General features: G+C 39.2%; 2 protein-coding genes across 7 annotated transcripts; one reads left to right on the forward strand and one right to left on the reverse strand.

Annotated features, from left to right (window-relative positions):
* Window positions 1–26,483: 26,483 nt before the first annotated feature.
* On the reverse strand, window positions 26,484–80,776 carry LOC117080982 (oocyte-secreted protein 4A). 5 transcript variants are annotated; one of them, XM_033206498.1, is made up of 8 exons: window positions 80,682–80,758; window positions 54,816–54,997; window positions 52,924–53,021; window positions 50,732–50,860; window positions 30,600–30,778; window positions 29,476–29,573; window positions 27,402–27,545; window positions 26,484–26,657 (listed from the first exon to the last, which is right to left on the reverse strand). In XM_033206498.1, exons 5-8 carry the CDS (start codon window positions 30,729–30,731, stop codon window positions 26,582–26,584), a joined length of 450 nt encoding a protein of 149 aa, XP_033062389.1. In that variant the 5' UTR covers window positions 30,732–30,778; window positions 50,732–50,860; window positions 52,924–53,021; window positions 54,816–54,997; window positions 80,682–80,758; the 3' UTR covers window positions 26,484–26,581. The 5 variants fall into 5 exon arrangements, 3 of the variants coding, with proteins under 3 accessions (XP_033062389.1, XP_033062390.1, XP_033062391.1); XM_033206499.1 differs by lacking the exon at window positions 52,924–53,021; XM_033206500.1 differs by lacking the exons at window positions 52,924–53,021; window positions 54,816–54,997 and having other exon boundaries at window positions 80,682–80,776.
* A 25,748-nt stretch (window positions 80,777–106,524) lies between these two features.
* Window positions 106,525–120,470, forward strand: TCN1 (transcobalamin 1). 2 transcript variants are annotated; one of them, XM_033205819.1, is made up of 9 exons: window positions 106,529–106,707; window positions 109,017–109,199; window positions 110,400–110,540; window positions 111,436–111,591; window positions 113,842–114,032; window positions 117,258–117,447; window positions 118,475–118,658; window positions 119,957–120,075; window positions 120,242–120,470. In XM_033205819.1, exons 1-9 carry the CDS (start codon window positions 106,629–106,631, stop codon window positions 120,301–120,303), a joined length of 1,305 nt encoding a protein of 434 aa, XP_033061710.1. In that variant the 5' UTR covers window positions 106,529–106,628; the 3' UTR covers window positions 120,304–120,470. The 2 variants fall into 2 exon arrangements, with proteins under 2 accessions (XP_033061711.1, XP_033061710.1); XM_033205820.1 differs by lacking the exon at window positions 110,400–110,540 and having other exon boundaries at window positions 106,525–106,707.
* Window positions 120,471–125,759: the final 5,289 nt, after the last annotated feature.

The raw sequence follows: 125,759 nt of genomic DNA on the forward strand, positions 1-125,759 counted from the left end.
AGTAAGAGTGTTTTAAATGAAGACTTAGACACCGAGGATACCTCCACTGGAGACTGGCATCTCAATTCCAAGTAGCATCTGCTCATGTAGTAGGCTGGTGTGTCTTCCACATATACCTCTTTAGTATGCGGGGAACAAGATTGAGAAGTCCAAGAAGCAAAAAGAGTAGAGTGGAAGAGCCGTACAACCCCAACATTTGGCAGGTGCTTTCCTAACAATACCTGGGATTGAGTTATTTCTGAAGTATAACAACTAGCAATGCTTTATGCATGCAGATTACTAATTATCTGTGTAGGGCTCCCCAAGAAATAAGAGGCTCAATGATCAACAACCAAGTTAAGAGACTGAGGAGAGGTATCAAAAGTAACATCTGGGTGGAGCCGGTAAAGCATTATATAGATTGCCCCATCAAAATGTACACATTGGCATCTCTATGCCTTTAGTGAGCCCTAAAGACCCAAGCAAATTTGAGCAACATTTAGAGTGTATAGTAAAAACTTACTTGATCAAAGCTACTAGAAATGGATGACAACTGTGCCAGGTTGACACTCATCCTTCCTTTCTTTTTATCCTTTTTCTCTACCTTAACATGCCAAGGCAGTGAAGAAAGCAGAAGATAAAGTATTTATAGAGTAGGTTGAGCCCTCTTTTTCTCCAATCGTTTGTATCCAGGGGTGGCAGTAGTAAAGGAGGGGAACATTAAATTTGATATGAAATTGAGGTTTTCATTAAGCTTAATTTATCATAGGAGAAAAAGGCAAAAGATATAATGGTATGGGAAGAGAAGACTTTATAGAACAGAACTGAGCTGAGTTACTGAAAAAGAAATACAATCATTTACTTATTATGCTTTTATGTAGTTCAGATTATTCAAAAAGTAGATGATATTTAAAATTCCAAAGATACGTAATTGGGCCACGTAAATAACTGAGCCAAGAATGAGCCAAGGTACCTCACCTCTGCATCTTCTACATTATTCTCCCATTGCAGAAGTGTTCTTAAAAACAAGGAGAAAATGGTGGTCATTAGCAAGTCTTCATTGTTATAACTCTGGGTAAATCAGAAACTGACTCTGTTTTAGTTTGAAAATTTTGGAAGAAAAAAATCATTTTGAATCTCTTGGGCCATTCTCTTCCCTGGGACAATCAGCTGCAGAGTAGTGGTATGTTAATAGAAGAAATCAATAGTGCCTATGATAGCCTTGGGACTGGGCAGGTTGGAAGTGGTGGGTACAAAGAATGCCCAGAAAAAGGAAAGTTCACTAACAAAATCCTGTTAGAGAAGAAAGAAAAACCAGGCCAAATTCAGCTGATGCCCATCCACAGAGAGATCGTTTAAACTATCCCTAGCCAGAGGGGAATCACCAATCCCAGTAGTCAGAACTTGAGTTCCTGCGAACCTCACCACAGAGGGCTAAAGTGCTCTGAGTCTCTAAACTTGAAAGGCAGTCTCGGCCATAAGGACTGCAGCTCTTAGGTGAGTCCTAGTGCTGAACTGGGCCCAGAGACAGTGAACTGGGAGAACACATGACCTGCTAAGACACAAGCCACGCAGCGAAGGAGGTGCTGGTATTACCCCCACCTCTAAACCCAGGTTGCACAGCTTGTGGCTCCAAAAGAGAGTTCTTTCTTCCACTTGAGGAGATGAGAAAGAAGAGTGGGGAGGACTTTGTCTTGCATCTTGAATACCAGTTCAACCACAGCAGGAGAGGGCATTGGTCAGAGTTGTTAGTCCCCTCATTCCAGGTCCTAGCTTCCAGACATTTCCAGACCCACCCTTGGCCAGAAGGGAACCTACTGCTTTGACAATGGGTTCCTTCTTTGAAGGATGCAGTCCTGGCAATATTTATCACCCGCTAACTGAGAAGACCCTGGGCCCTGAATTAGCAGCAGTGATAAGCAGGTACTACATTGAAGGCCTGGGGGGAGCCTATGAGACTTGCTGACTTCAGGTAGGACTTACCACATTACCAGCTGTGGTGGCTATGGGGCAAAACTCCTGCTTGAGAAAAAGTCCAGGACCAGACAGATTCACAGCTGAATTCTATCAGGCATTCAAAGAAAAATTGGTGCCAACCCTATTGGCAATATTCCACAAGATAGAGAAAGAGAGAATCCTCCTTAAATCATTCTATGAAGTCAGTATCACCTTAATATCAAAACCAGGAAAGGATATAACAAAAGAAGAAAACTACAGGCCAATATCCCTGATGAACATAGATTCAAAAATCCTCAACAAAATACTAGCAAACTGAATCCAAAAGGATATCAAAAAGGTTATTCACCATGATCAAGTGGGTTTTACACCAGGGATTCAGAGATGGCTTAACACATGCAAGTCAATAAATGTAATACACCACATAAACAGAATTAGAAACAAAAGTCACATGATCATCTCAATTGATGCAGAAGGATTTGACAAAATCTAGCATCCTTTTATAATTAAATCCCTCAGCAAAATCGGCATAGAAGGAACATAGCTTAAGGTAATAAAAGCCATCTATGACAAACTCACAGCCCACATTATGCTGAACAGGGAAAAGTTGGAAAGCATTCCCCCTGAGAACTAGAACACTACAAGGATGCCCACTTCCACTACTTCTATTCAACATAGTACAGGAAGTCCTAGCCACAGCAATCAGACAAGAGAAAGAAATAAATGGCATCCAGATCAGTAAAGAGGAAGTCAAACTGTCACTGTTTGCTGATGATATATAATCGTATAGCTAGAAAACCCTAAACACCCATCCAAAAACCTCCTAGAACTGGTAACTGAGTTTAGCAAAATTTCAGGATACAAAATTAATGTACACAAATCAATAACTCTGCTATACACTAACAGCAACCAATCCGAGAATCAAATCAAAACTCAACCCCTTTCACAATAGATTCAAAAAAATAAAATAAAATACTTGGGAACATACCTAGCCAAGGTCATGAAAGACCTCTACAAGGAAAACTACAAAACACTGCTGAAATAAATCAAACAACACAAATAAGTGTTTCCATGAGATGGAAAACACATCCCATCCTTACGGATGGGTAGAATCAATATTGTGAAAATGACCATGCTGCCAAAAACAATCTTCAAATTCAATGCAATTCCCATCAAAACACCAGCATCCTTCTTCACAGAACTAGAGAAAACAACCCTAAAATTCAATGGAACCAAAAAAGGCCTGCATAGCCAAAGCAAGACTAAACAGAAAGAACAGATCTAGAAGCATCACATTATCCAACTTCACACTATACTATAAGGCCATAGTCACCAAAACAATATGGTACTGGTATAAAAATAGGCAGATAAGCCAATGGAACAGAATAAAGAACCCAGAAATAAAGCCAAAAACTTACCACCAACTGATCTTCAACAAAGCAAACCAAAATATAAAGTGGGGAAAGGACACCCTATTCAACAAATGGTGCTGGGATAATTAGCAAGCTATATGCAGAAGAAATGAAACTGGATCCTCTTCTCTCACCTTATACAAAAATCAACTCATGATGGATCAAAGACTTAAATTTAAGACCTAAAAACCATAAAGATTCTAGAAGATAACATCAGAAAAACCCTTCTAGACATTGGCTTAGGCAAAGACTTCATGACCAAGAACCCAAAAGCAAAAACAACAAAAACAAAGGTAAATAGATAGGACTTAATTAAACTAAAAAGCTTCTGCACAGCAAAAGAAATAATCAGCAGAGTAAACAGACAACCCGGAGTGGGAAAAAATCTTCACAAACTATACATCTGACAAAGGATCAATACCCAGAATCTATAAGGAATTCAAATCAGCAAGAAAAAAAAAATCCCATCAAAAAGTGGGCTAAGGACATGAATAGACAATTCTCAGAAGAAGATATACAAATGACTGACAAGCATATGAAAAAGTGCTCAACATCACAATCATCACCACAATGATGAGAGAAATGCAGATCAAAACCACAATGCGATACCACCTCACTTCTGCAAGAATGGCCACAATCAAAAAATCAAAACATAATAGATGTTGGAATGGATGGTGTAAAAAGGGAACATTTTTACACTGTTGGTGGGAATGTAAACTAGTACAACCACTGTGGAAAATAGTGTGAAGATTCCTTTACAAAGTAAAAGTAGATCTACCGCTCGATTCAGTAATCCCACTACTAGGTATCTACCCAGAGAAGAAGTCATAATACAAAGAAGATACTCGCACATTCATGCTTGTAGCAGCACAATTTGCAATTGCAAAAATATGGAACCAGCCCAACATGCCCATCAATCAACAAGCAGATAAAGAAAATGTGGTATACACATACCATGGAATACTACTCAGCCTTAAAAAGGAATGAAATAACGGCATTCACAGCAACCTGAATGGAATCAAAGACTATTATTCTAAGCAAAGTAACTTAGGAATGAAAAACCAGACATCATATGTTCTCATTCATATGTGGGAGCTAAGCTATCAGGATGCAAAGGCATAAGAATGATACATTGGACTTTGGGGACTCAGGGGAAAGGGTTGGGGGTGGCGAGGGATAAAATACTACACATTGGGTACAGTGTACACTGTTCAGGTGATGGGTGCACCAAAATCTCAGAAATCATCATTAAAGAATTTATTTATGTAACCAAACACCACCTGTTCTCCCAAAACCTATTGAAATTAAAAGTTTTAAAAATTTTAAATCAGTAGCATTTCTATATGTCAACAATAAACAGTGTGAAAAATAAATTAAAAAGTAATCCCATTTACAATAGCCACACACAAAATTAAATATGTACGAATTAACCAAAGAAGTGAAAGATCTCTATAATGAAAATTATAAACCACTAGAGAAAGAAATTAAAGAGGATACTCCTAAAAAAATGGAAAAATATTCCATGTTCACAGATTGGAAGAATCAATATTGTTAACATATCAATAGTACCCAAAGCAATCTACAGATTCATTGCAATCCCTACCAAATTCCAAGACATTCTTCACAGAAATAGGAAAAACAATCCTAACATTTATATAGAATCACAAAAGACCCAGAATAGTCAAAGCTATCCTAAGCAAAAAAGAACAAAAGTGAAGGAATCACATTACCTAACTTCAAATTATACTACAGAGCTATAGTAACCAAAACAGCATGGTAGTGACATAAAAACAGACACATAGATCAATGGAACAGAATAAAGTACCCAGAAACAACAAATCCACACACCTATAGTGAACTCATTTTTATCCACACACCTATAGTGAACTCATTTTTGACAATGGAACCAAGAACATACACTGGGGAAAAGACAGTCTCTTTCATAAATAGTGCTGGGAAACTGGATATCCATATGCAGAAGAATGAAACTAGTTCCCTATCTCTCACCATATACAAAAAGTCAAATTGAAATGGATTAAAAATTTAAATCTAAAACCTCAAACTACGAAACTAAAAGAAAACATTGGGGAAAATCTTCAGGACATTGGTCTGGGCAGAAATTTCTTGAGGAATACCCTACAAGCACAGGCAACCAAAGCAAAAATGGACAAATGTGATCACATCAAGTTACAAAGCTTCTGCACAGCAAAGGATACAATCAACAAAGTAAAGAGACAACTCAAAGACTGAGATAAAGTATTTACAAACTATCCATCTCACAGGGGATTCATCACCAGAATATATAAAGAGCTCAAACAACTTTTAGGTGAAAAAAAAATTTAATAATCTGATAAAAGAAAAATTGGGCAAAAGGTTTGAATAAACATTTCTCAAAAGATGACATACAAATGGCAGACAGGCATATGGAAATGTGTTCAACATCATTGATCAGAGAAATGTAAATCAAAAGTACAATGAGATATCATCTCACCCCAGTTAAAATAGCTTGTATTCCGAAGACAAGTAATAACAAATGCTGGTGAGAATGTGGAAAAAAGGGAACCCTCATAGCCTGTTGGTGAGAATATAAGTTAGTACAACCACTATGGGGGACAGCTTGGAAGTTCCCTAAAGAACTAAAAATAGAGCTACCATGTGATCCAGCAATCCCACTGCTGAGTGTATACTCAAAAGAAATCAGTATGTTGAAGAGCTATCTACACTCCCATGTTTGTTGCAGCACTGTTCACAATAGCTAAGATTTGGAAGCAACTTAAGTGTCCACTTTATCCAGGTGGATGGATAAAGGCAATGTGGTACATATACACAATGGAGTACTATTCAGCCACAAAAAAAAGAATAAGATCTCATCATGTGTAATAACATGGATGGAACTGGAAGTCATTAAGTGAAATGAGCCAGGCAGAGAAAGACAAACATCACATGTTCTCACTTATTTGTGGGATCTAAAAATCAAAACAATTGAACTCATGGACATAGAGAGTAGAAGAATGGCCATCAAAGACCAGGAAAGGTAGTGGTAGGTTGGGGGTGCGGGAGGTGTGGTTGGTTAATGCATACCAAAAAAAGAGAAAAAAATAAAGAAGACCTACTATTTGATAGCACAACAGGGTGACTGTAGTCAATAATAACTTAATTGTGCCTTTTAAAATAAGCAAAAGAGACCAATTAGATTGTGACACAAAGGATAAATGCTTGAGGGGATGGATACCCCATTCTCCATGTGATTATTATGCAATGCATTCCTGTATCAAAACATCTCGGCCGGGCGTGGTGGCTCAAGCCTGTAATCCCAGCACTTTGGGAGGCCGAGGCGGGCGGATCACGAGGTCAGGAGATCGAGACCCTCCTGGCTAACACGGTGAAACCCCGTCTCTATTAAAAATACAAAAAACTAGCCGGGCGCGGTGGCGGGCGCCTGTAGTCCCAGCTACTCGGAGGCTGAGGCGGGAGAATGGCTGGAACCCAGGAGGCGGAGCTTGCAGTGAGCCGAGATCGCGCCACTGCACTCCAGCCTGGGCGACACAATGAGACTCCGTCTCAAAAAAAAAAAAAAAATCTCATGTACCCCATAAATATATATACCTACTATGTACCCACAAGAATTAAAAATTAAAAAAAATTTTTTAAACCACAATTTCTCTGTCAGCTACCAGAGAAACAAATAGGTTCATTTTATTAATAAAATACATTGAGACAGTCAGCTTTATATATAAACATATATATATTATATGACATATCTACACATATAAAAGAACAGAACACTATCCATCAGTCAGACAGGTCTAAGGGCTGGACCTCAGCATATTTTCTAACATCTTAACTCTCATCGGAAACACCTTCCAGCCAAGCAAATGTCAGAGAACCTTAATCTCTGTAGCCAGCTAGACTTACCTTTCAAGGGAGCATCTTACTGGGATGTAAGTTCTGATATTCAAAAACATTGGTTGATATTTGACGAAACTCTCAATAAGAATGCCCCATGGGTGTTCCTGAAGAGAATAAAAAAGGTATGAACTTGTTTTACTTAAATCTAACAGTTCAAAAATAAGAGTTAAAGTTTTTCAAATACAGAAATTTTTATTTTCTATTAAGTCACAGGACCACAGAGCTAAGCAATAAAATGTTTCTGTTTAGAAAACACCCAAATAATAGCTCCTAACATTATGTCACAGACATTTTGTCGTCTGTCAATGTGTAGACGACTCCTGATCACATTTGTTTAAGTGTAAGGCCCTGATTTTGGCAGACCTGTATTATAGGACAGGCTCTGCAACTTACTGTGAGTATGAATTTTGACTAAATGTTTCATCATTTCAGAGCAGGTTCTACCTTTCCTACTCATAAAATGGAGATAATATAGCTCAGGGGCTGTCAAACTGGCCAGAGAATATTTCAGTCTTCGCAGACTGTACTAGCTCTCTTGAAAATACAGACCTACCTCATTTTATTGCATTTCACTCTATCACGCTTCACAGATAATGCATGTTCTACAAACTAAAGACACATAGCAGTCCTGCACTGAGAAAGTTGAGCACCATTTTTCCAACAGCACGTGCTCACTTCACGTCTCCGTGTCATATTTTGATCATTTCACAGTATTTCTAGTTTTTCATTACGGTATCTATTGTGATTTGTGATCAGTGATCTTTATTGTTACTATTGTAATTGTTTTGGAGCACCAGGAACCATGTTCCTAAAGACAGCAAACTTAATAAATGTTGTATATATTCCTACTGCTCCACTGACCAGCCGTTCTTGCCTCTCTTGCTCTTCTCAGGCCTCTCTATTCTCTGAGACAACAATGTCAGATATGAATAATCCTACAATGGCCTCTAAGTGTTCACATAAAAGGAAGAGTTGCATATCTCTTACTTTGAATCAAAAGCTAGAAATGGTTAAGCTTAGTGAGGAAGGCATGTCAAAAGCCAAGATAAAACAAAAGCTAGGCCTCTTGTGCCCCACAGTCGACTTCTGGATGAAAGGAAAAGTTATTGAAGGAAATTAAAAGTGCTACTCCAGTGAACACCCCAATGATAAGAAAGCAAAACAGTCTTATTTCTGATATAGAGAAAGTTTTAGTGGTCTAGATCAAACCAGCCACATCGCTCATGCCAGAGCCTAATTTAGAGCAAGGCTCTAATTCTTTTCAACTTTATAAAGACAGACAGGTGAGAAAGCTGCAGAAGCGAAGCTTGAAGCTAGCAGAGGTTGGTTCATGAGCTTTAAGGAAGAAGTCATCCCCATAAAAGTGAAAGGTGAAGTTGCAAGTGCTAATTGAAAAGCTGCAGCAAGTTATCCAGAAAATGTAGCTAAGATTACTGATGAAGGTGGCTACAATAAACAGATTTTCAACACAGATGAAAAACCCTTACATTGGAAGAAGATGTCGTTTGGACTTTCACAGCTATTGAGAAGTCAATGCATGGCTTCAAAGCTGCAAAGGACAGGCTGTTAGGAGCCAATGCAGCTGGTAATTTTAAGTTGAAGCCAAAGTGCATTTACCCTTCCAAAACTCCTACGGCCCTTAAGAATTATGCCAAATCTACTTGGCTTATTCCCTGTAAATAAAATCACAAACCCTAGATAACAGCACATCTGTTTATAGCATGGTTTACAGAACATTTTAAGCCTACTGTTGAAAGCCGTTATTCAGAAAACAAGATTCTTTCAAAATGTTACTATTCCTTGACAACACATCTAGTCAATCAAGAGCTCTGATAACGATGTATCAGGAGATCAATATTGTTTTCATGCCTACTAACACCACATCCATCCTGCAGCCCATGGATCAAGGAGTAATTTTGGCTTTCAAGTCTTTTTTCAGAAATACATTTCGTAAGGCTGTAGCTGCCATAGATAGTGTTTCCTCTGATGGACCTGGGCAAAGTAAACTTAAAAATTTCTGTAAATGATTCACCATTCTAGATGCCATTAAGAACATTTGTAATTTATCAGAGAAGGTCAAAATATCAACATCAGCAGAAGTTTGGGAGAAGTTAATTCCAACCCTTGTGGATGACTTTAAGGGCTTCAAGACTTCTACTACTTTCTTCAGTGGAGAAAATAACTGCAGGGATGATAGAAATACCAAGAGAACTCAAATTAAAAATAAAGCCTGAAGATGTGACTGAATTGCTACAACCTCATGATAAAAATGTAATAGATGAGAAGTTGCTTCTTATGGATGACCAAAAAAAGTGGTCTCTTCAGAGGAAATCTATTCCTAGTGAAGATGTCATAAACACTATTGAAATGACAAAGGATTTAGAATATTCCATAAACTTAGTTGATTAAGTAGTAGCAGGATGTGAAAGGATTGACTCCAATTTTGAAAGCTCTATTGCGAGTAAAATACTGTCAAACCTCATCACATGGTACAGAGAAATCTTTCATGAAAGGAAGAGTCAATCAATACGGTAAATTTCATTATTTTCTAATTCAAGAAATTTCCACAGCCACCCCAACCTTCAGCAACCACCACTCTGATCAGTCAGCAGCCATCATCACTGAGACAAGACCTTCCCCCTGCAAACATTATGACTGCTGAAGCTTCAGGTGATCTTTAGTATTTTTAGCAACAAAATACAGCATTTAAAATTAAAATGAGTATCCTTTGAGACATAATGCTATTGCACACTTAATAATCTGAGTGTAGTGGAAACATATGTGCACCGTAAAACCAAGAAATTTGTGTAACTCACTTTAATTTTGTGGTCTGGAACCAAACTCAGAATACATCTGAGGTATGCCTGTACTCAATTCTGCCAACGTAGCATATGAACTGTCAATATCTAAATGAATGTACCCATGCGCCAATAAAACTTATAAACGTAGATGGCTAGCTGAATTTAATCCACTGGCCATAATTGCCAGTCCCAGATATGAGCTATTATTTGTGAATGAGAAATTACAGTACCTACAACATAAATAACAAATAGAAGTATTTCTAAAGAAAAACAATAGAAGTATATATAAGCATACCTCCATAGTGGTAGATAACATGGAAAGCACAAGTAAATATAAGTGCATCTCAAGTACTATAATTTAAATATTCATGTTACAGTATTGGAAAATGCCAGTGTCAAACGGAGATAATTCAATTCTTTCATGCGGTCATAGTCAATATTTGGATATATTTCAACTTTAAATACACATCGTACATGTTTAAAACATGGTATTCAAGGATGTTTGCTAGTACTTCAGATTGCTAAAGTTCAAATATCCCTTTTGGCATTTTCTGTTTATGTAACAATAAGGAATAACTAGGCCCAAGATTTTCAGTCTATAAAATGGCTGTAGTGAGCATGTGTAGGGTTGAGCATTATCCAGGACAGTATTTATCACACATAAGAGACATTCAAAGTAATCTAAATTTAGCACAAATTGATCAATGTTCCTGAGGAGTCCCGAGGTAATCTTGCTTTAGGAATAGCTGGCAATAGAATTCCAACAACACTGTCAAATACCTGTCTCTCTGCCCTACCTCCACTGCCCTCCACAAACTCCTATCTTTTTCATACCAAGTTAGCCTCTTTTTCAGGCAAGGTCTCTCCTCAGGGGTGACAAATAGAAATCTCAGTACTTACTTCCTTCAAGATTATCTGTTTATAATCCCAGTGAAAAAGAGTAAACTATGTCCCTAGAAATCTCTGAAAAGTTCCTAGTGTAGTTCTACTTGACCTGCCACAATTATCTAACCTGACAATTGGCATGACCTTTTCATTTATTTCACAAATATTAACTGAGCACCTATATTTTATTTAAATAGCAGTTGTATAGTGCTTGCATGCTGGGCATTGTTCTAAGTATTGGGGAGGTATCAGTAAGAAAGGGTGTGGTCATGTACCTGGAGACAGAGGCAGAATTGGTACAGATAAATCAGATATATTAAAAGTGGGGCAGATGTGAGTCCAAAAAGGAAAACCAAGCTGCCATTCCAAATACAGCAGGAAGATAAGGCAAAATCAACAGATGTGAGGCATCAGACTTGAATGGGGTAAGGGCATGAATGTCCAGTTCAAGTTCCTGCTACTCTGCTTTCTGTGTGACACTTGGCAAATTACTTGCTCACTCTATTCCTAATGTCTGCTTTAAAAATGGAGATAATACTATTTAACCAAGGGTGTTACTGTGAGAGTTAGGTAAGTAAATGACCTGGTACGTAACACATACTATTTGTTTGTTAAATAAGTAAAATATGCACTGACTGCAATGATGATCAAAGAACTGAAGCTTCTAACATGCTCTTTAGCACTAATTGACACATGATTACTTAAGTGTTACTTCTCTCATTTTCTATTGGCTGTCTGTCTAATGATCCATTTTATTCAGGATAGTTAATAGAATTTCAAGTATGTTGGTTTCAGAAAAGAGAATTGGGTTGTCTTAGTTACACAGCAGTTACATAACCAGGTAGCCACTATTTTACTCAGATATTTTGATCAACACCCACAACTGGGTGAAGGATTGTAGAGTTATTTTAGAATAAGATGTTTCCTTTAAGTTTGATTTTACCCCAGTTGATATAAAATCTCTCCATCAAAGGCAAGGGAGATGTGTAGCAAAAAGCTGGTAAAAGAAATATGTTTTCTTTAAATATCACAATTTTGTCTTGCATTTCTTTTACTATAAAATTGTCTGAAAAGTTAGAGAGTAGTCAATATTACATAATATAAAATCAACTATCAATTAAAAAACACAGTGTTAATAAGTGAATGTGAATCCTACAGAAGACTGTCATTTGTAAAAATATCAGCCATTCTTACGTATTTCATGATGCCACAAAAATCAAGAGCGTAACTGAACTCAAAGATATCATTCGTCACTCTGGTTACAGGACAGTCATTTCCTAGAGACAGCTCGTAATGCTGAGGTTGCAGGTTTTCCACAAGAGGTGCTCGTCTAATTTCAACCAGAAGCCAAGATTCAGTACACTCTACAAACACTGATGGAAGAAAGAGAAGAGAAAATGTCAGATAGTATGTCTATCTCTAACCAATAGTTCAGAAAACATTAAACCTCTTAGTCAACCTGAATGCCCAGCTCCAGAGTAGATATGCCTTGGATCTATTTTTCTGTTTTCTACTGTGAGATCTTGGATTATTTACTTAATCTTTCCATGGCTTAATTTCCTCATTTGAATGTGAGGAAGTCATAGGAGCTCCTTCCTGGGACTCACTGAGTGTTAAATTACAAAATCACCAATATAGGACCTAGGGTATATTGAATTATTGCTTGATATTACTAATGAGAAAGACTGCTCCTTACCTGATAATAAAAAGGCTTTTTACATGCTAAACTTATTATCCAACATGTACACATTGTCCAAAGTAAAGCTAATGAATACCTACCTTTGTTGTCAGAAATGATGTGTTAGAACATTTATAACATGAAATAGGACATTTATGTTGCCCACTTCAAAACAAGTATATAGTCTCTTTACATTTTCAAACAGTATTTCATTGTTTAATATGATCTTATTTATGCATATTCTGCAATTTGCCAAAGTTATATTGATTTGATGATTAGTGTGACTTATGATACCTTCTAGTAAAGAAAGTTTTATCCTCACTCACATTTTACATCAGGTTAATTCTGTTTCCTAATCTGCAAGATGATGTAGCATTAAGGCTACATGACAGTTTGAAAAGAAACTAGACATTAGACTTAGCTAACATTTCTTATCATATCATATCATAATGGATTGCTTCTGTTATGAACAGGCATATTACTACAACCACATGAGAATATCCCTTTTTATGGCTATAGAACCATTATAAAGATTAGACACAGGCATGTTCACAAAAAAATGCCTTAATCAACTATTACTAAGTTTTATAGGCCAATTTGGCCGTTGTCTAATGTTAGAAATAAAGTAACATAATACTTTTGATCAAAAAACATTTACTAAAAATATTTTAAATCCTATGGAACTTGCTAATCAGAGGAATATACCTGTGATTATTTCCTTTATCAACCCAGAGGGAATCAAGGAAACTTTTCTCACTGCTTCCGTCCCCATGCTATAACACTTGTAGAATTCCTTTACATTTTACTTCTTTCTCTTCCCACTCAACGAGAGCTTTGAAATGTACTTGCTTACCTGTATCTCCTACCACCTGCGTTTCACTAAGATAACTTTGTACTAATTTGAATTTCTTGAAACAAAGAGGCCGCATTCTGAATCAGTGGTTCTCAAAGTTTAATCCTTGTACCAACAGAGTTGACATCCTAAGGAACTTCTTAGAAATACAAATTCCTAAGCTCTATTCAGACCTGTGTCTGACGGGGTTGGGTCCTGGCAATCTGGCCTACCAAGCGTTCCAGGTGAGACATGTAAAAGTTTGACAACCACCATTTTAAACCATTTTTTAAATCTCATATTTTGTCCTAAGCATTGTATTTGAATATATGCTGAGTGATATATTTTGAATATGTTTTTGAATATATGCTATCACTGTATCATATATTCACATACAACTATATTTAGCCTGAAATAGTCTAGTTATCTAGACATTGTTCTCTCTTCTTTCCCTTTATGTTTTTTGTTTTTTTTTTTTGTTTTTTTTTTTTTTGAGACGGAGTCTCGCTCTGTCACCCAGGCTGGAGTACAGTGGCCGGATCTCAGCTCACTGCAAGCTCCGCCCCCCGGTTTACGCCATTCTCCTGCCTCAGCCTCCCGAGTAGCTGGGACTACAGGCGCCCGCCACCTCGCCCGGCTAGTTTTTTGTATTTTTTTTAGTAGAGACGGGGTTTCACCGTGTTAGCCAGGATGGTCTCGATCTCCTGACCTCGTGATCCGCCCGTCTCGGCCTCCCAAAGTGCTGGGATTACAGGCTTGAGCCACCGCGCCCGGCCCTTTCCTCTTTATTACCTCTTTATTTACCCCTATCTTGCGTCTCTGCTGACTCATGCTGTCAAGTATTTTTCTGTTTCTTCCACTACAGATAGAAGAGGCAACAGGTTTAGTTAATAGGGATGAAGGAGCATTCAAATGACTGCATTCAAATGAAAGACAGAGTACTGACACCACAAAAGATATTATTATTGCTCCTTCTTCTCGGTTATCCCAAGCTTGTCCCAACTTCTCCAAGTGCTTGATTTTCCATCCCAACCCCCATTCCATTATGTGAACTGATCATGGAAAAATTAGAGGACATTAAAATAGGGAGATATCAAACAAGCCCCATTGCCCATTGAGCTTCTATTCTAATGGTTGGGTAAGAGAAACTAAAGAACTGTTTTAGATAGTAACCATTTTGAGGAAAAATAAGACATGAAAGGGACACAAAATAAGGAGAGAGTTGAAATTTTAAATACGATGATCTGAGATGGACACATTTGAACAAAGCCCTCCAGAAGATGAGTAGAAGAACTATGCAAATAACTAAGGGAAGAACATCCCAGACAATGGGAAGAGAAAATACAAATGACAGGTACGAGAGTTTGCTTGGAGAACCTGGGCAGTGAAGAGTCCAATATCGCAGAAAAAAAGATAGCAAGTGGGGCAGAAATAGGGCATGAGATCAGACAACTATCAAGGAACAAATTACGTGTAGTCCTGGAGGCCATTCAATAGGCACTTGACTCTCGGGGGATAAGTCATTGGAAGATTTTGACCAAAGGAATGACGCATTCTTTCTTACATTTTGATGAGAGCTCTCTGGTTGCTATGTGGAAAACATAATTTAAGGGGATGGGGTGACACATAAAACATAAAATAACATAAAACATAAAACAACATAAAACAAGTTACAAGGACAGTGCAATAATTCAAGCCAAAGATACTAATGGTTTGGACCAGCATAGTAATATTAGAGTTGATCAAAAATGGTCCAGTTCTTCAAATATTTTGAAGACAGAATCAACAGTTTGCTGATGTATAGAGTAAGAGAAAAAGGCAGCCAGGATAGTATCACAGTTTTCAGCTTTAGCAACTTGTAAGGTGCAGTTGTAAATACAAATTGAAGACAAGAGACTTAATTCTTCCCATTAAAAATAAGGAAAGATTTCCCTCCTCTCCTTTTGCTTAGAGCATTTACCTTAGAAAACTTGTACTTTCTCCTCTTTTTAAAAAAATGTAATTTTTAAAAAAATATATAGAGCCATTTGAAGAATTAATAGACCTTTTGTCAGCTTTAAGACCTAAGAATGTCTTTCTCAATGACCTGAGGCCATCTCTTTGGAATGTAAACATCAAGGAAGAGGGTGTTCCTATCTCAGTTTCTAGGAGAGGAAGACAGCCTAACTCCAGTAGATGCCTCGTTCTAATTTGCAGAACTATGTCCTATCATAAAGAGATGAAAAGTTCTTTTTCTAGATAAAGCCAATTACCTAAAAGAAGTTACCTCTATTACCAGGTAAAAGCTAGGATAAGTTACATGTGACAAATGGTACTGTCAAGTCCTCTTTCCTAAGGACTAATTCTTTTTACCTTGAGAACACACATAGGGAATTGTATCTGCATAGCTACACGGAAGAATGAGATTTTCTTTCTTTGCAATCTCTTAGCAGATTGACTGTGATGTCTATTACATTCTTATTCAGTAATAGAACTGTTTTACTTCTCTTCTACCATGTGGAGTGTTTTCCTTGGCTGGGAGAAGATTTTGTTTTAGTTATATTTTCCCAACATAGTCACCATTGGCTAATATGAGGGGATAATGTGGGAGAAACAAATGTGGCAGTTAATAGCAGAAGTTCAGTTTGGAAAGGTTAAGTCTGAAAAGGCATTAGATATTCAAACAGATGTCAAACAGATAGTGGGAAATACGCATCTGAAGTTAAAAAAAGAATACTCAGACTGGGGATTAAAAGTGAGATAATTATGAACATAAAAAGGATATGTGCTATCATGGCTCTGGATAGGATAACCAAAAAAAAAAAAAAAATTAGAATAAGAAAGAGGTTCTGAGATTGATTCGTGTGTGACCAAGATCAGGCAATGAAGGAGACACTAGAAAAGGAAAGAAAAGGAATGTCAGCGAGGCAGGACAAAAGAGAAGAGAACAGTATGACCTACAAGCCAAGTAAACCAAGTTTTTAGGAGACGAATAATCCATCCCATGGGCTATGACAAAAATCAAGTAAGTAAGGGCTGACAACAGAGCAACTGTCAAATGTTTTAATGTAGAAATCACCAATGTTTCAGGCTAATTTTTGATGGAGTGTTTTTGGTGAACCACTCATTAAAGTGAAATTAAAAAAAAAGAGAGAGAGAGAGAAATAGGAGAGAGTGAATACGGTAACTTTACAGAGAAGAAAACTGAGGCAGTCACTGGAAGAGGAAGTTGGATCAATAAGGCCGGAGATGTATAGATGATGACACAGAGCTCCAGGATGATACAATTTCTTAGGAAGAGGAAATGTGAAGTTTGCATTAGGACACAAGATGACTGAAAGTCTGGGAGATTCAAATCATGTGCGTTGGTTACAATGAAGCTATAGGCCAAATTCCCCACTCATTTAGAGTTTATTCAATTTTTTCATAGGAAAGGGCCCCAGGAATACATCTTTGAAATTTTTCCAAACCTGAAAATGGAAGTTTCAATATCTAGTTATACTCACTTGGAACAATGTATCAGCTGCTTTGATATTAAAAAAAAAAAAATTGACGTAGGTCATTTGACCCAGTTAATATGAGTTTGATATGCTATTAGAAAGTGTGCTCTGAAAAGAATCATTTACAAATGAAAGCAGCTGACCACTTTGTCCAAACTTTAAGCCACATGGCCAAAGGCATGAACACCTAAACAATCTCCACTGTAGACACTGAGCAGAATCTCCTAATTATCAATTCATTGTAAATATTTCAGACACTACAAAGTGACAAGCATGACTAAGACAGAAGCAAATAAGAACCTCGGAAAGTATTAAGAAAAAATATAATCCATGTAATTATGGATTTAAGGGGAAATTACAGTAGTACAGATGCATGAATAAACTATCTAAGTGAAAACAGCCAGTAGATATTAGCAGATGATCATCAGATTATGAAACCCCAAAGTCAAAAGTATGTAACAAAGCACCCCATTGTTAATAGGCCACCCTCCAGAATCCTCTCTTTTTTCTTACTATTTTCAAGAGCATGAGTCGACGCAAAAAGTATGAGGAGCCCTCCTAAAACTCCAGAGATCTTCATTGCTGCAGATCGTAAACCAAGGAATCACAGGAAGTAGGTGTCCGCAGGTGTTTATAAACCTCTTACCTCTTCAGCTGTGGGTGATGTTTATCCTTCTGGAGCGCACCAAGAAACACTCAGCACCTCATTGGCTTTTCCTCCTTACAGGTGAAGTCTTTATAATCATAATTCAGAAAACACGTGGGAAAATGTGAAAAAGGGGGTTCTAGAATGTACTCTCTCCCCCAAGCACATGGTAAGGCTGAAATGGTGACTTATATAATATTTGATATGTGTCTGTTGGAATGTTAAGAGCAGGGCTTTGCAGGATGATTTGAGGAGCTTCAAGGGGATAATACAGAAGACTCATTTATGATTTGATTGATAATATTGTTTACCAATCAAATTAACCACTCTAGGATCTTGTGATTCCCTGGCCTCACAGCCAATGGTTCTGACCCAGTGAGCCCGTTAATGTGTCCTTCCAGCAAGCGCCAGGAGACTCTGATTTAGGAAAACAAATTCACACAGCTGCGGTTTCAGCTTTGAAAAGCCCCAGTCTGCTTTCATTTTGCTTTCCCAAAGTGTTTTGTTGTGAATGTGTATGTCTCCAGATTGCTGAAGAAAAGTTCATGAGATAGTTTGTGTCCAATAAAACCTAGGAAGGCAAAATCCTGGCAGAGTGAGGGATTGTGGATAAGGATAATAATTTGACCTGGCTTAATATTTTGGCAGAAACTATTCATTATAAAAGCTCCGCCTCAGAAGCAAGAGTTTAATGAATTAGCTGTAGAAATTACATAATATGTTACATAGATTGTCTCATTTTCTAAGTGCGGGATACTTGCTGGTGAATATTATCAAAATTAACTATAGGAATCTTGGGCTGGGCATGGTGGCTTATACCTGTAATCCCAACACTTTGGGAGGCAGAAGCGGGTGGATCATCTGAGGTCAGGAGTTCGAGACCAGACTGGCCAACATGGTGAAACCCTGTCTCTACTGAAACTACAAACATTAGCCGGGTGTGGTGGCACATGCCTGTGATCCCAGCTACTCGGAGGCTGAGGCAGGAAAATCACTTGAACACAGGAGACAGAGGTTGCAGTGAGCCAAGATTGCGCCACTGCACGCCAGCCTGGGCAAAGAGTGAGACTTCGTCTCAAAAATTAAAATACAATAAAATAAGAATCTCCAAGACTATGTGTTGACATAGCAAAGAACAAGTAAAAAGAGATATTTACGATTGTCAGAAACCTCAAATGACAGTTCTTTCCACTAAATATTTGTATTATCACTCAAGTGCTACTTCCATGGTACAGAATGGAACGATATCAAGAATGAATCTCTACCTGCATTAAGTACCTAGAGCACAGTTTCTTAACCTCATCACTATTGACATTTTAGGCTAATGCATATTTTATTTTTCTTTATGGTTAGTGCTTTTTGTGTCTTCTTTAATAAGTCCTTCTTACACCAAAATCATGAAGAAATTTTCCTCTATTCTCTTCTGAAAGTTTTTTACAATTAAGCTCTTTATATTTACATTCTTTTTTTTTTTTTTTTTTTTTGAGACGGAGTCTCGCTCTGTCGCCCAAGCTGGAGTGCAGTGGCCGGATCTCAGCTCACTGCAAGCTCCGCCTCCCGGGTTCACGCCATTCTCCTGCCTCAGCCTCCCGAGTAGCTGGGACTACAGGCGCCCGCCACCTCGCCCGGCTAGTTTTTTGTACTTTTTTTTTTTAGTAGAGACGGTGTTTCACCGTGTTAGCCAGGATGGTCTCGATCTCCTGACCTTGTGATCCGCCCGTCTCGGCCTCCCAAAGTGCTGGGATTACATATATTTACATTCTTAATCCACTTGGTATTAATTTTTCTGAATAGGGCAAGGTAAATGACCATATGTATATTCAAATGAGTATCCAGATATTTCAGTCCCATTTTTAAAAAGTCTTCCGTTATCTACCTCTCTGCAGTCTGTTCATCATAAATCAAGAGTCTATATATTTGTATATCTATTTCTAGACTTTATATTTTACTCATGGTTTTTTTTGTATATTCTTATGCCAATAACACACTATCTTGATTTTCAATTTGTACTTCATCACTATATATGATACATGAAGTCCTCCTTCATTTTCTGTTTGACAGTATTTGACTGTATTTGACCAATTGCTGTCCCATGTAAATTTTAAAACCAGCTTACCAAATTTCAATTTTTAAAAATTTGTGATTTTTAGGACATTAGAATCAATCTAAAATCCACGAGTCTAACAATCAATGAACATACCGTCTATTTATTTAGATCTTTGTTAATGTCTCAGGGTAAATTTTTATAATTTCCTATAGTTTTTAATATTTTTATATTTTCTTAGATTTACTCCTAAGTATCAGATATTCTCATCCTATTATCATTTTCTCTATTCACTTACTGTTGCTGGTTCAGCAAATTCCAGTTGCTTTTTGTAAATCGATTGTTAACTCTAATAACTTATCTGTAAATTCGTCTGTATTTTCTATATACATAATTATTCACCTGTGAATGAGTTTCTTAGTTGATCATTAACTAATAACTTATCTGTAAACTCTTTTGTATTTTCTATATACTTAATGATTCACCTGTGAATGCGTTTCTTTCTATATTTTTTATTCCTTAATGTTGCTATATATACTCTATCTAGAACCACCAACAAAGACTTTAATAAAAATAGTAATCATGGGTACCTTTATCTTATTTCTTATCAGAGAGAAAGGTATCAGCATTTTACCCTGTAAAAACATGATGTTTGATATAGGGTATTTTAAACTTTCCCAAATTAAAGATGTTTCTTTGTATTGTTTGCTCATTTTTTATCATCATCAGCTGATGTATTTTACCAAATATGTTTACTGCATCTACTGAGATGACTATATTATCCATTAATCTGGTATTGTGGTAAAATACTGTGATAGGGCCAAGCGCAGTGGCTCACCCCGGTCATCCCAGCAGTTTGGCACACCAAGGCAGGAGAATCACTGGAACTCAGGAGTTCGAGACCAACCTGGGCAACATAGTGAAACCTTATCTCTATTAAAATTCAAAAACATAAGCCAGGTGTGGTGGTATATGCCTGTAGTCCCAGTGAAAGAGACAAACACCATATATCTCTCAACTTCCTGAGCCCAGTACAAACACATCCCACCATGTATCTCTCAACTTCCTGAGCCCAGTACAAACACATCCCACCATATATCTCTCAACTTCCTGAGCCCAGTACAAACACATCCCACCATATATCTCTCAACTTCCTGAGCCCAGTACAAACACATTTTTCGACTCAGAGACAACCATATATCTCAGCTTTAGAAAAACACCACCTGGAGAGCCCCCGATAAGGTCACAGCCGTGTGGTTTTACTAAAAGCGCGGGAACCAATAAAAAAACTGCTAAATATATAACTTAAAATGTTAACCAATTGTAATGCTGTAACCAAAAGAGTGCCCTTGTTCTTCTGTAACTTTACATATCTTATTTACATCGGGCTATAAAAAGCGAGCGCACGCATCGTTCGGGGCCCTCTTGAGAGCTGTGAAGCGGAGGGACCAAGTTCGAACTTGCAGTAAAGATCCTTGCCGCTTGGCTTTGACTCTGGACTCTGGTGGACTTCTTTGGGGAATAAACGGTCTGGGCATAACACCAGCTACTTGGGGGGCTGAAGCGGGAGGATTGCCTGAGCCTGGGAAGTCAAGGCTACAGTGAGCCTGACTGTCTCACTGCACTCCAGCCTAGGTGACAGAGTGAGACTCTGTCTCAAAGAAAAAAAGGATACTGTAATAGCTTTTTCTAATATTTAGCCCAAATTTCATTATTGATGCAAAACAAATTATAATGTATTATTATTTATATATTTCAGTATTTTTTTTTTTTTGCTTAAAACTTTCACATCTATATTCATTGGTGAAAATGGCCTGTCATTTCCTTCTCTTATGAGGTTATCAAGATTAGCCTAGCTTCATAAAGTAAGTTGGTAATTATTTCTTTTTCAATTTTCTTGAAGAGTTTTAGATTGAAATTATTTTCCTCTTAAATGTCTTGTAGAAATATTACATGAAGCAAACTGGGCCTTGAATTTGATTTATAGCAGGTTTTTGATCATTTATTTTATTGTTATAAAACTATAGTTTTAAAATAATGATTCCATAATTACTTTTGTTGAGTAACGTACTTCTAAGCATTTGTCAATATCTTGTAATATTTCAGATAAATTGGCATGTAATTGTTCTTTATGTCCTTAACTATTAAATAAATAAATAAATCTATTTATTAAAGTTATTTATTATCTGCCTAACCTGATGCCTCTTTTTCATTTCTGATATTCAGAGAATCACAGTTGGCTTTGTTGAGCTTTGTGATTTTTTTTCAGAAATTTTAAAATCTATACTGTTTTTATTTTTTATTTTTTGCTTCTTTTTTCTTTGAATCTATTTTGCTCTACAAATTTCTTGAAACGGTTTGTTAGCGTATTCTTTTCAAGCTTTCCTCTCTTCTAATACATTTCATCCTATAAATCCCTGTCTATACACTGTTTTAATTACATCTTACAGGTTTGGAACTGTGGCCTTTTTGTAATCATTTTTATTTGAAATATTTTCTAATTATTGTTATGACTTTTTGACCTTTGATTATTAAGACATTTATTCCTCAATTTATGCACATGATGATATTTAAATATCTTTTTTGTTGTTTGGTAGAGACAGGTTCTGACTTTGTTGCCTAGGCTGGTCTCGAGCTTCTGACTTCAAATGATCCTTCTTACCTCAGCCTCCCAAAGTGGTGGGATTACTGGTGTGAGCCACTGTGCCAGCCTAAAATATCTTTTTTTAATTTTTGAATTATAGAGACATTCTTTGTGTCAGAAAATACACAACATTCTATATGATTTTAATCCTTTGAAATGTATTAAAACTTCTTATAATGTTGAATATTATCTTTTTTGTGCTGACCTTTACCCTGCACCTTGCTGAATTCATTTATTGGTTCTAGTAGTTTCCTTGTGGATTCTTTCGATTTTCGATATATAAGATCACATCATCTGCAAACACAGATAATTTTACTTCTACCATTTCAATTTTGATGACTTTTATTTCTTTTCTTGCCTAGTTTGCCTGGCTAGAACTTCTAGTCCTATTGCAATCCTTATTTTGTTTTGCTGTTGGATATCTTCGCATCTTCAGAAATCATCTAAGGTTAATAATATTCTAAGTTTATATGTTTCCAAAAATATCCATTTTCTCACAAATTCTTTCTGAATGTTAATGCTGTTTATCCATAGTCTTCTAGCATTCAAGCTTATAATTCTGTAACAATTTAACTTTTATAACCTGTTTCATCTGTATTATTTGAGAGTATGGAATTGTGCTATCAAGGCAAGAAAAGAAAATACTTAAAATCAATAAGGAGTAATAACCTTAGATGTAAATAACATAGGCAAATTTATAGGATATCTTAAGTACAGAAGTATTAGAAGAAGGCTGTGGAACACCACAGAATTAATAAAATCTGTTAAATATCGATGAGTCAGTGTGATGGTTGATTTTACGTGTCAGTCTGCCTGGGCCACGGGGTGCCCAGCTATTTGGTGAAACATTATTTCTGGGTGTGTTTGTAAGGGTGTTTCCAGAGGAGACAAGCATTTGAATAGGTAAGCTAAGTAAAGCAAAGCGTCCTTCCCAACGTGGCTGGGCATCATCCAATCTGTTGATGGTCTGAATAGAAAAAAAAGACAGAGGAACGGAGAATTCACTCTTTTTCACTTGACTACTTGAACTCAGATATTATTGGTCTTCTTCTGCCCTCAGGCTGGGACTCGCACACTTAATGTTCCTGATTGTCATGCTTTTAGACTCAGACTGGAACTATACCATGAGCTTTCCTGGGTCTCTAGCTTGTGGATCTTGGGAATTAGCCTCCATGATGATCTGAGCCAACACACACGTGTGCACACACACACATATATGTGTGTGTATATATATATTGACCTAACATCTGTATAACATTGCCCACCTATTGGTGATACCTAATGTAGTCACATTACAGCCCTCGTATGTTTTTTACTCCTCTGCATGAATTCCATGGCAGTACACCGCATGAACTGGTGAGCTACAGATCTGACCAGGGAACTTGCCTCTGTGACACTCTAATATAGCAAATGCATGTCCCTGACCTTGAGTACCTTCTGCCTGGAGCCCACTTTTCCAACCCTCAATTCAGGTTCTTATAATCTCATAATCACAGTCAGTGCAGAAAGATGATGCAGCAGAGATAAGGACAGTGCATGAACAGTACATATTTGAGGATTACAGTAACATGGTCCTTCAATTCTGCCTCTACCCTATCCTAAATGCATCGTCTCTCTTCAAAACCCTTCCCCACTTATTTTCTCTTGCTTTCTTGCTGTATATAGACTTAAATGTGTGTGGTTGGATCATCTTTCATCTATGACACCTCTGGGAGGGATGGACCAATATTAATAGGTCCTGCACTGATGACTTCTACAAAGGACACTTGTGTGTAGAAAACCTTTTTGCTTTGCTTTTAGGCTTGGTGCGGTGGCTCATACCTGTAATCCCAGCACTTTGAGGGGCCAAGTTGGGCGGATCACCTAAGGTCAGGAGTTCAAGACCAGCCTGAGCAACATGGTGAAACCCCATCTCTACTAAAAATAAAAAATTGGCTGGGCATGGTGGTGCATGCCTGTAATCCCAGCACTTTGGGAGGACAAGGTGGGTGAATCACTTGAGGTCAGTGAGACCAACCTGGCCAACATGGTGAAACCCCATCTCTACTAAAAATATTTTTTAAAATTAGCTGGGCATGGTGGTGTGCACCTATAATCCCAGCTACTAGGGAGGCTGAGGCAGGAGTTTCACTTGGAGGTTGCAGTGAGCCAAGATCATGCCATTGCACTCCAGCCTAAGCAACAAGAGTGAAATGCAAACAAACAAAAAAAAAGCTTTTGCTTTGTTTGACGTTTTTAAACTGCTCTGTAGGATTTCTCAACTCTTGGTTTTCTAAAATTGCAACATAAATCTAACAAAAAGACACTTAAGTTGAAAGAATTGAGGAACAGAGAGCATATGCATGTATGAATCATTCATTAAAACAAGGAATTGCAGCAACTCAGTTAAATTGTCAAATTTACTTAAAATAGGTAACACATTTCTCTCTAGAGAAAAATGAAAAATGTCTCATGAATTAAAATGAAAATCATGTTCTTACATTCAAGCATTGAAATAGTTCATATTGTGTTAGTAAATTCCCTTAGGGGCTTAAGAGGGGAAAATGCACTGGGAAATAAACAAACAAAGGACAGAACAGGATAGCATGGGACCATGTCTATTTACTACATTACCCAAGAAAGAACAACATTTGAGACACATTTATGGACTTCAACTTGCAATTTTTCTCATAAGAAAATTCAATCTTTAATCCACTGGTGAGGAAATGGAGTCACTCGACAGCCTTACCTGGATTTTTGCTGGTCTGGAAATCTTCCTGGCCCCAGGCCCTTTACATCTTGTCAACTCTGAGGCAAAGGTTCCTCCCTCTGACTGGTTAAGAAAGGGCAGAGATTTGCAGAACACCTTATTTGTCCAGGGCTCTAAACTGTTTGACAGCCTTATCAGGACTAGAGTATGCTGCGATTATGTCCCCTGGTTACTTTTGTCAACTGATCCATAATCCAGAGATTAGGAGTGAAGAGTTTCAAGAGAATCCCTAAAAGCAGAAGATTTTTACCTTCTTTTCAAATCCTGCCATTTGCCTTTACAGATATTTGGACAAGGAAAATTCACTTTTGGTTTGAAGCAATCATAAATAACGCAGAAACCAACTGGAATTTTATTTCCTCTCAATTCTAGCCTCTTTATATGACCAGATGGATGAACCTAAATCCCCGAACTAATTTGAAATTGCTAACACACAGAAAAGGAAAGTGATACAGAGGGTAAAAAATACAGAAAAGTAGAGATTAAAATAGGCTATTTTCTGAACCATTTATAAAGAAAATTCTAGGCCGGGCATGGTGGCTTACACCTATAATCCCAGCACTTTGGGAGGCCAAGGTAGGCGGATCACGAGGTCAGGAGATGGAGAATATCCTGGCTAACGTGGTGAAACCCTGTCTCTACTAAAAATACAAAAAATTAGCCTGGCGTGGTGGGCGCCTATAGTCCCAGCTACTAGGGAAGCTGAGGCAGGAGAATGGTGTGAACCAAGATCGTACCACTGCACTCCAGCCTGGGTGACAGAGCAAGACTGTCAAAAAAAAAGAAAGAAAGAAAGAAAACTCTGATTTCATGTTATTTTACACATATCATGAGAAGCCAGTGAAATGGGGAACAACTAGAGAATTAGATTATGATGCAGTAGTTCCCTTTATCCATGGGGGATGCATTCCAAGACCCCCAGGGGATTACTGAAATTGTGGTTAGTACCAAACCCTGTATAAACACTGTACTTTTTCTTCTACATATCCATGGTAAAGTTTAATTAGCCACAGTAAAAGAATAACAAACATATAATATGCTACAACAAGAGTTATGTGAATGTGTCTCTCTTTGGAGTATGTAACAAGTATGAAATGGAATTATGAATTTCCATGAAGATATTAAGAATATGTTAGTATTTTGAGACCACAGTTGACAGCGAGTAACTGAAACCATGGGAAGCAAAACTGAATAAGGAAAGACTACTGTGTATTAGATACTCTATTGCTACCCAAAACAGATGATGGGTAAACCTATTCACAATATGCAATTGCCTCACGCTTTATAATGCTCTGTGAATCAGGACTTAAGCTTTAAAAAATACAAATAACTATTAAGAATTATAAAACTTTATTTAAGAATACCTTTATTACAAGTTTAAAATCTGGGAAAGGAAGGCTTTTCTCCCTACCCCAACAATTCATAAATATGGATAACAGAGCAAGTTTTTCGTTTAAAAATATCACATTTGAAATGATAAAAGACAATATCCAGTGACTAGTTCAACTTCTAAAAGGCAATGAAATCCTCAAGTGGCCAGAGTACCACGTGAAATAGGGTGGCCTCATCATCCAGAATGTATAGCTTTGTTCTTACACTTAGGAAGGGATACAATTAGGTAGCTCAACAAGGGAACACTGTTCCTGTAAGGAAGGAAAAGAAACAGTTACATTGTTGTACTGATGGGAAACTACTATCTAACTAAAGAATCACTGAGACTCAACCAAATGGGAACCTGGGAAAAAGGCATCAATTTTAAACCCCAGGAACCATTGTAATATTCTAATGATTCAAGTATCACAAATACGATATATACACATGTATACACACATACATATTATGTGTATATATAGCTATTAGTTAACAAATGCTTAGTAAATGATTATAAATTTTACATGAGGACACCATATCAAGTTTAGAATTATGAGGGTCGGCTGATATGTGGAATAAGGGCCTGTCCCTCTAGCATAATAAAGTCTAAAGATTATAGCCTATTTGAATATTCTTATGGCTCATTTGAGTTTTCTCTTGCTGACATTTAGTTCTTTTAGAACAAAAAGCTGGAATTAGAGTTAACATAGATATCAATTACTATCTTTATGGGAATCCATGATCCCATTGCACACTTATATTACATGCACCAAAGATGGTTTATCTCTAGCTCAAGAAAGTTAATATAAAAGAACTATTGAGGTTACAGTTGCAAAACTGTTTTACATAAGGAAATAATGAGAACTGCCAAGATAAAATATATCCCTAATAGACATAAAAAATGCAGTATTCCAATGATCCTGAACTAAAATCATAGGGGCAATAGTGTACTAAACTCTGGCCTTTTTTATATAAACATACTGTAAGCATTTATGGTACTAATTCAAAATACTTACACATAGGACACTCTTGGCACTCTTGGACGGATTCCCAAGTCTTCAAGTTTGCGTGATAGTGAGCAGTGCTGTCCCACTGACCTTCTGCATTCACGACGGTTGTCATTCTGTCCCCTTCTCATCACTAAGATTATTGGAAACCTTCTGAAAAAGAGAAAAAAGTAGATTTAAGCTTTGTATATATTATGCTTTTGGAGGTGGAGAAAAAGTTGAAATGTGGAGAAAACTAAATTAAACAGATCTCTTCCAGCTGTGAGAGAATGCTAAATCAGCTAGCTTAGACAAATATGAAAATTTATTGTTTCATAGAATATGAGAAAAAATTCACAGATGGTTGAATACAACTTTTCATTATTCCAGAATGTACCATTGGGACCTGAAGCTAATTTCATAGGATGTCAAATACCAAGAACTCTTAATAAGTGGCTGAAGCAGTTCTTATCTCTAATCATCTCAACGGACATCTACAGAGAGTGATTAGAGGCATGCAGTTCTGAGTTCTTGGCCTATGACAGAGGGATAAGTGGAGTCACTAAAATTCTCCCTCCCTTAATGAAGCCAAATAAAGGTGTTTCTATCAGCTTCTCCAACACTGAGTTTCCTACAGCAAGAGGCTGACATTTTACTCCCAAGTATCTGCCTATGCAGTAGAATGACATATGAGAGACATGGAGGTGTAGAAAAGGGGACAGAAAGGGCATATTCTCCCACCATGAATTATAGTACGACTAAGTAATTTTCCCCACAGGTACCAACGTTTTAGCTGTATTTCCAGGATTTCTCTCAAGAATACCTGTGAACTGGGGAGGGGACCTCAAGAAGTCAAGATACTGGAATAAAAACCAAACAACACAGAAAATGAGCAGGTTGTGTGGAGGCCTACGGTGGCAGTTGTATGGACTAAGAAGGAAGCCTTGTTTAGATTAGTCTATCAGGAAATATGCAGTTGTGATGGCCACCCCCTTTCTAAGGACTCCAAAAAACTCACATATCCGTAATTTGAGACACACTTCTGGGTGAAGGTATGATTATCTAGCCAGCATTGCTGGAAATGGACCACAATTGCATCATATAACCATGAGATAATTGTGACTCAACCTCTTTCATCCTGTCATACCCAGCAAAACATGAAGAGAAAAGCAGCAGAGGGAAATGTACTACTCAGATTATACTAAACCCTCATCTCCAAATCCTTTGTATGCTCTGTAAAACTCTAGGAGTCTTAAAGGAAACCTAAATTTGATATAACATTGGAGATAGGGACATGACTTGATTTACACTTATGAGAAGGACCAAAGATGCTGTTAATGAAGAAAAGCAGATATTTCATAGTACAGTTGAAGTCAGTGGTTGTAAGATACATATAGCCATTAAATTCTGTGTCTCCAGAGGCCAGACTGTTCAAAATAGGTTGGAATGAACACTCTAGGGGCAGAGAGAACACACGTGCAATTGGGCCTTGTGAACAGCTCACCCAGGGAACTGACCACAAGCAGAATTGCCTCAACCTTCATCAACAGGCTCTCCTGCTTTATTCTCTCATTGAAGAAAAGTTTCTCCAATAAGGAGAGAATTGTGGTCATTAGCAAGTCTTGCTTTTTATTTATATTGCAGAAACTGACAAATCAGAGACTAACTCAATTCTAGTTTTAAAACTGAGAAAATACTGATTTTGAATCTCTTGGTTCCTCCCCATATCTGCAGAAAGGTGGTATGGTTGGTACAAAAACTTAAAAGCTCCTGTAATAGCCATGAATGAGGCAGTATGGGTAGGTGCAGACAAGGAACACCGCAAAAAAGGAAAGATTACTAACAAAAATGTTCTGATATAATCTCTTTAGTGACTGTAGAATTTAATTCTCATATAGCAACTGAGCCCCATCTACTCGTTCAGAAACTACATTGAGAGAATCCATTTTTTTAGACCTACTCACATGACCGAACAGAACACCACAGATCAAATTTGATCCAATGTCCAACGTTAGCATAATGTTCAGCAGTTTAACTGATCAAAACACCTAGAAGCCAAAGATAATGTTAGATAGGCTTGATCTCAGTAGTGCGCTGCACTTACCTTTGCACATAGCATGATACTGGGATGTGTAAATTGAAGTCAAAATTCGGTGGCTCATATACAATTAAACTTTCAATGAGCATACCTACTCCGTGTTCCTAAAGGTGTAAAGGATATAAGTTATCTTAATTATATTTCTTTCAAATGCTTTCAAATTCCATTTTAAAAATATAGATTAAAAACAAAATAATAATGTTTACTTTTATTTTTACTTTATGACATAAAATAGGTGTGAGTGCAAGGTTTACGATAGAAAAGCAGAGCTAAGTGATAAAAATCCCTGGTTTTAGCAGACATTAGTAGCTCCTGCCATAGTAGCAGGGACATTGTATTCGGCAGTTGAGTCTGCACAGACAACTTTTGATCACCACATTTGTTTAAGAGTCAGGGTCTGGGTCACGCATATTAGCTCGCGCCTGTAATCCCAACGCTCTAGGAGGCGGAGGTGGGCAGATCACTCAGTCAAGAGATCAAGACCATCCTGGCCAGCAAGGTGAAACCCCCATCTCTACTAAAAATACAAAAATTAGCTGGGCATGGTGGTACACGCCTGTAGTCCTAGCTACTCGGGAGGCTGAGGCAGGAGAATCGCTTGAATACGGGAGGTGGGGGTTGCAGTGAGCCGAGATTGTGCCACTGCACTCCAGCCTGGCGACAGAGCAAGACTCCATCTCAAAAAAAAAAAAAGAGTCAGGGTCTGATTTAGGCAGAACTAAATTATTCAGTGTGAATTTTGGCTAGATATTTGACAACTTTAGAAAATTTTAAGTCAACAACAAGAGTTGGGTATTTGTGGCACTGTTTCAAAACAAAATGTTTCTCTCAAACTAGATTTAACACAGAATATTTTAAAAAACAAAAAACCACTATCACAGGCAAAAGAGATATGTTGCCAAAAAAAAAAAAGGGTTTTTAAAGTAGGAATGCATAGTTTTTGGGATCCCAAATCCTATTTGTCTTTCCGACAGATAGAAGCAATATCCAAAAATGTTGAAGAGAATAGTCAATATTACATGAACTATTAACTGACAATTAAAATTTGAATACTGCAGTTTTAGTCATTGGTTTGTGGACCCAAAACAGTCAAAAGATATATTATTGGTTGAAATAATAACTGCTCTTACGCTCACTCTGATGCCACAAAAAGTTAGAAGATACAGGAACCCAAAGAAATCCACCTCGACCATGTTTACAGGACAGCCAATTCCTAGAGAGAGTTCGTTTTGCAAAGGTTGCAGGTCATTTAACAGTGGCATTCGTCTAAGTTTGACCTGGAGCCAGGTTTCAGAACAGGTTATAGACACTGTTGAAAGAAAATTTGAAAAGGGAAAACATCAGATAGTATGTCTGCCCCCACACAAAGCACTCAGGAAATGTTCAACCTTTTGAGCTGAATTCCCAACTGTAGAGTGAAAATGTTTTGTTTCTAGTTGTATATTTTTCCATTGGGAGTTCTTGGGTCGATTAATCTCTATGTGTCTCAGTTTTTTTTTTTATCAGAATGGGGAAAAATCGTAGAAGCACTTCTTGAGAATTTCTAAGCTAAATAAGTCAAATATCCCAACATGCTCACTTTGCTTTTAGGGATTGTTCAAATTTGACTAACAGGTCTCATGAATACATTTTTGAAATATATCTAGGTGTAAGTGATATCTATCTGAAATGGAGAAACAAGAAAAAGTTTTGATATTTGGTTGCACACAATGGAAAAATAGATCATGTGCTTCCACTTAAAATTTTATTTTGATCAAAATATCTGAGCCAATAAATATTAATTGGTATGTGAAACTCAGGATTCAGAAACAAAATAATATTGCAGTTACTCTGATAATTTTTTTATGATTGCCAACTACATTAAATTTTGGTTTGGGGTCTTACTTCATTTTCAGTACATTTCTATGGAGTCAATTTTATCATTATCACATATTTACACATGGATAAATTTAAGGTCACATAGCTGTTAAATGGCAGATCAGGATTAAAACCTATGCAAAATCTATTCAGAGCCTCAACTCTGAAACGGAATCATAAACAATTGAATACAGCTGACTGCTCTCTGTATGTAGATATGAAGTTTTTGAATACAGCTGACTACTCTCTGTATGTGGATATGAAGTTTTTGAATACAGCTGACTGCTCTCTGTATGTGGATGTGAAGTTTTTGAATACAGCTGACTGCTCTCTGTATGTGGATGTGAAGTTTTTGAATACAGCTGACTGCTCTCTGTATGTAGATGTGAAGTTTTTGAATACAGCTGACTACTCTCTGTATGTAGATATGAAGTTTTTGAATACAGCTGACTACTCTCTGTATGTAGATATGAAGTTTTTGAATACAGCTGACTACTCTATGTAGATATGAAGTTTTTGAATACAGCTGACTACTCTCTGTATGTAGATATGAAGTTTTTGAATACAGCTGACTACTCTCTGGATGTAGATGTGAAGTTTTTGAATACAGCTGACTACTCTCAAGCATGTAGATATGAGGTTTGCTTTATACCCCATGCCAGAAATGTAGACCTAGTAACCTCCTCTCCTAGGCACTGGGCAGTCTCTCCTGATTTTGCCAGTCACTATAAGTATTTCACATTCAGCAAAGTAACAAGCTCGTCTCCAGCAGAGAAAGAACCTGGAAATATTTGGCATGTAAGAAAAATAAAAATATCACCTTGAGATCGACTTAGAGGAAAAATTCAAGAGGAAGTACAGGGGTAAAGATAAAACTATGTCTGGCCGTAACTTTGCAATCGTTAGTTATTAGCAATTGATCACCAGGTTATAAAAAACAAACTCCCAAAGTCAACAATCTGTTTTAAAAAAAAAAAAAGAAAAAAAGGCCCTGCTGTTAGAAATTGCCACCTCCAAAAATTCCCGCTTTTTCTTACAATCTTGGTGACCATGAATCAACTCGAAAAGCATGAGGAGCTCTCCCAACACACAAGAGATCTTCATTGCTTCAGATTCCAGCCCAGGGTATCACAGGAAACAGAAAACCTAGGGACGTGGGCCGCCACAGGTGTTTATAAACCTCTTGCCTCCTCAGCTGTGGGTGATGGTTTATCATTCTGGAAAGCACTGAGAACCCCTTAGCATACTTTTGGCTTTTCGTCCTCACAGCTGAAGTTAGGTTGGTGCAAAAGTAATTGAGGCTTTTGCCATTGAAAGATAAATCAGAAACTCAGGAAAGAACATGTGGAAAGTGGTTCCAGGCTGCATCCCCTACCACCAGGTCTTTTTTCTCAAGCATGTAGATGTGTTGGAAATTGTGTCTGACATAATATTTGATATGTGTCTATTGAATTGTTAAAGTAGGGCTTTGCAAGATGATTTGAGAAATTCAGGTGGTGATACAGAAGAATTACTTATGAATTGATGAACAATATTGCAATATTGCATATTATATTCACTCTGGATTCTTGTGAAAAAAGAAAAAAAAAAAGCTATTGCTCTACCTCCCAACTAATGATTCAGATCCAGTAAACCTGGGCCAAGCTGCACTCACTAATCGGTGCTTGTAATCAGCTTCGGGAGGTTTTGATTCAGGTAAACAAACCCACACACCTGTGGTCTAAGCTTTGGCAAAACAATGCTTTCTGGTTTAATTTTGCTTTCCCTACAAGCATTTTATTATGAATGTGCACATATCTAGAAATATTCTCTAAGGGCATTTTTGGACAATTAAATCTAGTAATGAAAAATTGTAAGATATGGGATAATAGATAATAACAGCATCACTTGGTTCTACATTTTGGCAGAAATCAACCTCCAAAAAACTTCCTCTCGAAAAGTAAAAGTAAAAGCCTAATAAATTATTTTTAGAAATTGTGTAGCGTATCACATAGATTGCCTCAGCTTCTAAGTACAAAGTAATTGTTTCTAGCTATACGAATCTCCAGGATTATGAACTGATGTAACAAAGAGCAAGCAAAAAGTAACATCTGTGAACATCAGAAACCTCAAAATCCTTTCTACTAAACGTTTTTATTATATTGCATGTTCTTTAAAATTAGTAGGATTTTATGTTAAGGTATCTATCACTATCAAATCATATTTGGGAAGGAGAGCCTTACAGTAGATTGAATTTATGAAGAATTTTCAGTGGTTTTTATTTGAAAATACTTATCTGTTTTCTTATTTAAGATGTGAATAAATATATTGTTATTTTAAATAGCTAGCTACATAGAAGTACATAAAATAATACTGGAATTTCTAATTCCAATAGCTTACATGATTTCCTCCTCTGTTAAAATAACCACTAATTTTTATAAGTGTTAGATTCACATAAAATTAACAATTTTGAAGTATATAATTCAGTGGACTTGGTACATACACATGTGTGAAACCATCACTCCTATAGTTCCTAAATATCTTCATCATCCCCCCAAAAGAAAACTTATACTTCTTAAGCAACTCCACATTCCTCCTTTCTCCCAGCCCCTGGCAAGCCCTAAGCTACTTTCTATCTCTTTGGATTTACCTATTCTGGACACTTTGTGAAAATTGAATTACACTCTTAACTTTAAAAATCATGCTATTTATTTGTTTACAAATAAAAGAAGCTTTATTTCTTATAAAGGGTTACAGACTGCAAGATGGCCATCCTAATAGGCTGGGATGCACAGCCTCCAACAGAGTCTGAAAGGCAGGCACATTGCAGGGAGGGAGGAGTGAGATGGGAATTTATGCTGAATGGGTTGGCCAAGCATACGTATTCAATAGGTTATAGGAGGAGCTATGAATATTCTCTAGGGTGGTTCTAACACATAAGTGCTGAATAAGCATGCATGTTATATATGACCCATGTTAACTTTGGGGTGGAGACTTAACATTTAAATGTATCACAATTAGGCCTTATACATCTAAAGGTCTTTCCAAGACACAAAGTTATACAAGTGTGCAACCTCTGTAAACTGGCCAGAACCAGTTCTGGCTCAGTCGTCTCTTAACAGGAGAGAGTTGCTGAAATGAGTCCCTTGTCCAATCAAAGCTGTAGTTACGGCTTGTAGCACAGGAAGGTCAGCCTCTGGCAGTGAACGAGCTGTCATTGTTAACATTGCTTATCTCAAGGCCAGTGCTGTTTAGCTGCTGAAAAAGAAAAAGAAAAACCTTGTGGCAGTTAGAACAAAGTTTATTCTTTGAGTGTAGGGGTGCATGACTAACCATTACTTGGCATGGCCTTGGGTTTATAATTTTGTATGCTATTGCCACAAAGAGTTCGTTGTGTCAGCCTTATGATCTTTCTTTGAGACAGAGTCTCACTCTGTTGTTGCCCAGGCTGGGGTGCAGTGGCACAATCTCGGCTCACTGCAACCTCCACCTCCCTGATTCAAGTAATTCCCCTGCTTCAGCCTCCTGAGTAGCTGGGATTATAGATGCATGCCACCACGCCCGGCTAATTTTTTTTTGTATTTTTAGTAGAGATGGGGTTTTACCATGTTGGCCAGACTGGTCTCGAACTCCTGACCTCAGGCAATCTGCCTGCCTCAGCCTCCCCAGATGCTGAGATTGAAGACATGAGCCACCACGCCCAGCCTGATCTCTTGTTTTAATATTAATGCTAGTCAGGTGTTGTGTCTAAACCACAGAAGGGAAGTGGTGTAACAAGGCATGTCCAACACCCCACCCCATGATGGCTGGAAACACAGTTCTTAAGGTTTCTCTGGGGTCCTCTTGGCCAAGATGGGGGTTCATTACATCAGTTGAAGGCCTAGAACTTTATTTTTAGTTCACGTGGTACCATGAATCCATACTTCATTTCTTTTTATGGCTATATAGTATTCCATTTTATGGGTATAGCACATTGTCTTTTCTTTTTTTTTTTTTTTGAGACGAAGTCTCGCTCTGTCACCCAGGCTGGAGGGCAGTGGTATGATCTCGGCTCACTGCAAGCTCCAAGCTCCACCTCCTGGGTTCACACCATTCTCCTGCCTCAGCCTCCCAAGTAGCTGGGACTACAGGCACCTGCCACCATACCCGGCTAATTTTTTGTATTTTTTTAGTAGAGATGGGGTTTCACCATGTTAGCCAGGATGGTCTCGATCTCCTGACCTCATGATCCACCTGCCTCGGCCTCCCAAAGTGCTGGGATTACAGGTGTGAGCCACCACGCCCGGCTCTAGCACATTTTCTTGAGTCATTCAACCACTGATGAATTTCAGGGTTGTTTCCGTCTTTGCAAATAGTGCTACTCTGAAAGCTGTTGTTCAACATTTGTTTGAATTCCTATTTTCAATTATTTGGGGTATTTGACTCAGCTTTAATTGCCTCCTATTCACCCCCTTGCTGAGGGAGAGATTCCTATCCTAGGGCTATGGTGATAGCCAAACACACACCTGACACTGAGCAGATGCGCTCGAAAGCAATTCACTGGTGTGTACATTCACAGCCTTGCAAAGGAGAACACCACATAGCACATAGGTCCACATGAGGACTGCACTTAGGAGCAGAGGGAACAACCACGGGCTCTGGAACATAAGCTTTGTAATCTCAAGAGGGTGAGGTGACCCCTAGATCCCACAGAAGCATATGATTAGTTTGTTTGAATAATTCTGCAGACTGCCAGGGAACTGAAACCCACTGTTCAGAGATAAGCAGGAACTGTATCTGGTCTCCTTGATAAGCAGAACTGTGTAGCAGGGACCTTATCTGCAGGAGCAGAGGAGAGAGAGAAATGTGCAGTTAGGCCATTATAGCCCTTCCAGTTTCACCAGATGCGGAGACAGCATGTGATACCAGGCCTTACTATTTATTAGTCCTTACATGACAACCTAGGAGTGAAACTGCCAAACTCCCCACAGCGGCTGTATTATTTTACATTTCTTCTTTGTTTTATTTTGTGTATTTTTTTTTTATTTTTTTGAGACGGAGTCTCATGCTATCGTCCAGGCTGGAGTGCAGTGTCGTGATCTCGACTCACTGCAACCTCCGCCTCCTGAGTTCAAGTGATTCTCCTGCCTCAGCCTCCCAAATAGCTGGGACTACAGGCAAGGGGCACCATGCCTGGCTAATTTTTGTATTTTTTGTAGAGATGGGGTTTCACCATGTTGGCCAGGCTGGTCTCGAACTTCTGATCTCAGGTGATCCGCCCACCTCAACCTCCCAAAGTGCTGGGATTACAGGTGTGAGCCACTGCACCCGGCCTTTTGTGTATTTTTAAGTTCAGGGCTACAAGTGCAGATTTGTTACATAGGTAAACTTGTGTCATAGAGGTTTGTTGTTCTGATTATTTCATCACCCAAGCATTGAGCCTAGTACCCATTGGTTATTTTTCCTGACCCTCTTCCTCTTCCCACCCTCCACCCTCCAAAAGGCCCCAGTGTGTGTTGTTTCCCTGTACATGTTCAGGTGTTTTCATCATTTAGCTCCCACTTATAAGTGAGAACAGGTGGTATTTGGTTTTTGTTTCTGCATTAGTTTGCTGAGGATAATGGCCTCCAGCTCCGTCCACGTCCATGCAAAGGACATGATGTTGTTCTTTTTTATGACTGCATGGTATTTCATGGTGTATGTGTACCACATTTTCTTTTTTTTTCTTTTTTTTTAATTATACTTTAAGTTCTAGGGTACATGTGCATAATGTGCAGGTTTGTTACATATGTATACTTGTGCCATGTTGGTGTGCTGCACCCATCAACTCGTCAGCACCCATCAATTCGTCATTTATATCAGGTATAACTCCCAATGCAATCCCTCCCCCCTCCCCCCTCCCCATAATAGGCCCCGATGTGTGATGTTCCCCTTCCGAGTCCAAGTGATGTCATTGTTCAGTTCCCACCTATGAGTGAGAACATGCGGTGTTTGGTTTTCTGTTCTTGTGATAGTTTGCTAAGAATGATGGTTTCCAGCTGCATCCATGTCCCTACAAAGGACGCAAACTCATCCTTTTTTATGGCTGCATAATATTCCATGGTGTATATGTGCCACATTTTCTAGGTAGTACCATTCAGGACATAGGCATGGGCAAGGACTTCATGTCTAAAACACCAAAAGCAATGGCAGCAAAAGCCAAAATTGACAAATGGGATCTAATTAAACTAAAGAGCTTCTGCACAGCAAAAGAAATTACCATCAGAGTGAACAGGCAACCTACAGAATGGGAGAAAATTTTTGCAGTCTACTCATCTGACAAAGGGCTAATATCCAGAATCTACAAAGAACTCAAACAAATTTACAAGAAAAAAACAAACAACCCCATCAAAAAGTGGGAAAGGATATGAACAGACATTTCTCAAAAGAAGACATTCATACAGCCAACAGACACATGAAAAAATGCTCATCATCACTCGCCATCAGAGAAATGCAAATCAAAACCACAATGAGATACCATCTCACACCAGTTAGAATGGCAATCATTAAGAAGTCAGGAAACAACAGGTGTTGGAGAGGATGTGGAGAAATAGGAACACTTTTACACTGTTGGTGGGATTGTAAACTAGTTCAACCATTATAGAAAACAGTATGGCGATTCCTCAAGGATCTAGAACTAGATGTACCATATGACCCAGCCATCCCACTACTGGGTATATACCCAAAGGATTATAAATCATGCTGCTATAAAGACACATGCACACGCATGTTTATTGCGGCACTATTCACAATAGCAAAGACTTGGAATCAACCCAAATGTCCATCTGTACCACATTTTCTTTATCCAGTCTATCAGTGATGGACATTTAGGTTGAATCCATGTCTTTGCTATTGTGAATAGTGCTGCAACGAACGTATACATGCATGTCTTTATAATAGATTCATTTATATTCCTTTGGGTATATACCTAGTAATGGGATTGCTGGATCAAATGGTATCACTGTCTTTAGGTCTTTGAGGAATCTCCACACCGTCTTCCACAATGGCTGAACTAATTTACACTCCCACAGTGTTCAAGCATTTCTTTCTCTCTCTCACCAGTATTTGTTATTTTTTGACTCTTTAATAGTAGCCATTCTGACTAGTGTTAGATGGTAGCTCATTGTGGTTTTATTTTGCATTTCTCTAATGATCAGTGATGCTGAACTTTTTTTCATATGATTGTTGGCCGCATGTATGTCTTATTTGTTTGTTTTTGTTTTTGAGATGAAGTCTCACTCTGTCACCCAGGCTGGAGTGAAATGGCACAATCTCAGCTCACTGCAACTTCAGCCTCCCAGGTTCAAGCGATTCTCCTGCCTCAGCCTCCTGAGTAGCTGAGACTACAGGGACGTGCCACCACGCCTGGCTAATTTTTGTATTTTCAGTAGAGATGGGGTTTTGTCATGTTGGCCAGGCTGGTCTCGAACTCCTGACCTCAGGTGATTCACCTGCTTTGGCCTCCCAGAGTGCTGGGCGCATGCCCTTTCCCCACTTTTTATGGGTTTTTTTTTTCTTGTAAATTTGTTTAAGTTTCTTACAGATCTAGATATTAGACCTTTGTCAGATGCAGTTTGCAAAAATTTTCTCCCGTTCTGTCGGCCGTTTACTCTGTTGATAGTTTCTTTTGCTCTGCAGAAGCGCGTTAGTTTAATTAGATTCTGTTTGTAAATTTTTGCTTTTGCTGCAATTGCTTTTGGCATCTTTGTCATGAAATCTTCGCCTGTGCCTATGTCCTGAATGGTATTGCCTAGGTTGTCTTTCAAAGTTTTTATAGTTTTGGGTTTGATGTTTCAGTTGAAGGTGCTAATATTTACTCACACCTTTCGTTCCTCTCCGTGAGAGTCATGCACCGTAGCTGCTCCTAATCAGCCATCTTGGCTATGGGTGAAGTAAAACAATCACCATTTTACATTTCTACCAGTAATGTATAAGAGTTCCAATTTCTTTACATGCTGCACCAACATTATTTCTTGTCATTCTTATCATTATTGCATTTGAGTGGTTGTGAAGTGATCTCTCATTGTGGGTTTTTATTTGCGTTACCCTAATGACTAATGATGTTGAGCACCTTTTCATGCACTTGTTGGTCATTTTAAAATCTTCTTTGAAGATATACTCATTATTTCCCATTTTTTAAAACTGAGTTGTTTGTCTTTTTGTTATTGAGTTGTAAAATTTATTTATATATTATGGATCCTAGACCCTTTACAGATATATGATTTCCAAGTATTTTCTCCCATTCTGTAGGCTGTCATCACTTTTTTTTTTTTTTTTTTTTTGAGATGGAGTCTCGCTGTGTCGCCCAGGCTGGAGTGCAGTGGCCGGACCTCAGCTCACTGCAAGCTCCGCCTCCCGGGTTCACGCCATTCTCCTGCCTCAGCCTCCCGAATAGCTGGGACTACAGGTGCCCACCACCTCACCCAGCTAGTTTTTTGTATTTTTTAGTAGAGACAGGGTTTCACCGTGTTAGCCAGGATGGTCTTGATCTCCTGACCTCGTGATCCACCCGTCTCGGCCTCCCAAAGTGCTGGGATTACAGGTGTGAGCCACCGCACCTGGCCTGTCTTCATTTATTTTTAAAATTGTTCTTTGGTATGCAAAAACTTTAATTTTGATTAAGTCAAATTTACAAGGGATAAAATATATATTGAAATATCTATTTAGGCCCCAGTGTTATCATATTGGTGGCTAAGTTATTGCTATTCTTTAACACAAGGCTACTTTCCACTTTTAAGTGAGAAGGTTGCTAAGCCCTATTACCATTCAGGCACCACAATAAGATTATAGATTCTCAGTACAGGATTTAAATCTGAAAACCTCTACATATAAGTTGCTGCAAAAACACCTTCCCAGTTACATGAGAAATGTTATTACTTGATCAAAACAGAAATTGGTATTCAAGAGCTTGATATAATCAGGCCTATTGAACAACTTAATGAAAGTACCAAATAACTCTTAAGTTTCATCTTGTGGTCCTGAAAGCATATAAAATGACTATCCTCAGAACTAGTAAAATTCATTCTTTACCTTTTTCATTCTTCTTGCCGATCTAGTTGTAAACTCTAATGTGCCCATCTAGTCTTTGTCATAAAAAATAAGATGGAGAAAATATGAAATATACAAATTAACAGAACTCCAAGTTGATCCCGATAACAACAGTATATTAGAAGAATTATTAATACATGAATAATGATTTATTTGTCTAAGGATAGTAGGCATCTCCTAATATTTGCAGAGATAAATATTGCTCTACTAAACAATACAGAATGTGGAATGAAAAGCATCCAGCTCTAGTCAGAGCTTAGTGCTTAAGAAAGTGCCCCTTCAGCTCGTTTTCAGAATTTTATTTGGAAAATAAGTGGTTGAAGATCCAATGAACATGTATGACGACACATTTTAAAACAGAAACCAGTATCATCATTAAACAGACATTCCAGGATGACATTTAATATACTCTCCGAACACAAGTACCCTGGATGGATAAATGAAATTGCAGGGTGTGATGAAGATCCATCTCACTCAACAGCACATGAAATATGCATGAGTCCTCCCCTTGGTAATGTTCTTGAGATAAATATTAGCAGAGATCTAAAAATAACCTTCCCTTTTAAAACCTGAGGGTACAAAATAAATTTTAAGTAGATTTATCAATTACATTACACTTAAACTTTTACAGAAATCAAAGAAGCATTCAAAGTTTTTAAAAGGAACAAATTTAGGTAAAAGTGAACAGAAAGGCATATTTGTTTTTAAAATTAGATGATGTTATATGAAAAAGATACTTGCACATGCGTGTTATAGCTGCACAATTCGCAATTACAAAATCATGGAACAAACCCAAATGCCCATCAATCAATGAGTGGATAAAGAAACTGTAGTGTGTGTATGTGTGTGTGTGTGTGTGTGTGTGTGTATGATGGAATATATATATGATGGAATATATATATGATGGAATATATGTATAGATGGAATATATATTATATATGATGGAATAAATATATTATGGAATATATATTTTTTATATAGAGAGAGATGGAATACTACTCAGCCATAAGAAGGAATTAATTAATACTATTCACAGTGACCTGGATGAGATTGGAAACTATTAGTCTAAGTGAACTAACTTAGGAATGGCAAATCAAACATTGTATGTTCTCACTTATATGTGGGAGCTGAGCTATGAGGATGCAAAGGCATAAGAAAGATACAATGGACTTTGGGGACTCAAGGGGAAGAGTGGGAAAGGGCAAGGGATAAAAGACTACAAATATAGTGCAGTGTATACTGCTCAGGTGATGGGTGTACCAAAATCTCACAAATCACCACTGAGGAACTTACTCATGTAACCAAGCACTTCCTGTACCCCAATAACCAATGGAAAAAAAAAAGAGTCAGAGAAAGAGAAATGGGGTTATAGAACAAGAGGAATGTAAACAAATGAAACTACTTACAGAAAAACAAAAGGCCTAAAGCCCACAGTAAGAATCATCTTTTCTTCAAATCAGGGCAGAGGATATACAACAAAATAGGGCTCCTGAGATCTCGAGACTATCTTAAGGCTCTGATGAAAGAAGATGGGAGGGAAACAAAGGGAGACTGGCAGCCCTGCCAGTCACGTGATTGATTTAGCCATGACTCCCTGAGGCAAATGTCCTGAGCCAAGGAAACTGCTATTGCTATCATGATTTTGGTCCACAACCCACCTTGAACTAATACATTTGACGATGAAAATGAATTACTTAAAAAAAAAAAGAAGAAGAAGAAAGAAGGAAGGGAGAGAGGAGAGGAAGGGAGGGAGAAAAGAAAACTGCAAGCCTAATGATGGTATTCTTGGATATCCAATTGCTACAAAAGTAGTTTACTCTCCATTTCTGTATCTACTGGTCACAGATCAGTGTACTACTAGTCCATTAATCACATGTCATTCTTTGAGTGGCACTGTCTCAGAGCACCTAGCACAGCTCCACGTACTTTGTTCTCTTCAATAAACGGAATAAATGAAAATAAATAAATAAAAATAGATGATCTGGTCAGGTACGGTGGCCCATGCCTGTAATCCCAGCACTTTTGGAGGCCAAAACAGGAGAATCAGTTGAACCCAGAAGTCAAGAACAACCTGGGCAACGTGGCATAAATCTACCTCTACAAAAAATACAAAGATGAGTTAGTTGTGGTAGTATGAGCATGTAATCCCAGCTACTCAGAGACTGAGAGGTGGGAGGATTGCTTGAGCCCACCAAGCAATGTTGAGATGTTGAGGCTGCAGTGAGCCATGAGCATGCCTCTGCACTCCAGCCTGGGCAACAGAGCAAGACCTGTCTCAAAGAAAAAAAAAAAAATAGATGATCTATTAAACTTGGCACACTGTGTAGGAAAGTAGGAACCCCTAGTAAGTTTTAATTTAATCTAAATCTATTGCTTCTATGATACAACATAATATACAACATAATTATTCAAATACCATTATTTAAAAAGCAATTAAATCATTTATTGTATAATTGGGCTTATTCTTTGTTTAAATTTTGTATTTTGCTTGACTATCTTACTATTTCTATCTTCCTAAAAGTCATGGTTTCCTGTGAAATGAAACAATGCCAGATTCATAGCATTGTAGTATTAGACAAAAAAAGATCATAAAGATACGAAAAATTCACAAAGATATTGGCCCTTAAGAATTCAATATAAATAATATCCACAATTAGACTGAAAGGATTTAAAAAGATAGTAAACGGTTGATGAAATGCTTTGATAAGCACATTCACTGAAATATTTTATTTTCTATATAATATTGGGTCCTAGATTTCCTTTGGCCAGTTGATGAATTTTATCTCATTCTAATGTAAACCATAATGTGTATTTTTTGTGCTTTCTTCCCAGAAGGTATGCAATTCTAAAGTGTTAGAAAAAAATAGGTAAATAATAATAAAAAGTTCTCATGATACCACTACTAGATATAGGCTTAGTTTCATGTTTGTATAGTACCTCTAAATGTTCTCTTTTTCTAACAAAATGATTCTTGATTTCTGAGATAAATTCTCACAATTGTTTTACATGTCAAAAAAAAAGAAGAAGAAAACCAGAGGAGGGCCTGATTAAAGAAAAAAAAGGCCTACACCTAAACTGGGCTTCAAAATTTGATAAGTATAGATGTATATTCAGATAATTCTATATGAGGGTCATACATGAATCCTCAAAACTACAGCTTTCTCCCTCCAACCCTCGAGAAGCCTAGCATAAACTCAGGGAAAGAGTAAACTCAACGAAAGATGCTAGTTTTTTTGGTAGAAGAATATATAGATAGATGATCAGATAGATAGATGATTGATTGATAGATAGATAGATAGATAGATAGATAGATAGATGACAGTCCCTTCACTTTTCTCTGGTGGAAAATGGACTGAACTTCTACAATTTCAATAACTACATTGAATTTAAAACTACTAGATGAATGGTTTTGCTGTAAATAGAGAAATAAAAATGATATTCTCTATAGAACTGTCAACATATTCAGAGCAAGTTCTGTGTTCAATTTAACTTAACATCTCATGGAGCAGGGTTCAGCCAACTACAACCCAAAAGCCAAATCTACCAAATTTTTTATTCTGGTAAGAAAAAAAAAAGCTTATTAGAAAACATGTGGCCATGCTTATTGGTTTCTATGCTGCACATGTCTGCTTTCATGGAACAAGGGCAGAACTGAGTAGTTGCAACAGAAACTATATGATCTGCAAAGCCTAAAATGTACATAGTCCCATTGTACGATGATATTTTGGTCAACAAGAGATCACATATATGACTGTGTTCCCATGAGATTATAATGGAGCTTCCCTATACAAGTGTACCATTTTTATCTTTTCTATGTTTACGTATGTGTTGATATACAGATACCAATGTGATACAGTTGCCTGCAATATCTAGCACAGTAACATGCTGTTCAGGTTTGTAGCCTAGAAGCAACAGGCTATACCATATAGCCTAGGTGTGAAGTGGGCTATGCCATCTAGGTTTGTGTAAGCACACTCTATGAAGTTGTACAATGATGAAATTGCCTAGCAATGCATTTCTCAGAACATATTCCCATTAGTAAGCAACTCATGACTGTACTATGGAGACCTTTACAGAACAAGTTTGCCAATCCCTGTCCTAGAGCTCAGTATGCTTACGAGGTTTAATTCATTGACTGACAGGCGAGGAACTATTATCTATATGACATGTTGATTTCCTATGTTCTGAAAAAATATATTTATAAAAATCAGATTAGCCTTGCTTTACAAGGACCATCTCTGAGGCGGCTGGTTCCTGGGCTGCCCAAACAAGCCAACCAAGAAAAATAGCAATTGTTCTTCTCTGAGATTTGATGCCACCTTCAGTTGTACGGTACAGAAACATGTAAAAAATCTTGCCATACGTTGGTTATAGAACACCCACTTTCCAGAAACACCTCATTAGAAAGCACATACCAATCGCCAGCTGTCAGTGCTTTAATTTTGACATGAAGTGAATCAGGGGGACAGTATATGTCAAAGTCTGAAAGATCCAACAACACATCAGTACATTTCTGTCTTAGGAAACAGTTCAGAATCATCTTCCTAGAGAGAAAACATAAATATATCTGAGATCAAAGAGAAATCTTAGAAACAGAAGCAAGGCAGCAAAGTCAGAGGACCAGGGTCTGAGTAGCAGGAAACTGAGCAACAAGGGAACCAACAAGGGAAAAGTTGCTCTGGGCCCAATTCCTCTAGCAAAAGTCCTTTGTAAATACTAAAATTCACAACAGCAGGTAGGGAAGCTCAATCTGGAACTCCTGCTCTAAGCCAGAACAATCAAGAGGCCAAAGTAGTTCCTAAGAAGAAGGACATTTTCTAGTCACAGGCAGAAGGAAAATCAAACTCGCTGGAGGAAATGGTCATGCTTAAAGCATGAAGACAGAAAAATGTAAAAGTAAACCAATAGAAAAAGACAGCATACATACTAACCAGAGGAAAATGTGTATGAATATAGCTACATCAGACATAACGGAAAATAGGAAGGCGCAAGTTCTAACTTACCTAAGAATGCCAACTAATAGAAGGAATGATTGAATGGGGGTGGAGGTGGGGCAGAAATCAATATTTGCAGCCACCACAATAATAATTACTTGGGACAAAAATCAGTGGATGCTAACACTAGTAAAAATTTGACACGAAACAGTATTTTTTTGGTTTCAATAGCTTTGGGGGTACAAGTGATTTTTTGTTAGATAGATGAATTATACAGTGGTGAATTCTGAGATTTTAGTGGACCCATGACCAAGTAGTGTACATTGTACTTAACGTGTCATTTTTTATCCCTAGCACCCCTCCCAACTTCCCCCCCGCCACACCCCCCGCTTCTGCATCTCTGAAGTCCGTTATGTCACTCTGCATGTCTTTGTGTACTGATAGCTTGGCTCCCACTTATAAGTGAGAATATACGATTTTTAGTTTGCCACCCATGTGTTACTTCACTTAGAATAATTGCCTCCAGCTCCATCCAAGTTGCTGCAAAAGACATTATGTCATTCCTTTTAATGGCCAAGTTGTATTCCACCGTATATATACGCACCACATTTTTTTTTACCACTCATTTGTCAGTGGGCACTTAGGTTGATTCCTCATCTTTGCAATTGTGCATTGTGTGGCTATAAGCATGCATGTCTTCTTCACATAATCACTTATTTTCCTTTGGGTAGATACCAAGTAGTGAGATTGGTGGATCAAATAGATTTACTTTTAGCTCTTTAAGGAATCTCCGTATTGAAGAAATAGTGTATTTAAGCATCCTCCCAACAAAATACTATTTTTTGCCTCTGATAAATAACTTTATAATAAATAACAAATAACTTTACAACATGACAGGCACCACCTTAACCAAATGCTTTTATAATAGGTCTTGATATCTAGTGCTCCATTTTAAATACTGATTCATGTTATACCATTGATTCCATTCCATTGATTCATGTTATACCAAATATAACATGAATATAACATGTTATATCAAATATAACATGAATCAATGGAATGTTAAAAATATTTTTTCTCCTAGATACTGATTCAAATTAAAGTAAGAAATTACTTGGCTGACCAATCAACCCTCTGGAACTAGTCAGGCTGATTAATTTTTGCATTCCGACCAGTTAGGAAGTTTGACTTTTTTTTTTTAATTATAAAGATGGAAGCATGATTTTGGAAACTTGTCCAAATAGTGGTTGTGAGCTAAAAAACATAATTGTGCCACTGCACTCCAGCCTGGTGACAGAGTGAGACTCTGTCTTAAAAAAAAAAAAATGCAGTTCATTCAACATGCACATTGGGTATGTCAACAAAAGCCATCTCTTTGAACAAATTTCTGAAATGTATGATTTATACCACTTGGTTCTCCACACCCAAAATAAGTCACAGCAACAAGGAGATGAACTAAAGCTAACTTCCAAGGGAGCCTTCATGATACCAGATCTAAAGCAACGACCTCTCAGGATGCAGACTGCAAAATGAAGCTTGCCCGTTGCCTCGTGTGACTTTATAGCTCACAATGAACTCAGGCGCTGCATACACACACCTTCTAACGCTTTACCGTGTACTCAGCCCAATTTTCTAAAAATCCTAGCCTTTCCTGATTACCTGGGCTCTAAAGTTCAAGAGAATAGGTGAAGCATGAAAATTGTTGTGCCCAGCGATCTGTCTCTTTTTTAGGTCCATGGGAATGACAGAAAAGTAAATGTGTATAATTTCATGTCATGTGTTTTTTTTTTTTTAATTTTAGGATCTGTTATTGTGGAGGTAATTTGAGCAATACGAGGAGACCCCACCTGACTTACTGATGTGCCTGAACCTTCTACCCACCTTTTTTTATATTCAGCATTTCAGCAATCCATCTTATCCCTCCACCTGTACACTAGTTTGGATTTTTTTGCAATTTGATAATTTATCATAAATAGCTGTAGTGATTATTATAAATGTTCGGGACTTTTTACTATCATGTGATAGTAATGCAAGCAGTTTTTATGTAAGGATACAACTCTGAAGTCAACATTTCTTAATCATTTTTTAAACATCTAGATCTCTTTAAAAAGTATTCAGAAATTCACGGTAATCTATTTAAAAAAAAAACTATTACCATGTGCAGGTACTTATCTTGTACACTAGTTTCTGTCTCCACTTTCCCCTTAAATGACCCTATTTCTATTTTTCTCTTTACAGCCATACTCCTAGAAAAAGCCACTTATACTCATTCTTTTGGGTTTCTTTCTTCTCATACTTCCTTAAAGCTGATCCAACCAACTTTCACCAATACCTCTCTCCACCAAAACTGTCTTTTATCAAAGTCATCAATGCCCCTCACATTGCTAGATCTAATGGACAACACTTAATTCTCATCCCACTTAACTTTTCAGCAACAGATAATACAGTTGACAGCTCCACCTGCATGGCTCCCTGGACCGCACTCTGCCCTGGTTTTACTTCCAATTGACCTTCTCATTGGCTCATTCAGAGGTTCTGCCTTCTCTCAGCAACCTCTTAACATTGGATATCCCAAGACCTAAACCTTGGACTGATTATCTTCATTTTCCTCACTTCTTTGCTCTGAACTCATGCAATTTTACTAGCTTTATGTATTAGTATGTGCTGATGAATCCTAATGTTCTACATTCAGTCTGGACCTTCTCCCTTTGAACTCCAGACCTGTATATTCAAACACTCACTTGCTCTCTCCTCTTGGAGATCTAAGCAGTATCTTAAACATGACATTTTCAAAATAAGGTTTCCAAACCAACATCTTCCACATTTTTATCCAAGATAGTAGCATCTCCTACTTTATAGTAGCTCATAAATCCTAAACTCTCCAGATTCCTTTAACATACTTCATATTTAGCTGTCTGCAAATCCTTAGATCAATTTACCTGACCTCTTCCTATGAAATCCATGCTACATCTAAACCAGGGTTCTCATCCTCAGTACTATTGACTCTGGGCCCAGATAACTCTTTGTCATCAGTGGCTGTCTTAGACACTGTGGATGTTCAGCAGCATCCCTGGGTCTATACAGATGCCAGTAACACACTAACACCATCACTATAACGAACAAAGTTGCTTCCAGATACATCCCCCAGAGGGTAAAATTGCCCCTGGCTGAAGACCACTGGCCTTATAGTCATCACTACCTAATCCCTCTCCCTACTTCAGTCCCTGCTTCCTCTTGGTGTCTGTTTTCCATCCAGCAGCCAGGGTGATCCTGATAATAAAAATCCAAGTCAGATCACATCATGCCTCCATTCGGAGCTTTCCAGGGGGTTCCCATTTTATTTCAAACAAAAGCCAAGTGTGTCAATCAACTTGGAGAAATTAGATGAGGTACTCCACTCATCGTTTTAGGCATTTCGGTTGTTGTTTTAAGACCTCATCTGTATGGCTTCACCTCTCCAATCATGCTGGCCTTGTTCTGCAAACACTCAGTGACTTTACATCAACTGTTTCCATAGTCTTGAACAGCCTTCCCTCCAGGATCTGCCAGGCTCATTCCCTCACTTCCTCCAGTTCTTTCCTTAATTATCACCTTCGAGGGATGCCTTCCCTGATGCCATATTAAGGACCACAACCCTCACCCAAGAATTCCCTATCTTCTTTCTCTGCCTCTGTCCCCTAAGGTGCATTTACTCTTTCTTAAAATACTATAGAGTATGTTTTTTTGTATACTCTGCCTCCTCCTACTAAAGTGTGAACTCCATGAGGGATTCTTTGAGGAATAAATGAATGATTAGGCCCTGTTACCAGGACCAACCACAACTAAGCCTTAGCTAGGGGCATGAATCGGCAACTGAGAAGAGTTAGTAACTGTACCCTTATAAACCTATTTCTAATGAGCATTGAAGCTTGAAATTACATAAAAGTCAGTCTTGCAATAACTAGAAACAGATATATAATAGTACAAACTTTATTCATAAATAAAACTTCATAAAGTTAAAAGCAGTGGCAGCTCCTATTTTAAAAAGGGAATAGTGGAAGGCAGCCTGCATTTTATTTAAAATCACAAGTTAGGTTTTTCAAATGGATAACAGTTGAGATCATTAAATCCCCTTCCTGCTTCTCAGATTTTCACAAAATAGCACATTAAATCCTCAGTCCTAAGCAATCAGGGCAGAGATTCCAAATTGCCTTTCAGTACCAAAGTGGACAGTGCAGTTTCTTCTCTTGCAAAAAAGGTATTCATTTGATGAACAAGGGAGTGTAGCAGTCAGATTCTTACTGAAATGGAAGAAAATAAAATATACGTCCCAATGTAAACATTACTTTGCTACTTCTAAGAGCCTGTTATTCATAAGTAAAGCAATGTATATGTATGGGAGTGCAGGAGAAGGTGTAAGTGGAAGGTAAGGAAGGAGAAGAAAGAAAGTTTATGTTCTATCCTTGAGACTGTAATCCTTAAGTGTTTAATGATTCAAGTGCAATGTATGTATAAGTGAATAACGAGGGCCAGGCGCGGTGGCTCACGCCTGTAATCCCAGCACTTTGGGAGGCCGAGGCGAGTGGATCACAAGGTCAGGAGATTGAGACCATCCTGGCTAACACGGTGAAACCCCATCTCTACTAAAAAAAATACAAAAAAATTAGCCGGGCATGGTGGCAGGCGCCTGTAGTCCCAGCTACTCGGGAGGCTGAGGCAGGAGAATGGAGTGAACCCAGGAGGTGAAGCTTGCAGTGAGCCGAGATAGCGCCACTGCACTCCAGCCTGGGCGACACAGTGAGATTCCACCAAAAAAAAAATAATAAGTGAATAAGGATACTTTTGCCCTCTAAGCTATGAAGTACATCCCAAATGTTCTAGGTATCCTATTTACTCTCTGTTAAACACAACTCCATCCTTTTATTAATAGCCATATATTAATATGTGTGGATTTTTCACAATACGCCTTCATATGGGGCTCAAGAATGAAAAGCTGTACTACCTTACAGTCATTTGGTACTTTCTGGAAAAAGTTGCAACACAGACTTATGACACTTCTGAGTTCACTTTCCCAGAGATCGTCAACATATCTAAGCCACTTTGTAGGCTCAGTGTTAATACTCATTTATTACGGTTCAGAACTTTATTGATATTGAAATTGAGAGCTATTTTCTTTTTAGTTAATTATAGTATTTCACCTACTACCCAAAATGGATAGCTCTTAGTTATATGGGTTTCCCAGTTAGTAACAGGTTATCAAGACCACCATGATCAATAAAATCTTCAACAGACATAGGAAAGCATGAACTTGCATTCTTAAACTAGAAACATTTTAGGCAAAATGCACCTTAAGACAAATGTGTGCCATTTTCTTGACAATTGTATTGACTGGTATCTACGACATACCTGGACAAAATTCATAAGATGCCGGTTTTGAGAGTTCTTACCAAGATTGTGTTGTAGAAGTTACTGCCGTGTCTTCATTCGCAATGTGTATCCTCACCTCTATCTCCCATTCATTAACATTGTCAGTTTCCCCATCTCTCGTTTCAACTGCATTTAAAAGAGGATGCTGACTAAAATAAGAGAAGATAGAAAAATATCATAGTGGTTAAGATCTACTCAGATCCTAGCATTTACAAGGCTGAACTTGGGGCCAAATTACTATTATTGGTAGACATATTGATTTCTGCTTCCCCCCACCACCCACCAACACACCCCACCCCAGAACATCACAGGCAGTATTTGTGATGCTAAGAAGCAAAGACTTAAAAAATGGACTTCCGGGTTCACTTCTTGATTCCACCATCTACCAGCAAATGACGTCAACCAAGTAACCTAACTTTTCTGTGTTTCAATATTTTCACCCTGAATTTGGCATAATAGTATCTACCACCACAGCTGGGTACCTATAGTCCCAGCTACATGGGAGGCTGAGGAGGGAGATTTCCTTGGACCCAGAAGCTCAAGATCAGCCTGAGCAAAATAAGGAGCCTCAACCACTCAAAAATAAAATAAAAGAATAGTATCTACCTCATTGAGTTAGCAGGAAGAACAAATACATTCCTACAAGCACAGTGCAGGCATAAGGTAAGTGATTAATAAATGTTAACTGCTACTATAATTATCTGTGGGAAGAGTTCTGTGTAATGTGGCTCTTCTGTAATTACTCAGGGAAAAAAAAAAATTCAGTTCAGGATTTTAACCAGAAAAACCTAATTGAAAAATTGCCCAAAGTCCTGCCAAATATATCACACTTGTGCTAAGACCTAATCAAAGTGGTTGTTAATGTTCTGAATTTTTTTTATTCTCAGTTTTTGTGGGTACATAGTAGATATGTATATATATGGTACACGAGATATGTTGATACAGGCATAAAATATGAAATAAGCACTTAGACTTTCTCAAGATGTCAATAAAAAAAAGACCCAATCTTAACCCACAAATCCTGTTTTAAGATGTCTCTCTCCCAACACTGTCAGCCCTGCATAGTACATGCTGATCTTGATACCCTGATGAGTTCAGTATCTTTTAGACTTTATTATACTTTCTCTTATTGCCTTCAGGAAACTTGCAGATGGGCTTAAGTTTAAATAACTTCAATAACTTGATTTGATTGACGAAAACCTATCAGGTTTTCAGTGACTCTGATGCTTATATCAAAAAATAAGTCATCATTTCATTTTTCAATAATATTCCCAGTATTCCTATGTTCTAGGGGACAACTTTTGAAGAATACAGGGCCAAGTGATATGGTTTGGAATCTGTGTCCCCACTCAAATCTCATGTTCATTGTAATCCCCAATATTGGAGGTGGAACCTGGTGGAAGGTGATGGGGTCATGGGGGTGGACCCTTCATGAACGGTTTAGCACAGCAGTCCCCAAACGTTTTGGCAACCGGGCCAATTTTGCGGAAGACAATTTTTCCACGGATAGGGGATAATGGTTTGGGGATGCAACTGTTCCACCTTAGATCACCAGGCATTAGATTCTCATAAGGAGTGCACAACCTAGATCCCTCGCGTGCGCAGTTCACAATAGGGTTCGTGCTCCTATGAGAATCCAATGCCACCGCTAATCTGACAGGAGGTACAGCTCAGGTGGTAATGCTGGCTTGCCGCTCACCTCCTTCTGTGCAGCCAGGTTCCTAACAGGCCAGGGACCACTACATCTCCATGGCTCAGGGGTTAGGGACCCCTAGTTTAGCACCATCCCTTTGGTGCTGGTCTCATGATAGAGTTCTCGGGATTTGTGGTTTTTTAAAAGTGGGTAACACCTCCCCCCGACCACTTCCGCCTGCTCCAGCCCTGTGAGTATGCCCGCTCCAGCTTTGCTTTCTATTGCCTTATGCCATGAGTAAAGCTGAGGCCTCCCCAGTCATGCTTCCTGTACAGCCTGCAGAACAATGAGCCAATTAAACTTCTTTTCTTATAAATTACCCAGTCTCTGGCATTTCTTTATAGCAAAGCAACAGAGGACTAAGACACCAAAGATCAAGAGATTTGTGTTCCCATTAGATTTTGGTGTCTCCTCCATTCCCCTCGCTGGTTGTACCATTTAATCTTTCAGGTTTGGAATTTTTATCTGGATAGCAAATGACGCCGGGGCTTGGACAGGGGTCTAGTACTTCTTACTCACTTGCGGACAACACACGACAGAGGCATTTCAGATCGGACAGTAGAGTCTCTTGAGATATACTTAATTTTTGTTTTAAGCAGAAGAACTTCCCTGAGTGGCTACAAGACAAAGAGAGGTTTTAAACCCATATTTGTCTCAAGTATCTCAGGAAACTTACAGGCATTTAAATAGGAATTTATAGATACATCAAGTTTTCTAAAAATGGTCACACTCTCACTAAACTATAAACAGCATCTGTTCACAGGAAACAGGACCATTTTCCAAACTGACAGATGGGTTAAAATCTGGCACAGTGCTTGTACATAAAAGGCAAGCAATACTTGTTATTTAAAAGAGAAAGGTGCTTTGTGATTCACATTCAAGAAAGCAATTGACACCTCTTTTTGAGACACACAATTGTAGTGATGCATTGCTTATTCAAAGAGAGCATGGGTTTTGAGATCATATGAATCACATTTGGAATTTGGAGCTGCCTCTATTCATCATGAATCCTTGGAAATCGTGTTTAAACAAGTAAGTCTGTTTTCTTATTTCTATAAAAAAGCAGTAATTATGGTGGTAAAGAATAATAGTGATTAAATTATCAGCATATAATAAATACCTAACAGGAAGAATAGCTGTTTTCAGGGGGGTGGGGTGGAATGGAGTTAAGACAATAGTAAAATATTTTTCTAAGTACATTTAGCATATGGTTCTCAATATAAGGCCCAGTCTTTGACAGCATAGGAAGATACGATGATTCAGAGATACCCTATTCATTACATAATTTTAAATGTTCCTATCTCAGATATATCCTGCTCTCTTTGGATAATTTGAAAATATAAGCATAGATAAAATGAAATGAACATACTACCACCACCCAGATTATTAACATTTGAATATTCCCCACTCCCCCCAGTTTATATCAAGGTTGATAGTGCCCCCTAATACATGCCGTGGTATATTAGACCTGTAATGTGCTTCCCAGATCCCCTAAGGGCTTGTTGACCCAGCTGTTGGGAATGCTGTTGCCAGATAGCCTTCAGCCATCAGCTCTCACCCTCTCCAGGAATTGTGTAGCTGCTGAGAGCTGTCTTACCCCCAGCCACACCCCTCTCCCAGGGTGGCCCACTTCTGATCACCTACCCAGCAGGAATGTGAAGCCCTGTGTAGGGTCAGCCAAAGCTGTCTTTGAGCCTGCATCACAGCTCAGCTTTGCCCTTTGCCCAATCTTCTTTCTCCCAAAAGCACTTCTTAATAAATATTCCGCACTCTCAACTCTACCTCAAATTTTGCTTTTGCTTTCTGTGTTACCCAATCTGTGGCATTTATCTAAACCTGATCAAGTTCTATTACTTCTCTTAGCATTTTATTTGGGATAATGAAAAAAATAAGGAATATCATAGCAAGATTTTACTAACTTTAAAAGCTTTTTAAATCAAGTCAAAATTCCAGTTATACTTTTATCAGTGATATGCACAGTGACTTAGTATACCCAAAATATCTGGTGAGTAGGGGCTAGGGCTGGGAGATTACTGAATATTTACTTTGAAAAGGCTTCTGATGCTTGATTAGTGTTACTCCCACCTTCTGTTTGCAATTGACCAAACTTCATGAATTATAACAAATAATTAGTTAGACAAACTGTTGAAAAACCTTGTGATGCATGGAAAATACTTTCCTCCTTCAAAACATTCAACTCTCCAGCCTGCTCCATCACTAAATGAATAATTAGTGTTTGCAATTACCACCCAACAAGAAAAAAGCATTTAGCATCTCCTTTCTTAACTGCTTCTGTCCTAAATGTGATCATTAAAGAGTCTAGCCATACTACAAATAGACACTTAATGACTTCTGGTTTGTATGTTGAAGGAATCATAAGACACTTGGGTTTTGACAGCCATTTCTCTTACTTGAGTTACAATACCACAGTCATGAGGATGGTAGAAAAACTCATAGTAGACATTTGGCAAAACACGGGTTACAGGGCAGCCATCTCCTAGAAACAGTTCATCGGGGTTAGTATACAAATTGTAAAATATCGTGGGTTTAATCCTGGCAAAGAACCAAAACTGGGTGCAGTGTACTTGAATAGCTGAAAAGCAGAAAAGAGAAACTTTCTGTTAGCATGCAATTAGATAGATCAGCTCAAAAAAATTTAGCACACCCTGTTAATACAAACGAAGAGATCATCCCTTACTAAAACAAAATGTCTTAAGGGTGAACAAATTTGCAAAACATGGTCTTTGTATTATTACTTCATCCCCTAAAAATATCCACACATATAATCATCCTTCAAATACATTTTTAGTGAATCTATATATAGGGGAAAAAATCAATACAAAATAAGATTTCATCTAACCCTCCAAAGTCACTTATTGTAGAAATAGAATCACAAGACTATATCCATATTATAATGTTTACACTAAGTGTAGAGCATTTTCTGTCTCCCTTGTTCAACTGAAGCTGTTTGAAGCAAGCCCTTTCGTTTCTACAGAAGCAAGCAAGTTTCCATGTTTGTACCTACAGTTCCATGATATATAAAGACTTGTCCGGAAAACTCAAGTTAGCAACCAGGCTTTTATAGAAATTGAGTGAAAACAGTGCTATCCTTTCCCTTCTATCTTGAAATATCTGGACATTAAGTTTTTTTTAATCTGGAAATGGAAATAATTTTCTGATATAAGCTGCTACTTGAATTAGGTCCCAGGGGAAGAGAATTAGAACAAACTAGAAATTATGAGACTGGGTAGGCATGAGTTTTTGTTTTTGTTTTTTTAAGAGTAAGTTTGGCTATTCTTCTAGACTTCACTAAAGGAAAATTTTTTCAGTTGCTCTTAAGATACTAGAAGGAGCCTGAGTTCTCAGGAGATACTGAAAACTCAGCAGAGAAACCGAAGCTATATAAATCTGCAATCCTTTCGCAGAAGGGGCTATACACATTGCAAATAACTGTATGAAAAGATGTTTAATATCATCAGCCATTATGGAAATCCAAATTCAAATCACAATATCACTACACACCTATCACAATGGCTAAAATGAATAATAGTGAAGACACCAAATGCTAGTGAGGACACCGAGAAACTGGGTCACTCATACATTGCTGGGACAATGTGAAATGCATCAACCACACTGGAAAACAGTTTGTCAATTTCTTTAAAAACTAAACATACAACAACCATATGACTCAACGATTAAACTCTTGGGCATTTATCCCAGGGAAATACAAATGCATGTTCACATAAAATATACATAAATGGGCCGGGCAAGGTGGCTCACTCCTGTAATCCCAGCACTTTGGGAGAGCGAGGCAGGTGGATCACGAGGTCAGGAGTTCAAGACCAGCCTGACCAACATGATGAAACCCTGTCTCTACTAAAAATACAAAATTCAGCCAGGCATGGTGGCATGCACCTGTAATCCCAGCTACTCAGGAGGCTGAGGCAGGAGAATCACGTGAACCTGGGAGGTGGAGGTTGCAGTGAGCCAAGATTGCCCCATTGCACTCCAGCCTGGGTGACAAAGCTAGACTCTGTCTCCAAAAAAAAAAAAAAAAGTACATAAATGTTAACAATAGCTTTATTTGTGATAATCAAAAACTGAAGGCAGCCCACATGTCTTTTGGTGGGTGAATGATTAAACAAACCATGGTATAATCATGCCATAGAATTCCACTCAGAAATTAAAAAAATCAAGCGTTGATACATACAACATCTTCGACGAATCTCCAAGGAATTATGCTGAGTGAAAAAAAAAGTCAATTCCAAAAGGTTGCAAACTGTGAGCCCATTTATATAACACCCTTGAAATGACAAAATTGTAGAAATGGAGAACAGATCTGTGCTTGACAAAAATTAAGGAATGGGGAGACAGAAGGTTTGGCATGAGTGGTTCAGGAGGAAAGTAGAAGTGGCTCTAAAAGTAGCATCCTGATTACAATAGAGATGTTCTGTCCTTTGGCTGCATCAATATTAATATCCCAATGTAACACTGTATTGTATTTCTGCAAGATGTTACCATTGGGTGAAGCTGAATAAATGGTATACTTAATCTCTGTATTACTTCTTACACTGTATGTGAATCTACAATTACCTAAAAATAAGACTTTCCTTAAATGTAAAAGCCCCAGTTATTCATATCCAGATTGGCAAAAATAAGATATCTGTGGGCACCAATTCGAATTAGAGAACGATTGAGCAAGAGAGTTACTTTTCAGATCTGCACCTGTGGCCCCACAGTTCCATTCCTAGATATGTACACACGCACACATAAAGCACTCAAATACAAACAATACTTGTAACAGCCCAAAGCTGGAAAAATTCTATTAACATGAGAACAGAAACAATTTACAATGCATTTATTCAATGCAGTGCATTCAATGGAATGCTAAATAGTAATTAATAAACCAGAGCTACAAATGTAAATCTCCAAGTGATGGATAACAAAGAAGCTGTAGAATTAAATAGAAATAGAAGATAAATGCCTGAAAAACATATTTATGGATCCACAAATTTGATGTAAAATTGTAAAACACACAGGAAAATGAATAATTACCGAACTCACATATGGGCAAAGAGGGAAGAGAATAGAATCAGGAATGACCACAGGGACTTCAACTCTACCTGAACTTTTACTTCTATTAGAAAATAAAATTTAAGCAAATGTAGCAAATTATGGATTTAATAAAGCTGAAGACCGGGTCAGTGGATATTGATATGATTCCTTACAGTTACTTGCTTTTTTAAACTTAGTTATCCATTTTAAATAGTTCCTAATTAAAGAAAGCATAATGAATACACTAAGATTCCAACATGTACCCATGTCAGGTCTAGGTTGTCTTGTTGAACAGGTAACTTGACAAATATACACAAGCTTTCATTGCAATTCTGAAATCTTAACCTTAGAAATTGACAGCCCAGGCAGGAAGCAGTGGCTCACGCCTGTAATGCTAAAGCTTTGGGAAGCCAAGGTGGGAGGATTCCTTGAAGCCAAGAGTTGGAGACTAGCCTGTGCAACATAGCAAGTCTCTACAGAAAATTTTTTTTAAATTAGCAGTTCACAGCTACAGTGAGCTATGATGGCACCACTGCACTCCAGCCTGGGTGACAAAGAAATAAATAAAACAAAAGAAAGAGAAAGAAAGAAGAGAAAGGAGAAAAGAAAAGAAGGAGAAAGATGAGAAAGAGAAGGGGAAAGAAGAGAAAAAGAGAAAGACAAGAGAAAGAAGAGAAAGAGGAAGGGAAGAGGAAGAAGGGAACAGGAAGAGGAAGAGAGAGAGAGAGAAAGAGAGAGAAGGAAGGAAGGAAGGAAGGAAGGAAGGAAGGAAGGAAAGAAAGAAAGAGAGAAAAGGAAAAGAGAAGAAAAGAAAGAAAGGGAGAGAGAGAGAGAAAAGAAAAAGCATTCAGCACGGTGACTCATGCCTGTTATACCAGCACTTTGGGAGGCCGAGGTGGGCAGATCACTTGAGGCCAGGAGTTTGAGACCAGCCTGGCCAATATGGTGAAACCCCATCTCCACTAAAAATACAAAAATTAGCCGGATGTGATGGTGCGCCTCTGTAATCCCAGCTACTCGGGAAGCTGAGGCACAAGAATTGCATGAACCCGGGAGGTGGAGGCTATAGTGAGCCCAGATTGTACCACTGCAATCCAGCCTGGGTGACAGCGAGACTCTTGTCTCAAAAAGAAAGAAAAAAATGATGAAAGGAAGGGAGTGAGGAAGGGAAGGAGGGGAAAGAGGGAGGGAAAAGGAAAGAGAGAGGGAGGGAGGGAAAAGAAAGGGAGGGAGGAGGGAACAAGAGAGAAGAAAAAGAAGAGAGAAAAAGGGAGGAGAGAAAGAAAGGAAAAGAGAGAGGCAGAAAAAGAGAAAGAGAAAGAGAGAAACTGACAGCCCGAGTTTATACTCAGGGCTACCAATCATTCTGGTTTGCTCCGGACAGGAGGTTTTTAGGGCTAATGCAGGAAAAGTACTGGAAAAACCTGGACCACTGCTCACCTCACTTAGGAGGCACTGACTGCTCCCTCTGAAATGAAAAGGATCTATGAAGGATAAGGTAAAGAAAGGCTAAGACTTTATAAGGCTTTCTTCGTGTATGTGACACACCACAGAGTCCTGAGTTCCTACCACCACCCACTCCTCTGCTTTCCAGGCCACTTGACACTCTTCATATTAAACCCACTTTAAGTATTTGAGCCCCAAGAACTGATATGGTGAGAATAAGATCAAAAGGAATGGGGAGTTGGAGAAAGACGGTCTCAGGTTAGGGCGCATTCCCTAGTCTCAGTGCTGGTATGCAAGAGAGAAACATGAGATCTCAAGATTGCACCCCTAAAAGAGGCACCACCCCTCCGTGTGTCCTTGGCTATTATTAAGATTCAACCAGACCAAAACTGTAAAGAATCCAAAGCCACGTCTTTCAGCCCTCTTTAAGAAACTTCTACTCCCCAAGTCCTAAGTTGTACCTGACCAGTCTCCAGCACAGGTCCATATCAAGGAATGGAGAAAAAAGAGCCCTTTTAACCCCAGAATGGTCTTCATTTGCCCAGATTGAAAACCAGATCTCACTCAGGAAACAGAAGTTGGGGAGAATAGATAGCTTTATATGCCAAAATACCCGAAGCCACACACAGGTGTGGGTAATTAACTACAACTTCGGCTAGCACACATGTGCCATAAATATAATTTTGTTTCATTTTTCTAAGAGGTCACACTTTTTACTCAGATGTCAAAAAACAAGAGCAAAAATGAAGCAAAATGTGCCGAGTATACTAGAAGGCTTCACTTGCTTTAGAGTCCAAAGCATCAGATATAGTTATTTTTATGCACTAAGGTTTACTTTATTAAAACTTCCTATCATCCTATAACGTCTGTCTCCACATCTGAACACTAAAGATATAACTGTGTAATTTAATTGTTCTGTGCATCTCAGAAGGCAAAGCCCTGAGAACATGGGAATTGAAAGATTTCATCTACTTTCACGTGTTTTCACCAACCAATCTCTAAACAGTGGCACTCAAACTTAATAGAGATCAGAATCACCGGGAGAGCTTATTGAAGCACAGCTGAGTCTCACTTAGTTTTCTGATTCACTGAGACTGGGCTAGGACCTGAGAATTGATGTTTCTCACAAGTTCCCAGGCCATGCTCATACTGACCACCCAGGGACCACACTTTGAGAATCCCTGGTCTACAGGGTTTTGCCTTCAGAGTACATGCTGTGTTCATGCCCATTAGCAGCAATGCTTGCTTCTCAAATGTTAAGGAGCACACACATCACCTGAGGCTCCCTTTACAATGCAGATTCTAATTCGGAATGTCTGGGGTGAAGGCTAAGATTCTGCATTTTAAGATTGCAGGGATGTTGCTCTGGAGACTACGTTGTGAGTAGCAATGCCTGTAAATAGTTACTCACACTTAGATTCCTTTCTTCAAAACAGAATATGCCAACTTAAAAATGACAAATTCAAAATCTCATTACCAAAACAAGCGTAAGTGAATGTTTGGTTCAAATATATTCTGATTTTTTTCACTAATAACCAGTTATTAGAGTTTAGCAACTGTGTCCTACGTTAATAGAACATGGAAAGTAGAAGGTTACCAAAAACAAATAGAAAAGACTATATAAAGGCATTTAACTATCCTTGATATTATGTGAATTTTATCATTAAATTTAGTCTGTTCTAAAAGTTCTAAAATGCCATTAAATGATGGGCTCTTCACAGGTTGGGACCATTCCGCTATATTTTTATGTGTCCTAAGTTTCACAAAATGGGTGCCCAATAAAAGATGGCAGGAGAAAGAAGAAAAAAATAGAATTAATTAGTTAGCATTTGTTCTTTTTAAAAGTTGGTTGTTTTTATTTTGTTTTTGTCTTTGTTTTTTTTGAAACGGAGTTTAGTTCTCCAGGCTGGAATGCAATGGCACGATCTCAGCTCTCCGCACTCTCTGCCTCCTGGGTTCAAGCGATTCTCCTGCTTAGACTCCCAAGTAGCTAGGATTACAGGCGCCTGCCACTATGCCCAGCTAATTTTTGTATTTTTAGTAGAGATGCAGTTTCGCCAAGCTGGCCAGGCTGGTCTTGAACTCCTGACATCAAGTGATCCGCCCACCTCGGCCTCCCAAAGTGCTGGGATTACTGGTGTGAACCACTGCACCTGGCCTCTTTTTAAAAGTTTTTGAAATGTTTACATTTCACTTGTGTTAAAGATACAAATATATTTTAATTTTAATAATTATGCTTTTTAAATTTGATGTGTATTGAGATAAAAAGTACATTAAAACATCATTTCAGATATATTGCTATCTAGGTGGACAGTGCTAAGGTTCAGTCCAAATGAATGTCAAAACGTTGTCCACAGGTACCTAAGGATGCACAAGGCAATGTCTCCGACTTTCAGCCACCCAGTCTTAGCCTCCTACATCTGACAATCTGCAAAACTACTATTCTTATCAAATTGTCAATAAACTAGTAAAGAATAGGCGGTTTAAATCTTAAAATTACCTGGTTAAATCACTGGAAGAGCAATACTTTCAAGGTGAGGATGGAAGCATTGAAGAGGGTTGCTTACAGTTCTATTATCCTTTTTATTTCTACCCATGAGCCTTGTAAGGAACATGACTGTGCTTTGGTCAAGGATAGGCCAAGGTAGGATAGTAACATCCTTTGTGATTCAGCGAGTTTAGGGCACAGGCGTATAACTCCACTTGTTATCACAGACATGTAGCCATAACATGGGAAGACCACCACTTGACTCTAAGCCGCTATTGTCTGTAAAAGGTAAATTGCCCTGCTAACACTGTACATTTGTTTGCACTGGCACCCAGAGAAAGAGAGAACCAAAGCTGTCCATCTGGACAGAGGGAAGCCAGGACATAGCTCAGCTTGCTCGTGCCCAGAGAGAGAGAGAGAAAGCTGCTGACCCTGAAGGCAAGGGAAAGCCAGTCGCTCACCTTTGTGTGGAAGGCTCTGGACTAAGCAGCCGAGACAGGGCAGACAGTGTGAGAAAGTTCTTGATGAGAGCTGCTGTTAAATAAAATCATCTTTCACCTGCCTACGGCCCCTTAAATGTTCTGCTCATTCACCCAATCCCTTCAGACCTCAACATGACATTTGGCATAGTTGTGAACCTGACAAGCCTCTATCTTCAGGCTTTCATCTTTTTTTATTTGTTTTATAATAAATCTATGATTGCTTTCATGTCCTAAAAAAAAAAAGTCTTCTTTTTAAAATAAACTTTTTTTTAATGTTTTAAACTACATTTTAAATACTTACAAACACTAAATACATTAATGATATATATGTTAGTGAAAAAATATTTCAATTTTTGGAGCAAAATGGTTAAACAAGAGGTAGCACAGGAAATAGCCGACAGTCATTATAGGACCTACCCCTCTTTTCCAACGATGAAATGCTAGAAATCTCCAGATTTATTGGGGGGTGGTGATTATCTGATATAAAAACCAAATTGAAGGTTTCCATTGTTCTCAATATGTCTTCTTTTTGTTGTCTCTATTTAAGATATATAACCTGATGTTTTGATATAAATATACGTAGCAAAATGATTACTACAAGCAAATTGACATAACCATCACCTTCCATAGTTACCTCGTCTGTCAGGAGGGTACCTAAAATCTTACCTCTTAGAAAATTGTTAGTACATATACAATATTATTAATTATACTCCTCACTCTATACGTTGGATCTCTAGACTTACTCATCTTACGTAATGGCAAGTTTGTAGCCTTTGACCTACTTCTCCCCATTTCCTCTCCCACCAGCCTTTTTATAGCTATTTACTGCTATTTGTTTTATTCTGACTACAATAAATATTCATGCATTGTTTTCAGTTATTGTATCACTTCAATTTTCAACAACATACTAAAGTCTAACCCTCAACTTCTTTTTCCAGTGTACATTTTTTTCTTTTTACTTTTTTTTAAAGTGAGGCATCATTTACAAAGAATAAAATTCACTCTTTTTAAGTACACAGTTCCATGAATCCTGAAAAATGTATACAGTCATGTAACCACTGCAATAATCAAGATATAGAACATTTCCTTCACCCCAAAATGTACCCACCTGCCTCTTTGTAGTCATCTGTTCTCTAATCCCCAGCCCCAAGCAAGTGCATGTTTTTCTGTGTCTATAATTTTATCTTTTCCAAAATGTCATTGAAGTTAGATCATATAATGTGTAGACTTCGTATCTGACTTCCTTAGGTTTCATAATGCTTTTGAGATTCATTCAAGTTGTTGGGGTAACTATAGGTTGTTCTTCATTATCATAGAGTATTTCATTGTGTGGCTATACCACAAGTTGTTTAATCTCTTATAAGTTTATAGTCATTTAGACTGTTTCCATTTTTTGGCTCTTATGAATAAGGCTGCCATAAACATTTGTGTATATGTAGATCCTTATATAGACATATGTTTTTATTTCTCTTAGGTAAATATTCAGGAGTGGAATTGCTGGGTTGTATATACTTAATTTTAGTAGTTACTAATCTGTTTTCTAAAGTGACTGCGTCATTTTGGAATCTTACCAGAAACATGGCAATTTCCAGTTGCTTTTTATCATTACCAGCACTTGGTGTTGTGGGCCATTTTAAGTTTTGCCATTCTAGGAGGTGTGTAGTGTTCTCCGTTTGTGGTTTAGATTTTCCTAATAATTAGTGATATTGTACAACTCTTCATATGATTCTTTGCTATATGTATATCCTTTTTTTTTTTTTTTTTTGAGACGCAGTCTCCCTCTGTTGCCCAGGCTGAAGTGTAGTGGTGTTATCTCGGCTAACTGCAACCTCTGCCTCCTAGATTAAAGTGATTCTCCTGCCTCAGTCTCCCAAGGAGCTGGGATTACAGGTGCCCGCCACTACACCTGGCTAATTTTTGTATTTTTAGTAGAAACAGCGTTTTACCATGTTGGCCAGGCTAATCTCAAACTCCTCACCTCAGGTGATCCACCTGCCTAGGCCTCCCAAAGTGCTGAGATTACACGCATGAGCCACCGTGCCTGGCCTGCCATGTGTACATCCTTTTAAGGAAGTATCTATTCAAACATTTTATTTTTATTGAGTTATTTTTCATCTTCTTGAGTTGTACCTCATGAATTTTGTTTTGTATGGAAATGTCTTTTTAGAAGAGCCTTGGCTAGTTATCTTGAGTAAAGACACTCATTCAGAATCTGATTATTTCCTTATAATTAGACTAAAACCTTTTTGACAAGAATAAATGAAGTTACAAATGTTATAATCTTAAGAACATTTCTATAGCTTTTCCATTGCCTAGTTTTTTTCTTTTTTATGTTTTAGAGCTTTTTATATATTAAGGAGATTATCCTTTTATCTGTGATATTAGATGCAAATATTTTCCTCCTAGGCAGTCATTTGTCTTTTGATTTTGTTTGTGGTATTTTTGCCATCAAAATTTGTTTAATTTTTGCTTCAGATTCTATTTAGTCACATTTCACTTATTGCTTCTGGAATTCGAGTCATAATTACAACAGACTCACTTATACCTATTTAATATAATAATGAATACAAGCAGGCTAAATACACTTTGAGCATTTTACTTTGACTGGAGTATGACCAGTACAGGGCTGGTAATTCACTATTAACTGTGTCATTTGTTTGTCTCTATCCAGTGGGATCCCCAGACACCTAACTGATTCAAATTCACTAAATGGCTAACAACACTAAAATATGGCAGCTATGTACCCCTTAACACTTGTATTCAGACAGAAAAAAATAAGAAAGAATCCTCTCACTAGCTAAGGTGTCCAGTGGTCTGGCCTACAGAAGTGTCTCCCTGACTAAGGGAAACAGGATACTTCAGTCTCACTCTCAATAATCTCTGGACCAGGGCTCAACAAGCCTTCCCTTTCAGAGGCTGAAGATCCTGAGTAATTCTCCTATATGCATCTGCATTTTCTTTTCTTGCCTTGGGTTTAGAGAATTACACTTCTATTTTGCCAAATTTTTTTCTTTTTTTTTTTTTACAAAAAGAATTGTTACTCTTGGAAAATTTTAAGGATATGTGACTAGTTATAGCAGAGGGTCCCAAACATTCACATAGTTCTCTTAATGATAGAGTAACTTTTGTTCTTTGTTTGTTTGTTTTTTATGGCATCCTTTCATCAAAAGAAATACATAACAGCTTCATTTATTGTTACATCAAAATAACTTAAGTATTTTTGTACTGACAACTTAGTAGCCATTTGAAAACACTTAGGCCGGGCGCGGTGGCTCAAGCCTGTAATCCCAGCACTTTGGGAGGCCGAGACGGGCGGATCACGAGGTCAGGAGATCGAGACCATCCTGGCTAACACGGTGAAACCCCGTCTCTACTAAAAATACAAAAATTAGCCGGGCGAGGTGGCGGGCGCCTGTAGTCCCAGCTACTCGGGAAGCTGAGGCAGGAGAATGGCGTGAACCCGGGAGGCGGAGCTTGCAGTGAGCTGAGATCCGGCCACTGCACTCCAGCCTGGGCGACAGAGCGAGACTCCGCCTCAAAAAAAAAAAAGAAAACACTGAAACATATACATTGGAAGAAAATATTTTTATTTTATTATTTAAATAACCACAATTACTGATAATATACATATGACTGTTTGACACTGCACGGCGTCTCAGCTCTTGAAATCAGATTGGGCATCACCGTCTTCATTTCTTGTTCCACATGGATCTTCCCACGGTGACTGCCCTGGCATTTCATCACAGCAACCACTAAATCCCAAGCTGCACAAAGTTGTGGACTAATAGAAACTAATGTAGTGCCACCAAAGGTTGGGACTGTGGACTACCTTGAGCTGGTAATTTGCATCATGTCTGACAGTTGTCAAGTATCACTCACTGTTGCCCTGAAATTTTTAAAATATCCGCTGATACCGCTGTGCGTTCACTGCAGTGCCTCTGAGACCTTCAGCACGGAGAATACAAACTGTGGTGATAAGATTCGTGTTTTTATAGACAAATGTGACCTATTAATGACCTCTTTAATGGAACAGTAAATTCTCACAAACAGGTATTTTACTAAATGAATGAAAATAACCACATGTGGTATACTTTGTTTTCTATTCTCTTCTCAATAATTTATTAATTCAATTATTCAATAGATATCTATTAAGCAAATGATATGTCAGGGGCATGTCTCAAATAAATGAAATTTTATTTTCACACAAAAACCTGTACACCAATGTTCCTAGCAGTTGTATTCATAGTCGCAAAGTACTGGAAACAATCTAGATAACCATTTTTTCTTGAATGAATGGCTAAACGAACTATAGTAATCTATACCATGGGATACTATTTAGCAAGAAAAAGAGCAAATTATTGCTTCATTGGAACATTCTGAATGAATCTCCATGGAGTTATGCTGAGTGAAAACAGCCAATCCCAAAAGGTAATATGCTATACTATTCCATTTATACAACACCCTTGAAATGGAAAAGTGGAAACAGAGAGTAAATTAGTGGTTACCAGGGTTTAAAAGGGGATGGGGACAGGAGGGAAGTAGATGTAGCTCTTAAAAGGTCATTATTATGGATCACTGTGGTGATGGAAATGTTCCATGTCTTGACTATATCAATGGCAATATCTTGGTTGTGATATTGTGTTTTAGTTTTGCAAGATGTTACCACTGGGGAAAATTGGGTGAAAAGTACATAGAATCTCTTTGTGTTGTTCCTTACAACTGTGTATGAATTCACAATTACCTCTAAATGATTTTTAATGTAACAAAAACTACCTAAAAACTAACCAATGACTACTTTTCAATGACCCGTAAATCAAACCCATAACGAAAAAACAACCCAGGGATCGGTGTGCCTTTATGAAAAGGATCTGTGCTACAAAAAAAACTAGCTGAGCAAAAACAAAAGACAAAAAAAATTCAAATTTAAATAAATAGGTATCATTTCCACCCTTCTGAGGAAAAATGTTTAAGAGATTTGTTAACATTCAGTCATGACGGTTTTCTTAGAAAAGAAATAATATCATTTACTTCCTATGATGAAGTAAATTGATATATTTCCAGGGACAATTTAGCAATAAATACTGTTTTAATATGTTTATTCTTTGTCACAATTCCTAATATATTATTTTGTCCCATAGAAATGCTGATATGAGATTGCAACAGTTTATCTTAAAAGATATCAATTACTGTACTCTTTGCAATATTAGCAAAGTAGAATCAAGTCAACAATCCACCATCTGATATGAGTTAAATCAATTGTGGTATATCAATACAATGCACTGATAGTCAGCAATTAAAATAACAAAGTAAATCTATATACCTACAGTATATATATATAACATATATGCCTATCACACATACCTATAGTATACGTATATATACAGTACACATACACAGATTTATACAAAGTTTTCTATAGTATGTATATACATTCCTTAGCAAGAGCTATGGTGTTAATTTTATGTATATTATATATAGTATATAATTAGTATATAATTATTTATTATATATAATATATTGAATATTAATATATTATTATTCAATAATATATTGAATATTAATATATTATTATTCAATAATATATTGAATATATGGCCCACCCATGGGCCAATTGACATATACTTCCTCCCCTCTGAGGCCCATAAAAGCCCTGGGTTCAGCCATAGCTGAGCAGACACAGGATGATCAGCTGCAGAGAGGAGCTACCCTCTCTGCTGAGAGCTTCAGAGACCTGCAAGATACAATATAATTAATACAATACAAGATAGAATATAATTAATATATATTAGTTTCTATAACTTCTTTATAAATTTTATATTAATTTTATATAATGCATACATATGCTATGAAAAACTTTAGAAAAATTAATCACAATGGCTATCACCAAGGAATGTATTAGATGAGACTTTAATTTTTTATGTTTAACATTTTTGTCTTGTTTGCATTTTATATTAGTTCATGAATTTTCTTAAAGCCACCTGTCTTCAATAGTACTTCCCCTGCCCCCAACTTCTGACTGAAATATACTTAAAACTTAGGTACCGGATTTACTTCCCCTGATATAACTTTTAAGTCCTTTTCTAAAATTAAGGACATTTTCAGATCTACTTATCTGATGCTTTTTAACTATTTCTGAAATGACAAAAGATAACATAGTATAGAGTTATAGCTGAAGCAGCATGCTTAAAATATAGTTTTATTCTAATTATTCATAGGCATCGCCCTTTCCTTTCTACAATGGCATCCTTTTTATTTACATTTTAAATACCATTTTAAATTGTCCAAATAAGTCATTACATAATTCTTTTTTTTTAATTAATTTATTTATTTATTATTTTTTTTTTATTATACTTTAAGTTCTAGGGTACATGTGCATGACGTTTATATCATGTATAACTCCCCAATGCAATCCCTCCCTCCTCCCCCCTCCCCATGATAGGCCCCAGTGTGTGATGTTCCGCTTCCCGAGTCCAAGTGATCTCATTGTTCAGTTCCCACCTATGAGTGAGAACATGCGGTGTTTGGTTTTCTCTTCTTGTGATAGTTTGCTAAGAATGATGGTTTCCAGCTGCATCCATGTCCCTACAAAGGACGCAAACTCATCCTTTTTGATGGCTGCATAGTATTCCATGGTGTATATGTGCCACATTTTCTTAATCCAGTCTGTCACAGATGGACATTTGGGTTGATTCCAAGTCTTTGCTATTGTGAATAGTGCCGCAATAAACATACGTGTGCATGTGTCTTTGTAGTAGAGTAATTTATAATCCTTTGGGTATATACCCAGTAGTGGGATGGCTGGGTCATATGGTACATCTAGTTCTAGATCCTTGAGGAATCGCCATACTGTTTTCCATAATGGTTGAACTAGTTTACAATCCCACCAACAGTGTAAAAGTGTTCCTATTTCTCCACATCCTCTCCAACACCTGTTGTTTCCTGACTTCTTAATGATTGCCATTCTAACTGGTGTGAGATGGTATCTCATTGTGGTTTGCATTTCTCTGATGCAATGATTTGCATTTCTCTGATGGCCAGTGATGATGAGCATTTTTTCATGTGTCTGTTGGCGGTATGGATGTCTTCTTTTGAGAAATGTCTGTTCATATCCTTTCCCCACTTTTTGATGGGGTTGTTTGTTTTTTTCTTGTATATTTGTTTGAGTTCTTTGTAGATTCTGGATATTAGCCCTTTGTCAGATGAGTAGGTTGCAAAAATTTTCTCCCATTCTGTAGGTTGCCTGTTCACTCTGATGGTAGTTTCTTTAGCTGTGCAGAAGCTCTTTAGTTTAATTAGATCCCATGTGTCAATTTTTGCTTTTGCTGCCGTTGCTTTTGGTGTTTTAGACATGAAGTCCTTGCCCATGCCTATGTCTTGAATGGTACTACCTAGATTTTCTTCTAGGGTTTTTATGGTATTAGGTCTAACATTTAAGTCTCTAATCCATCTTGAATTAATTTTCGTATAAGGGGTAAGGAAAGGATCCGGTTTCAGCTTTCTACTTATGGCTAGCCAATTTTCCCAGCACCATTTATTAAATAGGGAATCCTTTCCCCATTTCTTGTTTGTCTCAGGTTTGTCAAAGATCAGATGGCTGTAGATGTGTGGTATTATTTCTGAGGACTCTGTTCTGTTCCATTGGTCTATATCTCTGTTGTGGTACCAGTACCATGCTGTTTTGGTTACTGTAGCCTTATAGTATAGTTTGAAGTCAGGTAGCGTGACGCCTCCAGCTTTGTCCTTTTGACTTAGGATTGTCTTGGCAATGCGGGCTCTTTTTTGGTTCCATATGAACTTTAAAGCCGTTTTTTCCAATTCTGTGAAGAAATCATTGGTAGCTTGATGGGGATGGCATTGAATCTATAAATAACCTTGGGCAGTATGGCCATTTTCACGATATTGATTCTTCCTATCCATGAGCATGGTATGTTCTTCCATTTGTTTGTGTCCTCTTTTATTTCACTGAGCAGTGGTTTGTAGTTCTCCTTGAAGAGGTCCTTTACATCCCTTGTAAGCTGGATTCCTAGGTATTTTATTCTCTTTGAAGCAATTGTGAATGGAAGTTCATTCCTGATTTGGCTCTCTGCTTGTCTGTTACTGGTGTATAAGAATGCTTGTGACTTTTGCACATTAATTTTGTATCCTGAGACTTTGCTGAAGTTGCTTATCAGCTTAAGGAGATTTTGGGCTGAGACGATGGGGTTTTCTAAATATACAATCATGTCATCTGCAAACAGGGACAATTTGACTTCTTCTTTTCCTAACTGGATACCCTGGATTTCTTTCTCTTGCCTGATTGCCCTAGCCAGAACTTCCAACACTATGTTGAATAGGAGTGGTGAGAGAGGGCATCCCTGTCTTGTGCCAGTTTTCAAAGGGAATTTTTCCAGTTTTTGCCCATTCAGTATGATATTAGCTGTGGGTTTGTCATAAATAGCTTTTATTATTTTGAGGTACATTCCATCAATACCGAATTTATTGAGCGTTTTTAGCATAAAGGGCTGTTGAATTTTGTCAAAAGCCTTTTCTGCATCTATTGAGATAATCATGTGGTTCTTGTCTTGGTTCTGTTTATATGCTGGATTACGTTTATTGATTTGCGAATGTTGAACCAGCCTTGCATCCCAGGGATGAAGCCCACTTGATCATGGTGGATAAGCTTTTTGATGTGCTGCTGAATCCGGTTTGCCAGTATTTTATTGAGGATTTTTGCATGGATGTTCATCAGGGATATTGGTCTAAAATTCTCTTTTTTTGTTGTGTCTCTGCCAGGCTTTGGTATCAGGATGATGTTGGCCTCATAAAAAGAGTTAGGGAGGATTCCCTCTTTTTCTATTGATTGAAATAGTTTCAGAAGGAATGGTACCAGCTCCTCCTTGTACCTCTGGTAGAATTCAGCTGTGAATCCATCTGGTCCTGGACTTTTTTTGGTGGTAGGCTATTAATTGTTGCCTCAATTTCAGAGCCTGCTATTGGTCTATTCAGGGATTCAACTTCTTCCTGGTTTAGTCTTGGGAGAGTGTAAGTGTCCAGGAAATTATCCATTTCTTCTAGATTTTCTAGTTGATTTGCGTAGAGGCATTTATAGTATTCTCTGATGGTTGTTTGTATTTCTATGGGGTCGGTGGTGATATCCCCTTTATCATTTTTTATTGCGTCTATTTGATTCCTCTCTTTTCTTCTTTATTAGTCTAGCTAGCGGTCTGTCAATTTTGTTGATCTTTTCAAAAAACCAACTCCTGGATTCATTGATTTTTTGGAGGGTTTTTTGTGTCTCTATCTCCTTCAGTTCTGCTCTGATCTTAGTTATTTCTTGCCTTCTGCTAGCTTTTGAATGTGTTTGCTCTTGCCTCTCTAGTTCTTTTAATTGTGATGTTAGAGTGTCAATTTTAGATCTCTCCTGCTTTCTCTTGTGGGCATTTAGTGCTATAAATTTCCCTCTACACACTGCTTTAAATATGTCCCAGAGATTCTGGTATGTTGTATCTTTGTTCTCATTGGTTTCAAAGAACATCTTTATTTCTGCTTTCATTTCGTTATGTACCCAGTAGTCATTCAGGAGCAGGTTGTTCAGTTTCCATGTAGTTGAGCGGTTTTGATTGAGTTTCTTAGTCCTGAGTTCTAGTTTGATTGCACTGTGGTCTGAGAGACAGTTTGTTATAATTTCTGTTCTTGTACATTTGCTGAGGAGTGCTTTACTTCCAATTATGTGGTCAATATTGGAATAAGTGCAATGTGGTGCTGAGAAGAATGTATATTCTGTTGATTTGGGGTGGAGAGTTCTATAGATGTCTATTAGGTCCGCTTGGTGCAGAGATGAGTTCAATTCCTGGATATCCTTGTTAACTTTCTGTCTCGTTGATCTGTCTAATGTTGACAGTGGAGTGTTGAAGTCTCCCATTATTATTGTACGGGAGTCTAAGTCTCTTTGTAGGTCTCTAAGGACTTGCTTTATGAATCTGGGTGCTCCTGTATTGGGTGCATATATATTTAGGAGAGTTAGCTCTTCCTGTTGAATTGATCCCTTTACCATTATGTAATGGCCTTCTTTGTCTCTTTTGATCTTTGATGGTTTAAAGTCTGTTTTATCAGAGACTAGGATTGCAACCCCTGCTTTTTTTTGTTCTCCATTTGCTTGGTAGATCTTCCTCCATCCCTTTATTTTGAGCCTATGTATGTCTCTGCATGTGAGATGGGTCTCCTGAATACAGCAGACTGATGGGTCTTGACTCTTTATCCAGTTTGCCAGTCTGTGTCTTTTAATTGGAGCATTTAGTCCATTTACATTTAAGGTTAATATTGTTATGTGTGAACTTGATCCTGTCATTATGATATTAACTGGTTATTTTGCTCGTTAGTTGATGCAGTTTCTTCCTAGCCTCGATGGTCTTTACATTTTGGCATGTTTTTGCAATGGCTGGTACCGGTTGCTCCTTTCCATGTTTAGGGCTTCCTTCAGAGTCTCTTGTAAGGCAGGCCTGGTGGTGACAAAATCTCTAAGCATTTGCTTATCTGTAAAGGATTTTATTTCTCCTTCACTTATGAAGCTTAGTTTGGCTGGATATGAAATTCTGGGTTTAAAATTCTTTTCTTTAAGAACGTTGAATATTGGCCCCCACTCTCTTCTGGCTTGTAGAGTTTCTGCCGAGAGATCTGCTGTTATTCTGATGGGCTTCCCTTTGTGGGTAACCCGACCTTTCTCTCTGGCTGCCCTTAAGATTTTTTCCTTCATTTCCACTTTGGTGAATCTGGCAATTATGTGTCTTGGAGTTGCTCTTCTGGAGGAGTATCTTTGTGGCGTTCTCTGTATTTCCTGAATTTGAATGTTGGCCTGCCCTACTAGGTTGGGGAAGTTCTCCTGGATGATATCCTGAAGAGTGTTTTCCAACTTGGTTCCATTTTCCCCCTCACTTTCAGGCACCCCAATCAGACGTAGATTTGGTCTTTTTACATAATCCCATACTTCTTGCAGGCTTTGTTCATTTCTTTTTCTTCTTTTTTCTTTTGGTTTCTCTTCTCGCTTCATTTCATTCATTTGATCCTCAATCGCTGATACTCTTTCTTCCAGTTGATCGAGTCGGTTACTGAAGCTTGTGCATTTGTCACGTATTTCTCGTGTCATGGTTTTCATCTCTGTCATTTCGTTTATGATCTTCTCTGCATTAATTAGTCTAGCTGTCAATTCTTCCACTTTTTTTTCAAGATTTTTAGTTTCTTTGCGCTGGGTACGTAATTCCTCCTTTAGCTCTGAGAGGTTTGATGGACTGAAGCCTTCTTCTCTCATCTCGTCAAAGTCATTCTCTGACCAGCTTTGATCCGTTGCTGGCGATGGGCTGCGCTCCTTTGCAGGGGGAGATGCGCTCTTATTTTTTGAATTTCCAGCTTTTCTGCCCTGCTTCTTCCCCATCTTTGTGGTTTTATCTGTCTCTGGTCTTTGATGATGGTGACGTACTGATGGGGTTTTGGTATAGGTGTCCTTCCTGTTTGATAGTTTTCCGTCTGACAGTCAGAAGGACTGTCTGTTGGTCTGTTGGAGATTGCTTGAGGTCCACTCCAGACCCTGTTTGCCTGGGTATCAGCAGCAGAGGTTGCCGAAGATAGAATATTGCTGAACAGTGAGTGTACCTGTCTGATTCTTTCTTTGGAAGTTTCCTCTCAGGGGTGACTCCACCCTGTGAGGTGTGGGGTGTCAGACTGCCCCTAGTGGGGGATGACTCCCATCTAGGCTACTCAGGGGTCAGGGACCCACCTGAGCAGGCAGTCTGTCCGTTCTCAGATCTCAACCTCCGCGTTAGGAGAGCCACGGCTCTCCCCAAAGCTGTCAGACAGAGTCGTTCGCGTCTGCACCGGCCCCCGCTCTTTCCCCTGTTGGACTGCAGCTGTGCGCTGTCCGCAGAGGTAGAGTCTACAGAGACAGGCAGGCTTCCTTGAGCTGCTGTGAGCTCCACCCAGTTCAAGCTTCCCAGCGGCTTTGTTTACCTACTTAAGCCTCAGCAATGGCGGGCGCCCCTCCCCCAGCCTCGCTGCTGCCTTGCGGATAGATCGCCGCAGACGGCTGTGTTAGCAGTGAGGGAGGCTCCGTGGGCGTGGGACCCTCCTGGCCAGGTGTGGGATATATTCTCCTGGTGTGCCTGTTTCCTTAAAGCGCAGTATTGGGGTGGGAGTTACCCGATTTTCCAGGTGTTGTGTGTCTCAGTTCCCCTGGCTAGGAAAAGGGATTCCCTTCCCCCTTGCGCTTCCAGGTGAGGCGATGCCTCGCCCTGCTTCAGCTCACGCTGGTCAGGCTGCAGCAGCTGACCAGCACCGATTGTCCGGCACTCCCTAGAGAGATGACCCCAGTACCTCAGTTGAAAACGCCGAAATCACCGGTCTTCTGTGTCGCTCGCGCTGGGAGTTGGAGACTGGAGCTGTTCCTATTCGGCCATCTTGCTCCGCCCTCCCATAATTCTCTTAATATACTGTCTGGGAAATTTTGCCATATCCATTCTTTGACTATCTTGTGGTACAATTGGTGGTGGCAGCCACTCCAGTTTGTCTGCTATCATCCCAGCAGCAGCAAGGAGGCACCACCGGGGCTTCATGCTACACAGCAGGCAGGAGCCCTGCCCTCCTGGGTGGGGCTGCCACTGCCCAAACTGTGGCTGCAGACTCAGGTATCCCTGCACTCAGGCCCCCCACTCTGCTCTCACAGGCTTGGAAAGGCTGGCCCCTGCTGTCTGGCTTCTCCCTGCTGTTGGCATCTGCTCCAATCTGGGAGCAAAGTCAGGCCAAGCCCAGGTACCATGAACAGTGGGAGGCAGACAGAATTCCAAGTGAAAGGGAGTGAGTTTCTGGTAAGGTACCTCCTTCAGGCCAGGGAGGGCCTGAAGGCTGGGGGCCAGGCTGCTAGTCCCACAGACCCAAGTGGGAACTGTTGCCTTTTTCAAGCCCACCCATGGCCACCCCTGGGCCAATTGACATATACTTCCTCCCCTCTGAGGCCCATAAAAGCCCTGGGTTCAGCCATAGCTGAGCAGACACAGGATGATCAGCTGCAGAGAGGAGCTACCCTCTCTGCTGAGAGCTTCAGAGACCTGCAGAGACAACCAAACAACCTATCTGTGGAGAGGAGCTACCCTCTCCAGGACCTCCTCTCTGCTGAGAGCAGCGGATGTCCAGAGGACTAGCTGCAGAGAGGAGCTCCCTCTCTGCTGAAAGCTGAACACTCCACAGACAACCTGCCTGCCTACAGAGGGGTGCTACCTACTGCCAGTCTCCACTGAACTGTTCTAACACTAAATAAAGACCCTGTTGGTCTTCTTCACCCTTCACTTGTCTGCGAACCTCATTCTTCCTGGACATAGGACAAGAACTCAGGCAAAGGCACCACCAGCCACAGAAATTTCCAGAAAGAAAATTGACACCCCAAAGATCCCAAAACACAGTGACAGCATATTCTTGAGCTTGTACAAATCTCAGTATAGAAAAAGGAACACTACTGGAGAAATAAATATATTCATAGGAATCAACTTAAAGGAAATTTAAGCTTTTTTTCATAGATTAGGAATTTTGAGAATCTTCAGATTAAACAGACTCTCCAGGAGATACACATTGTTCACACGGAAGCATCCATCGGTGCTTCGCACACCACAGTGTCTCTGGAATATGTAAAATCTTTTTAGAAAAGAAAAAGAAATCTAAGGGTTAGACTTGAGGAGGACATTCAGAAATGACTTAAGTGAATGGGACACTTCAAGGATGATTTTTGCAAACTGAAAAGTAGTCAAGGTTGGGCCTCATGGCCCTGTTGGTTTCTCCTTTCCAAGTTGATAATATTGGGTAAATTCTGCAGCTACTGGTGCAGCTCCTACTAGCATTCTAAATAAGTTCTTAATCTTACATGCACATACCCACACACATGTGTGGGGGTGTGTGTGGGGTGTTTATGTAAGATTAATATATATTATTATTATATAGATAGATACAATATAATTCAGAGACTGTAAAAAATGGCTCTAGCAGTGGGTAGTGAAGTACAAATACATCATCAGGTCAAAGTTTTGTGGCATCTCTAAATGAGCTTATATAGTATTAAAAATTGGCCAGCAGATGACATCTATTTAAGCATTTCAAAAGTGCTTAAATGACAGTTCTATGGACACTACGTAATGCTTTGTTGTGTTCCCTTTATAACACTATGGTTTCCTATACCAAAGTGGTCGAGAAAAGGTTCGGGGGTGGAGTTGACAATATGTGAAAGATTTTCTCTCTTGTCACTGAATGAGATTAATTGAATACATCTGAATGTGGCACTGGCTCTAAAACCACTTCAGGCTTCCTAGCACCTTCCAACTGCTGTTGCCTCAGGAGGTCTTAGCCCATGATCCAGCATAAGGAAGACCCTGGCAGTATTAGGAGGACTGCTATTTCTACTTGTTTCCTTGCCTTGGATGTGTTCTGGACAGGGTATAAGAGTGGACCTTGACTTACGGTGCCTTGAAGCAGTAGTTTCTCAGTGACCATGAGTCATGGGGCTTGTAGTTGCTAGAACCTGATGGCTCCATCCTAAAGGTTTGGAACTCAATCATTCTTCTTACTCCCATGCTTTTTTCCCCCTTTGGGTCCAGCTAATACCATTCAGTGAAAGAGGGTGTTCCACTCAAGTTTCTCTTACTTTCTCTGAGGTTTCTCAGAATTAGTATTTCCTCTTCTCCTCCTACTTTTTCCTACTTGTCAGCTACTAGAATTTCCTACCAAGTCATCCTTGGACTATCTGCTCTTCCACATGACACTCTCTTACCATTGCTGGTATCTCAACCACACATTCTTAACTGGCCTCCCTTATCCAATTGCCTCTCTTCCCCTCCAAAACATCATTGCATATTTTTTTAAGATACAACTCTGACCAAATCCTATCTTGACACCAATTTCCATCGCTGCTTAAGGATTATGCATCAGATGAGCTACTTAGTCATTTTCAGGAAGCTGGGACTAATTATTTCCATAGGTTGTCTTCCACTTGAGAAAATAATTATTTATTTACTTTTAAACGAAATAGCCAGGTACCTTTTCACAATCCCTTTTTAGTGGGCACTCTCTTCATTTTTAACTTTATATGAGACAATGTTCATGAGTAAAGTTTATTTTATCTCATTAGATGTCTATCATTACTGTCTATAATTTAGTAAAAGTTGGATTAAGTGTCAAAGGCTGAGCTCTGAAGAATTCTAATGTTAGAGGTCAGGGAGATGAAGAGGAACCAGCGAACACTTACAAGAAGTTGGTGACATTATACTGGAGGCAATGAAGAAAGTGTGGCAGCCTGGAAGTCAAGATAGAATACTAGCAGTGAAAACAGACAAGTGCTACTGACAGATGAAGCAAGATGGGGACTGCAAAGCAATCCCTGGACTTAGCAAATGTGGAGGGTAATTGGTGAAACAATGTGGAGAGCAATTGGTGATTTTCATAAAAAACAGTTTGGGTGCAGGGTGGGAGTGAAAGTCCAATTGAAATGAGTTTAAGAGAGAAGGGGAAGAAAGGAATTGGAAAGAACATCAGCAACATTCAGAGTAGTGTAACTATAACAGCAGGAAAGAAAATACTATGACAGCTACAGAGAGTAGGCATAAAAGATAAAATTGCAAAGGGGAAAGAATCAAACGAGGCTGGTAAAATACTGACATACCTTAACTTTGAGGCTTGGTGATAAGTATATGGGGATTCAATACATAAATGTAGGCTGTTATAAGGTTGAAAATATCCATAATAAAACAAAAACGTAAGAGTTACCCATTTCAAAGTTGCTAAAGGGTGACACACATCATATGAAAGAGCAAAGACTCTATAAGCCAGGCCAAAGTTTCCAACTTAGAACTGGCACATACCTATCGCATTTGCAAGGCAGAACCCCCTTGGGGTATATTTACGAAGGCTTGGAGTCATAGGCAACCAAACGCTACCTCTCTCTCTAACCCGTCCCCCTGCGTTAAGAAACCTGAGCAATCTTTCTTCTTTTAGAGCCCAAGTAAGAGCTCACTCTCTCTCTCTACCCATTCTCCCTCCTCTTCCTCTGCCTCTCCAAACAGATCTGCCTGGTGGGAACTTTTAGGTTGGGAGGTTGGTATGAAATAGAAATTTATATGCTCATAAAAAACTTTTAACAGTTTAGTTACTGTGCCTGATTCTATTGGAGTGATACTTTGGTTACCCATTTGCTAGTGTTTCTCCTGTACTCAGTTCCCAGTGCTGAGGCAAGAATTCGACCTTTCTGGAGCCACAACTCTAACACTCACAAGTTCCCACCTGAAACCTGCAGTCCTTCTTAAAAGTGACTTTGTACATCTGAAGATTGGAAATAATACCACCTTCACTACATACTGCAGCTCTGTGCCAAAGGTGGTATTTCTGCTAGAGAAGATACCCCAAACTCAAGGACATAGTATGCAGCTGCTGCTCTGGATCTGGTCAATCAGAAACTGTTTGCATCTGCTTGGAACAGGCAACACTATACATGTATAGTGTTATCTCAAAGCTATATTAAGACCCCTACCCCCTCCCATAATACATTCCAAAGAGACATGGGCCATGTGAAAGTATCAAGGAATATCATAGTGGCACACTATACTGACAATATTGTACTAACTGAGCTGGATAAACAAGAAGTAGCCAGTACACTGGAAGAATTGGTAAGACACCTGAGTTCCAAAGAGAGGAGATAAACCCTATAAAGTTTCAGAGGCCCAAACATGATTGAAATTTTTGTGTCCAGTGGTCTGGAACATGCTGGGACATTTTCTGTAAAGAACAAATAATTGTGTCTTGCATCTCCCACCATGAAGATGAAAGCATAACCCTTGTTAATAACCATCAGGGAGCATCCACCATGGAAGAATTTCTAAACAAATAGGTGGACAAAATGACTTGGCCAGTTGACATTGGCCAGTTTCTGTCATTAGCCACTCCACTCTTAGCACAAGAACCTGAACAGAATAGCTGTGGTGGCAAGGATGGAAACTATATCTGGCTCAATAGCATGGGTTCTGACTTAACAAAACTAATCGAGCTACTGCTGCTACCAAATGTACAACCTGACAATAACCCTAAGTCCCTGAGACCACATATCACTGGAAGAGACCAATCAGCAACTTGGTGACAATTTGACCACATCATATGCCTACCAGGTATAGGTTTACCTGCAGGGCCTTAGTCAGCACTACTACCCAAGGGCTTAGAATATTTAATTCACCACGAGCATGGATCCCAGATAACATCAGGCCAGATCAAAGGACTCATTTATAACAAGAAGTGCAGGGCAGGACACATGATCAAGAGTTCCATGGGTCGTATCATAAACCATACCCTCCAGAAGCTGCCCACCTGATGGAGAAATGCAATGCCTATACAAGGTGCAACTAAAGTGCCAGCACAAAGACAATTTTCCTGCTGTAAACAAGAAATATGAAAAGATTCCAGAGCTTTTTTTAAAAAGACACTGATATGGCTTGGATTTGTGTCCCCTCCCAAACTCATGTCAAATTATAATCCCCAGTGCTGGAGTAGGGGCCTGGTGGGAGGTGATTGGATCATGGTAATGGATTTCCCCCTTGCTGCTCTCATGATAGTGAGTGAGTTCTCACAAGATCTGGTTGTTTAAAGGTGTGTAGCACCTCCCCCTTCGCTCTTTCTTTCTCCTGCTCCACCATGTAAGACATGCTTGCTTCCCATTCGCCTTCTGCCATGATTGTAAGTTTCCTGAGGCTTCCCAGTCATGTTTCCTGTACTGCCTGCAGAACTTCTTTTCTTTGTAAGTAACCCAGTTTCTGACATGTATTTACAGCAGTGTGAGAATAGACTAATACAGACACATTACAACTGGAGAGTAATAAGAACAGTAGACAAAAATTCAAGTTCAAAATGCTGACTTAAAAAAATAACAATCTAGGATTCAATATCCAGGGAAAATTACCACAATTTCTAGTGAATATAAACAGAATAAAAAAGAATAATCATATGACCACTGCAGTAGACGCCGTTTCCCAAAGGCATCATAAGATACCCAGTCGTTTTTGGAGAAGGTGTTCCTAGCTGTCAATGTCCTGTTTCCATACTCAGGACCTATCAACCCTTTATTCCTTCATGAAGCTATTACCTTTTAGACGAACATTTTCTCCAAGATAGCACAGGCTTGTTAAGAAACTGCAGTTTCCCAGATCACATATTTCTATGGAACTAAATTTTAAGTATGTGATATTTGTTACTAACATTTTACTATCTTACAGCATTTCTGCACATGAAAAGTTTAACTTTATTTTGTTCTAATAAGTATTATTTTGATTAAACATATGTAAAACTTTTTAAAGTATCTCAACCTGTAAATCCTATTTTTTCAAGTATTAAAATCATTACATTTTTTGACTTTTTCTTTGATTAATGTATAGTTAATCCAAGTTTACAAATGGTATCTTCCCTACTCATTTGATGCCACTTAATGTCAATATCCTTAGATATTTTAAGTATAGTTACATGTTTAATATACCTGATTCTCTCAAATGTTTCAAATTTCTAACAAAGCAGACTTGCTAATTAGAATAAACTCTCCCAATGACTTAAATCACACTCATAAATACAAACTGAAACTTAGATATTTAGTAGCTCAAATCCCCTTAAAGCATCTTAAGTCATAGCACCCATAAAGCAGCATAATGATTAGAAAATGTTTCACCACATCCATATAAACACAATATGCACACTTTATACCTATTTTTTTCCACATGTTCCTGGGGTTACAAGTTTACTTAACCAAACAAGGAAAGCAAAATCATCACCTAAGTTCCAGCTGAGGTTACATTGTCAGAAACCAGGACTGGCAGTCAAAGAAAGAAGAATGCAGCAGAGGGCACCAGGGGAAGGAAGAAAGTCCATGAAAGACGCAAAACAGAGATGCAATTCCTTTATTGCATACAGAGATTACTAAACAAAGCTCTTTTCAAAAGATGCAGTGCAGGAATCTAGGCGTTATTTTAATTGTGAAACTGATTTTATGGTCACAAGAGCACCTATGTGGAAATGAAAAAAAATGCCTTTTCAACATCCTCACCATCTAAAAGGTAAAGTACAGTATCTACAACCACTGTGTGAGCATTCAGCCAGCACATAGGCCTGAGATTCTATCAGTAGCAAAATCAGCACTTCTGATTTGATGCCTAAATTCACCCTAGTTCCATTATGACTGGGGGTATATAAAATGCCATTAATACAGAACTAAAAATTAAAATTACAAATAAGTGTTATATGGGTTTTAGGCTAGTTGAGATGCTAGTGACCTGGAACTGACCCAGAGACCAAAACATAATTATAGGGATTTAGCAGCAGCAGCCTTTTCCGTTTATTATTTCCCTAATACTCATATGGAGCTGTCATGCCATCCCCCGTCTCCAACACCCACGTGCTAACTTAGGATAATGGATATTGGCAGAGACCTTGTTGTCTGCTAAAGTGCTGTGGTTAGTGGAGAGTCCAGGCCTCAAAATAGCTTTGCCGTCATACCATATCATTATAATTTCTTACTAGATAGAAATAGTTGGTTTAAACAGGACAGTCTTAGGCTTTGCCTAAAAGTTTAGTTACTAGAACCCAAGAAAGTTAATGTAGGTCTTTCTCGATCCAGCTTTTCCTAGTGGCTGTCAGCCAGAAAAATATAGGCTGAACAAACATTTTAACTCTTTGTTTCTCTTTCCTTTATCTATCTGATGTGCCAACTCAGTCTTGCCTAAAAAATAATAACTGCTCATCCTAGATCTGACTCATGGATGGGTCAAAATAAACTTGCTAGTTTTAAGAGACACTCACAGAGAGTTGGATGGTGGCATTGCCAATTTTTTTACTTGTTATTATTCTTCTAGTGTTTAAATATGAAGCTATGTTAGAACAGAAAGAATTCAAAGCTTGAGTGTCACTTCTGGCTTTTTGAGTTCATATCTTCTAAAAAGTGGGCCTCTATAAGTTTCAAAGGATAAAGTGGGTAGTGGTATTGTATAAAGAGCTCTACCAGCCAGGCAGAGTGGCTCACACCTGTAATCTCAGCACTTTAGGAGGCCAAGGCGGACGGATCATGAGGTCAGGAGTTCAAGACCAGCCTGACCAACATGATGAAACCCCGTCTCTACTAAAAATACAAAAAGTAGCCAGGCATAGTGGTGCATGCCTATCCCAGCTACTTGGGAGGCTGAGGCAGGAGACTCGCTTGAACCTGGGAGATGGAGGTTGCAGTGAGCTGAAATCAGGCCTCTGCACTCCAGCCTGGGTGACAGAACAAGACCCTGTATCAAAAAAAAAAAAGAGCTCTACCTTCCATGCTGTTACTGCACATCTATCCAAACAGGATGTCATGAGCTGCCTTCCCTGCAGATGGCACTGTTTAATGGGTTTAGAGGAAGGAAGCCACGGGGCCCTTAGGAGAGAGAGAAAAAAAAAAAGTCTGGGGTGAATTTTTATTCACTCATCTAACAAATATTTGAGCATCTCCTCCCATTTTTCATTGAATCTAAGGTTTAACTATACCACTATTTTTCATACAAAGATTAAGGAAACTTTCTATCTTTAAGATTAAATGAGCTACTAATGAATCAGGCACACTTTACTACTTAGTCTTCGAATCATTTTATAAAAATTGAAAGAGCTCTTATGGACATTTTTAATCATATCACTCTTGTGCTGCATACAAAAGCAAGTATAAACAAAATTTATTGGTTAAAGTAATCCTAAAATCTTTTTACAGTGAGTCTCACTCTTCTAAATCACTTCTTGGATCACAGTCATCAATGTTCCTGTTTCCCCACAAATATATCTCTCTTTGAGCCATCACCACCATTGGTGATGCAATATCTCTTAAAAGAATGCTTCATTCTTATCTCCAGGTTGTATGCCAACTGGTGGTACTTGTTTCTCAAATTTTCATGCCAGCACTCTCTGACCTTACCAAGAGGTGCCAACAGAAAGTTTCAGACCAAGTTCTCCATGTGCAAACGATGACAGCTACAGCATTCCTGTCCACTGACCAATCATTATATATAGCTGATTACAAACTTTCTAGAATTCTGATTTTTTTTACTGTGTAAAAAACTACCCATGTTAGAATAAATGAAATATATCATGTGCCAGTTCTGTACTATGCACTGGAAATCTCACGTAGGTGACATTATAATGAAAGAATACAGACAATAAAAAATAAGCACATTATATATCACATTAGATGGTGATAAATACTATGAATAAGGCAGGTAAAAAGTTTAATGTAGTACAGAGGATAGGATTTTAAGTAATTTTTTGAGTAAGGGAAGGCCTCATTTAAGCAGAGTTCTTTAGTGGTCAAGGGAACTGATCATAGAGGAAAAGGGTTTGGTTGTGTCCCCACCCAGATCTCATCTTGAACTGTAATTCCCACAATTCCCACATGTTGTGGGAGGAACCTGGTGAGAGGTAAGTGAATCATGGGGGCAGGTCTGTGCTGTTCTCATGATAGTGAATAAGTCTCACGAGATTTGATGGTTTTAAAACTGGGAGTTTCCCTGCACAAGCTCTCTTCTCTTGCCTGCCACCATGTGAGACCTGCCTTTTACCTTCCACAAAGATTGCGAGGCCTCCCCAGCCATGTAAAACTGTAAGTCTATTAAACCTCTTTCTTTTGTACATTATACCCAGTCTTGGGGCATGTCTTTATCAGCAGCATGAAAATGGACTAATACAGTAAACTGCTACCAGTAGAGTGGGGCACTGCTGAAAGGATACCTGAAAACGTGGAAGCAACTTTGGAACTGGGCAACAGGCAGAGGTTGGAACAATTTGGAGGGCTTAGAAGAAGACAGGAAAATGTGGGAACGTTTGGAACTCCCTAGAGACTTGCTGAATGGCTGTGACCAAAATACTGAAAATGATATGGACAAGGAATTCCAGGCTGAGGTGATCTCAGATGGAGATGAGGAACTTGTTGAGAACTGAAGCAAAGGTGACTCTTAACATTTTAACAAAGAGACTGGCAGCATTTCGCCCCTGCCCTAGAGATTTGTGGGACTTTGAACTTGAAAGAGATGATTTAGGGTATCTGGCAGAAGAAATTTCTAAGCAGCAAAGCATTCAAGAGATGACTTGCATACTGTTAAAGGCAATCAGTTTTATAACGGAAGCACAGCATAAAAGTTCAGAAAATTTGCAGCCTTACAATGTGATAGAAAAGAAAATCCCATTTTCTGAGGAGAAATTCAAGTTGGCTGCAGAAATATGTATAATTAATGAGGAGCCAAATGTTAATCCCCAAGACAATGGGGAAAATGTCTCCAGGGCACATCAGAGGTCTTCACGGCAGCCCCTCCCATCACAGGCCCTGTGGCCTAGGAGGAAAAAGTGGTTTTGTGGGCTGGGGGCCCAGGGTCCCCGTGCTGTGTGCAATGTAGAGACTTGGTGCCCTGCATCCCAGCCACTCCAGCCATGGCTGAATGCAGAGTTTGGGCATGGCTTCAGACGATGCAAGCCCCAAGCCTTGGCAGCTTCCGTGTAGTGTTGAGCCTGTGAGTGCACAGAAGTCAAGAACTGCGATTTGGAAACTTCCACCTAGATTTCAGAAAATGTATGGAAACACCTAGTTACCCAGGCAGAAGTTTGCCCCAGGGGCAGGGCCTTCATAGAGAACATCTGCTAGGGCAGTGCAGAAGGGAAACGTGGGGTCAGAGCCCCCACACAGAGTCCCTACTGGGGCACCACCTAGTGGAGCTGTGAGAAGGCGGCCACAGTCCTCCAGACCCCAGAATGTTAGATCCACCAACAGCTTGCACTGTGTACCTGGAAAAGCCACACTCAACGCCAGCCCATGAAGGCAGCCAGGAGGTAGGCTGTACCCTGCAAAGCCACAGAGGCACAGTTGCCCAACACTGTAGGAGCCCACCAGGTCATCAGTGTGACCTGGATGTGAGACACAGAGTCAAAGGAGATCATTTTGGAGCTTTAAGATTTGACTGCCCTGCTGGATTCTGGACTTGCATGGGACCTATAGCTCCTTGGTTTGGGCCAATTTCTCCCATTTGGAATGGCTGTATTTACCCAATACCTGTACCCCCATTGTATGTAGGAAGTAACTAACTTGCTTTAGATTTTACAGGCTTATAGGCACAAGGGGCTTGCCTTGTCTCAAATGAGACTTTGGACTGTGGACTTTTGAGTTAATACTGAAATGAGATAAGACTTTGGGGGACTGTAGGGAAGGCATGATTGATTTTGAAATGTGAGGACATGAGATTTGGGAGGGACCAGGGGTGGAATGATATGGTTTGGCTGTGTCCCCACCCAAATCTCATCTTGAATTGTAACCCCTACAATTCCCAAGTGTCATGGGAGGAACCTGGTGGGAGGTAAGTGAATCATGGGGGAGGGTCTTTCCCATGCTGTCTCATTATAGTAAATAAGGCTCATGAGATCTGATGGTTTTAGAAACAGCAGTTTCCCACACAAACTCTCTTGTCTGCTGCCATGTGAGACGTGCCTTTCACATTCTGCCATGATTGTGAGGCCTCCCCACACACGTGGAACTGTCATTCTATTAAACCTCTTTCTTTTGTAAATTGCCCAGTCTCAGGTATGTATTTATTAGCAGCATGAAAACAGACTAATACAGAGGGCCAAGGAGAATTCCAGGCAGAAGGAACATCAGACACGAAGGCCTTAAGGCAGGAGCATGCCTTCAGTGAATGGCAGGAACATCAGGTAGCTAAAGCTGAATTAGGAGGATGGAGCAGCAAGGTAGATAAGGGCTGGCATTTTCTAGCCCTCTTCCCTGGGAGATGAGACAAACAGAGTGCTAGGGCCTTAAGGGCCATAATAAAGACTATATGACTTTTACTGTGAGCCAGATAGATACAATGAGGGGTCTTCTGCAGAGGATGCCACGATCTAACTTGGTGTTATAGACTGAATCGGGTCTCCCAAAAAGATATATTGAAGACCTAACCCCTAGTACTTTAGTATATGACCTTGTTTGGAAATAGGGTCATTGCCTATGTGGTTAGTTAAGATGAGGTCATGCAGGAGTAGGGTGGGCCCTTAATCCAATGTAACTGATGCCCTTATAAGAAGAAGGAAAACAGCCACATGAAGACACAGACACACAAAGGAAAGCACCATGTGGTAAGAGGCAGAGATTGCAGTGATATGGCTGCAGGGTAAGGAAACCAAGGATTGGCAGACACCATCGGAAATTAGGAAGAAGCAAGAAAGGACTCTACTAAGATTCTCAGGGGAAGCATGGTCCTGCTGACACCTTTATTTTGAACTTCTAGCCTTCAGAACTGTGAAAGAATAAAGTTCTATTGTTTTAAGTCCCCCAATTTGTGGTGCTTTGTTACAGCAGTTTTGGAAAATAAATACACTGGGTATTAACAGAATGGCTCTGGCTGCTGTCTTGAGAATATTTAATAGATTCTCAAGGACCAAGGGAAAAACACCAGTTAGGCGGCAGCTGCAATTATCTAACTGAGAAATACAGCAGCCTGTCTCATGTTAGTAGTGGTAGAAGGCACCGAACTTTCTAACAGACTGAATATGGTGTAGAGATGAACACAGCTGCCATGTACTGAGATACAGGAGGGGAGCCCGGAGGGGAACAGGCTGGGGCTGGGGACAAAATTATAAATTCAGTTCTGAACTTTTTTTTTTTTTTTTTTTTTGAGACAGAGTCTCGCTCTGACGCCAGGCTGAAGTGCAGTGGCATGATTTCTGTTCTCTGCAACCTCCGCCTCCTGGCTTCAAGCGATTCTCCTGCCTCAGCCTCCTGAGTAGCTGGGACTACAGGCGTGCGCCACCATACCCAGTTAATTTTTGCGTTTTTAGTAGAGACAGGGTTTCACCGTGTTGACTGGGATTGTCTTGATCTCTTGACCTTGAGTGATCTGCCCACCTTGGCCTCCCAAAGTGCTGGAATTACAGGCGTGAGCCACCATGCTCGACCTCAGTTCTCAACTTCTTAAGATACCTGCTACTTCTCAGTGGAGATGCCAATTAGGCAATTCTTTTAGAGTTTATCCTATTATTTCTCCTGGTTCTGCAACCTGAGTTTTCCGGGGGTTTTTTTGTTGTTGTTGTTGTTGTTTTTCTCTCCTTTTTATGGCCTGTAAGTATTCTCTGCCACCACTCAAACTAGATGCTCCACTGACCACACTTTGAGGATCACTAGCAATAGGATCACAAAATCACAATTAGTGGGCCAGGCACTAGGCAAATGTGTCATTGTTATTGACAAGGTGTACCATTGTCAAAAGTTTTTTTTTTTTGAGACGGAGTCTGGCTCTGCCGCCCAGGCTGGAGTGCAGTGGCCGGATCTCAGCTCACGGCAAGCTCCGCCTCCCGGGTTCACGCCATTCTCCTGCCTCAGCCTCCCACCATTGTCAAAAGTTAAAGGTGCCTGGCAAGGTGGCTCATGCTTGTAATCCCAGCATTTTGGGAGACCGAGGCAGGTGGATCACCTGAGACAGGAGTTCGAGACCAGCCTGGCCAACATGGTGAAACCTTGTCTCTACTAAAAGTACAAAAAAATTAGTCAGGTGTGGTGGCAGGCACCTGTGATCCCAGCCACTCAGGAGGCTGAGGCAGAAGAATCGCTTGAACCCAGGAGGCAGAGGTTGCAGTGAGCCGAGATCGCACCACTGCACTCCAGGCAGGGCATGACAGAACAAGACTCTATCTCAAAAAAAAAAAAAGAAAAAAAAAAAAAGTAAGCTAAAGGAGAATGGCCTGTCTTTGTGCCACTGCCACCTCCAGCCCTCTCTGCACTGCCTACTAAGCAAGTCTCATCTCAAGGCAGCTCCCCCTTCTCTCCATGATCCCACCATACTCTTTATCTTGCATCATCTCACATACATCCCCACCTCGGGTCACCTGTACCTTCTGTTCCCACTGCCTGGCACTTCCCTCCCATTCACTCCCCTGCACATCAACCAACTCAACTCCTACTTTTGCTGAAGATCTTAACTCATCATTTCCCGAGGAGAATGGTCCTTCCAGAGTGGGTCAAGCCTCCTGCTGAGGTGTCCACCTTTCCCTGTACTCTGATCCTTAGCAGTTTACATATGGAGGATTCAATTAATGTCTGTCTCCCCCACTAGACTGCAAACTCCCCTAAGACAGGAGCCACACCCTTTTGAATTCCAAGCACTGAGCATGGTACCTGACATGTCACGAGTACTCAAGTATTTTCTGAATGAGTGTGAGAGTAAAAAAAGGAATTAATGAATCCTCCAATTAGTCCATGGCAGCCTCCCAAAAAAATAATTCTCCAGGTTTGAAGGAAGGGTTGAAAACATGCTAATGGTGCCTGAGTTCTCTCTTTAGCCAGAGTTTCTTTAGCTACCTGAGAGAGATCACTCACACTTCACCAGATCACAAAATAATGTGACAGACTTAGGGGAACAGTCAGACCTTTGGTGTCAAAGGGAGAAAGATTTAAAGTAGAAGTTTGATCAGAGCATTAAAATGGAAAACCAAGGAAAGGAGATGGGCTGAGAAGATAGTTCAAAAGAATTCAGGAAGGTGTTAAAAAGGAGGATGAGGCATAAACCAAATAGAGTGATGAACTTGAAAAAAACACCATTTTCCAAAGACATTAACCAGTTAACTTGTCAGACTGAGACCCTCTGGCCTTGGGTATTAGCAACAAATGATCCTGTCAATAACACCAGACTAGAAACCCCATCCCTTGGCAGTCATGCAATCAAACCACCATAAACCCAAGTTTCTCACCTACCTGACAAGAGCCCAGAAGTAGTAAAAAACAAGGAAAGATTAAGAATCCACCCTTTTAACCGCATAGGGTCTTCATCTTGCTAAAGCTCACAGCAAGGACTGTTCAGGAAACAGAAGGAGGTTAAGATTTGGGATGCCTCACATGATTTGATGCCTGTCACATTGCTCAAGTATAAGAAATTACCTCCTACAACAAGCATACACCGAAAGAAAACTTTTCCACCACTATCACTTAGCCTCTAGAAAATAACATTTTATGACAACTTTGGTACTAAAAAGTAAATGTGTGTCCCATACAATCAAATAGCTGCTTTCGGTGCCCATGAACCCCAAGGCTTCTCGGGGACTTTTGAAATACCTGAGAGGATGTCATGCACAGGTCAACTGACTCCCGGGGCCCTTTGTGGGATCAGTTTAGGGATGCAATAGAGCATCTGGCTGTTCCAGATATGTCTATTACTATAAAAAATTATTTGGCCTCATTCTTTTAAATGTCAGACAGACATTGAATTATCTCAAATATCATAAGTTGATGGCTTTCTGTGACTAAACTCTGTCACCCAGTGATTGAAGGGATTAGATACTGAAACCAGATGACTCTGGAGACTTCTTTGTTACATGTTTTCCTACTCACTGCAAATGATGCAACACCTTATATGAGGAAGCTTCAAGCCAGAATGGCATAGGGGGAGGCTCTTCTGGAAGTTTCCATAGGTGAACTCCCTGGAGTGTCTGGAACTACTTACATGAATATATCAGGCAATGGTAGGGCAAAGCAAGGAAGCATGTTCTACTTCTACACATGGCCAAGTTCTTAAAAGAGTAAAGGGTTAACAAGTAGTAAGATACAACATGAATGGTTGGCAAAGAATAATGTTTTGTGTTAGATGTACTTTGAAGAACCATCATAGACTCACAAAGCTCCTTAGAGAAATAGAAACTTAAAGGCAGACAGTAAAGCTAATACTCCCAGAGTCTGCCTGAGTGTGAGGGGAAGTTCAGGGCTTAGCAACCAAAACAGCTGTCGTGCAGTCAGCAACTATTTTGGAACTAGTGTGCAAAACAGAAGTAACATGTGTTGAGCAGCTACCATATGACAGTCATTTTGCTTCATTTATTTTATTATCAAAGATCAAATATTGATGACTCTTTCCTATTACTATTGCTTTTTAAATGTTTTAATAACCAACATTAAAAAGCAGGAAATTTTATAACAAACTTCTGCATTCTTTTGAAAATTAGAAGATGTACATTTGTGCTTTGGCTAAATATGGACTGTACCCTCAAAAAAATGGTTTAGGCTTTCCAAACTACCTCGGTTTTCATCATTTTTCTTTTTTTTATGTTACCTATCTAGACACTATTTATTTCTGAAATTTTTACTCTTGTATAACCCTATCTTTCAAAAATGGAAGATATGTACATAAATGCATAAGATATAGATAACTTCCCATGGATGGGACCAATCCAGGGGGGCAGGGGATCAACAGAAGTGCTTTTTTTCTCTCTTTAGAACTTTTTTTATATATATCTACTTTTTTCTGTTTCAAGGTCCTCTGTAATATATCAGCTCATTTTGAGAGATCTCACTTATCAGTGGTTCTTGGGTTTTCAGGCACTTTATGCAAATGTTGCAGGCTCCTATGTATCTAACAGTGATTTCTAGTATGCAAACTAAAGACCACCAAAAAATCTACTTCTTCATAAAACAATAAGAAAATAGCAGAAATTATCAAATCCAACATTTTTAAGACTCTGAATGTTATCCTAAGGCTTGCAACAATTCAAGGAGTATTTATTCAAGGAAAAAAAATGATAGAATCTCAGTAAGAATGATAGCTTTTTGGCATTTTAACTTGTTCTATTTCAATTTCCCTCTTCCCAGTCCACAGTATCTATGAAAGCCAACAGCCTAGCAGGATCCAGAGGAAACAGATGGTTTGGAGCTCCTCAAAAACCCGATCTTCAGAGAATTGTAATTTTTTTTCACTTTTCCTGAAATCCTGGTTATTTGACTTGACTCTGAATGTGCTCAAGAGGAATAGACCCACAACAAGTAAAGACATTGGATTAGTTACCAAAAGCTATCCACAAAGAAAGTCCAGGCTCCACTACTCAATTCTATCAAACATGTAAAAAAGAATTAAATCCAGTGCTTCACAAAATCTCCCAACAAATAGAAGTGGAGCAGAGGAGAGGCCAAGATGGCCAAGTAGAAACAGCTCCAGTCTGCAGCTCCCACCGAGATGGAAATAAATGGTGAGTGAATCCTGCATTTTCGACTGAGGTACTCAGATTCTCTTATTGGGACTGACTAGGTGGTTGGTGTGATCCACAGAAAGCAAGGAAAAGCGGGGTGGGGCAATGCTTCACCCAGGAGCAGCAGAGGGAAAAGGGCCATCCCTCCCCCAGTCAAGGGAGGCAGTAAGAGATTGTGCTACCCGTCCGGGGAGCTACACTTTTCCCAGGGATTTTTACAACCCACAGAATAGGAGATTACTTCATGAGCCCCCACCACCAGGGCCTTGGGTCCCAAACGCAAAGCTTTGCAGACCCATGACAGCTGCTCAGGTCAGCAGCCGCTCAGGCAGGCACTGAGCTGCAGGAGTTTTTGCAAATTCCAACAGCTCCTGGAACTCCAGTGAGGCAAGTGATTCATCCACGACTGTGGGAAGAAAACTGAAGCCAGGGGGCCAAGAAGCCTTGCTCAGTGGGTCACACTCCCACGGAACCCTGCAAGCTATGACCCACTGGCTTGGAATCCCCACTAGCCAGCACAACAGCCCAGTGTCTGCCTAAGATGACCGAGTTCCTGGGGGGAGGGGCCACCACCATTACTGTGGCTCTAGTCAGCTGTTGGGGGATTCACCCCATTGCAGTGCACCTGCTCTGCTAAGGAACAGCCAGACTGCTTCCTTAAGCAGGTCCGCGATTCCATGCCTCCTGACTGCATAAGACCTCCCAACAGGGGTTGCCAGACACCTCACACAGGAGAGTAGCAGCTGGCATCTGGTCAGTCCTCCCCTGAGACGAAGCTTCTAGAGGAAGACAGAGGCAGCAATCTTTGCTGTTCTGTGGCCTCAGCAGGTGATACCCAGGCAAACAGGGTCTGAAGTGAATCCCCAGAAACTGCAGCAGGCTTGCAGAAGAGGGGTCTGAATGTTAAAAGAAAAACAAACAGAAAGCAACAACATCAACAAAAAAGACCCCACAAAAACCCCATCCAAAGGTCAACAGCCTCAAAGGTCAAAGGTAGATAAATCCAAGAAGATGAGGAAAAATCAACACAAAAATGCTGAAAAATCCAAAAGCCAGAATGCCTCTTCTCCTCCAAACGATTGCAACACCTCTTCAGCAAGAGCACAGAACTGGGCTGAATCTGAGATGGATGAACTGAAAGAAGTAGGATTCAGAAAGTGGGTAATATTGAATTTCGCTGAGCTAAAGGATTATGTTCTAACCCAATGCAAAGAAGCTAAGAATCTTGATAGAAGATTACAAGAGCTGTTAACTAGAATAACCAGTTTAGAAAGAAACATAAACGACCTGATGGAGCTGAAAAAACATAGCACAAGAACTTTATGATGCAAACACACGTATCAATAGCTGAATTGACCAAAGTGGAAGAAGGAATATCAGAGCTGGAAGAATATATTGTTGAAATAAGGCAAGCAGACAAGATTAGAGAAAAAGGAATGAAAAGGAGTGAACAAAGCTTCTGAGAACTATGGGACTATGGAAAAAGACCAAACCTATGAGTGACTGGAGTACCTGAAAGAGACGACGATGGAACCAAGTTGGAAAACACACTTCAGGATATCATCCAGAACTTCCCAACCTAGCAAGACAGGCTAACCTTCAAATTCAGGAAATCCAGAGAACCCCAATAAGATACTCCATGAGAAGATCAACCCCAAGACACATAATCTTCAGATTCTCCAATGTTGAAATGAAGGGAAAAAATGTTAAGGGCAGTCAGAGAGAAAGGCCAAGTCACCTACAAAGGGAAGCCCATCAGACTAACAGCAGGCTTCTCAGTGGAAACCCTATAAGCCAAAAGAGATTGGGAGCCAATATTCAACATTTTTAAAGAAAAGAATTTCCATCCCAGAATTTCATATCCAGCCAAACAAAGCTTCATTAAGAGAAGGAGAAATAAAATCCTTTTCAGACAAGCAAATGCTAAAGGATCTTATCACCAGAAGGCTTGCCTTACAAGAATTCCTGAAGGAAGCATTAAACACGGAAAAGAAAAACCATTAACAGCCACTAAAAAAACACACTAAAGTACACAGACCAATGTCACTATGAAGCAACTACATTAACAAGTCTGCAAAATTAACCAGACAGCATCATGATGACAGGATGAAATTCACACATAGCAATATTAATCTTAAATGTAAATGTACTAAATGCCCCAATTAAAAGACACATAATGGCAAGCTGGATAAAAAGATAAGACCCATTGGTGTGCTGTATTCAAGAAACACATCTCATATTCAAAGACACAAATAGGCTCAAAATAAAGGCATGGAGCAAAATTTGCCAAGCAAATGGAAAGCAGAAAAAAGCAGGAGTTGTAATCCTAGTTTCTGACAAAGTAGAATTTAAGCCAACAAAGTTAAAAAAAGACAAAGAAGGGCATTACATGGTAAATGGTTCAATTCAACAAGAAAAGCTAAATAGATATGAATCCAACACAAGAGCACCCAGATTCATAAAATAAGTTATTAAAGACCTACAAAGAGACTTAGACCCCCACACAATAATAGTGGGAGACTTTAATACTCCACTGTCAATATTAGACCAAGACAGAAAATTAACAAAGATATCTAGGACTTGAACTCAGCTCTGGATCAAGTGGACCTGATAGATATCTACAGAACTCTACACCCCAAAACAACAGAATATACATTCTTCTCAGTGCCACATGACACTTACTCTAAAATTCATCACATAATTGGAAGTAAAACACTCCTTAGCAAATGCAAAAGAACTGAGATCATAACAGTCTCTCAGACCACAGCATAATCAAATTAGAACTCAAGATTAAGAAACCCACTCAAAACCACACAACCTCATGGAAGTTGAACAACCTGCTCCTGAATGACTTCTGGGTAAATAATGAAATTAAGGCAGAAATCAAGTTCTTTGAAACTAATGAGAACAAGGAGACAATGTATCAGAATCCCTAGGATGTAGCTAATGCAGTGTTAAGAGGGAAATTTATAGCACTAAATGCCCACATCAAAAAGCTAAAAAGAGGGCGCAGTGGCTCAAGCCTGTAATCCCAGCACTTTGGGAGGCCGAGACGGGCGGATCACAAGGTCAGGAGATCGAGACCATCCTGGCTAACACGGTGAAACCCTATCTCTACTAAAAAATACAAAAACCTAGCCGGGCGAGGTGGCAGGCGCCTGTAGTCCCAGCTACTCGGGAGGCTGAGGCAGGAGAATGGCATAAACCCGGGAGGCGGAGCTTGCAGTGAGCTGAGATCCAGCCACTGCACTCCAGCCTGGGCGACAAAGCGAGACTCTGTCTCAAAACAAACAAACAAACAAACAAACAAACAAAAAACAAAAAGCTAAAAAGATCTCAAATTAACACCCTAACTAAGAACTAGAAAAACAAGAGAAACCCCAGAGCTAGCAGAGGACAAGAAATAACCAAGCTCAGAGAAGAACTGAAGGAGAGAGAGACATGAAAAACCCTTCAAAAAAATCAATGAATCTAGGAGCTGCTTTTTTGAAATAAAAAATCAACAAAATAGATAGACCACTAGCTAGACTAATAAAGAAGAAAAGAGAGAAGATTCATATATTTATATAAATACATTCAGAAATGGTAAGGGGAATACTACCACTGACCCTACAGAAATACAATCAACCATCAGAGAATACTATAAACACCTCTATGCAAATAAACCAGAAAATCTAGGAAAAATGGATAAACTCCAGGACACGTACACTCTCCCAAGACTGAACCAGAAAGTTGAATCCCTGAATAGACCAATAACAAGTTCTGAAATTGAGGCAGTAATAAACAGCCTACCAACCAAAAGAAACACCCAGAACCAGTTGTATTAACAGCTGAATTCTACCAGAGATACAAAGAGGAGCTGGTACCATTCCTTCTGAAACTATTCCTCTCTAACTCATGTTATGAGGCCAGCATCATTCTGATACCAAAACCTGACAGAGATACAACAAAAAAGAAAACTTCAGGCTAATATCCCTGATGAATATCAGTGCAAAAATCCTGAATAAAATACTGGCAAACCGAATCTAGCCGCACATCAAAAAGCTTATACACCACAATCAAGTTGGCTTTGTCCCCAGGATGCAAGGCTGGTTCAACATATGCAAATCAATAAATGTAATTTGTCACATAAACAGAACTACACAATTAGAGTTTTCAAATGACTTGTACATTATGGTTCCTGTTCACATTTTCCTACATGTAATCTTCTAAGGTTTTTAGACTTCTTTGGAGGTTGGAGGTAGCAATATCGCTAAGGCAGCTAACTTTTCTTTTTTTCTTTTTTTTCTTTTTTTTTTGAGTCGGAGTCTCGCTCTGTCACCCAGGCTGGAGAGCAGTGGCCGGATCTCAGTTCACTGCAAGCTCCGCCTCCCAGGTTCATTCCATTCTCCTGCCTCAGCCTCCCGAGTAGCTGGGACTACAGGCGCCCACCACCTCGTCCGGCTAGTTTTTTGTATTTTTTAGTAGAGACAGGGTTTCACCGTGTTAGCCAGGATGGTCTCGATCTCCTGCCCTCGTCTCGGCCTCCCAAAGTGCTGGGATTACAGGCTTGAGCCACCGCGCCCGGCCAACTTTTCAATATTCTTGGATCAAGCTGATATTTTGGTGAAAAGAATTCCTGCATTTCTCAAAGAACTAGGGCTGAAGCAAAAATCAATTCCAATGAACAGGTGTCCAAATGGGCTGTTTAATAAAATCTAATCATTTTAAACAACTCTGGTGTTTCAGTGTTTTGTTTTGATCCTGTGAGTATTAAAACTAGTATTTTAGGTGAGTGGTAAAGGAAGAAACCAAACAATAGAATAAAGAGTTGTTCCCAGGAAAGAGTTGAAGTTGGGACAAATAAGTTATTAACTTTGATTGTTAGACCTTTCATTGAAGACATTCAGCCAAAGACTCATCATCTTTAAAAAAATAAAAGACTATGCAACTCCAAAAAATTAAATATAGAGTTAGCATTTGAGCCAGAAATTTCAGTCCTAGGTATTTACCCAACACAATCAAAAACAAATGTTCACACATAAACATGTATACAAATGTATAGCAATAACAAAAAATGAAAACAATTATTCAGCCATAAAAAAGAATGCAGTATTGAGATATGCTATGATATAGTTAAACTTTGAAAACATGCTAAGCAAAAGTCATGAAAGGCCACATATTGTATGATTGAATTTATATGACATATCCAGAGTATGCAAATCTATCGAAAGATAAATTAGACTCGTCGTTGCCTATAATTAGGGGAGAGGAGGCAGCGGAGTGACCACTAATAGGTATGGGTGCATTTTTGAGAAGTGATTAAAATATTCTGGAATTAGACAGCAGTGATGGTTGTAAAACTTTGTCAATGTACTAAAAACCACTGTATTGTGCACTTAAATGTTTAATTATTCTGTCCTAATCCATGCCTGCTACTTAAACTGATTGCTACAGTCCTTCATTTTGTTTTTAATACTGTTGAAATTCTAGATCCTGCCCTTCAAATGGAAAATCTTTATAATAAATTATAAAACTAAGAAAGAAATGAAGCCACCAAGGTAGAGATCCTTTGACTCATAAAACTCAAAGAATCTGATATGATAAGGTATTAAATCAAAATACTCATATGAATATTAACATGGTTTTTTGTATACTATGAAAACTTGAAAACATTTTAAACATTAACCAAATTGTTCCATATACAATCTGTCCATGAAAGGTAATTTCGAAGGTGTCTTATAAGACCCTGAAAACTTTAGAAATGGTTTTCATGCCATGGGGCGGGGGAACCTTCAAAAGAAACCTACAGCTCTGATTGGCTATTTTACTTCATAGTTTGCGGCTCCTGTAAAAACACTGTGGCTGATGTCTCTGCCTCTCTTAGTGTCTTATATTTAGTTGTATAAACTTTGTAAAGTTGGGTTATTAATTCTTTGGTCTTTGTAATGATTTCCCTATATCCATAATAAGTCATACTCTGAAATATGGGAAAAACCACAAAGGCCAAAGAAATTAGAAATCTGCAAACTTCCATGTAAAGTTAAATTAGTAAATTGTGTAGATGTGAAACAGCATATTAAAGGAAATCAGAATTGTTTGTATAGGACATACATACCTCTAAATGGAGAGTGTGGTTATTCAGTGCTTCATTTTCCTATAAATATAATACCTTCTTTTATTTGTTTGGTTTTTTTAGTTTGTTTGTTTTTGAGACAGAGTCTCGCTCTGTCGCCCAGGTTGGAGTGCAGTGGCACAATCTTGGCTCACTGCAGCCTCCACCTCCCGGGTTCAAGCAATTCTCCTGGCTCAGCCTCCTAAGCAGCTGGGACTGAACAGGCGCACGCCACCACACCTGTCTAATTTTTTGTATGTTTTTTAGTAGAGATGGGGTTTCACCATGTTAGCCAGGATGGTCTCGATCTGCTGACCTCATGATCTGCCCACCTTGGCCTCCCAAAGTGCTGGGATTATAGGTGTAAGCTACCACGCCTGGCCAAAACTTCCAATCTTAACTAAACTGTTTCAAAACTTGACAAGGAGCATATGAGAAAGAACGCATTATAGACCAAGCTCATTCATGGGCATGGATGTAAAAATTAGAAACAACATACTAGCATAATCCACCTCCACCTCAAACCTCCTCAGATGTCTTTTTCCTCTAATTTCCTCTAGTGAATTCTACCTCTGGTGTCATCCATTTTTTCATTGCCTTCTTCTTCAAAGGAAGAATGTAAATCCTAATTTACCAACATGCAAGTTTCAGTTACGTCTGTTGAACAGATGCGTGATCTATGGTAAATTGTTACCCATTTCAGCCTCAGTTACTATGAAAACTAGGAACAATGCCTGCTTTACAGTGCTTCTAGACTTTAGGGGAAGTAAGGACTAAAAAAGACTTAAGAGTGCTTGGATAGTTATACTACTATACAGGTTGAAGTATTCTCCTCCACAATGGGCTATGTGCCATGATATTTCATGGCCAAGTCAAGGTTCCCACTGGTCTTCCTATCCTGAAAGTACTAAATTCAAGTAATTCAAGTGCCATAAAAATATCTGACACTGACAGTACACACAGTGCTACTGCAAGGTCCAACCTAGGGGTTAGTTTATTATTTGAAATGCTTGCAGCTCTTACCTCTTTCTGAATCCCACACTCAGTGGCAGGGTAATTAAACTCATATCCCTTCGCAGTTACATTGGTTACAGGACAGCCAGTTCCCAGAGATGCTTCATCAGAATGCAAAATATGATCCTGACCAAGTAAAGTTGGTTCAGCCACAACCCAGAACATAGAGGAAGTACATCCTACTGACACTGTTGAAAAAACAATATTAAAAAGATTTAGATAGCAATTTTATGCTAAAGGACACCCAGAGAAAGTTTGAACATAGCATATTAAAAAAAAAAAAAAAAGATACCACTGTAAAACAGCCTTGAGAGATACAATATGATCACTCAGATGAAATGGTGAAATTGCAAATGAAGGATCAGTCTCATTCAAGCCTATCTGGAGACAACCTGTCTCCTTCCCTTCCAGTACTGTTTCCTTAAAAGTTCAACATTGCCGGGGTGCGGTGGCTCGTGCCTGTAATCCCAGCACTTTGGGAGGCCAAGATGGGTGGATCACGAGGTCAGGAGATCGAGACCATCCTGGCTAACACGGTGAAACCCTATCTCTACTAAAAATACAAAAAAAGTTAGCCGGGAGTGGTGGCGGGCACCTGTAGTCCCAGCTACTCGGGAGGCTGAGGCAGGAGAATGGCGTGAACCCGGGAGGCGGAGCTTGCCGTGAACCAAGATCGCGCCACTGAACTCCAGCCTGAGCAACAGAGCAAGACTCCGCCTCAAAAAAAAAGTTCAACATTAAGCTAATATGGGATGCTGTCTCTGTTTCTTTGGCTGTGTGGGGTTTATTCTGGATTGTGGAAGACTCAAGCTGGTGTGCTGGCCTTGAGTTTACAAAATTAGGCCGGTGTAAATGACTCATAGAGCACTGAAGCTGCAGCTTCTATGGCCTCTGACTCTCATCCCTGGCAGACATCTACGTCCCACGTGGGTGAAGAGACAAGGGAAACTGTACCCTGGGGCATTTGCTAGACCTGCCAATAAGATGAAGATCTGCGCCTGCTCTGTCTCCACCCTGTATCCTTCTAGGATGCACAAGGAAGATAGTCTCAGATGAAAACCTTGTGTGGTGAGTCTGTCAATGCAAAACATTCACAGCTGTGGTGCTACAACAGCATTTCTTCATTTTGTGTCCATTAATTCTACTACCAGAAGCATATCCAAAAAACGTTTTTAGACAAAAACATGTCCCACAGATAAAGCAATTCATCACTGTATTTTCATGAAGAAAAAAACTAGAAATAACAAAATTACATGTATTTTATATGTAGTATTTCTATTCAGTAACTTTTTAAATAAAGAAAAATATATAGTTTCCATGAGAAAAGATTACTGTAAAATATGGAAAAAGTAAGTGGAATGTAAACAAAATGATTAATATTAATGGTAACAACTTTATGACTTAGGGAGAATAAGAAGTGAAAGGAGAAAGAATGAAGAACTTTATTTTCACAATCTGATTTATAATCACTAACTCATGACCATTTAGGAGGCAACGGGGCAGGACAGGAGGCAGGTGGCAGGATTATGAGTGGGAGATCGGGGGGGAGGTGGAAGAGCAAGTTGAAACCTTAAACAGAGAAGTATTTTTCCACAGATAGGGTGAATAGGGTGAGAAAACACAACAGAAAATACCTAAATCCAGAGGAAGAATAAAACTAGCTCTTTCCTAAGCATTAGGATAAACTAGATCAATCACTTGCTTTGCGGGGTGGTAGAGAGCAAACAAGAGAAAGCAATACCACTACAGAAGTCAGAAAACTATACTGGAAAGTCACTTCTACTCAAAACAGCAAACAGCAAAAGGCCCACAACCGCTAAGAAACTATGCCTTCAAACAACAAAATAGAAGGGTCACTGGTACCTGACTTTTGCTCAGAAAGAGTCAAAATCACGCACAAAAGGAAAGATGATTGTAACCCCACAAAATCCTTCATGATGTCAGCTGCCAACTAATGACCCCTGAAAAACTCAGGAAATTGGAAGCAGTTGCCCTGCTTTGGATACTTTTATACCCACTACCACACCCAGCTGACGACATTTACAAATCACTTTTTGCCAATGGCTCATATTTTCCAGGAACGTATTGTTTTTGCCAGTTTAAATTGTTTAATGTTTGGAAAATACAGAAAGTATAAAGAACAAAATTAAAACTCTTTATAAAAACCACAACTTTTATATTCACAGATAGAATTTTTTCTCCCTGCTGAAACTTGACATTCTCTTGATCACTCCAGAACCAAAATCAGGCTGCAAACAAAGCACCATTGACAAATCTTTCAGAACTGTGACTTCTTCAGGCCCTCAATGTTTCTAGAACAGAATGTTCACAGAGTGTCAATGCATGTTTATTGAATTGTTGGGAAATGATTTGCAAACTTTAGCAGCATCAAAAACACCTACAGCACTTGTTAATCCACCGATAGCTGAACTGTGTTCTGGAGAGTCTTATTCAGGGCTGGGAATCGGAGGACCAAGAATTTACAATTCTGAAAGTTTCCAGGTGCTGCTGATGCTGCTGACCCCAGGATCATACTCTGAGATCGTGCCTCAGGCATGGTCACTTTTGAGAGTATTTCCATGGCTTCCAAATTTTAGATTAACTTTCAAAATTATCTGGAACACTATTTAAAAATATGTGTATCCTAACCCCAATCTAGTCCATTGAGATCTGTTGTAGCTGGAAATGTAAGAATGCATATGAGTCACTGTAGGGTCTTGTCAAACATGCAAATTCTCAAGTCTAACTCAGTGGGGCAAGACCTAGGAATCTGCATTTTTAACAATTTCCCCAGGTGACTTCTAGAGGCTGACACTTTCAGAAACTCTGAGCAGAAGTCCTCAGGGCTGCTGATGAGGGAGGGAGGCAGACCTCCAATCCTCCTTCAATTATTTTCATTTTATTTATATCTGTTTTATATTAGATCCTACTGGGGTTTTTTTGAAAACACCAACATTATAAATTCTCAGCATCCTTTGACCTGAAATGTAACATCATAATTTTAAATAAGAAATCAGATGTACCTGGGACTACCCATTAAATGACCTCTTTGATGGATCAATAAGGAATAAAACAATGAATCCAAATCCTATTTCTCATCATATAGTCTCCTGACACTCCCAACATCTATAATATAAACTTTGGAAAACATGTATGTTATCTGTGCTGCTAGTCATTATCTTTTGAGGATCTGGGATGACCAAAAAGAAAACAGAGACCAGTTCAACTAGTATGACATTGGGCCAAGTTCCAGAATCAGTAGTCTACACACAGCCTTCCCATAACAGATATAAAAAATAAAATAAAAAATTCCTTCACCCAAAGAAACATTTCACATATCCCTCCCAATTTAGCTTCTTCTACACACCCACATATTATAACAGAAAAAAAAGACATGGAAAAAATCAGTTTGCTACCACACCACTTTGAATCACCCTCAGATCTGGGAAGGAAGAGCCTCTGCTCAGGGACCCATGCTTTAGAGGGTATCGCTCTGAACTACTCCATCATGTTCTTCCCTGGGCACAAGAAATGTGTTCAAACAAAGGAACATGCCATCCAAATCCCAAGCCTTCATAATTTCCTGCCCAAATGGCCTTGAACTTACATCCGAGGACTGCTTGAGCCCTTTCCCTGAGTCAGTTCTCTCAGGTGTATATAGCCCTGGGCCTAATGGTGGCCAAGGGGCCATTGTCTGCTGCAAATATGGACGGAGCTTGGACACAACACCTGGAGTGTCCACACATGTGCACTTGAGGCCCCCTACAATGCAGGTCAGAGGTGGGTTAGAAAGAGGAAGGATTTAACCATGGGCCATGGGCAGGGAAGGGTAGTAGAGTGGAGACAGATGGTGGCTCTCACCACATTGCAGTGTTCCAGTGTGAAATTCTAGAGATTCTAGACTCTGAGAATTCTAGATTAAAGTCTATCTTTCTAGCTCATTATGAAAGGCAGTTTGTCAAAATAGGAAACATAACGTATCATGTTTAACAGTTTCTTCATTTAAAGCTTTTACATAAATATACATGATATGTGCCTCCACTTGTACCCTTGCTCCAGTCCCCATGCATGTGAGGTGGGAGCAGACTTGGGGCCGTTTGTCCTGCACGCAAAGTACTAGGGTGGTGCAAAAGTAATCTCAGTTTTTGCCATTACTTTTCATTTGCAGTTACTTTTAATGGCAAAAATCGTGATTAGTTTTTCGCCACCCTAATAACTTATCTTGGGAGAGATCTACTGATTTCCTTGGAAACTCTCTTAGGGCCTTGTCTTGCTTTGCTAATAAGCCTGAAAGGAGCTGAGTTTTACTAAACATCCTTGTGCTTAGGTCACTCGTCAAAGTTCACCTTCAGTAAGTCAAACAAATAATCAGAATTACGTAACGCTTACTTAGCATGGAGAGAGGTGAAACAAAAGGTGTTGATTATTTCAAAGTGGATCTGTTTGATGAGATGAAGGAATTCCGGGTAAATGTCGACAACATACTTAATGCTTGGGCCACTTTGACTTCAACCCCAGATGTTTACATCCCCACGGCACTCTTGATTTCCATGGAAGGCCTCTCTATCATTTACTTTTTTTCTAGTTTGCTCCTGTAAAAACTTCTAATATTTATCCAATGTGATTATCTACTGATATGTGTTATTAATTTATTATTTGGCTTAAGGATCTGAGGTTCCTTTCAGCAAACATTTGATAACCTCTTACATCATAGGCATTTAGCATGGTACAGTGGAGGACACAATAGTGAACGAGAAAGACGTATCCCCTCCTTTGATGAATTCACAGTCAGGCAGAGAGACAAACCTTAAATACACACAGTTAAGAAATAATGCTGCAAAAATTAATTGCTATTCTCATAAGTGCCCCAAACGAAAGTACAGAGTGTCAAGAGAGTGGCTAACAAATGGCCAGAAAGCACTGGTTCTCAGAGATCACATTTCAAGTCTGGAGTTTTATTTGAAATGCAGGAGGTCAGGAGTTCGAGACCAGCCTGGTCAACATGGCAAAACCCCGTCTCTACTAAAAATACAAAATTAGCCGGATGTGGTGGCGGGCACCTGTGATCCCAGCTACTCAGAAAGCTGAGGCAGGAGAATCACTTGAACCCGGGAGGTCGAGGTCACAGTAAGCCAAGATCTCGCCGTTGTACTCAAGCCTGGGCAACAAGAGTGAAACCCCATCTCAAAAAAAAAAAAAAAAAAAATGAAGTTCTGATACATCCTACAACATAAATGAAACTTGAAAACATTATGCTGAATGAAAAACTAGTTATAAAAGACCATATACTGTATGATTCTATTTATATGAATGTCCAGAAAAGGCAAAGTATAGAGACAGAAAGTAGATAAGTGGTTTCCTAAGACTGGGAGGACTGGTTAGTCACTGATGATGGGTGTGAGGTTTCTTTTGAGGTGATAAAAATGCTTTATCATTCATTATGGGGTGATAGTTTGCACATATTTGTGAATACACTAAAAACCATTAAACTATATACTTCAGTTCAGTGAGATGCCAGAAATTTGTGTCCAAAGGCTAAGAGAGATAAGAATTTAAAAGGAGATTTACTATGTACAATATTAAATTGCCTCTAGAACCATCATTAGGATTGGATCCCATTATGCCCCAAGGAGACAAGTACAAAATCTGTTCCAACTCACCTGGCCTCTTTCTTTCCTGAAAGGCCCAGAGAACACTACCTTAACTAGACATTAACATATGAATTAGTAAAGGGAATTTGTTGGGATTGACAGTGAAAGATTAGCCATTGAAATTATCTCAGTCACTATAATGCGATTCCAGATGAGCCAAAATTAGATAGCAGTACCTAATCATCAAAGACAAGTTGTAGATATTACCATAGCTGGCTACAGAATCAGAGTGACAATAGAAGTGTTTTGATCCACAGTGATTTATGACATCATCTAACAAAACATGAGGTAACTGGGAGTGAAATAGATGGTCAGCTGATTAAAATACTGCTTGAACTATGTAACTGGAAAAAATTCTAAGTATAGTGTGTGATTTTTCTACTGCCACATAACTACCCCAAGACTTAGTGGCTTAAAACAATCATTTTCTCACAAATCTATGTGTAGAAACTTAGGCTAGATTTAGCTAGGCACTTCTACTGGTCTTGGCCAGTGTTATTCACATGACTTTAGTCATCTGGTAGCTCAACTAAGCTAAAGGCACTTCATTCAATGTCAGGCAGTTGGCAGCCTACAGCTAGCATGTTTCAGTTCTCCTCTATATGACCTTTCTAGAAGGTCACAGCTATAACAACTAGAACATGAGCTCAGGTTTATACACATTGTGGGTCATAGAATTCAAAACACAAAACCCAACGCAGAAGGAATTTTTAAATTTCCACCTATTTCATATTTGTTAACTACCTCTTGACCCAAGACAGTCACATGACCAGGCCTTAATTTAAATCTAAATTTAGAAAGATGTTCCATATAAAGATGTAAATTTTAGAAACATTAGCACATGAATGTCATTTCAAGCCTTGGAATTTAAATGAGATCAACATAGGAGAATGAAGAGTTTTAGAAACTGAACCCTAGGAGATTGCAACATTTGGAAGTCAAATATATTAGGAGAAAGTAGCAAGAAAAGACAAAAAAGGAAGAGTCAGAAAGGTAGAAAAACTCCAGAAAAGGATGGTGTTCCAGCCAAATGAAGTAAGAAAAAGAGAGTAATCAACTATCAGTTCAAGTAAAATGAGAATTTAGAATCACTGTTGGAAGCAGCAAAGTAGAAGTGACTTGTTAAAAACCAGTTTTAGAAAAATCTGTAATAGATACACAAACATTAAGAGAAAGGAATTGAAGCATACAACTACAAAGTCATCAAATCACAAAGAAAGCAATAGAAGAAAAAAGGAAAAAAATAACTATCAAAACAGTCAGAAAACAATTAACAAAATGGCAATGGTAAGTCCTTACTTATCAAAATTACTTGAAACTTAAATGGATTAAATTCTCCAATCAAAAGACAGAGTGGCTGCATGAATAAAAGACAAGATTCTTGGCCAGGCATAGTGCCTCACGCTTGTAATCCCTACACTTTGGGAGGCTGAGGTGACCAGATCACTTAAGGTCAGGAGTCCGAGATCAGCCTGGACAACAGGGTGAAACCCCATCTCTATTAAAAATACAAAAATTAGCCAGGCATGGTGGTGCTCACCTGTAGTCCCAGCTATTCCAGAGACTGAGGCAGAAGAACCCAGGAGGCAGAAGGCAGTGAGCCAAGATCACACCATTGCACTCCAGCCTGGGCCACAAAGCAAGACTCGGCCTCAAAAACAAACAAACAACAAACAAAAAAACAAGATTCTACCTGCAAGAGACTCATAGTAGCATAGTAGCTATAAGGACACACAAAGACTAAAAATGAATGAATGAGAAAAGATATTCCATACAAATGGTAACCAAAGGAGAGCGAGGGTGGCTACACTTATATCAGACAAAAGAGACATTTCCAAAAATTGTTACAAAAGACAAAGAAAATCATTATATAATGATAAAGGAGCCAATTCATCAAAAAGATATAAAAATTATCAATATTTATGTACCCAACATTGGGTGCATAAAGCAAATATTAACAGAACTAATGTGAAAAATAAACAGCAAAACAGTAACAGTCGGTGACTTTAATACCCCACACTCAACAATGGATAGATAATCCAGACAGAAAACCAATAAGGAACTACCATATTTGAACAATACTTAGACCAAAGGGACCTAATAGACATATACAGAACATTCCATCCAACAGCAGGGGAGTACACATTCTTCTCAAGCACAAATAAAACATTCTCCAGGATAGATCACATTAAGTCACAAAATAAGTGTTAACAAATTTAAGAATATTGAAATTATATCAAGTATCTTTTCTGACCCCAATGATATGAAACTGGAAATCAATAATGCAAGAAAAATTGGAAAATTTACAAATACATGGAAATTAAATAATATACTCCTGAACGATCAATGAGCCAAAGAGGAAATTAATGAGGAAGTAAAAAAGTATCTTGAGACAAATGAAAAGGTAAACTCAGTATCTGAAAACATATAGGATGCAGCAAAAGCAGTACTGAGAGCATTTCATTGTAGCTTTGATTTCCATTTCTCTGATGACCAGTGATGTTAAGCACCTTTTCAAACACCTTTTCATATGCTTGCTTCCCATTTAGATGTCTTCTTTTACTTCCATTTTTATATGTTGTATGTGTTTGCATGATAAAATCTACTTTATCAGGAAACATAAAACATAAAGTGAAATGAAAAAAAAAAGGAAACATTACAGGAAACAGTCATTCACCTAATATATGTTCACTGGGCGGAAGGCAAATAATAGATGTGAACCCCGAAGGTTTAGGACAGGAAACGAAGGAAAGTTATTTCCTCATTCTCCCTAACCACATCCTTCAAGTCTTCTTCCTTATTTATTACATCATATGGACAAATACACTTGACCACACCTCCTGACATTGCTCAATATTTGCTTGAGTGAAAAGATGCTGAGGCAACCTGAAGGAGGAGCTCTCATTACCTTCTGTCCATCACTTAATAAATAGCCAGTCAATTCCTCAACATTCTGGTACACTGTTGGAGAGATGAAACAGTCACACCAGCTGCCCCTAATGGGGCTCTTACTGTTTTCTCTTATTCCAAGTCAACTATGTGAGATCTGTGGTGAGTACAGTTTGAGCTAAAATTACTCTGGAGTGATAGCCTACTGAATACTATTGGCAAGAGACTCTATGTAGAGTTAACCTGAGAAAAGATCCCATTCCAGTTTCATATGTGGTTGGACTCCATGAATGATGAAAAGGGTGGCAGGAGATGGTGAGGAAAGTCTCACAATGCATGTTGTTGTAAGAGGAATTATAGATTGTGTGTTCATTTGCCTAACTGCTCTTTCTATGCTCAGATCCTCTGTAGCACAGCATCCTACCAAGTAACTCGCTATTCATGTGAATTTCCAATGACAAAAAATTTATGCTCCCAGAAACTTTTCTAGATCATGGAAAGTTATCTTTTGGTTTTGATATGCAATTTTTTTTTTCCCTGAAATTCGACGCATGATTTTTGGGTTAACCCCCTTGTAACTACACAGAAAAAAAAAAAAAAAATCTCTTTCAAATAGTGATGACTGCTATCTTGTCATGAGTTAGTTTAGATATTCCAAGTTGCATGTCCACCTCCCTTCAACTCTTTCCGAGGACACATGGGATAAAGTTCCATCATCTCTTGCATGGGTGTTAGCCCCAGAGATTGTGTGGTTCTGTAAAAGAACATTAAAGTAAGAGAAAGGAAAACTAAATTCAGGTTCAGTTTGATTCCTTAGTCATTGAATGACCCAACGTTTCTGAATTTCTTTAGCTTCATTCATAAAAAAAGGATAATGAGGGGAGACGCTTGAAGCAAATTATCTCCTGAGGTCTGGTGCAGTTCTCAGGTGCATGACTTCTCTTTTCTGAGACTTTACTCTGAAATTAAGCTTCAAACCAGTCTAAAGATGACTAGGTGGTACTATCTGTGCTCTCTAACCAGTAAGAGGAGAACACCACAGAAGACAGGCTTGTATACATACAGGCTAAAGCATAGACTCTTCCGACTCTAATTTTTCTTCTTGGCCTGACATTTCCCCTGTTGGATCCTAAGAATAGGGGATGGCTATGTAGGTTTTGGCTTTCTATTCATTTTAAACAATAATAATAATTAAATTGATCTTTGAGAGTCAAGGAAGCTGATTTGGGTTGTTGACCAGGAACTGAAAAGTCTGTTTCAGGGCGAGAAAATCTGCTGAGCTGGATGCTTCCACAAAATCTCAGAGAATTGACTCACAATTGTTCCATTGTGTCTGCAACAAACCATGGCCTTTCTACAATCACTCTATTCAGATCTTCTTGACTCTTTCTTTTAAAGCAAAGAAAACTGGGCAAGGGAAATTACATTTCCTTGATCTCAAGTACAGTGATAAAAGCTCCAGTTATGCTGGAAAAAATAGTATGTGCAGCATTTTACAGTTTATTCGGTGGTTTCTTGTCCAATATCTATAAAGTAAGTGTTAATAACCACAATTTTTAAATGAGAAAACTAAGGGTAACACGAGTTCCATAACTTATTATCCATAGTCATAAGTTAAGGAGCACAGAATGTGGCCAAAATCTGAATCTAAAACTCAAAGTTTTTTTTTTCACTCTCCCACTAATCTATTAGATAATCCGGAGGTGTGTAGGATTTGGGGCTACTCCTCAAGAAGTATGGAAAAATATATTGAGAAAGTGTCCTGAGTTTTAACTAGTAACTCTTTTTATTCTCCTCTATTTCCTTGGGAGCTCTGGATTCTCCCACTTCCACAGTATAATGTGACTTCCCTGCATCTCTGGAATTGGGGCATGTTGTAGGCTAAAACTGGAAAATTTTTCACAGGCTGCATAATGCTGAATAATGACCTAGATGCCCAGCCAGCTGGGCAATCAGACAATAAAGTTTTGGGGTCAATCATCAGTATAACGTAGAATTTTTACCTGTATTTTCTCAGCATTAGCCCAACTGATTTAGAAGATGGAGAAGGAAAGAACTGAATCCAGGAAGTAGAAAGTCCTGCTTACTGGGAGTCAGAAGACATGTAGTCTAGTTTCAGCTCAGCCTCCAATTATGGAAGTTTCTTTAAGGAGACTCTCTCTACGTTTCATATACAAAATTAGGGAATGATGCTAAATTTCCCAGGCAGGAGTCTGCGAGTACACAATGATAACTCTGCACCAGTTGTTAAAATATGAAAACATTTTCATGCTGGTTGTTAAAGGAGTAATGTCTGGCATGGGGGTAGGTTCAAGACCCACCTTTGTTTTATTCCACCAACACAGTCAGCAGCCACTGGATTGGTCTAGGTCTGTGCCATACCTGTTACTAAATATTTTTATATAACCCCTGCTCCAAGTCTTACTATATTCTGAGTGTGTGTTTCTTATTTCCTTCCTTCTCTGCCACAGAGGTAAGTGAAGAAAACTACATCCGCCTAAAACCTTTGTTGAATACAATGAACCAGTCAAAGTATACCAGGGGAACCAGCTCCTCTGTCAATGTCCTGTTGTCCCTCCAACTTGTTGGAATCCAGAACCAAAACCTGAAGCAAAAGCTGATCCAACAAATCAAATACATTGTGAAAAGGAGACGTAAGTTTCTGTATTCTCTGGAAGATTTAGAAAAAGTCTACCTATTTAAAGATTATCTGCAACTAATCCTAAAAATGATGCATCCGAAATATCCCTGCTATATCCATTCTAATGGGACCAAACTTGAGGTAACAGAAACATAAACATGCCCAAAATACAATCCCACACCACTCACCCTAGAGCTAGGTCTTGCTTCTTTTGGTCTTAAAAATCATTTTTCTTCATGAAGCCACAAACAAAAGCTATGGATTCTTATCCATTAATGCTGTTATATAAGCTAGTTTAGTTCACAACCACATGAGATACAGATCATAACTAAGAAAGCTGGTGTTGGAGAGGCAACCATGGAACAATCCAGATTTGGACTAGATGTGGGTTGGCCTTGAACCAGTCATATTAATAGTGAGCCTCAGTGTTCTAATTAGCATAAGGGGAAATGAAGCCACTCTTACCTACCTCATAATATCATTATAAGAATTATGAGAAGCCTGAGAGTTTTGATACTCTATAAGGCAGAATATAAAAAATCAAGTATTACTATCCTAGCAAGCTGGTACCACAAAGAGAAAAAAAAAAAAAAAAAACCAAGATCTTGTTGTTTATCTTTTTTTCCTCTTTTTTCACTTTCATAAGGATTGCATGATTCCCAAACAATTCTGTGATTTTATGGAAAAGACCAAGATTTAGTTTGCATTTATATAACACTGCTCTAAAAGGCTCTGCTTTGAGGATAAAGAAGAGAGGAATCAAATATTCATACAAGAATGTATCACATAATGGTGAACATAAATGATGGTCATCCCACAAGATTTTAATACTCTATTTTTATTGTACCTTTTCCGTGCTTAGATATGTTTAGATACACAAATACTATTGGGCTACAGTTGCCTATAGTATTCAGGACAGTAACATGCTGTACTGGTTTTTAGCCTGAGAGCAACAAGCTGTACCCTATAGCCTAGGTGTGTAGTCAACTATACCATCGAGGTTTGTGTAAGTACACTCTATATGATGCTTGCACAATGACAAAATCGCTTAACAATCAGTTTCTCAGAATTTATCCCTATCATTAAGTAACACAAGACCGTATAGAGCGCAACAGAAGAAAGAAGTGATAGGCAATATAAGTCTCAAGGAAATCAGGAGGCCCAAAAAATCACAAGCACGTACCTTGTTAAGCTTGAATACTTTTCTTTTCAGTGTCACAGGTAAGCTCAGGAGAGCTTGCCTTGATTATACTGGCTTTGGGAGCATGTCGTAACCCTGACAAAAACTTAATATATGATTACCACCTGATTGACAAGCTAGAAAATAAATTCCAAGCAGAAATTGAAAATATGGGTAAGAATCAAATATTTAGAGACCCTAGACAACATTGTCTTCTCCTCTGCTGATTCAGAACTATATGAAGTTTCCCTCCACTCTTTCCTTCTCCTTTTCATTCTGTTCATCTCACGATGTCTTTGCAGGACACTTCCCTTTTTCCCTTTCAGTATGCATATTGAATTTTCTCTTTAAATATGTTCAGCTGAGCATTGACCCTATGTCAAGTACTACTTTATATATGATGGCAGATACACACACACACACACACACACACACACAAGACACCATTCCATTCGCTAATCCTCCAGGAGCTTGGCTTTAGGTCAAATGATGAATTACACCAGAAATAGCTGAACAACACAGGACAAAGTGTCATAAATACCAAAATACACAATGCTAGTATATGAGCTAAAGGCGGCCAGAGTACATTCTCACTGGGAAAAATCAACTGGTCATGGTGGCCACTAGTGAGGTGCACTGTTTTTATTTCAATTCCTACCCAACATTTATTTTAGTTTTCATTAAGTCCATCTTCCTTTGAGATGGCCTCCCAACCTAGGTTTCTACTTACACTTTCAACACCTTACTATGGAAAACACAAGAGGCTTGGAGGTAGAAAACCTGTATTCTGGCCCTAGCTCTGTAACCACCTGAATATCTAGATAACATCTTAATCTCTTTAAGGCTATGTACCCTCAGTAATAAAATGACAGAAATTGAGTGGAATTGAGTGGCCCTTAAAAGCCTTTACATTTCTCAGGTTTTCTGATTCTATGAGTGACCTCCCCCTTCTATTACCCACCTTTCCTTAAATGTAAAGAAATTGAAATAGAGTAAGTAGGAATAGATGGAAAATGCATACTCCATTACCACTTCCATGATTAAGGGAGGTATTTCTTCTCTTTTCTAGAAGCACACAATGGCAATCCCCTGACTAACTACTACCAGCTCAGCCTGGACGTTTTGGCCTTGTGTCTGCTCAATGGGAACTACTCAACCACCAAAGTCGTCAACTACTTCATTCCTGAAAATAAAAACTATTATTTTGGTAGCCAGTTCTCGGTAGGTGAGTTTACTAAGCCCAATTCCCTTGGTACAGAGGACATGGTCACCAGTATGTCTTGCCCTTTGAGTTCTTCAACCAGTAAGTACTTGAATCTTATTTTCTACCCTCTTTGCTCCAGTCCTCTCAAAAGGGAATTTTCTTTTTGAGAAGAATGGATGATGGATGGCATTTAAGCCTCTTTCTAGATGTGTGGTGTACTAGAAATACCCGGTTCCTGCTCCAGCTCTTCTTTGAGTTATATAAACAACAAATGTTAACTCTTGATCTTAATTTTTCCATCTGGAAAATGAGGATAAAGCATGAGTATATTCACAAGAAATATTTCAGAAAGGGTAAGCTTTAGAAAAGGGAAATGCAATGGAATTTGTTTATCTTAATACTGTCTCTTTCTCTAGTTTATTGGGACAATTTGGATACCTCAATAGTCTTGAGCAATACCACCTCTCCAGTGACAAAGTCCAATATTACAATCAATAGATTATATATTCACCTTGGGAAATGAACCAGAAATTTCCCACTGTGTCAGCCTTAACATCCAAAAAGAAGTCTTTAGACAGTTAGTATAGGTGCTTAGCCTCTATGGATCCAGATATACAAGTTCATCTTTCTCCAAATTCAAAGTTCAACTTTCATTTCAAAGCAAATCACCATTTTAGTATTTCTGGATAGTAAGGAGAATGTGAGATTTCTCAGACTTCTTTTCCCATGAGAGAGGAAAGGTCCCATGTTAAAGAACACAGGAGAGACCAAGTATCAAGCCAGAACACGAGTCCTTATATTTCCTTCTTCCAATCTCTGGCCTCATCCTCTTTTGTAAAGAGGTTTGCTGGGCAACAACTCTGTTAAGTACTATTTTCTAATCAGTATAATGAAACCCTTGAGAGGCTTACAAAGATGTCGTTTATTTGATGCATTGTCCTAGGTTTTCTCAATCCCTCAGCCAACATGGCTAAAAGATTAGAGAAAGATAGAAAAGATGGGAGCAACCAAGATATAAAAGTGAAATACCGTCCATGTGTATGCAGCTACAAATCCATAGGTGTTTTATGACCAAGGTATGTGTAATGAGAAAAACCCAGAATTGTATTAAAAAAAAAAAAAAAAAGGCAGGGCATGGTGGCTCACACTTTTTATCCCAGCACTTTGGGAGGCCAAGGCAGGCGGATCACCTGAGGTCAGGAGTTCAAGACAAGCCTCACCAACATGGTGAAACACCATCTCTACTAAAAATACAAAATTAGCTGGGTGTGGTGGCACATGCCTGTAATCCCAGCTACTCAGGAGTTTGAGGCAGGAGAATCACTTGAGCCCGGGAGGCAGAGTTAGCAGTGAGATCGGACCACCGCACTCCAGCCTGGGGGGCAAAAACGAGACTCCATCCCAAAAAAAAGAAAAAAAAAAAAACCACTCCGGACAGCAGCAAGAGAGCTTTAGAGATCTGTGCTACGTCCCATCCCTAAACTGTTTTTAAGCTAATTTCCTGGCTGTTTACCTGCTATGTGTATGTGATGGGTCTCTTTTCCTTGGCAAGTTCTTAGATACTTTCCAGCATGTTTGGATTCTTAGACATGCCTGTTCCTCAGCTGGGCTCCACGGCCTGGACTTCAAAGTTCAGGCAGCAGACATATCTTTTCTGGGCACTTCCCTATTTCTCTTTCGGTATGCATCTTGAATTTTCTTTTTAAATATGTTCAGCTGAGCATTGACCCTATGTCAAGTACTACTTTACATATGATGGCAGACACACACACACACACACACACAAGACACCATTCTCTAATCCTCCAGGAGCTTGGCTTTAAGTCAAATGATGAATTACACCAGAAATAGCTGAACAACACAGGACAAAGTGTCATAAATACCAAAATACACAGTGCTAGTATATGAGCTAAAGGTGGCAGAGTACATTATCACTGGGAAAATTAACTGGTCATCGTGGCCACTAGCGAGGTGCATCTCCCTTAAGTAACCTGGTGGGAGGCCCATCGCACTACAGTATGAGGCATGAACTATGGGGTATATGGCGACTGAACTTTGGGAAGAAATCTTTAAATATTTGACTGGTTAGTGCTGGAGAGACAATTGCTGTATCTTGAAATCTTTCTTCACCAATTAGCATGACCAACCACACCAGTTTTTCTAGATCTGTTTTTCTTTTAGCACTGAAACTCTCACATCCCAGGAAACCTCTCAGTCCACGACAAACTGAGATGGTTGGTCCCCTATTGACAATGTTTTGTTTCCTGACAGATACTGGGGCAATGGCTGTCCTGGCTCTGACCTGTGTGAAGAGGAGTCTAATAGATGGGCAGGTCAAAACAGATGAAAGCAATTTAAAGAACATCAGTATTTATATAAAGTCACTGGTAGAGAAGATTCTGTCTGAGAAAAAAGAAAATGGTCTCATTGGAAATACATTTAGCACAGGAGAAGCCATGCAGGTAAGTCAGAGGGTGAAACAGGAGGCAGAGAAGGGAGTCTTCTCTGGAAGAAAGCAGTATCTTTTTTTTTTTTTTTTTTTTTTTTTCTGAGATGGAGTTTTGCCCTTGTTGCCCAGGCTGGAGTGCAATGGTACAATCTCGGCTCACTGCAACCTCTGCCTCCCAAATTCAAGCGATTCTCCTGCCTCAGCCTCCTGAATAGCTGGGATTACAGGCACCCTCCACCATGCCCAGCTAATTTTTTTCTATTTTTAGTAGAGACAGGGTTTCACCATGTTGGCCAGGCTGGTCTCAAACTCCTGACCTCAGGTGATCCACCCGTCTTGGCCTCCCAAAGTGCTGGGATTACAGGTGTGAGCCACCGCACCCGGCCAGTATATTTTTCCTTTCTTATTGGCCTCCTAAGACCTTATTATCCATTCTGCGGTTCCTATACTAACTTTGATTTTGCTCATATGATTCCCTTCCCCTGCCTGACATGTACTCTTCTCATCTTCAGCTTTACTTCTCCTAACCAATGCTTCTAGGAAGCTTTTCCTAACTGCAATTTGTCTAAGAAACTCTAGAGTCTACTACAATCTACTTTGTTGTTCTATCACACATGGTTGTACACTTTCACACACACAGTAGTCCCCCCCCTTACCTACAGTTTCACTTTCCACAGTTTCAGTTACCCAGGGTCAACCGAGGCCTGAAAATATTAAATGGAAAATTTCAGAAATAAACAATGCACAAGTTTTAAATTGTGCATAATTCTGAGTAGTGTGATAAAATCTTGCACCTTCCTGCTCTGTTCTACCCAGGAAGTGACTCATCCCTTTGTCTATGCACGTTAATCACTTAGTAGCCGGTTATCAGTCAACTGTCCCAACATTGAAGTGCGTGTGTTCAAGTAACCCTTATTTACTTAATAATGGCCCCAAAGCACAAGAGCAATGGTGCTGTAGTATATTATTATAATTGTTCTATTTGATTATTGTTGTTGTAAATCTCTTACTGTGCCTAATTTATAAATTGAAATTTACTATTAGTGTGGATGTATAGGAAAAAAAGTAGTATATTTAAGGCTCAGTGCTATCCATGGTTTCAGGAATCCACTGCAGGTCTTGGAAAGTAACCCCGCTGATAAGAGGGAACTACTGTATTACCTCCATTTCCTAAACTAGGAGCATGAGTCACAGTAACTGTGTCAGTAAACTACCTCATCTCACAAAACCAGAAAGTGGTACAGATTGGGATGGGACCCGGGCCGTTGTTCTCAAAACTCACACTCAGCACCTACACTGTCATGCATACGCTCCTTGAGATCTGAGACTTTATTCCTGCATTCATTGAGCCATTGATTTACAAACTCTAAGGGGAAGATATAAGAAGTGATCAAGGAAGGTTTACAGAAAAAAAAAAAAAAAAAAAACTTTACTGCATCATCAGTATGAATAGATATTTTCCAGGCTGACTCCAGGCTAGAGGACTTTCAAGGGAGAGACAAAGACAGTGAGGAAAAAGACCCAAAAGCACAAAAGAATATTAGGCCTTTTAAGGTCAAGGTGTTCAGCATGACCAGCACAGAGTCCGAAAGAAACGTAACAGGAGGCTGGAGGTGTAAGCACGGGTCCAATCATAAGGTTATCTGTATTGTTGTTACTATTTACATTGTTGATTGCCTTACTAAGTTTGAACTGAATATAAACTGCTTTCCCATGTTGGCTGCACATTCGAATCAGCTGAAGGAGCTCTTAGGCAACACTAATACCCATGCCCACCAGTCGGGTAGTACAGAAATTTAGAGGTGGAGCCTGGGCCTTGTTCTGGTTTAAAAGCCCTACAGGTGATAAAAATTCACGGTAGGATCAAGAGCTACTTGCCTACAAGATATTGCTGGGTATTTTTAAATATTAATAACATCTAACTTGGTGCTATGTATGTTAATAACATTTATTGATGTGTCTTAAGAGGAAATGTACGATGACTGGTTTTTGTTTTTTCTTAATATCCCACAAATTCTTGTGGACCACATGGTTAGCTTAAGAACCTCCAAGAAAAGATGAAAACAGGAACAGTCCATTCCTGGGAAACTACAGAGCAGCATGTTCAAGTCCGACCCACTTTAATTCCTGTCTTGCTCACCCCAATGTCCTCCTAACTTTTACTACCTCACAATTCTGCCCCTTCAATCGAGCTTACATTCTGCTGCCAGGAGAGTTTCTGTTTAATGAACTATTAGACTCCCCATTGTTAATCAAATAATGTCAGATACCTCCTCATTGTTGTCAATCAAATGAGGTCAGACATCTCACCATAAAATTCAAGCGTCTACTAGTCTAGCCCAACTTCCTTCTCCAGCCTGTTCTTCCACAGCTGCTTCCAATGTTCCCCATACACCACTTCTCCTAAACCAGGAGGAATCCCCTGAGGAACTTTGCTAAAATGCAGATACTGTCATCACTGCTAGGTCATGTCCCGGCTATTCCTACCTAACACCTTTGTTCATGTTGTTCTCTTGAGTGCAGGGCTCCTCACCTCATCTCAGAAGCCAAAATTCTATCCTATTCTCCAAGGCGTAACTCAAATACCACCTTCTCCAGGAAGCTTTTTTTTAGCTTCATTAAATGTTCGTAAGCTCCTCTCCTCTTTAGAAAGACGCATCCCACTAGATGCATCCCTTAGGGCATTCCTCTGGCATCTCCTTTTACAATAGTTTGTTAATATTTATTGAGTGTCTCCTATGTGACAGGTATTTCCCAGCATTGCGATATAGAAATGAATGTGGCAAGGGGGGAGGAGGGAGGGATTGCATTGGGGAGTTATAAATGATATAAATGATGAATTGATGGGTGCTGACGAGTTGATGGGTGCAGCACACCAACATGGCATCAGTATACATATGTAACAAACCTGCACGTTATGCACATGTACCCTAGAACTTAAAGTATAATAAAAAAAGAAAAGAAAAGAAAAAAAATGAATGTGGCAAAGTCTGCTTTCATTGGAACTATTATAGCTTGGGTTATTAAGCAGTTCCAACCTCCCTGCCCAAACAGGTTTGTAAGCTTCTGGATAACAAGAAAGATATCTGAGTTATCTGAGGTGTTCCTAGGTAGTCAATGTTCAATTAATACTGAATTAGTTATATATAGGCTTCCCCTTACTTGAAGGGTCTCATATTCTCTGTCTCTCTTTATCTCTCGTCCCCCCCTGCCCACCCCTGCCCCCCTGCCTCATTAGGCCCTCTTTGTATCATCAGACTATTATCATGAAAATGACTGGAATTGTCAACAAACTCTGAATACAGTGCTCACGGAAATTTCTCAAGGAGCATTCAGTATTCCAATTGCTGCAGCCCAGGTCTTACCTGCCCTGATGGGAAAGACCTTCTTGGATGTTAACAAAGACTCTTCTTGTGTCTCTGCTGCAGGTAAAAGCATTAAAGAGCAGACTGTTTTGCTTTTCACCATAGCACCCAAAGCATGTGAGATTCAGGTGTCCTTTGAAACCAAAAGTGACCAGATAAACCTCCAAAACAGAACAGTTGCCAGAGAGAATTCAGTTTTCATCATGTTATCAGGGATTACAGCCACCTGAGGATTTGTTCTTAACTGAGTGCCAGATGTCCTTCTTAGTTCAAACATAACAAGGCAGACTTGATTCAATAATGTTTATCTTCAAAGGCATATTTTCTGACTGTTGGATATAGAAGGATCTAAGCACCATTCTCATCCTAAATAAAGTACAGAGGATTGGTACCGTGCTCTGACTTTGCACAGTGAGTGATGCCTCAGGGAAATGAGACATCTGTGTGGAAGGGATATGCCAGTATTCGAAAATTATAGCATACGTTACTTATTCAAACAAATGACTTTGCAACCAGGTAGAAGGAAAGGAGACATTTCCTTACATCTCTGTCCATTCCTGGTTCAGCCACTTACAGGTTTAGGAAACTTGGACAAAATGTTTAACCTCTAAGCTTCAGTTTTCTAATGTAAAAGTTGGAAACAAGGACAGTATCTAACATAGGTTTTTGTAAAGATTGAATGAGACAATCCATATAAAATGATTAGTACAGTGCCTGGCACTTCATGTGTTTTCAATAAATGTTAAGCAATAAAAAGGAGAAAAGACAAGCATGATTGTATGCTGTACCAAGGCAAAAAAAGAAAAAAATCAGGATCCTCTGTGAGAAATAGAAGTTAGAGCAACTGAATTGCTTAAACAGCTGGGAGTTGAGCCAAGTGCCAACACTCACAAGCTGGTGAGTTTTGGTCTTAGTTTCTGCTTTAGTTATATGAGAAATTTGCCCCTTGACTGATGATAATTGCTCCTTATAGTAAATCCATGTCTGCCTAAAGGCAAGGAGTCCTTGGATAGGGGTTGAGGAGGTCTGCAAACTCTAATATCATTTTTAGTTTTCCGAATATTGCTCTGGGCTTTTCTGTCTCTGCCAGGTAACTTCAGCATCTCCACTCAGGAGCCTATAACTGTGACAACTCCTGGCTCACAATCATCTATCTCTGTCAATTACTCTGTGAGAATCAATGAAACATATTTCGCCAATGTCACTGTGCCAAATGGTTCTGTCTTCCTCGATGTGATGGAGAAAGCTCAGAAAATGAATGATACCATATTTGGGTAGGTCTGTACCTAACCTCAGGTTAAGGTGTTTGCTGTCATTTCTAAAGATGCAGTAAGAATACATTTGCACCTAAATACAAAGTATATTGAAGATGCTTCTGGGTCAGTAGCTTTGCTGTCCATCTGCATCCCACAGCAGGATTTTAAAATAGGAGGTGAGATATTTCATCTTCTTTCACATAATAGGTAGTAAATTCATGTTTACTTCATAGATTAATGAATCTCACGGCTCTCTCTTATTTCAGTAAAATTCTTTCAGTAAATGCAACTTCTAAAGTCAAACATTTGAGATCTAGAACCGTGGTTCTTACTCTTTTTGAATCACTGACCCCTTTGAAAATCAGGTGAAAGTAATGAATGTTCATCCCAGAAAAAAATGAACATACACACAAAAATTGGCATTTGTTTACTTATTTTACAGACGGCATTTTACTATGTTGCCCAGGCTGATCTTGAATTCCTGGGCTCAAGAGATCTGCCCACCTCAGCCTCCCAAAGTGCTGGGATTACAGGCCTGAGCCACTGCCAAATTTAGCATTTAAACTGGGGGATTCACAGATGTCCTGAAGTTTCCCCCTGCCCTCGCTTTCAGAAAATTCATAGATCCCTAAACTAAAGTTACTGGTCAAGGAGGTCAAGTAATGGCTTTGCCTCTGAAAAGTAGGATTTATTTGGCTCCTTAACGCTAGTTGACAGTTATTTATCATATTTAACAACATAGCGTAGGATGCTATAAACAAAATCAGAATAATAATATAATATATATTATAAAGGCTACCCTCGTGGGCTTTAAGGGAGGTAGAAAAATGACTACAGAATATAAAACAGATATTGACCATGTCACTTTTTAATAAACACAATATGAAATATCAAATTATCCTTTCCTGTTCCTCTTTTCTAAGGGAAAACCCACTAACTTATGGTGCCTCTAGCACATGAGGATAACGTGTTCTTCTACTGAATCAGCAGTTACTATCTTGGGATGGAAGGTTGAAGCTGTTATCTGAAAAGTATCTACCATGGCAGGTTGGGGGGAGCAGAAACCAAGAGCATCATTTCTCTCATTTAGCATGGAGTGTCTGCATTAGAATCAGCTGGAGTGTTTATAAAGCATGCAGATTCCTGACCCCCAGCTCATATCTAAAAATAAAAGTATCTCTGGATAGGGCCAGGAAATCTGCATTTTTTGTAATGTCAGCAAGTGATTCTCAAGTACATTAAAGTTTGAGAAATGCCTATTGTGGGTTTCCTTGGACAATTCTAAGTTCCAGTAACCTATTGGATGTCACCCACAGTTTCACAATGGAGGAGAGCTCATGGGGGCCCTACATCACCTCTGTTCAGGGCCTATGGGCCAGTAATAATGACAGAACCTACTGGGAACTTCTGAGTGGAGGCAAACCACTGAGCCAAGGTAAGGGAGAGACATGCCAAAAAGACCCATGCTAAAAATGCCCAAACGGAGAGGGGTGTGAGCCTTTGTGGGGATTGGGCCAAGGGGTTGGTAGAGATGACATCCATTATTTGGTGATTTAGTGGTCGAATCATTTGACCCAGTTCTCGGCCTTCCTCCTTTTCAGGAGTTGGTAGTTACGTTGTCCATGATGGAGAAAACGTGGAGGTTCGTTGGAGCAAATACTAATAAGCCCAAACTTTCTTCAGCTGCATAAAATCCATTTGCAGTGGAGTTCCATGCCGACTGTCCTTATGCCTTCTTCATTTATTCCAGGACGAATAGGAGAGTGAACCTCCCCTTCTTTCTCTACACGTTCAATAAAAATTGTTAAAAGATTAACAACCATACAAAAAGAGCGTGTTCTAATTAGTTCATTCTGAAAGGACTTTAAAATTTGTTAGAGGAAAGTCCACCTAAAGAAGAACTGAAGTGAAAAGAAATGAGACCACATGTCTAATAAGTGGGGTTCTACTCAAGGTTCTCCTACTAACTATCGAAGTGGCTTTGGGCAACTGGGTAAAATGGGGATAAGGTTCTAGGTCTAATGTTGCAGCACAACCAATGAGATCAAGCATAAAGTCTGTGAGAGACTGAGCTCTCTGAGGCCCAGATGCAAGAGAAGAACCCACTGGTCACACTGACTTCATACAGGTAGTGGGTAGAAAAACCATGTTGCTCAGACGAAAGGGGGAAACGTGAGGCATATACATAAAAGGTCCGCTCATAGTTTGAGAAACAGTCTCATCCCCTGCCTCCAGCTCTCTCCCTTGGATTCCACTTGTTCTTCTTTTACGTTTGTTTTCCCTCTATTTCCCCATAAAATCACCCCCAATATTCATATCATCACAATACACATGCAAAAAAGTCACTTCCAATGTTCATTTCCACAGAATTCACTTTTTTCCTTTTTTTATTTTTCTAATCAATTTTTGTCATGCTAAGAAGTCACATCTTAAAGGAAAAAAATTGAATCATATCAAGGCAGCACGAGCTTGTACTTATACTGAGTACTGGGGCTACATGTTAGTACAGTTGGAAACCGGAAGGACATTTCAGATACCAAAGAGCAAAAGGTACTTTATGTAAAGTGTAAAGTAACCCATTTAAAGTAATTTCCTGCAAATAAAACCCACAATGAGACACCATGCCACACCAGCCACAATGGCTACTATTAAAAAGTCAGAAAATGCAGACTGGATTAAGAAAATGTGGCACATATACACCATGGAATACTATGCAGCCATAAAAAAGGATGAGTTCGTGTCCTTTGTGGGGACATGGATGCAGCTGGAAACCATCATTCTCAGCAAACTATTGCAAGAACAGAAAACCAAATACTGCATGTTCTCACTCATAGGTGGGAATTGAACAATGAGAACACTTGGACACAGGAAGGGGTACATCACACACTGGGTCCTATTGTGGGGAGGGGATGGAGGGAGGGATGGGATAGCATTAGGAGATATACCTAATGCAAATGATGAGTTAATGGGTGCAGCACACCAACATGGCTCATGTATACATATGTAACAAACCTACACATTGTGCACATGTACCCTAGAACTTCAAGTATAATAAAAAATAAAAATAAAAAAAATTTAAAAAATTAAAAAAAAGAAATTAGAAGAAAAAAAACAGTCAGAAAATGCTGGAGAGGTTTTGGAGAAAAAGAAACACATACACTGTTGGTAGGAGTGTAAATTAGTTCAACCACTGGGGAAAGCAGTGTGGAGACTGCTCAAAGAGCTAAAAACAGAACTACCATTCAACCCAGCAATCTCATTAATGGGTATATACCCAAAGGAATAGAAATCATTCTACATCTAAATCTAATATAAACCATGTGTGTGTGCATTACAGCACTATTCACAATAGCAAAAATATGGAATCAACCTAAATGTTCATCGATGATTGACTTTTAAAGAAAATACAGTATACACTATGGAATACTATGCAGCCATGAAAAATGAGATCATATCCTTTGCAGGAACATGGATGGAGCCAGAGGACATTATCCTTAGCAAACTAACACAGGAACAGCAAGTCAAATATTGCATATTCTCTCTTATAAGTGGGAAATAAATGATGAGAACACATGGATACATAGAGGGGAACAACACACACTGGGATCTATGAGAGGGTGGAGGGTGGGGAGAGGGAGAGGATCGGGAAAAATAACTAATGGGTACTAGGCTTAATGCCTGGGTGATGAAATCATCTGTAAAACAAACCCCCATGTCATGGGCTTATCTACATAACAAACCTGCACATGTATACCTGAACTTAAAGTAAAAGTTTAAAATAAAGTACTTTTTAAAAGAAGAATGCCTTCAGGTAGAATTAGTAGAATTATTACTGGTTTTTGTTTGTTTGTTTGTTTGTTTTTTGAGACAGAGTTTCGCTGTTGTTGCCCAGGCTGGAGTGCAATGGTGTGATCTCAGCTCACCACAACCTCCGCCTCCCAGGTTCAAGTGATTCTCCTGCCTCAGTCTCCTGAGTAGCTGGGAGGGTTTCTCCATGTTGGCCAGGCTGGTCTCGAACTCTTAACCTCAGGTGATCCACCCGCCTTGGCCTCCCAAAGTGCTGGGATTACAGGTGTGAACCACCACACCCGGCCAGTTGAATTACTTTAACAATGTCTTCCTTATTACTCCTGTGTTTTCTTCATGATCATCCTAGCTTCCTCTCCTCCACCAGTGACACTGTTTCACAGTCAGAGATTGAACCCTCTTCCAACAAACTGCTTTCTGCTATTGATACTCAGTGCTCAGGTTCAACTCTGCCCTGGTCTTTATTACCTGGGTGTAACACATGACCCTCATGAATGAACAGAAATGGATTCTATTCCTTGGGTCTGTGTCTCATCTTTAAAGCTAAGTTAGAAAATATATACACTTACTGTATACCCACAGAAATTAAAAACATAATAATAATAATAATAATAAAGCTAAGTTAGAGAAGTTGGGAGGCATGTTACCCTTCCAGGATCCCTGGTGCTGTTAGGGGTCAGATCTGTTTGTAGCCTATACAAGCTATGTGAAATTGAAGGATACTGGTTTAAGGTGAGAAATATGCAAAATATCAGAATTGGTATTACTGTCCTTAAATAGCACGACTAGCCTTTATTTCTAACAGAGACTGCTGAGTCTCTCCCAGCCAGAAGTCTTAAAGTATAATGTAGTAAGTAATATTGCTGTCTGATGTAAATGCCTTTAATCTCAGAAGCAGACATGAAATAACACTCCCTTAGGGTTCCACTAACATTGGCCCATGAAACCTAGTTCTGAGGACAGGCAGGTGGCTCATGCCTGTAATCCCAGCACTTTGGGAGGCCAAGGCAAGCAGATCACCTGAGGTTAAGAGTTTGAGACCAGCCTGGCCTATATGGTGAAACCCCGTCTCTACTAAAAATACAAAAATTAGCTGGGCATGGTGGCAGGCAATTGTAGTCCCAGCTACTCAGGAGGCTGAGGCAGGAGAATCACTTGAACCCGGGAGGCAGAGGTTGCAGTGAGCTGAGATCACACCATTGTACCCCAGCCTGGGCAACAGAGCCAGACTCCATCTCAGAAAAAAATAAAAATAAAAATAAGAAATCTAACTGGCCACATTTGCCTTACAAGAAGCTCCTACAGCTTGAGAGTATTACAAAACCTGAACTGAGTCTGAAGACAGACACTTCCTTTTGCTGCCACAGCAAAGAATAATCACCACATATAAACCTTACTCGTGTCCAACGAGAGTCTAGGTGCTTTGATACCAAAATATTAGGCACAGGAGAAACAAGGAAATAAATGAACACATCCCAGTCAATAGGTAACCAAGGACTGTCAAAATGTCCCTGTTAAGAAATGTATGGCCTATGTGGTTCCTGTTCTGGGAATTATTTACTAACTGCAACAATTGTGTCATGATCAGTCTTGCAGCAGCCCTGGTTGTAAATGGTAATTTATAATACAAGGAAGTGAGTGGTTAAAGGGCTGGCAGGCCAAGGGTGTGTGGATCATCTCAGGAGGATCAGGAACAGGCTCTGGAACCCAAAGTCAGCACCATCCTGGACTCATAATCCTACATTAGATTCTTATTGTTGCTGCAACAGATTACCACAAATTTTGTTACTTAAGACAAATGTATCATCTCACACTTCTGGAGGCCAGAGTCTCACCGGGCTGAAATCAAGGTGTCGAAAGAGCTGTGTTCCTTCTAGAGGTGGCACCAGTAAAGCAAGTTCTTTCCCTACTTCGTATGGGTCACAAAGAAGGAACATGCAATTGGACAAACGCAATCGGGTTGTATTCACCAGTCAGGGAATGGAGAAGCGGAGCTCTCGCTCTAAAGGCACCTTCTCCTTAAGCAATGGGAAGCAGCGGAATTTTCAAGAGTTAGACACGGGGCAGGGAGGTATGTAAGCAGGCCGAGGGTGGAGTTCCAAACACGCAGGCGCAGTCCCAGACATACTTCTTCATACCTCGCATGTACACAAAATGGCAGCAATTCTCTTTTAAGGGAGAGGAATCTAGTATTATAATGATATGTTAATGATCTAAAAGTAACTAGGGGTTGCCGGTTCTGGTTTGCACCGGTCTCGTGCAGGTCTTATCTTCCTCTGGTATTTGGCAAGGGATCATGGAACTCCTGCAGCATCCTGGGCGATCTGGAACTCTTTAAGCAGTGGTCCCTATAGATAAAAAGGCTAAGGGGAAACAACCATTTAAGAAAATAAGGAGCCTTCCCAGCTATTTCCTTAGGGCTACTCTAGTAACAGAGCTTGTAAAGAAACATCCGTTTCCTTGCCTTTTCCAGCTTCTGGAGGCTGCCCACGTTGCATGGCTCATGGCCCCTGTCCACCTTCACAGCCAGCAATTACAACATTCTGACTTCTGCCTCCAATATCACATTTGCTTTTCTGACTCTAATGCTCTTGCCCTCCTCTGCCACTAACAAGGACCTCTGTGATGACACTGGGCCCAACTAGATGATCCAAGCTAATCTTCCTCTCTTAAAGTCAGCTCATTAGCCACCTTAATTCCGTGTGCATCTTTAATTCTTCCTGGTCATATAACCCACGTAACATGTTCACAGGTTCCAGGGATTAGGGCATGGGCATTTGGTAGTGTCCGGGCAGTGGCATTATTCTGCCTCCTACTCCTTTACACAGCATGCGAGGCTCTCCACCAAGTAGATGCAAACTGTCTTTTCAGCCTTGTCTTCCACCATGTACCATGTACTGGATATATATTGCTACATAACAAGTTACTCTAAAACTTACGGGCCTAAGACAACATTTATTATCCCACAGTTTCTGTGGTTCAACAATCCAGGGAGGGTTTACCTGGGTCCTCTGGCTTAGGAGGGTCTCTCCCAGGGCTGCAAACAAGATGTCAGCTGGGGCTGCTTTCATCGCAAAGCTCACTGGGTAAGGATTCCTTCCTCCCTGTACATAGGCGGGAGGCTACTCTCAGGGGCCACACGTGGGCTTCTCCATAAGGCAGCTCACAGTTGGCAGCTACCTTCATGAGAACAGGAAGGGCCAGAGAGAGAAGGCAAGCAAGGGCGAAATCGGTCGTTCACAAACACATCCCATCACCTTTGCCGCATTATATTCATTATAATAGAATGTGGCCCCAGGCCAGCCCACACTC

The sequence above is a fragment of the Trachypithecus francoisi genome, unplaced genomic scaffold (genome assembly GCF_009764315.1).
Source record: "Trachypithecus francoisi isolate TF-2019V2 unplaced genomic scaffold, Tfra_2.0 Lachesis_group8, whole genome shotgun sequence".
NCBI lineage: Eukaryota > Metazoa > Chordata > Mammalia > Primates > Cercopithecidae > Trachypithecus > Trachypithecus francoisi.

What these genes read in the sequence shown, in the direction of transcription:
- LOC117080982 (XM_033206500.1), bottom strand. Translation starts at nt 30,731, where the DNA reads ATGCCACTGTTAAATGACCTGCAACCTTTGCAAAACGAACTCTCTCTA. An exon ending in TTTGTGGCATCAGAGTGAGC is followed by an intron (nt 29,574 to 30,599) that starts GTAAGAGCAGTT and finishes TTACACCTTTAG; the next exon opens with GAACACGGAGTAGGTATGCT. An exon ending in GTGCCAAGAGTGTCCTATGT is followed by an intron (nt 26,658 to 27,401) that starts GTAAGTATTTTG and finishes CCTTCCTTACAG; the next exon opens with GAACAGTGTTCCCTTGTTGA.
- TCN1 (XM_033205819.1), top strand. Translation starts at nt 106,629, where the DNA reads ATGAAACAGTCACACCAGCTGCCCCTAATGGGGCTCTTACTGTTTTCT. An exon ending in AGCAGAAATTGAAAATATGG is followed by an intron (nt 110,541 to 111,435) that starts GTAAGAATCAAA and finishes TCTCTTTTCTAG; the next exon opens with AAGCACACAATGGCAATCCC. An exon ending in ATGAATGATACCATATTTGG is followed by an intron (nt 118,659 to 119,956) that starts GTAGGTCTGTAC and finishes TGTCACCCACAG; the next exon opens with TTTCACAATGGAGGAGAGCT.